At 47.8% G+C, this 121896-nt stretch overlaps 2 protein-coding genes across 8 annotated transcripts; one reads left to right on the top strand and one right to left on the bottom strand.

Annotated features, from left to right (window-relative positions):
• Positions 1–247: 247 nt before the first annotated feature.
• On the top strand, positions 248–20397 carry LGALS9 (galectin 9). 6 transcript variants are annotated; one of them, XM_055257770.2, is made up of 11 exons: positions 248–1898; positions 9200–9291; positions 11423–11624; positions 13081–13191; positions 14372–14467; positions 16147–16182; positions 16701–16751; positions 17381–17422; positions 17867–17955; positions 18107–18269; positions 19677–20397. In XM_055257770.2, exons 1-11 carry the CDS (start codon positions 1860–1862, stop codon positions 19821–19823), a joined length of 1068 nt encoding a protein of 355 aa, XP_055113745.2. In that variant the 5' UTR covers positions 248–1859; the 3' UTR covers positions 19824–20397. The 6 variants fall into 6 exon arrangements, with proteins under 6 accessions (XP_055113745.2, XP_055113746.2, XP_055113747.2 ...); XM_055257771.2 differs by having other exon boundaries at positions 16701–16763; XM_055257772.2 differs by lacking the exon at positions 14372–14467.
• A 1502-nt stretch (positions 20398–21899) lies between these two features.
• Positions 21900–70183, bottom strand: NOS2 (nitric oxide synthase 2). 2 transcript variants are annotated; one of them, XM_063628749.1, is made up of 27 exons: positions 70098–70183; positions 64681–64863; positions 55571–55655; positions 54761–54883; positions 53636–53784; positions 48624–48786; positions 47740–47831; positions 46772–46913; positions 46503–46642; positions 44644–44818; positions 44452–44553; positions 39684–39878; positions 38575–38657; positions 37729–37873; positions 36343–36447; positions 34962–35011; positions 34398–34572; positions 33127–33259; positions 31613–31691; positions 30639–30820; positions 29089–29252; positions 27911–28118; positions 26262–26349; positions 25750–25871; positions 25157–25305; positions 24011–24205; positions 21900–22483 (listed from the first exon to the last, which is right to left on the bottom strand). In XM_063628749.1, the coding sequence occupies exons 2-27, from the start codon at positions 64788–64790 to the stop codon at positions 22376–22378; spliced, it is 3462 nt and encodes a 1153-aa protein (XP_063484819.1). In that variant the 5' UTR covers positions 64791–64863; positions 70098–70183; the 3' UTR covers positions 21900–22375. The 2 variants fall into 2 exon arrangements, with proteins under 2 accessions (XP_063484819.1, XP_055113742.1); XM_055257767.2 differs by lacking the exon at positions 70098–70183 and adding an exon at positions 66328–66518.
• Positions 70184–121896: the final 51713 nt, after the last annotated feature.

Raw genomic sequence — 121896 nt, 5'->3', positions numbered from 1 at the left:
GCCGAGGGCTACTTTGTTGTATGAAAACCACAATTCATTTCTCCCTTCTCCTTTGGTGAACATTTGCATTGTTTCCAGCCTGGGGCAATGATGAGTAAAGCTGTTAAAAACAGGCAAATATGTTTTCCTTTCTTTTGGGTAATTTTTTAGAAGTAGAAAAGCCAGAACATAGAAGTAGATATTTGACTGTGTTACAACTCACTAAGCAGTTTTTCTTTTTATTTTTTATTTTTCAATTTTTTGAGACAGAGTCTTGCTCTATTACCCCGGCTGGAGTGCAGTGGCGTGATGAGGGTTCACTACAGCCTTGACCTCCTTGGGTCAAGTGAGCCTCCCACCTCAGCCTCCCACGTAGCTGAGACCACAGGTGTGTGTGCACCACCACACCTGGCTAATTTGTTTGTTAAATTATATGTAGGGACAGGGTCTTCCTACCTTTCCCAAGCTGGTCTCAAGCTCCTGGGCTGAAGTGATCCTCCTGCCTCAGCCTCTCAAAGTGCTGGTATTATAGGCATAAGCCACCACGCCCTGCCCAATTTTTCTAAGTTGGATTATTTTACACTCCAGTCTGCTGTGAATGAGAGTTCCAGTTTTTCCGTATCCCAATCAATTTGTGATTGCCTACAAATGATGTGCCATGATGAAATTGTCCCTGGTGTCCGAGAGGATCGCAAAGAATTTCCCTTCCTTTCTCTCCTTTCTGCTCCCCTTGTACTGTCTACTTCTTAAACTGGTACTTGATCCATAACGGGGATGGACAGTGCAGATGGCACACATGGCCTCAGTCTATTGGAGCATCTCAAAGGAATTAGTCTGCAAATTCTAGTGCATCTAGGTAGAGCACAGGAAGGAAGAGAGGTACAGACTCACGTATGGCCCTGGGGCACCTGCCATCCTCTCGCGCCCATACAGCCCTTACCTGCCAGCCCTTACCTTACCCAGCTTGCGTTCTGGGCCTTCTCACGAGCACATCGCTGGGACCTGGTTGACTTCAGGTAAGTTTATTTCATGGCTCCCTCCCACCCCCCTGCACATGCCATATGTTCCTTCCCAGCCCCATGTCACTTGAAATGTTCTATTATGCCCAAGACTTCTCTCCTCATCCTAAACTGCAGAAAATAAGGTTAGAGAAGAGAAGGAGAAGAGAAGAAAGAGAGATTCATTGAGAGGGAGGATCAGAAGCTCCTGGGCACCCCATACTGTAGAATAAAAATCTTCATTATGGTGTTTTTCTTGCAAAATATTCCCCTCTACATAATTATGTTTCTACATTAATAATATAAATTTAAAGAGGAGAAATACTTTTTGAAGAGTCTGAGAATCTTCATATAGCTCAGGCGGCCACGAATTAGCTGTGTGACCCAGGGCATGCCCCTTAGACTCTGAGCCTCAGCTTCTCTATATGTAAAATGGGTTGAAGCCGCCCTTCCCCACCAGCACCCTGTGCACAGGGGATGCCCAGCCCCATTATTTTCTGGACTCCGTGGCCAAGCGTGCTTAGGACACACAGCCACATACTTCTGGGCAGTGTCATCTGGTAACTCGCTGTCACGTCAGTGTGGTCAAGCATTGTAGACCTCTATGAACCAAATATGCTTCAGGCTGGGGTTGAGCACAGGAGAGGGAGGAGGGAAAGGTCACTGGGGCTGGGAGGGCCTACTTCCCTCTGTGAGTGTTACCCCAGGTCACCCAGTACCATACTTTTCTCTCTCTGGACCCACTTCCTCTTGCTGCTGGCTCCTCCCCATTGAATAACAGCCAAGTTGCTTTGGTTTCTATTTCTTTGTTAAGTCGTTCCTTCTGCAAAGGACTTCCTAGCAGGCGTGAAAGGCAGCGGTGGCCACAGAGGCAGTGGAAAGATGGCCTTCAGCGGTTCCCAGGCTCCCTACCTGAGCCCAGTGAGTTCCGGGGCCGTGGGCGCAGGGCTGCCTCAGCCAGAGGGACACAGCTCTGGGGCTCTGAGGAAGCAACTCCTGGGTGGCAGGGGATAGGGGTGGGGGCATCCCAAAGAGAGCACAAGCAGGGCAGAAATGTCAGCAGGGGTCATCCTGGCACACCTGTGCCATGCTGAGCTCACTCATGCCTGGAGGGATGCTCCTTCCCACAAGTCATGGGTTTGACAGCGTTGACTGAGCTGTCCTGTCCTGTCCTGTGCGCTCAGAGGAAGAGGTGTAGAGTGGGATGGTTTGTGTAAAGAGGGAGCAAGCACGCTTCTGGGGCGGTAAGGACGCTACTCGGCATGGTAGTTAAGGGTGCGTACTGTGGAGATGGCCTCCCTGGGTCCAGCTATTTACTGGCTGGTGGTCTCTGTGCCTCAGTTTCCATATCTGTAAAGTGGGAATAATACTTGAGCCCTCCACTCCCAGGGTTGGGATATGGATTAAGGAGGTAGTGTATCTAGTGTGTTTGAACAGTGCCTGACACACTGCAGGTGCTTTGGGAGTGTTTCATGTTATTGGGAGTCTGAGGGCAGCAAGGAAGACCTCCCAAGGAGGTGTCTGTGCTCTGAAGGTTGGGCGTGGGCATGTTCAGGGCATCTGCAGAGGGGCAGTCTCAGAGGTGAGAGGGGAGTGAGGACTGTCCCTGCAGTGTGGGGTCAGAGGGCGGCAGGTGCCTTGCTGAAACCCTGTGAGGTTTATGAGTCCCCTTCATACACGGAAAATCTGAGGCTCAGGGAGGTGGAGGCCAGTTGCCAAATGCCTCCAGATAGGAGTGGCAGCCCCAGGAGCCCAGGAGCCTTCCGGGGTCACTGTGTCCTGGGCCGGGTCCTGTCATAAGATCTCACCCCGCCTTGGCAAAGAGCTTACAGAGGAGCTGGAGAGGGTGGGCTGATGGGCCCTTCCTGGGTGGGGAGGGTGGGAAGAGGCAGGGTGCTGAGGGCAGGGAAGCTGCCACAGCCCACCTCAGCAGAAGCCAGGGTCGGGCTTGGGTGCCCCTTGGTGACACTGAGTCCAGAATGAGGCTGCCTACGTTCTGCTCTGCAGAGCTCGGCTCTGCTTTCTAAACTCCAGAGAGAAAGAGTGGGGAAAGGAGGCCGGTTTCCTCCTGGCTGTCACCAATGACACCTCAGCCACCCTGTGGAGGCCCCTGAGGTAGGACCTGCACAGAGGGGGCTGGGGGAAGCTGGAACAGGCCGCTGGCGGGGGCCTTAGGGTCAGCAGGTGCTGCCTGGGGCATGTCACCCTGTCTCTGGTTTTCTGTCAGAGAGGGGATCCCAGCGCTTCTTCCAGGTTCTGACATATGATTATTCTGGTGACTGGTTTTTACTTTCTAATCTTTGGATTCAGAAGGAAAAATCTCCTGTGGACATCAGAGAGTTCAAACAGGGCCTTGGAGTCCAGACAAGAAAGACGATCAGTGCAGCCCCCATGGGTGTCCAGAGCACCCCTCTACCCCACGGGGGCTCCCCTGGGTTGGGACACTTAAACTTCACTCGGTGACCCATCTGGCAGTTGGAGCCATGCTTCCTCCACATGCCAACAGTGGGGGAAGGTCACGCGGTTCGCTGTCCTGCTGAGGAGGGCTGAGTGTCATGAGGGCCTGGCTTGGAAAACTCACTCCCACTTCTCATCTGGCCTCATCTAGCCCAGCCTCTTTGGAGGGCCTGGGGGAAGCTGGAACCACGTGCTGTGTGACCCAGGAAGCACCGGGAGAGCCAGGAATAAGGACGTTCTCAGCTTCCTCATGAGAGGAAGCCTGTGTGGTGGTTAGAAGCGAGGGTGCTGGGGTTCAAATCCCAGCTCTGTTGCTGACCAGCTGTGTAACTTTGTGCAAGTGACTGAACTTTTCTGTGCCTCAGTTTTCTCATCTGTAAAAGTGGCCGGGGTTGCTGTGAGGATAAATGTTCCTGGTCATGCCCAGAGCCCTCATGGACACACATGGATCCAGATGCCACAGCAGCCTTAGCTGGTCAACCTCAAAACAACACATTTGTTCTTATAGTGTTGGAGGTCAGAAGTCCAAAATCAAAGTGTCATGGAAGGTGGCCAGCAGGACCACGGAGCCTCTGAGGCAGCGGGGCACCTTGGCTAAGAGCCACGTACTGGCCTCCTGCTGGCAGGCAGTCTCAGCCAGCCAGGCCGAGGTTCCCACTGTCGGGGCCGGGCCTGGGTGTCCTCTGGTGATGCTGAGTCCAGAACAAGGCTGCCCACATTTTGGTTCACAGGGCTCAGCTCTGCTTTCTAGACTTCCAGATAAAAAGAGGAGGAAAAGTCCCTGGTCTCTGGGCACTACCGGGAACACAGAGCAAGTTATGACTCAGCAGAGGGATCGATTTGTTCGATGCAAAGAGCTGCACTGTCATGTCCGACACGCGCCAGGGGCTCAGCACATGGTATTCCACCCGGTCCTCTCCAGAACGCTGCCAGGTGGTGCTACTGTCCTGCCGTTCAGGGGAGGGAACTGGGGCACAGGCAGGTCAAGCGACTTGGCCAATATGAGAATTACTAGTGTATGGAGCTGGGAGGCAAGCCCAGTCCCGTGGGACCATAAATCCAGTGTAAAAATCCATCTTCCTGCACCGCATGGAACAAAAGCAGGTCCAGTTGTTTTCCTGGGTTTTCTGGACACACATCTAAATTCCACAGCAGCCTTGGCTGGCCAATCTTAAAACAACAAATTTGCTCTTTTAATGCTTCTAAAGGTCAGATGTTAAAATCAATGTGTCAGCAAAGTTGTTCCTTCTGGAGGCTCCAGGGGAAAATCTGTTTCTTTTCCTTTTCCAGCCCCTAGAGGCTGCCTGCATGCCTTGGCTTATGACCCCTCCGGCCATCTTTAAAACCAGCAGCTTTGGCTGGGCCCAGTGGCGGCTCATGCCTCTAATCCCAGCACTTTGAGAAGCCGAGGCAGGAGGATCTCTTTAATCCAGGAGTTCGAGACCAGCCTGGGCCACAAAGTGAGACCACGTCTCTACAAAAAATAGCAAAAATTAGCCAGGTGTGGTGGTGCATGCCTGTAGTCCTAGCTACCTGGGAGGCTGAGGTGGGAGGGTCACGTGAGCCTGCGGAGGTGGAGGCTGCAGTGAGCTGAGATCGTGCCAACACACTCCAGCCTGGCTGACAGAGTGAGATCCTGTCTCAAAAAAAACAAAAAACAAAAAACAAAAACAAACGAAAAACCCCCAAAAAATGCAAACCAGCTTCTTCTTGCTTCTGTGCTTCTGTTGTCACATCTTCTACCTCTGACACTGATCCTCCTGCCTTCCTTTCATAGGATCCTTGTGATTACATTGGGACCACCTTTAAAATCAGGGCAATCTCCCCATGCCAAAATTATTAACTTAATCACATCTACAAAGTCCCTTCTACAACATATTCACAGTATCCGGGGATTTGAATGTGGATGTTTCTGGGGGGTTGCCCACTGATAACCAGTGTCATAAGTTTCTTATAAATCCTTCCAGAGTTTTTTATCTATAAATAAATAAATGCAAGTCCATAGCCTTCCCCCACCCACTTTTTATACAAATGGCATCATTCCATATCGGTACTCAGAGTTCCGTCTTCCTCTTTTACTTTCCTTTCTTTTTTTTTTTTTTTTTTTTTTTTTTTTTTTTTTTTTTGAGACGGAGTCTCACTCTGTCGCCCAGGCTGGAGTGCAGTAGCGCAATCTCGGCTCACTGCAAGCTCCGCCTCCCGGGTTCACGCCATTCTCCTGCCTCAGCCTCTCCGAGTAGCTGGGACTACAGGCGCCCGCCACCACGCCCGGCTAATTTTTTTTGTATTTTTAGTAGAGACGGGGTTTCACCGTGGTCTCGATCTCCTGACCTCGTGACCCGCCCGCCTCAGCCTCCCAAAGTGCTGGGATTACAAGCATGAGCCACCGCACCCGGCCTTTTTCTTTTCTTTTTAAGGCTACACAGAACCTATTATATGGAAATACCCTAATTTATTTCACCTTTTTCCTGTCAGAGGACTTTTAAGCTCTTTCCAATGCTTTGCTTTGTAATCCTTTGTGTTATAATGCTGCAATGAATAACCTTGTTTGTAGGATGATATTCAATTTAAAAACTCATTTTTCAGGCCAGGTGTGGTGGTTCATGCCTGAAATCTTGGCCCTTTGGGAGGCCGAGCCAGAAGGATCACTTGAGCTAGCCCAGGCAACACATAGAGACCCCATCTTTACAAAAAAAATTGTAAGATTAGTGGGGCGTGGTGGCCTGCACCTATTTGGTCCCAGCTATTCGGGAGGTTGAGGCGGGAGGATTACTTGAGCCAGGGGGTGGAGGCTGCGGTGAACCATGATCACACCCCTCACTGCACTCCGGCCTGGGCAACAGAGTGAGAACCCATCTCTAAATAAATAAATAAATAATCTTGTTTTTCAGAATTTTGGGGGCACTATTTAAGATATTTTGAAACCTCACAGAGCTTTTTTGGGGAACTCGTTGCCTTAGAGATTAGCCTGCCCTGTCCCACCGCATGATCTGTACTTGCTCTTTCTCCCTCCTAACTTCCTTAGTTAAGCTTTTTGTGTACTTGTGAGCCCATGTCCATCATGCTCTGCCTTCAACTCTAGATGCCGTGCTGTGAACACACTTAAGTGGAGGCCGCATGCTTCCCAGGAGGGTGTGTATTTTCAGCGTTGTCTCTCATGATAGTATGAAAGGCTCTGGAGAGAATCACAGGCTTCCACAAACAGGCAAGGGGAAAAATGTTCCACAGACATGTTTCAGGGACAACAGCCTTCCCAATCCTAGGTGGTGCTGGTCCATAACTGGATCAGGCTGACTCTCCTTCCCCCACACTGCTGGCATAGACGGGGACAAGAAAGAGAAGTCAGAGACACACAGAAGCTGTGATTTGCTTGAGGTCACTAAAGTACTTATTGGCAGAGTTCAGACCTGACCTGAGGGGCAACAAAAGATATCCCCCTCAAATCCATGGGGAGCAGAGTCTATCTGAATCAGATCCCAGATTTCCTGGGGCTTTCACGGTGCCAGGTGTGTACACTGAGCTAGGGTGGGTTTCCCAGGGTTCTGTGTGGTCACACAGCTCAACAATACACACCAGAAAGCAGTGGCAAGTAGGCTGAGTTTGGCTGGTGGGTGTTTTCTGTTTGGCCTGTGCAGTGTTTCTTTTAACTTTTTATTATAGGAAATTCAAACATGCAGAGAGAATTGTGCCATCAACAACACACACCCATCACTCTGCTCCAACAATGATCAACTCAGGCCTATCTTGCTTCATCCTGTACCCTTGCTTGCTTCCCTTCCCACCCTCAGATATGTAGAGGCAAATCCAGAGATACCATTCCATTGCAAATATTTCATTGTGTATCTCTATAATACGGGAATCTGGGGGGTTTCGAGACAGGATTTCACTTTGTTGCCCAGGCTGGAGTACGGTGGTGTGATCATGACTCACTGCAGCCTCCACCTCCCAGGCTCAAGGGATCCTCCCACTTCCGCCTCCCAAGTAACTAGGGTTAAAGTTGTGCACCACCACACCTGGCTATTTTTTTTTTTTATTTTTTGTAGAGATGGGGGTCCCATTATGTTGTTCAGGCTGGCCTCAAACTCCTGGTCTCAAGTGATCCTTCAGCCTCAGCCTCCCGAAGTGCTGGGATTATAGATGTGAGCCACTGTGCCCATCCAGGAGCTTTTACATAATCCTTTTTGACAAACTTTTTCCCCCAACAAATTAGAAAGTTTTACAGAAAAAAAAATCCAGATTTGTGTCTTCTCTTAAAAATTTGGAAGCTCTGCCAATACTGGGCCCAGATGGTAATCACTGGTTAGCACTGAGTAGATGCTGACTTTTTAGATGAGGGGTGTGACGTCTACTTTGCCACAGTCCCCACCACTCCCCCACCTGGCCATCTCACCCATACACATCACCACCTGGCCATCTCACCCATACACATCACCACCTGGCCATCTCACCCATACACATCACCACCTGGCCATCTCACCCATACACATCACCACCTGGCCATCTCACCCATACACATCACCTGCCTGGCTCCCTTAGGCATTTAATTTGTGTAGGAAATTGACCTAAAGGAGATATTAGAGAAGACACTAAAAAGTTGAAGAACGTGAAAATCGGCCAGGAGATAGAACTGTGCTTTAATGCGGGTTACAGAACCACACTGGATATGAGGCATTTTGGGAATAAACTTTGAAAATTGGAAGTACCAGTTTGTGAATTTTGCTCAGAGAGACCGAGGTGGGGGGTGGGTGACAGTGGTGAAGCACCTCCTATGTGCCAGTCTCTTCCATCACAGGCCTTTTCTCACAAAATCATCAATCATACGCAGCAGGAGAAACACCTTCCTATTTTACAGATGAGGAAACTGAGGCAAAGAGAGGTGGAATAGGCTTCCCACGGCCACCCAGGTCATGAGCAGCAGAGCTAGGATTCAGCCCTGGAGTCGGCCTGACTCTAAAATGATGCATGCGTCACCGTGGCCCATCGTCCTTTAAAGAGCCCCGGAAGAGAGGATTTGACAAAGTGGTTGCCCATGGGGCCTGGGATGGGTGGGGAAACTACGCTAGGGCTTGGGGCTGTTGAGGGCCTGAGGGAAGGAATGGGGAGCCAGGGGGCAGAAGTAGAGGAGGGGGCTACCCCACGGCTACAGGGGGCATCTGGGAAGATGCTCTGCTGAAGGTGGCCAGGAGGGCAAAAGTCACAGTGGCCATTGTTATATGGTGGTGGTGGGAAGAGGGGGATGGCTTCTTCTTGACTTTCTCGCGTGAGCCGAAGGTTTACCCTCCAGACCCTTGATGGGTCCCTTTGGTACCTTGGGCTTCCTGAGTCTCCAGCCAGGGCCCTGGGGCCTTTGCTGGGAGCTTAGCATGGGGTCCAGCAGCCCCCATTGCTACCTAATTCCTTACCAGCCCAGGGCGTCTGCCTGCTACTTCCCTGCCTGGAAGGAAGGCCTTCTGCCTGGTGCATTCCTGATGCATCCTCCACTGCCTCTCAGACTCTCCACAAGCCCAGCTCCCTGTCACATCCTCTCAGGGCCAGGCTTCTCCTTACCACAATCTTAGACTGTCTGAGTAGCTAATTGGATTTGTGTTTGCCTCCACACAGGACCCTAAGACCCATGGGGCTGAGACTCCCTCTATACTGGTCACAGCCGCACCCCATCCCCTCGCATGGTGCTGTCACACCCAGGCCGGCCACTGACTAGCACTGGAGGGGAGCAAACGGGAGGCCAGCCACCTCACTGACAGCCCCACACCTTCTCCCTGCAGGCTGTCCCCTTTTCTGGGACTATCCAAGGAGGTCTCCAGGATGGACTTCAGATCACTGTCAATGGGACCGTTCTCAGCTCCAGTGGAAGCCGGTGTGTGTGTATATGGATGGAAACGTTTCACTCCAGCCTCATCCCTTAGTAAAGCCACTGTGCCTGTGAGCCTGGATTAGCTCAAACAACAACATCCAAGCTCACGTGCCTGGCTCAGGGGAGGCCCAATGCATCCCTAACCCATGCCACAGGATAGCACTCCACAGGCACAACCTGCACCCAGGGGTGCCATTAACCTGGACTCCAGGATGAATGGGGCCCTGGGAGCTGACGGTCTAAGGAGGGAGTGGGATGGTCAGAGTTGGGTGATTATGTTCTGGGTTGAATCTTGCACACTGTGACTAAGAGTTGCAAAAATCAAACTTCCTCCATTCCCGTAACTGCTCTCATCCACTCTGAAGCTCTCCTTCTGCTGATATGAAAATATTGAAAATTGCCATCAAAAGTAATTTGGTCTCTTTCGGTTTCAGGGCCTTTTCTAGAAACTACTAATTCAATTCAACATACTAACATTGTATCAGGGCTGTTTCTCACCCCCTCCTCCCTCCCAAGGTGGGCTGTCTGAGAACAGAGAGGAGCCCACGTGGTTCCTCAGTAGCTGGGAGGGCTCTAGACCCTCACGCAGGCCTGGCTGACCCCTGCCGAGGCACCCCGACAGGGCACAGAGTTATGCAGCTCTCTCCTGGTTTAGTGGGGGACCACGGGGTGGCTGCCTGCTGAAGTCTGTGGGGCCCACAGAAGAGCCTCTGGACTCATGACTCTCTCTCGGAAGCCTCTCTGCCTCAGTCACAGGGGACCTCTCTTTAAGACCTTCTGGGCCTCACAGATCCCAGCTCAACCTCAGCTTGGACACTTAGATTCTTGGTGACCTCCTCCACCATTGCCATCCTGCTGTGGGACTTCTCTGAGAGACTGCGGTGCCCTCAGGAGATGCCAAGGGCAGGGAGGCCCCGATCCCCCTGAACCCTCCAACCAGGGGAATCAGGACCACACCCCTGACCTTCCATCCCTTCCTCTCTCCCTCTTCCTCCGCCTCCCCCACCTCCCAGCAGCAGGAGGGCTTCCCACTCCCATCCTGCGGCATAGAGACAGATCCTACCTCAGAGGGCCCTCTCCTCTCAGGAGCTGTCTCTCCCTTCCTTGGGGCAGGAGTTTCCAAAGGACTACGGGGATGAAGCTGAAGGACTCCAAAAGAAAAAATATATGCAGAGATATTTCAAATGTAATCACTTCCATTTATTCATTTAATTAATTTTTTTCTTTTGAGACAGGGACTTTTTTCTTTGACCCAGGCTGCAGTTCAGTGGTATGATCATAGCTCACTGCAGCTTCAAATTCCTGGGCTACTATTATTATTATTTTGAGATGGAGTCTCGCTCTGTTGCCAGGCTGGAGTGCAGTGGCGCTATCTGGGCTCACTGCAACCTCCACCTCCCGGGTTCAAGTGATTCTCCTGCCTCAGCCTCCTGAGTAGCTGGGACTACAGGCGCATGCCACCATGCCTGGCTCATTTTTTGTATTTTTAGTTGAGACGGGGTTTCACCATGTTGGCCAGGATGGTCTCGAACTCCAGACCTCGTGATCCACCTGCCTCAGCCTCCCAAAGTGCTGAGATTACAGGCGTGAGCCACCATGCCCAGCCAATTTTTTTTTTTTAACTAGAGATGAGATCTCACTATGTTGCCCATGCTGGTCTCAAACTCCTGGGCTCAAGTGATCCACCCGCCGTGGCCTCTGCGCCCAGCCCCAATTTTACATGCTCTTTACGTTTGTTCTCTTCTTTCCCACTTAATCAGGCATGTGCTGGCCTCCAACAAGTGTCCACTGGCACGGAAGGCTCTCTCTTCTAGGCGCGCTTAACAACTTCCATCTTTGGTATCAATTAGTAATCACTTTCCAAGACCTATGCTTCTTGTTTGCTAATACCAGCACTTTTCCTTAACTGTTTTCTACTTATTTTTAGCAAATCATGCTGTAAAGGCAAAATCCAATAATTAAAACAAAAACACATTACATCCCAATTAGAAAAACAAAAAACGATGCCAACAAAGCAGTCTCTGCCATGCAGGATGTGTGCAAGATCCACAAAGCACAGGCACCGAGGCCCTCCTGTGCCTGTCACTGGCAATAATCCATGCCACAGAAGACTATTTGCTTTCTCTGGGCCTAGGTTTGCTGTGAACTTTCAGACCGGCTTCAGTGGAAATGACATTGCCTTCCACTTCAACCCTCGGTTTGAAGACGGAGGGTACGTGGTGTGCAACACGAGGCAGAACAGCAGCTGGGGGCCTGAGGAGAGGAAGACGCACATGCCCTTCCAGAAGGGTATGCCCTTTGACCTCTGCTTCCTGGTGCAGAGCTCAGCTTTCAAGGTGAGCAAGAATCCCCTCCCCACCTCTCACACCTTGGGACCCCCAGCCCTATCAGGTTAATGGCCCTTAAGTAATCACCTTAATCGACATTCAGCCGGAGTGACACCACTATACAGATAATATGACCATTTCCTTGTAAGGGTGTTACCCATTGCTGCCTAGTCTCCTTATGCACCTTCACCTGAATCTGCAGGTAAGTCTGCTGCTTCATTTACTCTGAAAAAGAACTAGAGGAGTCATCACGTTGCTGTTTGGTGTTATGTGTCTTTGAATTCCAAGCTCATTCCATTCCTCCGCTATAGCCATTCCTCCTCTCCAGGTCACTGGTAACATTTATTTTTCAGTGACATTGTTCCAGCCTTTATCCAGGGTCTATTAAGGGTATAGTTTTGTAAGCACATTGCAAATTACCTTTGCAAGCAGAGTAGTCTCTGGGCTTGAGAAGCCGGTGGGTAAGTCAGTCTGAGTATGCTTATCTGAGATGAGGATGTTACCATCCACTCAGTGTGCAACTCGAGGTCGCCTCTCCTCTGCTCCCCATGAGCATTTTATGCATACATAAATAATACCCCTGCAGCCATAAAAAGGAACGAGATCATGTCCTTCGCAGGAACATGGATGGAGCTGGAAGTCTTTATCATCAACAAACTAATGCAGGAGCAGAAAACCAAACACCGCATGTTCTCACTGATAAGTAGGAGCTGAACGATGAGAACACACGGACACAAGAGGGGAGCCAACACACCCTGGGGCCTGGTAGGGGAGGGAGAGCATCATGAAGATTAGCCAACAGATGCTGGGCTTGATACAAAGGTGATGGGTTGATCTGTGCAGCAAACCACCATGGCACCCGTTTACCTAGTTAACAAACCTGCACATCCTGTACTCGTACCCTGGAACTTAAAATCAAAGTTGAAAGGGATGGGCACGGCGGATCACACCTACAATCCCAGCACTTTGGGAGGCTGAGGAGGGTGGATCGCTTCAGGTCAGGAATTCAAGACCAGCCTGGTCATCATGGTGAAACCCCATCTCTACTAAAAATACAAAAATTAGCTGGGCGTGATGTAATCCCAGCTACTCAGGAGGCTGAGGCACGAGAATCGCTTGAACCACTGCACTACAGCCTGGACCACAAACTGACACTCCATCTCAAAAAAAAAAAAAAAAAAAGGTTGAAGGAGAAATAAATAATAAATAAATGAAACCCCAGGTGAGCTAATAATAGAAAGACAAACCTACTGCAGGAAACAACCAGAAGAACGAAAAGCCCAACTGGAGCCCAGTAGAGACTCGGGTTGATGCACTTTGGGTCACACACACATTCCTGTAACTGGCCCCACACTGGCGACCAGACTCAGGTCTTCATTTTCTAGAAAGAGGGTCCAGGAGCTCAGGGGTGGTCCCCATCCCAGCCTGGGACACCTCCCCTGGAATACGTGCTCTCCTCTGGCAGGTGATGGTGAACGGGAGCCTCTTCGTGCAGTACTTCCACCGTGTGCCCTTCCACCGTGTGGACACCATCTCTGTCAATGGCTCTGTGCAACTATCCTACATCAGCTTCCAGGTCAGACTGTCCACCTGGCACCAGTCCCAGGGGTTGGGATACAGGGCCCAGTGTAGCTGTGCCTAGGCCCTGCTGGGTGGACCCAAGCCAATCTCCTACCCAGGTCACTCTGGGGACAACCTCTGCTTCCCTGTCCCAGTACCTGCCCACCCCTTCTGGTCTGTCACTCTGCCGCTCCTTCTGTGTCACTGTGTCTGTCTGGAACACCTGCCTTGGTCTCCCAGACTCCTCAGCTGCCCATTTCTCCTCACCCCTTGATTTCCACCCTGGTAAGGAGGGCATATTGTTCTAGAAAGAACACAGGCTCAGGAGCCAAACTGAATCCAGTTCAAATTCCCAGCTCTGCCATTCACCCTCTGTGGGATCTTAGACAAGCGACTTCACCTCTCTCAGCCTTGGTTTCCTCATCTGTAGAATGAGCATGGTCATTGCCTGCCCCCCATGGGTGGCTGGGTGGTTCAGTGAGGAGACAGACATCAGAGGTCACACAGTGGCCCCCCTGGGCCCACACCAGGGTCTGTTTGACCCCTGTGTTTTAACAACTTTGAATGTGTTGCCAACATCTAAAAGGTCAGGAGAGCCAGGTATGGTGGTGGAGGTCTGTATCCTGGCTACTCAAGAGGCTGAAGTGGGAGAATGGCTTGAGCCCGGGAATTAGAGGTCTGCCTGGGTAACACAGCAAGACCCTGTCTCCAAAAAAATTCTGTTTAAATAATAAAATAAAATAAATAAAACTAAAGAAGGTCAGGAGATACCAATGCCAAATGAAAAATGAGAAGATTAGGGTATGCTGGGCCCACATTCCCACAGGACACCAGCAGCTGGATAGCAGCTGCTGTTACCCTTTTGGCATTCGAGGGAGCTCCCTGAGATCAGCGAAGCGCACAGTAGGCCCTCAGCAAATCTGGGCTCCTCACCCTTTGGTCCTCATCTCTCATTCCCTCCTTCCCTGACTCTCCCCTGCGGGTGGAAGGGGAAGGAGGAGCTGGAGGGAGACTGCCCCCCTGCACTGCTCACCAGAGCCTGGCTCTTTCCCATTCTGTCTCAGAGTGGCCCTAACCCCCTTGCCTCATCCCCCTGTGTGCCTGGTCTCTCCCTCTTGCCTCTGCCTCTGCCTTTTGGCTTCTCCTTGGCTCTATTAATGCTTCTCCTCACCGCCCGGTGCCTTTTGTTTTAACAGAACCCCCGCACAGTCCCCGTTCAGCCTGCCTTCTCCACGGTGCTGTTCTCCCAGCCTGTCTGTTTCCCACCCAGGCCCAAGGGGCGCAGACAAAAAGTGAGTGCAACACAGAGGCCCTGGGTGGCTGAGCAGACAGTAGGAAGGACCGAGGGTCTGAGAGGCTGGCCCCAGACAGCAGGCTACCCAGGGCCTGCAGGCCCCATCTTGCCCACCCAAGAGTTCCCTGTCTGTCTGCCGGGCACCCAGAGCTGGGGACCTGGAAGTCGCCCTGAATTCTTCACTCCCCCTTCTTTACGTCTCTCCAAGGCACCAAGGGTCCCGAAGCCACCGACATAGCCCAGGCCTCTGAGATTCCTCACCATGACGACAGGGGTCCAGTTCCCCACCCCCCACACCCAACCACTGCCATAGTGACCTTCTTATAAGCAAATCTGATCACACCCTCTCCCTGCTTAAAAACCTTAAAAGCCCCCAGCCCTTCAAATAAAGCCCAAATTCCCCAGTAGGGCATACAAATTCCTCCGAGTCTGGCCCCAATCCACCTCCCTGCCTCACCCCCAACCCACGAAGCTCCCGCAGCCTCTGCAGCTCACTCAAGGCCCTCTCGGGCCACCATGCTTTTGCATATGCTGTCCCTGGTCCTGGAAGCACACTCTGCCAGCCTGCCCCCAGCACACGCCTAATTGCCCTTCCATGCTCTGCCTAAGTGTCGCTCCTCTGGGAGTCCTCCCCGCCTGGAATATTGTTGGACGCTCCCCCGTGTCCCCATGAAGTCTGTACATATCTGTGCCATGCCAGTTCACAGCACCCCATTGTAACTGTGTTTGCGTGTCTGTCTGCGTCACTACACCCCCATCTCCCTATGCCCACGAGGCCCCAGAGGGCCGGGACTGTGGCTTGTTCATTTGCACAGTGCCTGGCACTCAGTAGGGACTCAGTGAATGAATGTGGAATGTGGTTCACACAGCCAGGGAGAACGGGATACCAGCCAGGGCAGGAACAGTCTACTGGGTGGGGCAGGATCCAGGACAAGGAGGAGGGCAGCCCTTCCTCTGGCCACTCAAGCAGTGGGGACTGGGAGGAGGGGCGCTTTGTCTATGCAGTCTTCTTATGGCTCATCACTGTACAGACAGGGCACCTGCCTCCTGCCACGCTGACTTCAGGACTGGTGGAGGCCCAGGGAATGGTTTGCAGGGCAGCCCAACTTTGGCCCTGGCCCTGGCCCTGGCCCTGGGGAGGATAGAAAGTGTGCTGGATACAGTCAGACAGACCTGGCTGACACTTTGGATTTGATCCCGTCCACCTGGGCAAGCTTGGGCAAGTTGCTTAATCTTTCTGAGCCTCATTGCCTCACCAGGGACACAGGAGCTGAGGCTGCTTCCCTCATTGGAAAGCGCTGAAGCCCAGGAATCGACCCACAATAGGCCTTCAACAAATACCACTTCTCACCTTACGGGTGAAATATGGCACTGGAAGTAATGCTCGTGGCTGTGGGAGCTGCAGAGAGCAATGAGGTCTCCATCAAACCCAGCCTCCTTTCTCTCAAGAGGAACGAATGGGGATACCCTAACCCCCAACCCCAAAGCCCTGTGCACTGGGGGTAAAAATCTGGGTGCCACAGGCTCAGGAAGGCTTTCTTGGGAGCAAGAGGGAGGTGGGTGTGTCTGGGGAGGCATTTCTGAGCACAAGAGCCTCCCTGGAGTTCTGCCATCATCTCTCTCCCCATTCTGTGGTGCCTGCAATAACCACCATTCTGACTCTCCTCAACCCTCCAGCCTCGTGGCGTGCGGCATGCTAACCCGGCTCCCATTGTAAGTCTCTTGTTTTCTTTTTGGATCCTCTTCATTTTGGCTCTTCTGGGCTCATGGAGGAGGCAGGGCCAGGCATTGGGCCTCTCCCATTGGGAGTGGGGAGGGCAGAGGCCAGGCCCTTAACCATCTGCCCGGCCTGGTGAGGTTGGGGGTTGGATGTGGTTGGCTGGCCATGATGAAACAACCTGAGTTGCCACCCCGTGGGCAGCCAGGGAAGACAATGGCCCCACATTCACTTCTCTCACCTGCATAGGGAGGCTAGGCTGAGAGACGTTTCCCCGAGAGGAAAGGTGGGCCAGAGCCACCAGCGTCCCCATCTGTCTTCTCCAGGGTTCTAACCTTTGCCCTTCCCTCATCCGCTTGAGAGAAGAAACACCTGGGCCCACCCTCTGTGGGGTCTGTGGGGCCATTGGGCTTGTTACGCCCCCTGGAGGGTGCCTGCCGTGTGGCGCTCTCTGGTGGCAGCTGGTGGTCTTCACGCGGGAGAGCCTGGGTGAGACCTGGTTTCTTTCTTCCAGACCCAGACAGTCATCCACACGGTGCAGAGCGCCCCTGGACAGATGTTCTCTGTAAGTCTACAAGTTCTGGTCAGTTCACAGCTGCACAGTGTCCTCCTTCACCAAGAACTAAACTCCCTAGAGCCCTAGAGTCGGGAAGAAAGTGGTTTAGCAAGGAGGATGGGGACACTAGGGGCTGAGTGCTTGTCTCAGGTGACATGTGGCTAAAGCTGTCCTTGGGACAGCAGAGATTCTGGAAGAAGCAGGGTTTATCCAGTGGTGGAAGAGGCAAGTCCCCTAGAGACCGGGAGGGAAACTGGTCCATCTGTCACCAAGTAGGGAATGCAGTGGCCCCAGCACCGGATGTGAGGTTCCTGGCCCTGCATCTTGGGTCCCCAGGATGTCACTACTGATCATAGGCTTAAGCTCTTCTGATGGTGCAAATCAGGCGGGGGCTTAGAATTAGTGGGGCTGCCTGCGGAGGGGTTGAGGGGCAGGTGACCATGGTGGGGTCTGGGAACACGGCAGGAAGTTCCAGGAAGGCTAACATGAAAAGGGAGGTGGACGGGAGAGGCCAAGGGCCAAAGGCTCACGAGGTCAGCCTCACAGTGGAGCCCCCTCTAGAATGCGTGGGTGTGCGTGGGTGAGTGCTTGCACACTCATGTGCTCTCCCATGGAATTTCCTGGTTTCTTTTCAACAGACTCCTGCCATCCCACCTATGATGTACCCCCACTCCGCCTATGTAAGTGGTTTCTCAAGGAGCACGGAGGTTCTGTTTGTGGTGGGCAGGCTGGGGGTGAAGGGCCGCTTCGGGGGTATCTGGTAGCCTTGCAAAATGAAAAGCCAAGGGCTTTCAAAATGGGAAGCTGAAGGGTTTCAAAGCATCCCAGCGATTTAGAAGACTGTGGAGAGGAGCTTTCAACCTTAAAACTGTCGTGTCAATATGAGCACATTGCATGGCCCTCCCTTTTCACCCCACGAGTCTTTTTGTGTTTGGCCAAAGTTCCTTTCATGACACTAATCTAAGCCCATTAATTTGAGGAGCACTGGAAAGTTTTCCTTTGGCTTTTATGGAACCAAGTAAAGATATCGTGGGCTTCTTCTCAGCTGACAGCCCAAATTCACGGGAACTGGTACAATCTTCCCCTTCCTCATGGCGGCTGACCTGTCCCCCTTCTTCCGACAGCCGATGCCTTTCATCACCACCATTCCGGGAGGGCTGTACCCATCCAAGTCCATCATCCTGTCGGGCACTGTCCTGCCCAATGCTCAGAGGTAGGCCAAGGGCTCCAGTGACCTCTGGGAAGACAGAGCCCTTCGAGGTCAGTGCAGCCATTCCCCTGGCTTCAGGAAGGCTACTGATGATGGGGAGGAAATGGGACTCAGAACTCAGTGGACAAAGGTTCAGGTGGGCTGCCCACCCCAGGTTCCACATCAACCTGTGCTCTGGGAACCACATCGCCTTCCATCTGAACCCCCGTTTTGATGAGAATGCTGTGGTCCGCAACACCCAGATCAACAACTCCTGGGGGCCTGAGGAGCGAAGTCTGCCCCGAAAAATGCCCTTCATCCGTGGCCAGAGCTTCTCGGTAAGGCACCGCAGTCTGGAGCTTGGAGAGGCTCCCATGGGTGCACATGGGGAGGGGGTAAAGGAGGTCTGAGGTACCTTGAACAGGATGGGGGCTGATGTCTCTGGGATGAGGGCCCAGAAGAAGAGAAGGTGGCCAACAAATTATTATTATTATTATTGTTATTATTATTACTGTCCCGCATGAAGGAAGTGTTGGGATCTGCTTTTTCAGATGAGGAAACAAACTCACAAGTGCAGGTTACTGGCTTGTGGTCACACAGTCAGTAAGTGTCAAATCAGACCCAAGAAGGAGGTGTTATTCATTTCTTCATTTATTCAACAACCATTTTCTTGTCGCCTGCTTTGCAAAGGAAGCACCCAACATGCTGGGGGCACAGCCATGAAGCAGACAGACAGGGTCCTGCCTCCAGGGAGTTTACAATTTAGGTGGGGAAAGAACAAGGAAAGTAAAGCATGGACAGATTGTCACAGATAACGACAGTGCCACGCACAAAGCACAACAGAGCGATGAGACAGAGCGAGCTTGGGAGGGGCGGCTAGGGCCAGCACGCAGAGGCGTGGGTGTGGCCCGTCCCGGAACAGCAGGCAGGCGTGCTCCGCCCTGACTACACATTCAAATCACCCAGAGAGCTTACAAAGGAAATAGTGCTGGGACCCCAGCCCAGGCCAACCAGGCAGTCAGCTGGGCATTCGTATTTTAAAAATACGCCTTAAGTGATTATACTCTGCAGTCAGAGTTGAAAATGACTGATGTAGGGTTTTGCAGCCATGGAAAAGAGCTTGGATTTTAACACAGTGAAAAGCCTCAGGAGCGTTTCAAGCCAGGGAGCAACATAGTTTGATTTGTAGACAGCCGTGTGACCTCGGACAGGTGACTCAATTATTCTGTGCTTCAGTTTCCTCATCTACAAAATGGAGCTAATCATCATGAATTTCCTAGAGTTGTAAGAATGGAACGAGACAGTGTCTGTAGCATGCTTAGGACAGTGCCTGGCACATGGCATGTGTGATAGGAGTGTTCGCTATTGCGAAGGGAAGGTGATTTTAACATTTGTACCCTGACTGCTTCGTGGAGAAGGCTTTGGGGTGGAAAAGACAAGTTAGGAGGCTAATGCTGCAGGAGCCCAGGCCCAGAGCACTCCTGTGTGCTGGGCCTGAGGGATACAGATGGCACAGGCCAGGACTCCTGTCCCTGATGGGGTGGGAATAGTATTCTAGGTCAGGGAACAGTACAGGGGAAAGAGCACGCACAGCCTGTTTAGTGAAGAGCCGTCGTTCAGTGGGGATACAGTGCAGGTGAGGGGCTTATTAACAACTGAGGAGGGAGGGAGGGAGGGAGAGAGGAGGCTGCAGTGAAGGTGGAGGACTTCCCAAGTGTAGTGCACACGGCATGATCTCTGCACAGGTGTGGATCTTGTGTGAAGCTCACTGCTTCAAGGTGGCCGTGGATGGTCAGCACCTGTTTGAATACTACCATCGCCTGAGGAACCTGCCCACCATCAACAAACTGGAAGTGGGAGGCGACATCCAGCTGATCCATGTGCAGACATAGGTGGCTTCCTGGCCCTAGGGCCAGGGGCTGGGGTGTGGGGCAGTCTGGGTCTTCTCATCATCCCCACTTCCCAGGCCCAGCCTTTCCAACCCTGCCTGGGATCTGGGCTTTCATGCAGAGGCCGTGTCCTTGTCTGGTCCTGCTTCTGGCTACAGCCACCCCAGAACGGAGAAGGTAGCTGACAGGGATTGCCTTCCTCAGCCGCAGCAGCACCTGGGGCTCCAGCTGCTGGAATCCTACCATCCCATGAGGTGGGCACAGCCAGGGAGAGGTGGGGAGTGGGCAGTGAAGATGAAGCCCCATGGTCAGTCCCCTCCCATCCCCCACACAGCTCCACCCCAGTCCCAAGCCACCAGCTGTCTGCTCCTGGTGGGAGGTGGCCTCCTCAGCCCCTCCTCTCTGACCTTTAACCTCACTCTCACCTTGCACCCTGCACTAACCCTTCACCCCTCCTGGAAAGCTAGCCTGATGGCATCCCACTGGCCTCCACCAACTGACCAGAGCGTTCTCTTCAGGGGACTGGCTCCTTTCCCAGTGTCCTTAAAATAAAGAAATGAAAATGCTTGTTGACACATTCATGTGGGTTGACCATGGTTTCTTTAATTCATTTGGAGACATTTTGGAGTCTATGGAATCGGGCATGGGGGGGTGCTGCCGAGAGGAGTGGGATGGGAAAGCATGGACTCCCTTTGGGCAGGGGGTCCTGACCTCACACCTCCTCCCAGAGGGCCCCTCGCAAATCCCATGAGGGTGTTGGAGAAAGCAGGCTGGAGCTCCAGCCTTTTGGGCAGGAGTCTCAGACACAGGACGGTGGTAATGGGGGACCCCAGGAAACAGCCCCATGCCTCCAAGATGGGAGAGGGGCTGGGGCAGAACCTGTGAGGGCCACAGCAGGGTCAGAGCTGGCTCCTCAGACCTGGCGTCCCAGTGGGAGGAGGTGGCTTGGGGAGGGGGGTCAGGAGAAGCCGACCCGAAGCACCGTCTGGGCGTGTGTTCCACTGTGGGTCTCCCCGGCATTAGGGGTTAGGGCTTGCATGGGAAAAGCGGCTCAGTGTCCACGTGTGGGGTTCTGCCAGCCACTGGGCCACTGCCAGGAAGCCCAGCTCTGCGTCCAGGTGGTGCCAACATATCCTGCTCAGCCCAGTAAGAATCCAGTTCCTCAGGCCCCACAGTAGTCCTCAGAGCCGTGGCACCAGCAGCACCCGGGAGTTTGTTGGAAACGCAGCATCCCGCACCCCACCCGACCTGCAAGATCAGAGTCTCTGTTTTCACAGGACCCCAGACGAGGCGCGCACATTAAAGCTGGGAAGCCCCGGTCCGGAGCGGACTCCTGGCCTTGTTGCTGAGATGCACGGCTGTCGTGCAGGGCATGGAGCTTTCCTGGAGCCTGACGTTGGCACTGCCCCTTCTCCTGCTTCTCCTGCCCCTGAGATGCTACTGCTAGAAGGGGAAGGTGGTGGGGGAGGGGGCGAAGTCAGCCAGGGCACCCAGGAGGCAGAGGCCAAACCTAAGCTGGGAGCCGTGTGTTGCCAGGACCCCAGTAACTGCCGCTGAGCTCGTTTTTTGGTTCTGACCAGGAGAAGGAAATGGGGCCCAGTCTCCTAAGAAGACTTCCTTGGCCTGCTCCAAACCCAGGAGGGTCTCCAGTCCCTCAGGCGAGGATGCTGTGGCCCACACTCGCCTCGACAGGCTGCCTTCCCAGGGACCACATCCATACTGGCCAAACTCGCGTGAGACTGGTGGCCCCAGAGCAAAACACTTTCTAAGACAGTGTCCAAGAAGAAGCTCAAGGCCTTCCCTAAAGCACTGGCCTCATGCGAGAATCCCACCCTCGCCAGACCCCGTTTCAGATCCTTTGTGTGGAAGGCAGGCCTGCGTCCCCTGCCCCACCACAGGTCTTTGGGCCAGCACGAAGCTCCATCCACTGCTGTCACATCTGGCAGCCATTTCAGAGGAGCCATGGCCTGCCTGGGGTGTCCCTCTGTCGGGGATCTGTCCAGGCTGCGACACCCACCAGCTCCCCACCATGAGGAGAGCTTTCCCTACAAAACGCCCACACACACACATACAATGTGATTAAAATAAAATGCAATTCATATAAATATCTCCATCAAGGAATCATACAGGGAAGGCCCAAGTGGCCATGGGGAACAGACTGGGGTGTTTGTTAGTTTTTTAAATACACAGGCATAAATAACTGTACACAAGGCAGTTAAATACACAATGGTGCAACAGCGCCTCCTGGTGGTCACTTGAAGTGGTGCACTCAGCGAGTTCCATCTTTCACCCACTTGCCAGGCCTGGCATTTAAGATTTCGTCTCCAAGGGACCACGGAGGCCCCAGCTTGAGAGAGGAGGCTCCAATCAATCTGGGGTGCTACTTGGTAGGAGGTCAAGTAAAGGGCTTGATGGGGAGCAACGTGAGGAAATAAGACTGGAGGCTGAGGGATATCGCTTTCCTCCATCTCCCCAGACCCTGTGACCTCAGATAACGCAGAGCTGGCTCCATCCTTAAGTTCTGTGCTGGCAGCTTTAACCCCTCCTATGGGCCGTCAGAGCGCTGACATCTCCAGGCTGCTGGGCTGCACCGCCGCCCTGTCCTTCTTCACCTCGTAGGGAAATACAGCACCAAAGATATCTTCATGATAGCGCTTCTGGCTCTTTTAGGTAAAAACAGAGACCAATGTGTCAAGTCCAGGCTGGGATGAGCCCCTGGGGTTGCCCAGCTTCCCTATCACATGGACCTTCATGAGCCATCTCTCTTCCCAACTGTTATACTTAGATTGTGCTTGAATCTGGTTTACACCCTAACCCCGCTCAGCACCTGCTCTGGTGCGGGCCCTCTAACCATCTCCAAAGCTTTACTTGGCATTCCCATTTCCTGCCCAGCGCTCATCCCCCACCCAAGATACTCCAGGAAGTGTGAGCTCTGAGATAAATACATTTGGGAAGTGCTACGTCCTTTCTTTCCTTCCAGCCTTGAAGGGTCCTGATGAACAGCAGCATGCTGAAGGCTCCCAGAAGTCTTGTAGTAAAGCAACGTGTTTGCCTTGCCTTAACTAAGCATGTCCCAGGCTATTCGAACTTGGAACCTTTTTGATGCCAACTGTCTACCGACCCATTGAACACGTTTGGGGAAATGCCTGTTATCTCCTCACTGTTCTTCAAACACACCAGCTTAACTCTCACCCCCGGGGCCTTTGTACCTGCTGCTCCTCCAGAACAGCCCAGTGTGTTTCCTTCAGTATCCACAGGGTTCCTCCTCACCATCTCAGGTTTATTCTCAGATGCCACCTTCCAGCTCCACCTTCCCTGGCCACCCTATTTAAAATTACACTCCCCAGCATTCCCTGGGCTGTTTCCTGCCATTTTTCTCTGAGGCACTACACCTCTTCCTTGTTTGGGTTTGTCAGCCCCAGTAGAATGTAAAGAATTTTTGTCTGATTCATTTACTGCTCTATCCCTAGCACATAGTAGCTGCTCAATAAGTGTTCAGTTGAACGTCTGAAAGTGTCTTAGGGAGATTATGGAAGTGACAATCACAGGGTTTGGAACCAGAGAGAGGCAGACTGAACTCTAGGCTCTCACATTTACTGCTGTGGACCCCGTAGGCCCCCTTCCCTCTGTAAAATGGGGTGCCTCCCTCATAAAGTCCTTGGCAGGACTGAATGAAATGTCATATGAGAATCCTTGGCAAGCAGCGTGCCCAGTGTAAGCCCTTGATAAATATCACCACTATCATCATCCATAAAATGCAAGCCCTTCCTGCTGGGGGGATGAGGGTGAGCAAACGCCAGCCTGGGTGTAAATAAGAAGTGTGAGGTTCACATGAGGCTGACAGGGAGCAGTCTTGCTCTCCCCTGTGTTCACAGCCTTGCTTTGGCCACACAGATACTTTCTGAAAGGGGGGTTTGGGGAGAGGCCAGGGAGACTCTCCTGCCCCCATTCCACAGATGGAAAAATGGAACACATTCCCCTGACTTCTCAAAGCTGCCAACCAGTCTAGGATGTGCAGTAGGGCCTTCTGACAGCCCACCCAGCTCAGATCTCAGCCACTGCCAAGATTCTGTTGGGGTCCAGAACTTTTCTGGGCCTGACTCCTCTGGGTCTACCTGCCACCCCTGGTCCTGGCTCCAATGGCCTGTGCCCTTGGCCAGCACCCTCAGCCCATACACCCACTATTATACCTTGAGCTGAAAGAAATAGTCCTCGACCTGCTCTTCATTCAGTTTCAGCTTGGCAGCCACCAGCTGCTTCAGGGCGTGGGCCACGTCACGGGCCATGCGCACATCCCCACAAACATAGAGGTGGCCCGGCTCCTCGTGGAGCACACGGAGCACCTCGCTGGCCAGCTGCTGCCGCAGGATGTCCTGAACATAGACCTGAAACCAGAGGAAACAGTGGGTTCAGTCCCCAGCTGCTGGGGACAAGGCTTGCAGGCAGGCCTGCTGGCCTCAGGGAGGTGGGGAGAGGGCACTAAGGGGTGAGGAGTGAGTCCCCTCCCAGCCAGGACCTTGCATGGGGTCAGGCTTAGGATGAGGTGCACGGATGCCCCTGGGGCTGAGCTGGGATTACAGAGATAAATGCTGGACACAGTCCTGCCCTCAAGGGGCTGACCTTCCAGTGGGGATCCCAGACTGTCTCTGAATTTGCCATGCTTCAAAGAGGCATCAATGAAGGCAGTCCCCCTGCTCAGGGCTCTGCCTACACCCCGGAAAAGGGAGCCTCTCAATGCAGACTGTCCATCAGGTCCCTGCAGGGTACGGATCCCAGGCTCCCCAGATAGAAGGTCCAGGAGTCAGTCGAGGACTCTCTGCTCCTGCTCCACACAGGATGCCCAGTGGCCCCAGCACTGGGCACAGAGCACTGGGCCCAAGAAGTGCCCTGATGGGACAAATGTGTGAAGGCCGAGAGTCTATTCTGACGCCACAGGCTCAGGGGGCAACGCGGCCCTGGGGACAGCAGAGCCCCTCTGAGGGCCATGGTGGAAGCATCGGCCGCCCTCCAGCCTTGCAAGGCTTGAGCATAGCCAGCCTGGACCACCTCTCCCTGGGCAGTTGTGTGTCCCAGGGGGCCTGCTGGGGACCTTCGGCAGGCTGAGCTCTGGGCTTAACCCACGTGTGACCTAGGTAGTCCTGAACCTCTCCAGGCCTGTCGCTTCTGCTGTATGAGAGGGTGTAACGCTCTTCACAGCATCACTCTGATGGTCGTGAATTACCAGCATTTTAGAGCTGAGAAGGTAAAGGCTCAGCGAGGCGAGGGGCCTGTGGGGACCCAGGGCTCACACTGGAGCCTTGTGTGTAATGCTTCACCTGCTTCGAGGCTGCATTTACCTTGGGCTTGCCAGGCAGACGGGAATAGGCTGTGTGCACCGCATGCAGCACCCCCTTCTGGGCCATCTCCAGCATCTCCTCCTGGTAGATGTGGTCTTCATCTGGGCGGCGGCACCCAAACACCAAGGTCATGCGGCCTCCCCGCACTCCTGCAGGAGTCCCGGGCTGTTGTTACCAAATTGGCCACCAGAGGGCGCCAAGGCTCCAAGCCCAACTGGAATTCTCACTTCACTCCCACTAGCTATTTAATAGCATTATCCCCACTTTACAGATGAGGAAACTGAGGCCCAGGGCATTCAGATCACTCACCCATAGTCACATAACTGAAAATGCAGATGCAGAATTCCCTCAGCCCATCGGAGGTCAAAACCAGGGACTTTCCCGTTACCTCCACTCCCAGGAGAGGGAGCCCCGGCTACTATGCGGGAGACGGAAAGGCAGCCATTGTAACCCACAGAGGCCCGCACAGGGAGGCAACCTTGGGAGGCCTTCCCTCCAGAGAGGTCCAGGAACCGTTCGTGGGGCTGCGGTTCTGCTCCTAGGCAGGGGCTGGCCGCTGGTGCCCCTCCCACCTGGGAAGCCTCCAGCCTTACCCTTGTGCTGGGAGTCATGGAGCCGCTGCTGCCAGAAACTGCGGAAGGGCGCGATGCCTGTGCCAGGCCCGATGAGGATGCAAGGATGGGAAGGGTCCTCGGGGAGGTGGAAGCCGCTGGCACTGAAGAGGACAGGAGAAGAGGCGGCCAGTCCTCAGACACCCCGGGCCCACGCACACACAGGATGGCTGAGGAGCTGGGCCTGTGGGAGGCGGTCGTGAGGGGGTGGAGAGGACAAGAAGCTCCTATTTGATTTCCCACGTCCTGCAGGCTGCTTCCCTTCTGTCCAGCCACCAGCACCTCCCCCAGGTCCTTCTGAAAAAGGGCCTAGCTCACTGGACTCTTGAGACTCACCTGTCATCGCTGTCCCTGCTAGAGACAGCCACACCAGTGTGACTTCTTTATGGGCCAAGGGGCTCCGAGCGTCTCTTAAACCCCAGATCCCTCCCTTTCCTCCCGGAACTCCCAGGGGTCGGCGGCCCCACAGGGGACAGAGTGGAAGGGGTGCTTACTTCCGCACAAAGCAGGGCACTGGGTCTTGGGGCTTCAGGCTATTGAGCCATGTGCTGCAGACGCCGTGGTGCAGGGGACCCTGGCCATCTGCAACGATAACACAAAGTGACCAACGTCCCCCCACTGCCCATGCGCAAACTGTACCAGCTGCTCCGCCCACACCACGACCTCCTTGGACGCCCCCACTCAGGCACTCTCAGGACTCAGTGAGCAGCTGTTTGTCCTCCTGGTTCTGAGATCCACCCTCTGTGAGCGCGGAGCTGAGGAAAGTTGAAAGGGACTTAGAGAGGCTGCAAGTTGCTCCTTCTGCCCAAGCAGAAACTGAGATGGAGAGAGGAAAAGTGACTTGAAAAAGGTCACTCAGGTCGCGGTGGAATCAAGACAGCTCAGCTTCCCTGACTCCTACTCCAGTGCTCCTTCCAAAGAGTTTCTCCAGGAGCACCCCCCAGCTCACCACTGAGCTCCACTGACAGCAGCATGAAGTGGCCCCTCAGGGTGGCCACTGCTGTGTGCTCATGGGCGTGTCCCTTGCTGGTAGCAACCCTGGGTGGTGGATGAGCTCCGCGCATTTCAGCCTGCTCTGGCACCTCGCTTTCCTCCTCAGTGGGCCCTCCCGGGCTTGTAGAAACCCAGGAGGTTTCTCTGCATTGTGTTCCGTTTACAATGGCCCGGCACTTGAAGGAGGCCTCCAACCAACTGCAGAGGTCCCCCTGGTTTTCCTCGGGATTAAATTTTGATCTCACAGGACACGTCTGCTTCTCCTCTCCTGGTCTGGGTGGGTGTTCTCTAGCAGGGCAAACAGAGTCTCTGCCAAGGTTTTAGAAACTGTGTTTTTGCTTCTTGAGGACAGCGGGCTGGGAAGTGTGGGCAGCTCCCAGCTTTGCCAACCCAGGCAACGCTCAGTTACAGAGGGCAGGGCAGGGGGCAGAGGCCAGTGGTGGAGCCGAGACCACCTGGACGAGATGTTGGCCTCCCACTCTATGGCAGCGTCACCCCCCGCTTCGCTTCCCTCAGTGACCCTGACCTTTCCTTCTTGGCTTCAGCACAATGAAAATCAGCTAATTATTTCTATGCCTATCTCTCCACTGCTGCCTCTAGATGCTCCCTGAGGGCAGGGCTGATGTCTGTTGCATTTCCATACCCACCCCAGTCCCGGGCACCCCCTGAATAGCTCAGTGAGTGAATGAATAATCAATGCAGAATCTCCCCTGCGTTCAGGCTGCACGATTGGGAAGACTAAGAACCACTGGCCTCCCACCAGGCATTGGGTGCTCTCCACGTCTGATCTCATTAAATTGTCCCAAGAGTAGTGGGACAGTGGAGTGGTGGAGGACTTGGACTGAGCAGTTAGACTACCCAGGTCCGAATCTCAGCTCTCCACTTACTAACAGTGTGACTTTCTGTGCCACCTGTAAAATGCACACAGTGCCTACCCCACAATGTGACTGATCTTACACATACAGAAGGCTTGGTTTAGTGCCTGGTTCCTAGAGATCTCTCCCACACACCTCCTAATACTGTTAACAACTCTGGGCTGTGGGTGTTCCCTCCCTCCTTGAACTGATGAGGGAGCTGAATCCGAGTTGATGAACAGATGTCCAATAACGGGCGGAGGGGGGCTGTTCCAGAGCCTCTGCCCCCGGCTCACCTCGGGTGTGGTAGGTGACCACGGCCACAGTCAGGTGGATCTCTGTGGGCGTGTGATCCTGGGAGGAGCTGATGGAGTAGAACCTGGGCTTCAGAATGGGGAGCTGGGAAAGCAGGAAGCCAGCAGACACCCGCAGGGATGGGAACTCCTCTAGCACCTCCAGGAACGTGAGGCTGTTGGTGAACTTCCACTTGCTGTACTCTGAGGGCTGAAAGCCAAGGGTGATGTCAGTGACTCAGGGCGCCTGCCCCACTTTGGGGAAAAGGCTGTCACAACCCAGTATTCATTCACTCACTCACTCAGCAAACAAGTCCACGTGCCAAGCACTGTCCAGGGTGCTGAGACTACCGAGCTTGAGAAGAAATAGTGCCTGTCCTGGAGGAACTCAGTCCAGTACATTTATCTAACTTGTGTGACCTCCACTGTCAGCAACTCATGGGCAGGGGTCAAATCTTTATTGTAATTTATTTGGGGCAAGGCTTTGGAACCAATCAGACCTGGGTTCAAACCTTGGCTGGGTGTCCTCACTAGCTGTGGAATCTTGTCCCAATTACCCTTTGTAAAACAAGGATAGTATTGCCTGCCTTGTGGGGATGTTATGGGAATTAAATGAGAAAGCATGTGCAAGTTAGTACATTGCAGCCACAAAATAATGGCGGTGGAGGTAGTTGAAATTGAGATAATTAGCTATAATGATGATGATAATAATGACAACCAGTGCCTTTTGCAAAGACTTGGAACCAGACAGTTGCAGGTGAGTTAATGCATTCTCTCATTAACTTATTAATTCAGCTCTCCATCTGTCACTCTGTTCATTATGCCCATTTATCCATTCTTCCACACCATCCATCCCCCAATACATCTTAAGTGACAAGTTTATTCCAGTTTTGGGGAAAGCAAAGACAGATAAGGACGGCTCCCCTTTCTAGCTAATGTCCAAGGCAGTGCACTCTGGTTGCATCCTGCAGACACTTGGAAAAACTCAGTTCAGTCAACACAACTGTGTCCTAGACATGGGCCAGCGGACGATGCCTGGCTTCCCACCAGCCTTTGACAAGTCTCGCTTTGGGAACCTGGTGTGGATCCCTCTTGGAAGTTAAAGACCAGCTCTGGGCTCTGGCTCCCCACATGCTGGGACCCCCCACATATCCCCACTGCCCACCAGCCCTGATCCTCACCTGACACAAGGCCTCTAGCCTCTGTCTCTCCGGCTCTTCTGTGGCCACCTGGGCCAGCTTTTGGAGCAGCAGCTGGGTTGGGGGAGTGGTGATGTCCAGGAAGTAGGTGAGGGCCTGGCTGAGTGAGCAGGGGGGCAGCCTCTTGTCACTGACCCAGTAGCTGCCTGGATGGGGAAGGAAGGTGTCAAGATGGAAAAGAGGCCCCATTCGGGATTCTCAGAAGGTAGCGAGGCCCCCAGGCAGACACCCCCTATTCTCCAGCTGCAGGGGAAAGGAGGCTCTAAAGAGCTGGCTCTAAGAGCAAAAGGCAGGAAGAAGGTGGCGCATGGAGAAAGGACTGCCAGGGAAGGCTGATCACCAGCCCCCAAAGGGGCACTAAGTTGGCATGGTCCTGATGAACTAACCATGTCCTTCTCTGGCCCAGATCTGAACTTTAGCAAGACACTCACCAGTGATCTACAGACTCACAAGGACTAAATCCACCAAAGACTAATGGATACCTCACAGGCCAGTTGTTCACTTAGAGAGAAGCCCACGACTGCAGTCCCCTGGTGCTGTACCAGGAGGTGCTGGGTGAGCAGAAGATGAGCCCAAAGGGAAGTCGCAGGGGGAAGCATGCAGGGCAGTCACAGCACAGACCCTGGGGCCAGAAGACATGGGTTCAAACCCTGGCTCCCCACTTCCAAGGTGACTGAAGCCTCTGGGCCTTGGGTCCCCTCCCTGTGAAACAGATCTGATACCACAACCTCTCTTGCTGGGTTGGCATGAGCACTGAATTAAATTGTGCCATGATAGTTGGTGCTGTGCCTGGTACACAGATGCTTTGTAAATATTGGGTAAAAATATGAGCATGACATTATCTCCTCTGGAACAGAGTCCTGATGAACCACATCCATCACCCTACAGTCACAAGGACATCTCTGTCCTCATCCCCACGTCTCACGTTCTCTCACTTTCTCCTGGACAGTGGGGGACACTGCCAGGCTCTGTTTCTCTGATCCCACTTTTTTTATTCTTTTGAGATGGAGTCTCTGTCACCCAGGCTGGAGTGCAGTGGTGAGATCTCAGATCACTGCAACCTCCACCTCCTGGCTTCAAGTGATTCTCGTGCCTCAGCCTCCCGAGTGGCTGGGATTACAGGCATGTACCACCATTCCTGGCTAATTATTTTTGTATTTTTAGTAGAGGTGGGGTTTTGCCATGTTGACCAGGATTGTCTCAGACTCCTGACCTCAAGTGACCCACCCGCCACAGCCTCCCAAAGTGCTGAGATTACAGGCATGAGCCACCACACCCAGCTCATCCCACTTTCTGACTTTGGACACTGCATTGAGGGGGATGTTGTTATCATTGGGGAAACTAAGGCCAGGGAGCCATGCCTTATGGGCTGGGACTGTTTCCACAGCTGCTTTCACAGAAGCTTTGGCGGCCCGCCCTCTCAGCAGGAAGGACAGGGATGGCTGTCACCGGTAGGCTCAGGCTCAGCCCCTCAGCCAGATGGGGTGGCCGGAGGATGCCAGGCAGCACTGGCTTTCTGGCCCGGGGCTCACCGCTCTCATCCAGGGCCTCCAGGCGCACTGTCTGGTGGGGCGCGGGGTTGTCCACCACTCGCTCCAGGATGCCTTGGACGAGGGCCGGCTGGTTGCCTGGGAAAACCCCAAGATGCTCCCCTGGCAGGTAGTTCAGGCCTTGGCCCTCCTCACAGGAGAGTTCCACCAGGATGGTGGCACGGCTGGGGAAGGAAAATGAAGCCTCAGGTGACGTTGCAGGATTTCCTCCAGGGTTCCCTGACGGGCAGGCGAGATTCCCCAGGAAGTGTGCCCTCCTTTCATTTTCCTGGCTGGTTCTACAAGCCTGGGCCACCACCCTGAGCTTGGGATGAGGCATCCTCACAGCCAGGGGTGATTAAGAGGGCCCCAGGAGCTTCCCTCTGGGGGAGGAGGAGGGCCCACCCCTTCCCAGCAGCCCTTGGAGCCCCCCGAGGGCTTGGCTACAGCCTCTGCCTAAAGAAAGCATCCTCCTTGGAGATACGTGGATATCAGAAGAAACCTTTCCTTGTCACCAGGACAAACCCTGTTCTTATTAGAACCAAGGCCAGTTTTCCTAATGCATGTGGGGAGGACAGCACAGATCAATGAAACCTGCAGATAATCCACAAGGCTCTTTCCCAGAGCTGGGAAATTTCCTTCCCTGCCAACGCTTTTCCTGAAAGTTCTTAAGAATGAGTCAAACAGTTTAAATCTCTCTTGCACTCTCCTTTTAGTGAAAGAGTTCAATGAGGAAGGAGAGGAAGTGGAGCAGATGCTTAGAGTCCAACCTGGAAAAATGGCCCGTGGTTAACCAAAAGTAGATGTAAAATCACAGGTGGCCGCAGGTTACCAGGTGGGCCGGTCCTACCAACAGTGTGGCTGCTAATGCCAGCAGATGCTCCTCTCCTCTCCCTTCAAAGACTGACTTCTGATCTTTCATTCATTAAAATAAAATCGACAGAGTATCACCCACGAAGCCCTGCACTTTCCCTTACCTGGATGTTGGACTCTGTAGATTCTGCCGAGATTTGAGCCTCATGGTGAACACATTCTTGGCGTGCATGCTGCTGAGGGCTGTGGAGGACACAGAGATGGTGAAATGGCAAAGTGGATCTTGAGCTTAGGTAGGGGAAGCCCCCACATGTCTGAGTCAGTGACACCTGAACACCACCCTTGAGGCATCCTGCTGAGCTGGCCATTGGGGTTTTCTTTTTTTTTTTGAGATGGAGTCTCGCTCTGTCGCCCAGGCTGGAGTGCAGTGGCGCGATCTCGGCTCACTGTAAGCTCCACCTCTCGGGTTCACGCCATTCTCCTGCCTCAGCCTCCAGAGTAGCTGGGACCACAGGCGCCCGCCACCACGCCTGGCTATTTTTTTTTTGTATTTTTTTTTTTTAGTAGAGATGGGGTTTCATTTGCCGTGTTAGCCAGGATGGTCTCGATCTCCTGACCTCGTGATCTGCCCGCCTCAGACTCCCAAAGTGCTGGGATTACAGGCGTGAGCCACCACGCCCAGCCTGGGGTTTTCTTTTTCTTCCTTTTATTCCACAAATAAAGATCCTTGGTCCAGGCTGGGCATGGTGGCTCATGCCTATAATCCCAGCACTTTTGGAGGCCGTGGCAGGTGGATTACCGGAGGTCAGGAGTTTGAGACCAGACTGGCCAACATACTGAAACCAGGCATGGTGGTAGTGCCTATAATCCCAGCTACATGAGAGTCACTTGAAGCCAGGAGGCGGAGGTTGCAGTAAGAGGGAATCACACCACTGCACTCCAGCCTGGATGACAGACAGAGACTCTGTCTCAAAAAAAAAAAAAAAAAAAAAAAAAAAGTCCTTGATCTGATACAGGGCAGCTTCTAGGTACTGCTTCTAGGTGTTGGGAAATTCAATTTAGGAACCTAAAAATGGAAAGTCCCAGGACATGTCCATGGCTTGGGATCCACAGGAGAGCATCGTTGACGTTGGGGATACCTTAAACATGTAGAAACCTTCAGGACTAACTTAGACAGGGCACAGGGCACAGCACCTGGGGGTGCAGAGTGGAGAGTTCACCACTACAGCCTGGAATCGCCTCTGTGATGCCTTCTTCATGACACTTGGCTGCCTTCGTGGCTGGAAGGCTGGGGGGCTCAGACCCCAATGTGGCCACAGGCTAGCAGCTTGCTTCACCTCCCTGAACTGCAATTTCTCCATCTGTGCCTTTCTCCCAGGAGGAGTGTCCAGGCTCACTTAGCCCATGTGGGCCAGGAGCCCCGCACAGTGCCTGACACACAGTAGGCCCTCAGCAGACGCTGACTCCTTCTGTCTCCACCGCCCTCTTGGGGCTCCCTCTGAAACAGCCTCCCTCAGAGCCTTGAGTCTTGTACCCTAACAGGCTCTTGCATGCAGTGAGAGGGAGGCCCTGAGGCCAGCTGTCTCTGTTCAGAAAGACCTGGGGGTCTCCTTGACCATGGGCTCAGGGCTCAGACCCCAACACAAACAAGCCCCGTGTGCTGCAGAGAAGCAGGTACCTTTGCTGAGGTCCAAAGGCTGTGAGTCCTGCACAAGCCTGTAGCGGTGCGGGTCCCAGGTCACATTGGAGGTGTAGAGCTTGGGGATCTGAATGTGCTGTTTGCCTCGGACATCAAACGTCTCACAGGCTGCCTGGAAGAAGGTGGAGCAGACTGGGGTTAATGGTCAGCAGCAGCAGCATCCCCACCACTGGGCCTACCACTTTTTAGTCGCTTACCATGGGCCAAACACTGAGCCGTGTGCTTCGTGTAACTTCAAAGCACACTTACCTGATAGGGTGACAGCAAGGACTCAAAGAGGTGTCTGGGCTTGGCCCATAGTAGCTATTGCTACTATTATAAATACTGCTTTGTTTTTGTTTTGAGACAGGGTCTCACTCAGTCGCCCAGGCTGGAGTACAGTGGTGCCATCATAGCTCACTGAAGTTCCAACCTCCTGGGCTCAAGCAATCCTCCCGCCTCAGCCTCCTGAGTAGGTGAGACTACAGGTGGGCACAACCAAGCCCAGCCAATTTTCTGTATTTTCAGTAGAGGCAGGTTTCACATGTTACCCAGGCTAGTTTCGAGCTCCTGGGCTCAAGCGATCTGCCCACCTCAGCCTCCTAAAGTGCTTGGATTCCAGGCACGCTCCACTGTGCCCAACCATTATGAATGCCAATATTGACATGATCTTGTTGTATCCTCACGCCCACACTGGGAGAGGTCTGATTGCTCCTATGTTCCTGATGTGGAGCCACATGGAGGAGGCCCCGGCTTTGGAACCAAGCCTGCCCCGATGCAGGCTGATGCTCCTAAGCACCACCGCTGAGTGACACTCTGCATGAGTGATGAGTTCCCTAAGTGACTGGGGCCAATCACAGCAATAAAGAGCTATGGAGATACTGAGTGGATCCAAAGTGGATCTGCCACTGTGTGGTGTCTGTCCCCAGGCTCTCTGTGGCTGTAAGACTGAAACAGACACAGTAGTTAAGAGGTGACCTAGGTAGTCAGTGGGGGAAAGACCTTAAACTAAAAGCTCCCTAAGGGCAGGGGAGTATCTGTGCCACCTTCTCCCCCAGAGTTGTGTTCACAGGGTGGAGCTCTTCTAGGGGGCTGAGGGACAGCAGCAATGACCTAAGCCCTCAGGCTTGTGGCCCTGGCCCATGCCTGGGACCACATCTACAGGACCACGGGCAGAGGTCATGGCACCTGGGATGCCCAGCACAGATGTCCTAGGCATGAATGCACCCTGTCATGTCCCTGCTGTGGGGCAGCTCTGGCTGGGAACTGACCTTGAAGGTTTGCACGGCCCAGCTGCGGAAGGCATCCTCCTGCCCGCTGAGCTCATCCCCTTCTCCAGTCGGGGTGAGCTGAGAGGCCCCCAGGTGGGACAGCTTCTGATCAATGTCATGAGCAAAGGCGCAGAACCGAGGGTACATGCTGGAGCCGAGGCCAAACACAGCGTACCTGCCCGAGGACACACATAGAGACTCATGTACCATGCAAGCAGCACCTGGCACCCAGCACCCAGCACCAATAGCCTGGAGGGCCAGCCCCAGACTCTCCCCCTCCAGCTGGAGAATGGAGCTGGACCCCCTTCTGGTCCTCTCCATCCCCTAGCCTTGTCACCAACTCCCATGACCACCCCCATGCTTGGCCTGCAAACCTGTGAGAGGACTTGATTTCTGTGGTTTGACCCTCGACACATTCTGAGTACAGACCTTAGACCCAGGGTCTCTCTGTGCCTGCACGGTTCTGAGAAGACCCCCTGTGCACACCCAGTTCCATCCCCTGAACCCAGACTTTGGGTCCACAGGGAAGGGCTAGGAGGTGTAGGACAAGGGAAAAAGCTTTACCTGAATTTGTTGTTGAGCTCTTTCAGCATGAAGAGCGATTTCTTCAGTTTCTAGAAAGAGAGGGAACGACAGAGTTCTCAAGCCAGGATGAAAAAACACTGTTTTTTCCTTTCTTCTGGAAACCTGGCCACAGCTGGCAGGAGATGGTTCCCGGCCCACAACGGAAGTTGGTTTATGTATGGGGCCACCTGGCCAAGGACCTGGTTGTCAGCTGACAAGTTTAGCTTGTCTCTCACTCCAGCTAAACTGTAACAACTCGTGTAGGCCCTGCCCCTTAATGGGGGACCTGGAACAGCCGGGCCCCCACCCATCCAGCCCTGGCAGAGGGGGCCTGCCTTATAGCAGGGCCTCTCCAGAGGGGCTCCTAATGGGCGGTGATTCTGTTTGGAACCTGGTAGAAGCAACAATTGGTCCTATAGTCTCTGCAATAAGGCTGGCTTTCAAGGAACCCAAGATGATTCCAGGAGGTATGTGACCCAGCAGAACTAGCGTCAAGTATTTACTCCCTTTTCATAATTTATTTTTTAGTTATTCCCATTCAATTACATTTTCATTTTTCTGAGCACTGGAGAGACAGTCTCAAATTGGTGCTAATAGACCTTTAATACCTCTCTCATTGCCTAGTACTCTTTTTTAAAAACAAAGATAGCTGAGCATGGTGGCTTATGCCTATAATCCCAGCACTTTGGGAGGCCGAGGCGGGCAGATCACCTGAGGTTGGGAGTTCAAGACCAGCCTGATCAACGTGGAGAAACCCCATCTCTACTAAAAAGAAAAAATGAATACAAAATTGGCCAGGCGTGGTGGCGCATGCCTGTAATCCCAGCTACACGGGAGGCTGAGGCAGGAGAATCACTTGAACCCAGGAGGCAGAGTTTACAGTGAGCTGAGATCACACTATTGCACTCTACCCAGGCAACAAGAGCAAAACTCCATCTCAATAAATAAATAAATAAATAAATAAATAAATAAATAAATGAATAAATACCAAAAACCAAAAAAACAAACAAAAAAACAAAGAGCAGGCCTTGGCCAGGGAATAGTATCTAGCTAAAATTCATTAACTTCATTTTGTTTTCATTGAATTTATGTTTTGCTGCTTTCCATTTGTGAGAGTGATACAAGTTTCCTTTAAATATGAATTTTTAAATACAAACAGGTAGGCCATTCACAGAAATATGTTAAATATGTCATAGGAAAGGTGGCACTCCCATACGGCAATAATTACGACGGAGGCCGGCAAATGACCTGAGTGACCCGGAGTGACTTGAGCACTGACTCCCAAACGCCCTCCGTAGGACGTGCTGCATTCCCCACACCCTTTCCTGGGTCCTCCTGTGCCCTACCACCCCCTAGACCAGCCAAACCTCATGCCACCCACCTCTCCATTGCTGGGGCAGTCTCCATTGCCAAACGTACTGGTCACCACCAACAGCAGCCGCTCTTCCTCTAGGCAGCTCAGCCTGTACTTATCCATGCAGACAACCTGGATGGCACCCAGTGGACAACAGCCCTCAGCTCCCAGTAGGGCCCTCCCTACCCTGCCCACACACCCTGGGCTTCCTCCCACACTGTCCCCAGGCTGCGGCTCCTGTGTTCATCTGTCTCTCCCAGGGCCCGGCACAGGCGTGGCACAGAGGAGGTGAATGAACTGATTTGAACACATCATCCTCTGTTCTCCTTCCCCGCTCAAGCCCTACGGCTAACCCATCGGCAAGCTCTGGAAGACCTGTCTCCAAAATACTGCCTTTCCCACGTCTAAATGCCTCTCACCATGTCCACTACTATTTGCAATTCTCCATGTGTGGAAATATTTCCACAAAATTGGAATGAGCAGGTCACAGCTGTGCCCGGAGGGGATGGCCGGGGAAATGTGCCCTCGCCTTGCTGTTCTATCCAGGCCCACCCAGCGGAGGATGGGGGACCTGCCACCACTCTCCTGGCAGTTCCAGACTCCTGGGAGCCGGCAGATGAGGCTTGGACCCAAGAGGTGTTTTCAGCGACCTGGCTGACCTGGTCATCAGTCAGTGCCCTCTTGGCCTAGGCCTCTACGTGGCACAGACCACAGCTTATCCCATCGTGGCATTACACTGGCCTGTGCCCTGTCCTCAGAGTCACATCCATCTCCCAGAAGCCGTGTGACCCTGAAAAACCCATCAACCTGTCTAACAGTCAGGTTCCTCCTCTGTGAATTAACAATGGCATTGACGCCTGCTTTGCAGGGCGCTGGGAGGGGAGAGTGAGGTGTATGCTGGAGAGCTCCCCACGGGCAAGGCCTGGCTCTGCATCACTCACTGTCAGATCCTCAGAGCCCGGGGCTGGTCCAGCATGTGGCCACAATTCCCTAAGAGTTGGATTGGATCCGTCAGTGCTGAAGGCAGGGGATAGAGCTTAGACAGACCCTCTGTGGCCTTTTTTTGTTTATCTGCAGCTTACTCATCTCTTCCCCCTTTTATATGCATCCTGCAGAGCAGGTGTTCAGTGAGCCTGAAAAAAGTTCAGCTAGAGCAGCTGATGTATATTGAGGCCTGGATTCATTGTGAAAGTGTTTCTCAAACTGTGTTCTCCAGAACACCATGAAAAATTCATCTACTGTGGAAGTTTGGGAATCCCTGTACGCAAGTCTTTCCTCCTCTTCCAGATTTATGATGCACATTAGCACATCCAAGGCTCTGAGACATCCAGGACTGGGGAAACCGTTTTAACTTTTCCTAGACTCCCCTGCACACAAGCAGAAAAAACAACAGCCAACCCACTGAGCCGGTACCTTGGGGTTGAAGGCACAGCTGAACAAGGCCCCCAGATCCCAGGCCAGCGCCTCTGATTTTCCTGTCTCTGTCGCAAAGAGGATGGTGACTTTGACTCGGGATGCCATTGTCTTGCGCATCAGCATACAGGCAAAGAGCACAGCTCTGTGGGGACAGACAGACAGGCAGGCGTTGTGTGCTGAGTCAGCCTTCCAGAAGAAAATGGGGGACCAGGGGAATGGGAAGGGACAGCGTTTAATGTGGGTCAGGTTGAGGGAAAAGCAAGCTACGTTTCTCACCAGCCATGCATCATGACAACTCACCCTTTTCCTCCCCTCACCCACTACTATAGGCCCCTTTGGGAAAAGGGAGGAGAGAGAAGGTTGGAACAATGGCAGCAGGGGACCCTTGGAATTGGCGACTGGACCTCTGTGAGCCAAATTCCACGAAGAATATACATTCCCAGGCAGGGCGCCGTGGCTCACATCTGTAATCCCAGCACTTTGGGAGGCTCAGACAGTAAGATCGCTTGAGCCCAGGAGTTCGAGACCAACCTGGGCAATACTGCGAGACCCTGTCTCTACAAAAAATAAACAAAATTAGTCAGGCATGGGTTTGTACCTGTGGTCCCAACTACTTGGGAGGCTCAGGTGGGAGGATCACTTAAGCTCGGGAAGCAGAGACTGCAGTGAGCTGTGATGGCACCACTACACCCCAGCCTGGGTGACAGAGTAAGACCCTGTCTCAAAAACAAAAGCAAAAAGAACATCCATTCCCTGTGTTCTTGCCCTTCGAGGACTGGAGGCAGAGGCTGACTAGAAGGAAGAGACATAGTTCACACATCACTGCTAGCCACTGCCACTCACTTGACCAAGACTTTCAATGGAATCTCTCTTCTCTTGGGTCTCCGCTTCTTGTCCTGCCAGACATGGGTTTTCCAGGCCTCTACCTTCAGAAAAGAAAGGAGATGTGAGGGCAGGGCGAGGTCCTGGCTTGGCTCAGCTTGTGGATGCTGGAGTGGTAGAGGACCCTTCGCACCCATCGTGAGCCTGGGAGAGAAGGCTGGCCTGCGCCCCACCCCCATCACTGAACTCCTGCAAGGGAGGGCTGTGGCTGCCTCTCCCCCAGAGTTGCCTCTCCACTGCCTGGCATGGAGCCTGCACATCGAGGGGGGCGGCTAACTCTTATTCTCATTAGTGTCCTCCTGGAAGGAACAGGCTGCACTCCCTTTTGCTTTTAGCATCTTATCACCAGGCAGACGACATAATGTACAGTCCCAACCGAGACACCTTTGAGAGCAAGAAGAGCTGCTACTACAACAGGCAAGACCCTAGGACATGCAGTCACCCTGCATGTGAGGTCCTGTAGATGGAGGAAGCTCTTCCTTTAGATGGAGGAAGCTCTTCTTAAAATCGAACCCAAATCCTTTTTGGCACAAAATGAACTCGTCTCAATAGCTCATGGTTACTGAATGCATTCTGCATTGGGCACTCGGCTGAGCTGTTCCATACACCAGCTTTGCGATCCACACAACCCCCTGTCGTGGAGTGAAGCCCATCCCTTTTAGAGATGAGAAGATCAGGGTCCAGAAAGGTGAAAGGACCCACCCAAGACCCTATTGCTAGGAAGTGGCAGAATCAATAGCGTCTGACTCAGGGGCCAATCCCCTCAGCACTCTGCTGAGTGACTGTTGCCGGACTCTCCCGTGGAAGCAGGTGTAATGACAGACCTCCCATCCGAGCCACAGGCCACTAGCAGTGCAGTGGAAGGCACTTCCTTCAGTGCCACTCTCCGTGGAAATGCACAAAGGCTGCTCAGCATCCTTGAGTGGGGCCTGGAAAGCTCTAACAACATACTCCCGCTTCCCCTTGTGCCCTGCATGTGTAACCATGAGGTGCACACACACACACACACACACACACACATACAGCCACACCTGAGCCCCCAGGAGGGAGAGAAGAGGAAGATCCCTAACCTGATAGTAGTAGAAAGGGGACAGGACATAGTTCAGCATCTCCTGGTGAAACACGGGGGTGATGCTCCCAGACATGGGAGGGACCAGCCAAATCCAGTCTGCCGGGCAGCCCCCACGGGACCGGTATTCATTCTGCATGTACTTCATGAAGGATTCTGCGGCCGAGTGGTGGTCCATGATGGTCACATTCTGCTTCTGTATCAGAAGGCAAGAAGGGGAGTGGAGATAAGGGTAGGGGAATCAGGAGAGGGGCCGGTTGGCTGCAGCACTCCCAGAGAGTGCCTGGGAAGGCCTGGCAATCTGTGACATGGGAGAGCAGCTCCTCCTGGCCCTCTCTTTGCCTGCTGAAAATAAACACCCAAATGGAAGGTGCTTGTGGAGCCTCTGACAGAGCCCAAGAAAGGACATTAGCCAGGGTCAGCCCACAGGTCCCACGGGGGCCTCCCTTAACTCTTTGGGGGCAACATCCAGCCTCTCATGCCCACAGGTCTCCCCAGACTCCCAGCAAATGGCTCTCTCTGGATCTGCATAATTTAAACCACGGCACCTTTTGGCAGGTAAAGGAAATACCATCCCAGCGATTTATGGTGGAGAGTTCTAAGAGTCACTTCCATGGGGTTGTAGCCTCCTCAGCCAAGAAGGAGCCAGACCCCTCCGTGGGGAGGTCTGAAGCATTGGGAGAACTGTAGTGTATGGGAGACGAATCACTCAGTCTGAAATTACGGGCTGTGGGGTCTGACCCCATGGAATGGTCCAGCAAGGCAGCCACTGGCCTCTATGTCTGTGGCAACCCATTCAGTCAAGAGATATTTGTTTAAAATAGTGGTTCAAACTCTGGCTTCTTATTTGCCATGTGACCTTGAGCAATTAGTTCTTTAAGTTTCCTCATCTGTGAAATGGGAAGGATATGAATTCCTATAATGGCCAGGTGCAGTGGCTCATGCCTGTAATCCTAGCACTTTGGGAGGCCGAGGTGGGAGGATCGCTTGAGCCCAGGAGTTTGAAATCAGCCTGGGAAACATGGTGAGACCCTGTCTCTATAAAAATTTAAAAATTAGTAGGCCAGGTGTTGGGGCTTACGCCTATAATCCCAGCACTTTGGGAGGGCGAGACGGGCAGATCACCTGAGGTCGGGAGTTTGAGACCAGCCTGACCAACATGGTGAAACCCCATCTCTACTAAAAAATATAAAAATTAGCCAGGCAGGGTAGCGGCACACACCTATAATCCCAGCTACTCAGGAGGCTAAGGAAGGACAATCGCTTGAACTCGGGAGGCGGAGGTTGCAGTGAGCCGAGATCGCGCCATTGCACTCCAGCCTGGGTGACAGAGCGAGACTCTGTCTTAAAAAAAAAAAAAAAAAAAAAAAAAAAAAGGCCGGGCGCGGTGGCTCACGCTTGTAATCCCAGCACTTTGGGAGGCCGAGGCGGGCGGATCACGAGGTCCGGAGATCGAGACCACGGTGAAACCCCGTCTCTACTAAAAATACAAAAAATTAGCCGGGCGTGGTGGCGGGCGCCTGTAGTCCCAGCTACTCGGAGAGGCTGAGGCAGGAGAATGGCGTGAACCCGGGAGGCGGAGCTTGCAGTGAGCCGAGATTGCGCCACTGCACTCCAGCCTGGGCGACAGAGCAAGACTCCGTCTCAAAAAAAAAAAAAAAAAAAAAAAAAAAAAAAAAAAATTAAAATTAGCCAGGTGTGGTGGCACATGCCAGTGTTCTCAGATACGCGGGAAGCTGATGTGGTAGGAGCATTGCTTGAGCCCAGGAGGTCGAGGCTGCAGTGAGCCGTGATCGTGCCACTGCACTCCAGTCTGGGTGACCAAACAAGACCTCGTCTCCAAAAAAAAAGTTCCTACATCATGAGGTTGTTGAAAGGATGCAATAAGCTGGAATAAGCAAAGCATGGTAAGTGCTTAATAAATGTTAGCTGCTCTTATAATCTCCATCTGCCAGTCACTGCATAAGGCATCAGCGTTATAGAAGGGAAAGACGCAACCCCTTCTCTGCATTAGTCTAGTCTAACTGGGTGGGGAAGCCGAGGAAAATCAGTCATTTTCACATGGCCTGATAGAAACTCTGATGGAGGCAGGCAAAGGTGCTGGGGAAGGGCAGAGGAGAGGACACGACACCAGACAGAGGCCCAGGGCGAGTTGGCGAATTTCGGGAGCAGTTCCTGAGAGGAAGGGAGACTTGTGAGAGGGGTGCAAGTTAGTTGAGTGGGGCACCGCATGAGTCAAGGCAGGTAGGCATGAGAGGACCCAGCTGGTGTCAGGCCTGGGAAGGCCAGCCATGCCTTGTAAATTCCATAGACATACACAAGTTATACATGTGTATATAAAAGTCCGGCCACCACTCTTGTGGACGTGGGCTCTCATTCATTCACTCTTCCAAGACACAGCAACTCCTGGGAGCCAGATCAGTTCTAAGCCCAGTGGTAGCTACAGGATGGGTGCAGTGGCTCACACCTGTAATCCCAGCACTTTGGGAGGCAGAGACAGGTGGATCACTTGAGGCCAGGAGTTTGAGACCAGCCTGGCCAACATGGTGAAACCCTATCTCTACTAAAATTACAAAAATTAGCCGGGCGTGGTGGTGCAATCCTGTAATCCCAGCTACTCAGGAGGCTGAGGCAGGAGAATTGCTTGAACCCAGGAGGTGGAGGTTGCAGTGAGCTGAGATCACACCATGCACTCCAGCCTAGGCAATGGAGGGAGAGTTCATCTCCAAAAAAAAAAAAAAACTCAGTGATAGGCACGATCATGATGACAACATAATAAAACTGTAAGAAAATCATTGCTTACTGAGTGTCCTCTATGGGCCAGGCAGTGCAGCTAAACATTTTGCATGCATTTTTACTTAACTCTTAGAATCCTCAGGTGAGGGAGGAGGCACTATTATCCCCATTTTACAGAGGAGGAAACAAGGGCCCATCTTTTGAAGTTTACCCTGAAGGAGGGTGGTGAGGAAGTCCTGGAGACGCTCAGGCAGTGGAAGGACACAGTCAGCCACGGTCAGGAGACAGCAGAGGCTCACAGATTTTCTGGGACGTATCCACATCCTGCCAGCATCAGGGCTGGTGCTGGGAGTCCCCAGGAGTCAGGATGTGTGGTGCGAGGCCAGCCCTTCCCGAGACAGCGGGGGGCTCTTCCTGTTCCATCTTCCCCTTCCCCATCAAGCACAGGCCTGATCTGCCTATGGGGTGACCCAGTCATGGGGAACAGTGTGTGCTCATCTGTACTCTGTTCACCACTCACATCCTTGGCCCAGCCTAGTGCCCAGCACCAGGCAAATGCTGAGTAAAACATTGCTGAATGAATGAATGACTGCGCAGTGGTGGGATCTCCAGGGCATCTGTCAGCTTTGTGGCAATGGCCGTGGCTTCTAAAGTAGTATCTTCCTACATCTCAGGCCTCCTTCCCACAGGGAAGGGAAGTGTTTCTACGAGTAAGAGCAGCGGATGGGCCAGAGGGCTTAGCCCTACACAGGAGCCCAGTGGCTGTGTGTGGGCTGAAGAGGAGGTGGAGGTTGTCATCTTCGCACAGCAAGCAAGAGCAGCCACAGCTCATAGGTCCCCTCCCAGCATCATTCATTCATGCACGCATCGGACAAGCACTGAAGACCCAGTTTGTGCAAGGCCAGAACGCGGATGTGGCCCTCATCATTCATTCTTCCAAGACACATTGTTTTAGCATCTACCATGTGCCAGACACTCTTCTAGGCCAGAGGTGCAGCAGCAAACAGACAGACAAGGTCCCTGCCCCATGGAGCTTACGTTCTAGTGGGGGAAACCAAACAATAAAGAAAGCCGGCCTGGTGCCGTGGCTCATGCCTATAATCCCAGCGCTTTGGGAGGCTGAGGCAAGCGGATCACTTGAGGCCAGGAGTTCAGAACCAACCTGGGCAACATGGAAAAACACCGTCTCTACTAAAAACATAAAAATTAGGCAGATGTGATGTGCACCTGTAGTCCCAGCTACTCAGCAGGCTAAGGTGGGAGGGTCACTTCAGCCCAGGAAGTCAAGGCTGCAATGATCATGCCACTGCATTCCAGCCTGGGCGACAGAGCGAGACTCCGTCTCAAAAAAAAAAAAAAAAAAAAAAAAAAAGGAAAAGAAAGAAAAAGTTGATGTCCTCTATAATGCCAGGAACTGTATGAGGAAGTATTTTGAAGAAACATAAAATGGTTAAAGGACTAACACAGAGAGACAGGTTGGCAGTGGGGTGAGGGCGTCATTTTACATGGCGTGGTCAGGGAGGCCTTTTTTTTTTTTTTTTTTTTTTTTTTGAGTGGAGTCTCGCTCTGTCACCCAGCCAGGCCGAAGCAGCTGGGGGATGAGGAAGCGCAATGAGATCTCTCCATAGTTTTGCTGTAGAAAGGAGCAGAAGGGTGAGGCAGTGGCTGGAGGGAGCCTGAGGCCTGAGGTTTGGCAGGAGTTCTGTGGTTAGCTATTCATTTATTTGTTTGAAATGGGGCTAGGAGAGCCTGTCTGTACACTGCTGGGAATGACTCAGCAGAGAGAGAGACATTGATGATACAGAGAGAGAAGAGGGAAATTTTTGGGAGTAAAGTCTTTGAGCGATTGAGAGAGGACAGAATTCAGTGCTCAAGTGCAGGAATTGAACAGTCTTGGGAGGTGAGGAGCTGCCTGTTGCTGGACCTCTAGAGTGAGCAAGGGGGCTGACTTATAAATTAAGCATCACATAAGTCACTGGATCAGATGAGCTTCGAACCAAAAAGTCTTCAGACTCACAAAACTCCAGACATACCTGGAAACTATGGAGCACAGCAATGTTGATCTCAACGACAGCCTGGTCTTTCCAGAGCGAGGCCAGCTTGTGCGTTTCCAAGCCCATTCTCCTGCCCACTTCCTACACAGGCAGCGTGAGAGCGGGGAGTCAGTCCCTGAAGCCACCCCCAGGCCCACACCTCCAGCTGGCCAGCTGGGCTGCCTGTGTTACCTCCAGGATGTTGTAGCGCTGGACGTCACAGAAGTCCCGGACTCCGATCTCTGTGCCCATGTACCAGCCATTAAAGGGGCACGCTGGGAACTCCAGGCCGCCCACCTCAAGCAGCATGTTGGCCACTGCAGGCAGGGCGTACCACTTTAGCTCCAGTTCCCGAAACCACTCGTATCTGGCAAAAAGGCAGACACAATTTAACTGGGGCCTTCCTTTTTTTCTTTTTTTTTTTAGTGACTTGGTCTTGCTCTGTTGCCCATGCTGGAGTGCAGTGCAGTGGCACAATCATAACTCACTGCAGCCTTTAACTTCTGGGCCCAAGCGATCCTCCTGCCTCAGCCTCCCAAGTAGCTAGGACTGCAGGCATGTGCCATCTTGCTCAGCTAATTTTTTTCCTTATTATTATTATTATTATTTTGTAGAGTCTCACTATGTTGCCCGGGCTGGTCTCGAACTACTGGCCTCAAGTAATCCTCTGCCTCAGCCTCCCAAAGTGCTGGAATTACAGGTGTGAACCACCATGTCTGGTGCTGGGGGCTTCACTTTTGCACCTTTGGCCTCCCACTGACCCCCCACCTGCCCACCAAGAAAAAAGCTTCAGAAAGAGTCAAACAAGAAAACTCCTTTCCAACAGTTGATTCTGAGTTAATCCCAGCCAGAGAGACGTATTGGACACATAGGATGCCATTTATTAAATTATGCATTCATGCACTCATTCATTCTTGCAAACCTATATTAAGCATCAAGTATGTGCCAGGCTCTGTGCTAAATGCTGAGAATGCAACACAACAGAGCAATTAAGGACTCCAGTGTCAGAAAGCTGGGGTTCAAGTTCTGCCTCACCACTGACTAGCAGTGTGACCTTGGGATTTTTTTTAGCCTCTCTGAGCCTCAACATCCCCATTATCAGAATAGAAATCATAGCATCAAATTCATGGAATTATTATAAAGCTAGTAATATCATTCACTTGTATATTCATTTATTCCACAAATATTTATAACTGAGCACCTACTATGTGCCAGGCACTCTGCTAGCTGTTGGGTATACATTGTGAACAGGAAAGAAAAGATCTCCACTCTCAAGGAACTTGTAGTCTAATGTCTAGACTCTAGATTATAAATGGGTAAACAAATATATAAGAAATAAAAACAAGATGATGTGTTAGACTGAGGGTAAGGGGGCCTCCCCTAGCTTGAGTGGTCAGAGAGCCTTCTCAGAGGAGGTGACATTATAGGAAATACCTTTTGACAAGAAGAAATGAGCCTAGAAAAATTCTGAGGAAAAGGCATGTCAGGCAAAGGGAACAGGGAGTACAAAGGCCGTGAGTCGGGACTGAATTCGGTTCATTCAATGGCCAGGAAGAAGAGCCCAGCCCAATGTCTGCTAGAGAGTAAATCTCAATACGCAGAGGTATCTTTGCAATTATGAGAACTGCCCGGAGCAGGGGCTGGGCCAGTGGGACTCTTGAAGTCACTGCAGCCCTATATGCTCCCGACAGGAGAGGGACAGTTAAGAGCATTGGCAGGAGGGCAGAAGAGGCCTGGGCTGCTCCTTTCCAGAATCTCAACGCATTCATCTCCTGCAGTCACTGCTTCTCAAGCTCCTGGGGCCCCATCGGCCTAAGCCTCTGCTTCCCCTCAGCATCAACACATCCTCCTGTCTGAGGCCCAAGGTGCCAGTGCAGAATGGCTGCAGAATGCAACAGTGACAAAAGAGTCCTTGAAAGCCAGCCCTCTGAGTGTCACCTGCTGCTGGCTGGGCTTTAGGGAAGGTAGGGGGAGGGCTGGAGCCTCACTTAGGAAAGGAGAAGGGCTGTGTGTTGACTCGCCCCTGCCCCCAGCACCCTCAGCCTACTTACTTGGGATGTTCCATGGCCACCTCAAGCACAAGGTCAGGTGGGATTTCGAAGAGCTCAGGGTCACGGCCATCGGCCTGCAGGACCAGGGGGACCACATCGAAGCGGCCGTACTTGGGCTTCCAGCCCAGGTCGATGCACAGCTGGGGAACAAGACAGGCCCTGTGAGTCTGTAAGCCCGGGCTGCGTGTCTCCTCTGGGCTCCACTCTGTCACTCGCTCACCACGGGGCTCCCTGCCCCAGTGGCTGGGGGCTGAGGCTGGGCCAGGTACCTGAGTGAATTCCACGTTGGCAGGGTCCCCTCTGATGCTGCCATCTGGCATCTGGTAGCCAGCATAGCGGATGAGCTGAGCATTCCACACCCGGAAGTCGTGCTTGCCATCACTCCGCTGGGGGAACACGGTGATAGCCGACCTTCCCGGGACAGGAACAGTGCTGTTTACCACCTGGCCCTGGTGGGGGCCCAGCCATCCTGCACTGGCCCTACCTCCCTCTCCACCCTACCTGCTCTGCAGCCCCTGATCCCAAGCTGACTGAGCCAGCCTCCTGACATGCCTTCTCCTCCTGCCCTCCCTCAAGACCCCTCAAAGGGGAACTTCCCATCCATCAGGCAGGGTTAGCTGATCTGCCAGTCTTTCCCTCACTGCCTATGTCTCCGTCCTTGCAGTTGAGTTAGCTGGATGCCTGTCTAGTGCAGGTCATAGGCTCACACTAGCTGGAGCAGCATCTTAGGGTCCTAGTCACTCTCCCTCCTACCCGCCCATACCCCATCTTCCCCCTGCTCCCCCAGCCTAGTCCTGTGTTGGGTTGCATTAGATAGGCACTGAGTGTTTGCTGAACAAAAAGATGAACGAATGACCAAACGAGCTGTTCAGTCCTATTAGCTTTGACCTCGTTGGTTGGGAGAGGAAGGTAACCTCTTAATGTCCCATCCCTTCTAAAAAATGGGAGCCCCAACTCTGAATAGTGAAGCAGTTACTTCTTAAAGATCCTCCATCCCCTCCAAATGGCTCCATGTTGGAAGGAAACCAAGGGCATGGGCTGCCGATGGGAGCTGAGCTCACAGGGGCTGGGCTCACTACTGGAAGTCCCCGAAGAAGCCTGAGTCTTTCTCTTTTTTCTCTCTCCCTGGTTTCTCCTGGAGCTGGAGATGCCTCCCCTAGACCCAAGTGCTGCATCTTTTGGCTAAGATTCTCAGGCGAGGCAAGCCCCTCTGCAGCCCTGGGAAACGTGCACCGACCTGATGTTGCCATTGTTGGTGGAGTAACGCACGTGTCTGCAGATGTGTTCAAACATTTCCTGGGCGGTGGAACAGCTGCGGGCATCGAAGACCTGCAACAGCCCATCCAGACCATGCCCATCAAAGACTGGGCAGACAGAGGCTTTGAGGCTGATCAGAAGTCACTGGGAACCAATAGAGCAGCCGAAACACCCAACACCCGAACACTCAACACCATGCCGAAGAGTGCAGCCTCCCATCTGCACCACCGCTCCCATTTCATGGCTGCCCTCTAGGGGAGCACAGGCAACCCCACTCAGAAGACCCCAGCAAAGCCAGAATTATAAGAAAACCTGACCTGAAAGCACCATGAATTGGGATTCCCACAGCCCCAGGCTAGGTCCTTTCCTACACCAGCACATATTACACAGCCAGAGTTGGTTTCACTGGCAGTTCTAATCGATTTCTCTGTCCAAGTGCTTTTGATATTATCCTGCAACAAACGATTCCCCAACAAAAAGACGGCCTACGAGGCTAGGCTGAATAAAATGTTTTCTTGGAGCCAAGAATTCAAGTATTCGAGGAAAACAACACATCTTGCAGCACCACGGCCTCAAGAGTAATAAAAACAAGGTCGTGGATTACTCTAATGATGGCATTTAGTCTCCTGAATTTAACACAATAGAGAATGGGCAGCTAGAAACCCTGGTGCTGAAACACGATTCAAGGCTTCTAGACAGGGACCCTAGGTGCCCCATCTCAACATTTGGGAATGTGAGAGAGGATCCAGGGCCATGGCTTCAGTCCCAGGAGGCCTGGGCACAGCTCCGTGTAGCTGTTCCAAGCCATCTGCTCAGGGCCTGGCTGCCTCCAGCCCTCTCCCACTGAGGTCTAAGGAAGTTCACCTGCAGGTTGGACCACTGGATCCTCCCAATGCAGCGTGGGGCATTGCGCCAGGCCTGCTTGGTGGCGAAGATGAGCTCATCTCCCGTCAGTTGGTAGGTTCCTGTTGTTTCTATCTCCTTTGTTACCGCTTCCACCCTGGCCAGATGTTCCTCTATTTTTGCCCTGGGGGACAGGAAGACAGCAGGAAGATCAACAATGAGATGGCCTTACATGGGGATTAATTCAATCCACAGAAGCAGGAACTGAAATAGGACACCAGAAGGGCAAGATGCCTCTCACCAGAGACAGCTCCGTCCAGGGCTGGCTTTGGGGACCTCACACTTAGCCTAGAAGCACCCCACGCTTAATGCTCTGCTGTCCCCATCTTGAAATTCTTCATCATTTTAAAATAAAGAGCCCACATTTTCATTTTTACATTGAGTCCTATAAATATTACCTAGCCAGTCCTGAGCCCATGGGAACACTGCTTATTTTCAGGTGCTTTTTCTTTAATCATATTCATCTCAGTAAGGGGTGCAATCCTTCTCAGACACTTGCAAACCTGGGAGGAGTGTCCCATCCAGCCATAGCAATGTCCCGCCTCCCCATTAGTTAAGAGAGTGCCCTCCTGCCTTGCCATGACTGAGAGATGAGCCAGTCCCTTGTGGCAGCTCCAGTGTACTGGGTACCCACATGAGCCAGGCACTGGGTGAAGCAACACACAGGCAGGGTCTCACTGAGTCTGGGAGGGAGGTATTTTTGCATCTGTTTTATAGCCAAGGATCTCAAGGCTCTAGGAGGTTAAGTACCAGGCCCAGGAACATCAGTACGGGAAAGAGCAAAGTCAGGACTCAGACCCAGGTCGCCCTTATGCCAAGTCCAGGTTCTTAACTGTCAGTGATGTGACCTTCCATCTTCCACCCTAGCGGGGACAGTAAGCCCAAAATGTTGAGGGCCTGCCCACCCTTCTTAGGAGCCTGGTCAAGCCAGGACTGGGACCTGGCTATCGGAGCTCAGTCTGCAGGGTCCCAGGGCCTGGCCAGAAAAGAGCTGCCCACGTCATAGTCTCTCTAAACTGTGCTGTTCCTCAGCCTCAGAATCGCTCATTCAGTCACTCCATACGCAATTCTAAACTTGCTTCTCTCCTCCCCTCCCTGACCTCAAAAATATCCCAAAGGGAGGGAGGGACTCAGTCGGAAAGGCTTTGAAACACACACACACACACACACACACACACACAGACACACACACACACCCCACCAACAACAACAACCTTGAGATTTCCAATCAGCACCAAAGCCTTTTGAAACAGCATCAAAACTATTTAAAGAATGAACTCCTGATTAAGGACAGTGGGTAACTCCGAACAAAATGGCCTTTCTGTGGATGAAGAGTGTCTCGACAACTTTTCCTTGATTAGAGAAAAAAAGCACAAAGACAAAACATTGATGATATTTATCCCCAAGGACACCCCTGCCATAAGGAGCTGCTGGGTGAGGTGGAAACCACCCCACTGCTGGGAGACCTCCCTCCCCAAACAAAGCTTCCAGCAATATTCCCCCCTCTGCACCCGAGCATGAAAACAGTAATGATCCCCATAACACCCACACCGCCAACACACATGGTGGTCAGCACGTGCATATGCAAGAAAGGATTATTTTTTACATTCACATCCAATTCCTTCAGAGTTTGAGATGTGATGGCCATTTTCATATAGTCATGTTTCTAAGGCATTAGAAATGCTATGATGTCTATGAGCTCTGAAAAGAAAGAGTGGCTTTCATCATCAGTGAACAGATTTAAATGTGACATGCAGTAAGTCACCATCTCTAAATATGCTATGATTCTTCAGATACAAAAGGCTGCTGAACCTGCTCAGCTGGTCACATCTTAAACTGCCAGGGTCCTTGTGAAGAGAGGCTGCCATTCCCCATCCACACCCCCAGGATCTCTTGGTCAGGGAAGCAGGGGTTCAAGGTATGTACTTGTGACATGGAAAAATACAATTTTCCTCTGTGAGAAGCAAATGGGTTCCAGCACCACCAAGCATGTCCCTGTAGCCCTGCTGGGCTTCCGAACACCCGCCCAATTGCCTTCCACACAACAGCAAGGCCTCCCAAGTCCCGAATAGAGTTGGGAACCTGCAAGGCCACACGGCTAGGTACTAGAGCATTGATGGGAAAGGCAAGGGCTCGGGCACCAGCTGCCTGGCTTCAAATCCCCACTCTGGGGCTTCGAAGGGTGTGACTTTGAGCAAGGTACATCTCTTCTGTGGATTTCAGTTGCCTTGTCTGTAAGATGAGGATAATAATAATACCAATCTCATAGTGTTATGGTGCACACGTGCTTTGTGCTAAATAAATAAATCACATAACATAAGTACTGTGGCCCAATGAAACCCATCCAGGAAGATCCCTGGACCCCGAAAGGCTCATTGATTAACAACCGAGCTGAAACGCCAAGGATCTTGTGAAGTTTGCAGTCACGAAGCAGGCAGCCCCTAACAGGCTGCTCAATTCAGGCTGTGCGTTAGAATCACCTGGGGAGCTTTTGAAGCACACACGTGTCTGCCTCATCCCCATCTCCCAAGATTCTGCTGCCATCAGAATTTTCCAGGCTCTCCAGGTGAGTCTACTGTGCAGCCAGGGTTGAGGACCACCGACCCTGGAAGATGAGGGCCTCTTCTGAAGACTCACGGTCCCTCCCAGCTCAGACATTCTAGGGTTGTAGAAAACTGGAGGTGGGCCAGGTGCAGTGGCACACACCTGTAATCCCAGCACTTTAGGAGGCCGGGGCAGGAGGATCGCTTGAGCTCAGGAGTTCAAGACCAGCCTGGGCAACATAGTGAGACCCTGTCTCTACTAAAAATTTAAAAAATTAGCTAGGCATAGTGGTGCACACCTGTGGTCCCAGCTCCTCAGGAAGCTGTGGTGGGAGGATTACTTGATCCAAGAGATCGAGGCTGCAGTGAGCAGAGATTGTGTCACTGCGCAGCAGCCTGGGAGACAGAGCAAGACCCAGTCTCAAAAAAAAAAAAAAAAAAAGACGAAGAAAAGAAAAGAAAAGTGGAGGTGGTACCACCAGAAGCCACTCTTTCCGCCAGGGAGTCCCAGGTACGTGTCTGTGGCTCACTTCCTGTGGTGCAGTGCTGTGTGAGGCTCTCCCCTGATAGCCACACTCCCCTCCCAGCCTAGAAAACAATCCATTTCTGGGCCGGGCTCGGTGGCTCATGCCTGTAATCCCAGCACTTTGGGAGGCTGAGATGGGTGGATCACAAGGTAAGGAGATTGAGACCAGCCTGGCCAACATGATGAAACCCTGTCTCAACTAAAAATACAAAAAAAACATTAGTCAGGTGTGGTGGCGCACGCCTATAGTCCCAGCTACTCAGGAGGCTGAGGCAGGAGAATTGCTTAAACCCAGGAGGCAGAGGTTGCAGTGAGCCAAGATCGTGCCATTGCACTCCAGCCTGGGCAACAAGAGCAAAACTCCACCTCAAAAAACAAAAATAAAAACAAACAAACAAAAGAAAACAATCCATTTCTTTCAGACATTCTTTCTTACAATCTCTTCATGCATTTTTGTTTTAAAAGTTTTAGGCTGGGTGCGGTGGCTCACGCTTGTAACCCCAGCACTTTGGGAGGCCGAGGCGGGCGGATCACGAGGTCAGGAGATCGAGATCACAGTGAAATCCCGTCTCTACTAAAAATACAAAAAATTAGCCGGGCGTGGTGGCGGGCGCCTGTAGTCCCAGCTACTCAGAGAGGCTGAGGCAGGAGAATGGCGTGAACCCAGGAGGCAGAGCTTGCAGTGAGCCGAGATTGCGCCACTGCACTCCAGCCTGGGCGACAGAGCGAGACTCCGTCTCAAAAAAAAAAAGTTTTAAAGGGGCCTAAATTACATAGCCACATATTTTATTTGGACAACGCAGTGTTCTAAAAACATAATAATGGCTAATACTTATGTCATGCTTACTGTGGGCCAGGCATTGTTCCTAGCTCTTTATATTCTTTAACTCCTTTCATCTTTATAAACTCCTGCCAACTACCCTCCTCCTGCAAGGTGGGTACTATTATTATCACCATTTTCGGTAAGAAAATCAAGGCATAGAGAGACACAGTAACTTGCCCAGGGTTACTCAGCTCATAAGGGGCACAGCTAGGATCTGAACCTGGGAAGGCCACAGTGCTATACCACCTCTCTTTGGATGATTAAAATTGTATACGTTGGCAATAAAATTGGCAAATGACAATTAAAAATCTTTGTATTCCAGTGTCTGACACAAGGCTGGGGCATACTTAGTGCCTGATGTGTGTCTGTCAACCAAATGACCAATTGGCTATAGAAATGAAGGATGTCTAGCACGGTCCTCAGGGAAGGCTCACTGGGTAGAAAAAAGAAGAGAACTCCAGAAAGGTAGAACCCCACCAGGGTCAGGGCAAAGAGCAATGGCCTTCTCTCTCCTAGTCAGGTGGCCTGGCTTCTAGCTGGAATGAGGTGACTTCAAGTATGTCACCAGCTTCCATGTTCACACCTGTAGGAGTAGGGGCCTGACTAGGTGGTCTCAGAGATCCTTTCTGTCTCAAACATTTCATAATTAAAGGGTCCATATTAATTCATAATCAAGGTCTCTGGATGCCAGGACACTGTTCCGAACTTACTGAATCCTCACAAAAATCTCATGAGCCACCTTCTATTATTATCCCCATTTTATGTTAGGTTGGCGCAAAAGTAGTTGCAGTTTTTGCCATTAATATGATGAGGACGTTGAGACACAATGCAGGAGCCAGGGTTCAAATTCAGTCCCTTTTAACTGGTATCACCGTATACAACGTTATCCCACAGTTATGAGAACCTGCTCCAGGGGCTTCTCCCCTAGAAGACCATGATTTTCGCTCTGCAAAATCATAGTGATTTAATACCACAAATCTGGAAAGGAAAGGGATCTAGCTAGGATCAGAGGGTGATGGGTAGAGACAGGAGAGCAGGAGGAAGGGCAGGAGGCAGCGACCCTGCAGGAGGCAAGCCTTACTCTTTGAAGGAGCCGTAATATTGGTTGACAAATTCGATAGCTTGAGGTAGAAGCTCATCTGGAGGGGTAGGCTTGTCCCTGGGTCCTCTGGTCAAACTTTTGGGAGTCATAATGGACCCCAGGCAAGATTTGGACCTGCAAGTCAAAATCTGGAAAGAGAGAGGCAGGTGGTGAGGGTGGGCCATTCGGCCTCTTGCCACCCTCCTCTGGGGCCAGCTCTCCTGGCCACCTGGCTCCTCTCTGGCTGCTCCGGCTCCCTGCACCTCCTCTCCACCCCTGTGGCACCTCCTCCTTGGGGTCCACTTGGCTTTCTCCCACCTAGATCTCCTCTCTTCCACTGGCTGAACCCCAGTGGGTGTGAGTCAGGTTTGTCCCCCTACTCCGGACTCAGTCTCTGGCCCTGCTCCCCAGCCAGCTCCAGATCCAGAGCAAAGTCAATCCAGTATGGCTCCTATGGGAACATGATACTGGTATTTGGCCAAAACAAACTGAAATGATACATAGGAAGGCACACGCGTGCAGACACACACACACACACACGAATGAAGTACACCCGAATGTTAACTGTGGTGGTTTGGGGGCATGTGGGAAATAATTTTGCTTTCATGGTCTTGAAATTATCCATTCTTTCCCACTTTACAACCATAGAATGTATCCTGAAGTTAGAATTAAAAACTCAGATGACAGAAAGAAGCCTGAAAAGACATTTAGTCCAACCACTCACAGGATACTTGAACCCCTCTGCAATCTATCAAATTGCATTTAAATCCTTCCAGTGACAGGGAGCTCACTACTTCCTGATGTAATACAGTCCAGCTCTGAGCAGTTCTGTTAGAAAATTCTCCCTGACATTATCCTGAAATCTGTCTAAGAAAGATATGAATTTGTTTCTGCAATCACTTATTTGAACTTCTGGACTATCCATTATTTACTGGGGTGGTTAACAGGGAGTTGGCATCATTTACTTCCTACTGTAATCTGTGAGGAATGTCTCTGTTCCCAGACCCCTTTGCCCAAGCAGACGATTGTCTGGTGTGCCCAGGGGGACACCTGTTTGATCCACAAAGCCCTGGCAGCTTCACCAGCTTGGGACAAAGGTGGTTCTCCCTGAAGCCCCAGACTTACCCCTTTGGCCTTGTGGTGAAGTGTGTCTTGGAAAGTCATCCCACTGCCCCAGTTTTTGATCCTCACATGCCGTGGGGAGGACAATGGGGTCGCATCCAGCTTGACCAGAGATTCTGGAGACTTCTGCAGAAGGGGGGAAAAAAACAGGGTTTTCTCTCAGGTCTCTCCTAGACCCCAGGCCTTGCCTTGTCTTAGACTGGGGAAGGATCTATGGGTGGCCACACAAGGCAGGGTGTCCCTCCATGTCCCTCCTCTGTTTCCAGCCCCCGGGCCACCTGGGCCAGTGCCTGCTAAGAGCTCCAGGTGCCTGGGCCACTGGCCAGGGTCCTCTCCTCACCTAGGGCCTTGCCAAATGCTTCCTCAGAGGAACTGCTGTAGGAGGGATTAAGGACTAAGTTGGAGGTGAGGAGGATGACTGTCAGAGCCAATACTACTGAGAATAGAAAGGCACCACTGCCTTCCTTCCCTGGGAGAATGTAAGGACACAGAAGCCACCCTCTCTCCCACTCCTACCCATTTCTCTGCCCATCTCTCTAGAATGGTATGGAACCCAGGAGATAGAAGCTAGCTGTCAGTGCACCTTGGGAGCCACCACTCCCGACTACTGCGGGTTGTCCCACTCTCCCAAAGCCCTCAAAGCCCTTCCTCATTCCCACCTGTTCCCCCCAACACCCCGGGTCTGGGACTCTCCACTCTCCATCCAAACCCTGGCTTCCTGCCCTCTCCAGCCCAGCCTCTAACAGGCTGCTATGTCTGCATCTGCCTGGACCAGGGAGGAAGGGGCTTCCCACACCCATGTGACTCACTGACCTTTGCCGTCTCCACGAAGGGCTGCGGGGACTCATTCTGCTGCTTGCTGAGCCTGTGATACTGGAGGTCATCCTGTGTCACTGGACTGTGAAAGGAAACAGCTAGCATGAGATGCGGTATCTGAGGGTGGAGGGGCATCTTGGAGTTCCCTCTGCCAGTACCCTCATTTGACAAATAGGGAAACTGAGTCCAGAGGGTGGGAGTGAATTGTTCATGGTCGGTCTGACCAACTGCCCCCCCAACCCCACCTTCCCTCTTCCTCTTATCTTCTTCCTCCTGCAGAGCCAAAAGGGCATGAGCAGAGCTGAGCCAAAGCTAGTGGCCCAAACAGCAGCCCATGGAGGATCTGGAAAATGCTCCTTCACCCTCTGGAAAAGCCAAGTACAAATGTGACACAGGGGCTGGGTGGGCAGAGAATGGCTCCAACAACTCTGCCTCCCAGACTAGCAGCACTGCCCAGCAGCCGCTTGGATTGGTTGATTGATTGACTGATTGGTTTATATTTTTTGAAACAGAGCCTTGCTCTGTCATCCAGGCTGGAGTGCAGTGGCATGATCTCAGCTCTCTGTAACCTCCACCTCTCAGGTTCAAGTGAACCTCCCACCTCAGCCTCTTGGGTAGCTGGGACTACAGGCGCACACCACCACGCCTGGCTAATTTCTGTATTTTTGGTAGAGATGAGGTTTCACCATGTTGCCCAGGCTGGCCTCAAACTCCTGTCCTCAAGTGATCCTCCCGCCTTAGCCTCCCAAAGTGGTAGGATTACAGGCAGGAGCCACCGCGCCCAGCCCCAGCCACTTGTTTTTCGTGACTTAAGCTTTTTTTATGTAAAACACTGGATTTATCTTGGTTTATTTACTTATTCTACATTTCTATTACGGAAAATGTTAAGCATACAAAAGTAGAGAGAATAGTCTAATAACCTTCCATGGGCCCTTCGCCCAGATTCAACCCAATTCAACAGTGATCACTCCATGGCCGATCTTGTTTCAACTATAACTTCCCTGACCCCATCATTATTTTAAAGCAAATCTAAGATGTCAAGTTACCTTCACCAAGGTAAAAACAAGTATTGTAAAAATTAGCATTAAATTACAGATTACTTACAAATTAAATTAAACATTACTTAAAGTAATTTTTTAAATTAAAGATTACTTAAAAATTCAGTATTCTGAAACTGGTCAGAAACCATTTGTTCTGGTTTGGGATTTCAGGCTCATTCAGGCAAACTGAATAGTCACCACTCACACATGCCTCCCCCAGGGAGAATCATCCCACCAGGGCACCTTGGTTTCAAAGCATATTGTGTTCCGTGTTCTTGGCAGTATTTTCCAGGGTGTGCATGATCGTGCATCAGAGGGAGAGGTGGTTAGAGACTACTATGAGGGTCTCACATTTTCTACTTGATATATATCTATGATGTTGAAATGGGATAAATGACCATGTATTGCTTTTATTATAGAAAAAAAACGACTATATGTTACCATTATATAATTAATTATATACATTACATAATAGCAGTAAGTGATTTTTAACTATAAAGAGACACTGTCTTAAAAGAGGATGTAAGTATGTATCAGAAAGCAACTTATATCTGAATCAAGGGATTCCACAGCCCTGTGAAGGGCATTCCATATGACCAACCATTGCCACCTGGCAAAGATGCTTTGCTTGGCCAAACTTTACTCAGACTTCTGAATCTTCTGCTGGGCCCATCCAAGCATTTCCTTGTAAAAATGCAGTTTTAGCAAAAGAATCCCTGCTTAGTCGGTTTAACAAGAACCCTCCATCCTCGATAGCTTGTCACCCTCCCCATCTGATCAGGGTCCTCATCCTCCATCCTCCCCCAGGCGATGTCTGATCACCTTAGCCTGTCCTAAGCAAGAATCCTGTTTGGTTGGGTGAGGCAGAATTCCCCCTATGCCTGAAGTTTTTCTTGATAATTTTCCATCCACAGACCCCACCCTGATCCTTGGCTATAAATTCCCACTTGCTCCTGCTGTATTTGGATTTGGGCCCAATCTCTCTCCTCCACTGCCAGACCCCACTGCAGTAGGTCCTTGTACCTATTGAGATGGTCCTAAATAAAGTCTTCCATACTGTTCTTTAACAAGTATCATTGAACACTTTTTTCTTTAACACACCCGTCTGGTCTAGGCTGGTGTGGCCTGCCAGAAAAAAAAAAAAAAACTATATATATACATGGCAATCTGGATATTCAGAACAGGTAAGCCATGGCTGAGCAGTCATCGTGGGGCTGCTTCAACAGGAAGATGTATGCGGGGTGGGGTCCCCAGGGAGACAACTGCCCCCCTTGCTCTTTTGCCATTCCCCCTCACCCCAGCACCCACCCTGCACCCATTCTTGCTTCCTCTCACTTACTTCTGGAAGTAGAGTTGGACAATTTCAGAAGCTTCAGACCAGAAACATCTACAGTACTGTTTAGATTGAGAAGCAATGTCTTCGTACATTTAACATAATCATTTTACCCCATATATTAAAAAGTATCATTTTTAAAAGTTGCCTAAAAATCCACTCTACAGATGGGCCACGATTAGCCTGGTCCCATCGTCCATGGCTGGATGTTAGACTGTGTCCAGTTTTGCCCTCATATAAATAATGCCTTAAACTGTATTCATGGTCTGATGCTGGCTGTGTGTGTGTGTGTGTGTGTGTGTGTGTGTACAAGCACAGAAAAACACCTCGAGGGAATGTTAGTAAATGTTAACAGTGACTAGCATTAAGTGATAAGATCATAGGCAATTTAACTTTTCTTATACTTTTCCACATCTTCTAACTTTTTACAGTGACAATGAATTCCTTTCATAATTGGACAATTCTTTAAATTTGAAAAATGAATAAACAAAGCTTTGCCCAGTCCCCTCCCACACCATTTCTTCTGGCTGGCTGCTGGGACACAGGGTGACAGGGTGACCAGACTCCAGGTGAGCACCTTCAGAATCTGGACACTTCTTTCCAAATTATCGCATTGTTGATTATGACCCCGTAGACGCTCATGCAATTTGACTAAAGCCACAGCTGTATGGGATCCTGAGGACCCTCAAGGACCTGCATTCAAAGAGAGCGCTGGCAGCCAGGCGCGGTGGCTGACGCCTGTCATCTCAGCACTTTGGAAGGCCGAGGTGGGCAGATTACTCGAGCCCAGGAGTTCAAGGCCAGCCTGGGCAACATGGTGAAACCCTATCTCTACAAAAAAAAAAAGTGCCAGGTGTGGTGATGCGCGGCTGTAGTCCCAGCTACTCAGGAGGCTGAGGTGGGAGGATCACCTGAGCCCAGGAGGTGGAGGCTACGGTGAACCGAGATGGCGCCACTGTCGCCTGGGTGACAGAGCGAGACCCTATCAAAAAAAGGGGTCGGGGGCGTCGGGAGTGCTGGGAGTGTGGTGGCTTGCTTAGACCCAGAACTTTCTACAAGCCCCTGACCAGCCGAGCTAGTCACAGCTGCAGACTGTGGCTTGCCTGGGCTGACCTGGGGGCCAGATTCCCCTGCGGTTCCCACGCCTCCTTGCCTGTTTACCTAGCCTTACACCAAGGGTGGTGGTGGGGACAGATGGGGAGGGTGCGAGGGATGGCGCCCTGGGAAATGGATCTCATTTGTGAAACAAGAACCTCCTTGCTCTCTTAACCATATTTGATCCAAAGAGTGTAGCAACTTTCAACCCCAGTGCTGAAAACTTTCAAAAGCTCCCAGTGCTGAAACACGCGCAGCGCAACTCAGCCCGCATAGACGCCTCCCATAGTGCATGGGGGGTTTCACTGGGCCGTCTGGGCTCCTGAATTGCGACCTCTCAAGCGTTCTAAACGAGGAAAACGCTTTTAGTAATCCCTCAGGAATCCCACAGGGCGCACATCCCCGCCCTCCGATTTCTCCCAGAGAGGACTGGGGCCCCTCCCGGGCTCGGAGCCCACCGCTTCCCTCCCAGGGCGGACCTCGGCCCGCGGGGTACCTGGCTCGGCGCGGGCAGCAGTCAGGCTTCGGCCGGAGGATCCTGCAGAGCAGCCGGCACAGCCGGGGCCCGGCGGCCTCGCACGTCGCACCCAGCCCCTCGCGCATGGCCCGGCTCCTTAGGCGCAACTCCGCTGGCTCCCCGCGCCTACCAGCGCCCGCGCTTTATTGCTGGGAGCCCGCAGCCCCAGCCCCGGGGGCGGGGCGAGCCGAGCAGCGGCGGGAGCTCTGCATCCACGCGACGTCCCGGCCGAGCCGCCCCTCCTTCCCTGCCTTCCCCGGCGATCCCGGGACCCAAGCACCCAGGGACCCGCAGCCGGCGTCCGCCGCGGAGTTTGCATGGCACTGGACTGTGTCTGGGCTAAGAGGCCCGGGTGGTGCTGGGCCTCGTGTTTGTTTATTCCCCATAAAATCACAATAAAGCTTATGATAATTACTACCATTGCGCGGTGCTTCCTAGTTTACAGAGCAAATTTCCTTTCTGTCATTTCGTCCAATCCCGTCAAGCAGACAGCTACGTTGTCATCTCCACTTTATGGAGGCATTAGCTGGGGCCAGAGAGATTAAGGATCTTGCCCAGGGCCACACGGCAACCCCAGGGCCACAGTCCAGCCTAAGCTCACACCACCTCACAAGGCTGTCCCGGAAAATGTTATATCACTTGTTATATACAGCATGTTCTGTGCGATTCCAGAAAAGAAACCAAAGAAAGCACTGGGTTGGGGGTGACTTCTAGTAGGAATATTGCAGGAGGGATCGTAAGCCCCCTCCGGTGCCTTGCAGGCCCCTTGTGCTTGCTACCTGGACTGCGCAGAGCCTCCTGACTTTGCTCCACCTGTAAGGTGCTCCTTATCTCAAGCAAGGTAACAGGTAGGGTCCAGACCCAGATGGGGCAGCAGCCCTGGACCTCAACATGCAGGGGGCCCTCCTGGCAGTATGCAAGGACATTAAATCCCGAAACCCAGTTAAAGCAGAATGGAAGAGGGCACATATTTATTTCTAACCAACTGCAGCCCAGCAAGCAACACGTAGCTGGACTTGGTTCTGAATTCCATGTGTCTTCACCTACATGCTCCCACATTTGCCTTTGTCCCTAAAATACACACACACACACACACACACACACACCATGCTTACTTCCTAATTGTTTACAAAGGCATAGAATCATCAGTCACTTAGAATAGGCTCTTGGTTTCATGACACCTGAACAAATTAGAAAATTACTTTTTAAAATCAAAATATGTTCATTGGCTCTCATTGCTTTCAGGATGAAATCCCCTTTGCACGGCTGCTTCCTCTTCCAGTAACATCACCCCTCCCTCATCTGAGTGGATGTTGCACTCTGGGTGGACCCACCTCCTCCCCCCAACTCCTCCCCACATTACAACCTGCCCAGGCACCTCTGCAGTCTCCCCAGAAGAGGCCTCTAGCATGGTCCCAGTATACCCACAATTACGACCTCCTGTCTACTCTATCCCACCTACTCTTGACACAATTTCTCCAACTCGCATTATTCATGTACGTCTCCCAAACCAGGGGGGAAGACGTCCCTTTCCCCATTTCCTTCCTGACAGCAGGAACTAGGTCGTTTTTCTCTGTCTCTTGAACAGTGCAGCACACAGTAGGCCCTCTGGGAGAGCACAGATAGTGTAGATGTTATGAGTTTGGACTTGATTCAAACCTTAGCTCCACCATTTTCCAGGAATTGACCTCCAGTAAGTCACTCAATCTTGTAAAACAAGGATAATAGTTCCTGTCTCATTATTGACACAGTAATAAGGACCTTATAAATGTTATCTATTGTTTTTAGCAGTGGTGTATGTAAGTAATAAGTGGCTCAAACAATTCACTGATGAGCAGAAGTGTTTCATTGACATCTTAACTCCCAGCACAGAGCCAGGGGAGTGGGCATCCACATGTACTCGTCAATGGAATGTGACATGCCCAGGACACAAAGGTGGCAGCCCCATGCAGGGGTCCCTCCGGACTGCCTGGATCTGAATCCTGGCTCTGTCATTTGCTAATTATGAGATCTTAAAAATTACTTCAACTTTCTGGGCTTCAGGGTCCTCATCTTTAAAATGGGATAACTAAAATTCCTTCCTTGTGGATCATTGGGACGAGTTGAATGAATTGATGTGTGATTTTTTTTCTTCATCCCCTCTTCTATCTGATTGGATCCTTTCCGCCAGCCCACCCCAGCATGAAGAGGAGGGGGAAAAAGATGGTCAAGTTAGCTGGTTTGTCACAGGTCCACTGCAGCTCAGGGCCCTCCCTGGAGTCTGAACTCATATTTTCTGAATGGTCCAAAGACACAAGCCAGTCCCCAAAGACATAGGGATAACTGGCAATGCTATTAGAGGGTGTGGGGATGAGGGTTAAAGGCTGCAGCCAACACCGTAAGGGTTTTGGGAGATTCAGGGTGATCCGGAAAAATAGCGGATAGATCGCTAGGGCCCAGAGTTCGAGGGCAGCCTGGACAACATAGCAAGATTCTCAGCTTTAAAAGAGAGAGAGAGAGAAAAGAAAAGAAAAAAAAAGCCTAGGTGAGGTGGCTCACACTTGTAACATTGGCCAAGGCAGGAGAATCGCTTGAGGTCAGGAGTTCGAGACCAGCCTGGCCAATATGGTGAAACCCCATCTCTACTAAAAACACAAAAATTAACCAGGCGTGGTGGCACATGCCTGTAGTCCCAGCTACTTGGGAGGCTGAGGTGGGAGAATCGCTTGAACCTGGCAGGTGGAGGTTGCAGTGCAGTGAGCTGAGATGGAGCCACTACACTGAGGTCTGGGCAACAGAGTGAGACCCTGTCTAAAAATAATAATAATAAATTAAAAAATAAAAATAGAAAAGAAAAAATAGGGGATGAGTTGGGTCTGTATGAGCTGAGGGAGGGATGTGCTATGCACAGGCACTGGGGAGCTGAGGAAGGCTGGGATGGGCAGGTGGGATGGGCTCTCCATTTGGGTAGGGTGCTCGCTCAGAACTCTGTGGAAGCTTTAATGTGGTGACAGGCAATAGGGGGCCACTACAGGCTCTAGAATAGGGGCGTGACTTGCTAGAAGTCCAGTTGGCAAGAGAGAGCTCAGAGCCAGTGTGGGGAGCTGGAGTCAGGGAGGTCAGCTGGCAGCGGCTGCAATGATGAGATGAAGAGAAGGAAGGGGTGAAGCTGCTGCCCCTCTACAGCCCTTAGAATCTGGACATCTAGAGGCCATCAACCCTGTGTTCTCACCTCTTGGTCTCTTAGCCACTTCAGTTGCCATAGCCCAGACTGCCTGGTTTCAAAGTCCTTTCCTCCAATTCACCTACCACACCACAGCTAGACTGTCCTGCTCAAGAACCTACAATGGCTCCCTACTGCCAGGGAGAGTGAGTCCAAATCTCCTACCCTGCATTCAAGCCCTTGTGCTCTGGCCTGGCTTTGCCTATCCCAGCCCACAGCCCACTCCTGGCCAAGCACAGTCAGGCTCATTTCTGCCTCTGAGCCTCTGCTCACCTCTCCCCTCATCCTGAATGTCCTTGCTACTTCTCTGCACCTGTCTACATTCTACCCATACTTCAAAGGCCACAGAGTCCACCTGACTTCTGTGAAGCCCCTAGAGGGAACTCCGTTCAATTTTGCTCCATCACCTCCTAACTGCCAACACCACCAATGATGGCAACGCAAACAGTGCCATTTGCTGGGCACTTACTCCGGGCCAGGCACCGTGCTAAGTTGCTCACATGGGAAAGCTCATTTACTCCTTACTCCAACTCCAGGAAATCACCATTGCTACCCTCTTCTTATAGAGGAGGAAATTGAGGCTCAGAGGCTAGGGGACTCACCAAAGGTTACAGGGCTACTGAGTAGTAAAGCTACTTGCTCATCCCCAAGCCACTAGCATTTTTTGCCACCTCTGACAGATTCACTCAGGGCCATGATGCTGCACACATCCAGGGGGCGCCCTACCCTTTGTAGTCCATGGGAAAGGCTCCTCTGGGGCTGTGGGGTTGTGTGGCTATGTGGTGGTCCCGTGTAGATGGGGTCTTTGGTTTCAGTTGCACTACTGCGTTATTGCAGATCGCCTTGTCTTTCCACCTGAGCGAGCCTCAAGCCTGTCCCTTGACTTGTTCATTGGCTGACTCATTCTCTTGGTTCTGCCTTGGGAGGAAGGACGGGCCGGGGGAGGAGGGACATGAAGAACCCAAATCTGGGCTCAAATTCCAACTCTGTAAACTCTGTAATTACCAGTCATTCAGGCTGGGGGAAGTCATAATCCTCTCAGAGCTTCTATTTCCTTATCTGTGAAATGAGTCAATCACATGAACTTCAAAGAGCCGCCACAGAGATCAGTCGAGATGCAAAGTCTGTCAAGTGGCCTGTGTAGCTCTGGCAAGGGCGGGTACTCAGTAGATAGTGATGAACCCTGATGTGGACTGAGCGTCTGTTCTGTGTGGGCACAGTACTGAGTGCTGTAGATCTCATTTCATCCTCCGCCCACCATGAGGAGGGCCCCCTTGGGTTCCTCATACCACAGGTGAGCACTAAGGTTCAGAGAGGTTAACTTACCCCGCATCACACAGCCGGCTAGAACTAAGGTTCAGAGAGGTTAACTTACCCTGAGTCACACAGCTGGCTAGAACTAAGGTTCAGAGAGGTTAACTTACCCTGAGTCACACAGCCGGCCAGAGGCAGTACCCGGCAACTAGTGCGGCCAGCACAGGGCTTGGAACTAGTTTGTCTAACATCCTGATGCCCTTCACCAGGATGATATTCGAAGTGTCTAGCGAGCAGTGAATTGGCGTGGACGCAGGCCAGGATGCTGACCCTCCATCCCCACCCCTCTGCCGTGGTGCCCACCACTAGGCTCTACTGCCTCCCATTCTCAGTCCAAGCTCCTTCCCATATTCTTCCCCCAGAGATTCCAAGCTTCTTCGGGGCCAGCCCCACGCCCTGTCGCTTCCTTCTTCACACATTCTCAGGCACAGCGAGTGCCCAATAATCAGCGGCTGCGTTGAATTCCAACAGGGACTTTCAAGAAGCAATGAGGAGATCAGACCTCAGGTGAGAGAGGAGGAGCAGAGAGAGGAATTCTGAGTCATCGGTGCCAACAGGGCATGGGTGCCCAAGGAGACAAGCAGTTTGCCCCCAGGGAAAACTCACCTGGAGGTGGCACAGGAGGCTTTCTCCACGTTGTTGTTGATGTCTTTTTCCCCATTCATTGCATAGTGGTGGAATTTGGTCTTGAACAGAAATTTCCAAGGACAGGCCATCTCTATGGCTTTGCAAAGCAGGTCGCTTATGTCACTTATCTGGATTTGAGCTCAGATGTTCTTCACTGTGGGGCTGAAGAAGGGAAGCAGAGGTGAGGGAAGGTTGAAGAAGAGTTTACAGAACAGGGCTTCTCAGTGGGGTTGGCTCACTGGGGAATTGATACGAACGCCAGCGTGAGCCCCTTCATCAATGCTTTGCAACCTCTGTCTCTATTTCGGGGTTGGAATGGGGAGCCTTCAGACACAGACTTCAATTCTGTAAAGCCACCTAATAATCTAAAGGAAAAACATTGAACCCCCCCATCCCCATCGCCACTTAACAAGGACAAACTCTATGCACCGTCAGCCTCCTTAGCGGGAGGTCCTGCTGGCCCACCGGACCCAGCCGGGCTTCGTCACTGGCCGCAGGCAGGATGAGGAAGAGCCGGGAGGTCGCTGAAGCAGGGGTGCCTTTGCCTGACCCTGAAAGACACTTCCCAGCAGCTCTCATTATCAACTGTAGTTTTAGGTCTGTTACTGGGGAAAGCACTCAAGCTGTAGCTGCCTTTCTTTTAAAGATTTTGCAGTTGTTGTTCTAACTCAGCATTATTACTTGCTCCTCTTTTATTATGTGGGGAGGAAATATTTGTGAAAGATGCACTCATCCCTCAAAATCTGAGATCATCTCCTTTGAAACAGACAAGAGTAAGATCAAAGAGGCAAAAACTCTGTCTTTAGAAGACAGTGTAGTGAATATAGTCCATGTAAGAATTTTAGGCCACGCGCAGCGGCTCATGCCTGTACTCCCAGCATTTCGGGAGACCGAAGCAGGAGGATCGCTTGAGCCCAAGAGTTCGAGTTCAGCCTGGGCAACATAGGGAAACCTTGTCTACAAAAAATTCAAAAATTAGCCAGGCAGGCACAGTGGCTTGTGCCTGTAGTCCCAGCTACTCAGGAGGCTGAGGCAGAAGGATTGCTTGAGGCTGGGCAGTCAAGGCTGTTTCAAAAAAAAAAAAAAGAAAGGGAAGGGAAGGGAAGGGAGGAAAGGACAGGAAGGAAAGGAAGGAAACAGGGAAAGAAAGAAGGAAAGAAAGAAAAGAACTTATAGCCCCACAGACCTGGGTTCAAATCCTGGAATCCTAGCTCTACCAGTTATGTGTCCTGGATCAAGTTATTTAACTGAAACTCATTTCTTCATCCATAAAATGGGTTTAATATATCCATCTTACCAGGATTTGTGGGGAGGTTACATGTTATAAGGACTGAATAAGATAATCTATGTTAAAAAAAATTCTTAGCAGATACAAACTCCCATTCTGAACTTTTCAGAAAGTTTTTCCTTGTCATGTAACAACCACAGCTAATATTTGCAGAAAAGAAATCTGACCGAGATGCCATGTTCAAATGACCGAACCTCATGTCAGCATTTCTTTACCTAGACTTTCCAACACCTTCTCTCCGTAGGCAGAAAATTCCCACAATTTTCTGAGCCTTCTCAAACAGGAAGAAACAAAACCCTCTCAAAACAGCAGCTTCCCCAGAAATGAAGGCAACTCACCTTGCAGCTGGCTGCACTGCCTCCCCGGGGTAAGGACAGTCAAACCGGGAAGAGACCTGTGCCTTGAGAACTTCGGGACTGTCTAGAACTGCCCAGTCCCCTCATCAAAGGTGGCCAAGAGATTTTAAAGCAGCAATGAGGCTGAGTTCTCTGGGGCCAGAGCCTCAGTTTTCGACTCGCTACAAAGTTATGAACACACTGGCAGCCAAGAAGTATTTATACTCACCCCATGCCATCCAGAGAGTTGTTTTTGCATAAAGGTCTCTTTTTTTTTTTTTTTGGTTTCCAAAGGGAGTGTCCCCAGCTGGCGTACAGTTAGCTAATTTATGACTGTGACTGCCAGGGCCTGTGGGTGACCTGATTGACCTGATCTTGCTGTTACATCACTCTGTGTGGTACCTCTTCACCCAACCCACCTCTTTCTGGTCCCAAGTCCAAGGTGGCAGTTCATCAGCAGGGTGGCTGCTAAGATAGGGGCACCACGGAGCCAGGCTTTATTTGGCCAAGCCACATGGCCTCACTTTCAGCATCTGGGAGGTTTTTTCCTCAGCAGGGAGCTCTCTGGTTTATCCCCGTCCATCCTCTCACTTTTCCAGCTTGTGACGGGAGTCCAGGAAGCTGGGGGAATATTGACAGTATGGAACACGCTGGAAAATGCCCAGGTTCCAGAAGGCCAGTGATATCAGATGATGCCATTATTCCAGACAGGCCCCTGAACTAGTCACTTGAGGTTTTTGGAAGGGAAAGGAAGGAAGTCTGTTGGCACAGAGAGGCCTCTGAGATGTTGGTCTTAGTAACACCTCATCCTTTAGAACTAGGTAAGCTTTGGTGGAATGGCAGGTAGGATTATTTTCTACAGGGGGAAAAAATTCCTTTTCTTATAATGGAAGTGATCACTTCTTATATGAAAAAGTGGTAATTTCTTATAATTTCATTTCATTTCTTTTATTTATTTATTTTTGAGATGGAGTCTCATTCTGTCACCAAGACTGGAGCGGAGTGGCACGATCTCTGCTCATTGCAACTTCTGCCTCCTAGGCTCAAGCGATCCTCCCACCTCAGCCTCCTGAGTAGCTGGGACCACAAGCATGCACCACCACGCCCAGCTAATATTTTTGTGTTTTTGGTACCGACTGGGTTTCACCATGTTGCCCATGCTGGTCTTAAACTCCTAAGCTCAAGTGATCTGCCCACTTCAGCCTCTCAAAGTGCTAGGATTACAAGGGTGAGCCACCATGCCCAGCCTATAATTTCATTCCTTATCATGCCTCAAATACAGTATTCCCATACATATGCATTTTTCCATCATAAAAGTAAAATAACAACTACATTAGGGAGAAGTTGAGAAGCAAAGGGAAAAAAGTCACCCTTGATCTCACGGTCCCAACACTTTGCTGCCACTGTCCACTCGTTTCTTTCCTGTCTTTCTCAAGTTAAATTCAGCATAATATATTAACTTTTTCAAAGATAAACTAATCATAAAATCAAAGATAAACTAATTATCCATAAAATGGGTTTACTATATCCATCTTACCAGGATTTGTGGTGAGGTTACATGTTATAAGGACTGAATAAGATAATCTATGTTTATAGAGAGCCACAAAAAGACATGCATATCAGAGCTCAAGGATCTTTGTTGAGTGAATGTGTGGATGAATGAATGAAAAATAGGAGTAAACTGGAATGAGTTTTAACATATCAAAGTCATGTTTCTTTCCGGCTTCAGCTGGTTCAGTTCAGGTAAACAACACTCAGGGAAAGAGTCAGAATCCTGGCCTTAGGGAGTGCAAGGCCTAGAAAAATAAATGGATTATTATAGTACAGAGTGATATCTGTGGTGATGGAGGGATGGTATGGTGCTGATGTAGCTGGTTCTGCCTTGTTCAAGGAAAGTTTACAAGGGAGAGGACACCAGGGCAGGGTTTTGGGGGATGATTAGGAGGTTGCTGCACTCTATTCCCTGTAGCTGCTTTCACATATTCTGGCTATACCTGCAGCAAATGCATGTATTAACACATTTAATGTCCCCACCCAAGAGCCTCTGAGGGGGATACTACTATTTGCTATTCATGGAAGCCTCAAGAATCCCATCTACTTGGCCTCAAAGCACTTCGTTGATTTTCCTTCAGAAAATGCAGTTATTCAGTTATGTGATCTGTCAAACACGTCACCTCAGGTGCCCCTCTAACACAGCATCTGCTTGGTGTGGCATTCTTGACCTGTGGCAGGGTTTGAGTCAGCAGTTACTGTCTAAACTGAGCATCAGGCTTGAGGACACATTTGGAATTAGCCAGCCGGGAAGGAAATATGATTTCTCCTCAATCCTCTTATTTGTTGGGAAAGACACTGTAACAAAAGACAGATTAATAACAGAGAAAAACAAGCAAGTTTGTTAATGTCTGTGATCACACCACACAGAAGAAGCCTCAGTGAAAGTAACTCAATACTGCGGCTTAAAACTCCGGCTTGTGGAGCATCTGCCACGAAGAGCAATGCATTTTAGAAAGTGACAAGATGGCCGGGCGCGTTGGTTCATGCCTGGAATGAACCAGCACTTTGGGAGGCTGAGGTGGGCAGACTGCTTGAGGCCGGGAGTTCGAGACCAGCCTGGGCAACATAGTGAGATCCAATCTCTACGGAAAAATTGAAAATAAATTAGCTGAGTACGGTGGCATGCCCAGCTACTGTAGTCCTAGCTACTCAGGAGGATCAGGTGGGAGGATCACTTGAGCCCGGGAGTTCAAGGCTGCAGAGAGCTATGATCGAGCCACTGCACCCTAGCCTGTCTCAAAAAAAAAAAAAAAAAAAAAAAGGAAAAAAAAGAAGGAGAAGAGGAAAGGAAAGGAAAGAGAGAAAGAAAGAAAGAAAGAAGAGAATGGTGAGGAGACGAATGTAGTTGTAGGCTTCCAGGGGTGGGAAGCTGTGAGAAGGCAAATGTGGGAGTGAGCTAAGGAGTAGGATAGCAAGGTTTGTTTGTATTTGTAGATGGCTCTGGTGCCATCTCTGAGCTGATAAAAGTTATCTTGTCATCTTGATGCTAGGAAAGCATCTTTCTCCAAGGAATGTTTATGCCTTGCTGCAGGCAGGACAGGGCAGTTCAGATAGCCCTCTCTCTAGCTGCTCTTTCTCAAATGCCTTCAGCTGGAAATAATCAGGATGCCATATCGGCATATTTGGGGGTGGCATGTTCTGGTTTCCTTTAGCCTGAAAGGTCCCAGGTTCGAGGGACGGCTTCACTGCTGACCGCCATGTGACTTTGGAAAAGCTGCTTCTCTCTGCGCCTGACTTTTCTCATGACAAATGGTGATAAAAATAAAAGTAAGTAAACGAGATACAAGAAAACGCTTTAAGCCATTGAGCAAAAAGGCAGCCAAGCAAGAATTTATTATCCTTACTGGGAGTCAGAGGGTAACAATTTCCCTTTTGACAAAGAGCAAGTGGATGCCAGGACTTGCCTTCCGAAGTACCCTTCTTCAGACAGGTCCCTGTCCCACCACAAACACCTGCTTTTAAATTCCCGGTCCTCTCTCTCCCTTTGTAACACTAAATTCATGTATGTATTTTTAATTTTTAATTGGAATAAATTTCACATAACATAAAATTACCAATTAACTATTTTAAAGTGTAAAATTCAAAGGTTTTTAGAATATTCACAGTGTTGTATAACCATGACCACTATCCCAATCCTCTCTTAACCGGCAAATAGGAAGAGGAGAGGAGTAAAAATAGTGATAATGATTGTGATGATACAGAGAGGTTAGGAGACTCACCAAGGTCACACAGCAGACAGCCTTCAAGCCGGTACAAACAGTGAGCTTCTGATACCCTCCCCAGAGCGCCTGTCTGCAGGGTCCAGGGCTGGCCCCCTACTGGAGGTTGGCAAGTCTCCTATGGCTTCCTGGGCCTGCACAGCTGCCTTCTTCTTGGCCCTGCCCACCCAGCAGGCCACATTCCTGGGCCTCTTCTGATGATGGATGCGGCAGGTGAATTCTGCTGGGGAGAAATCAAAGAGCACCTTGAAGGGCAGGCAGGGGACAGGTGGGCCCCCTGGAGGGTGGCGATAGAGGTTCCGAGGCTGCTGCGGAGAAATGCCCTCCTCCATGCCTTCCCAGGCTGTCTTAGGCACCATGCTGACAGCAACCAGCATGGGAATGTCTTGGGCTTATTATCCTGGAACTGATTTTCCACTGGATAGATTTGATCTGTTTCTATGCCAGGCTGTGAAGATGGTTCCGATCCAGTTAGCCCTCAGAAATTAGCAACTTTGAAGCCCTTTCTACAAAAACAATGATCAGAGCTAAGGTTTACTGAGCAAGGCACTTAAACATACCAAGCATTTAATCCACACAACAGTCCTGTGGGGTGGGAATGATCACTAGCCCCATCTTATAGATGGGGAAATTGAGGCTCAGCAAAGCCAAATGACTTGTCCAAGACCACACAGTCAGGTGGCGGCAGGGCTACAACCCTGGAGTCCCAACTTTCACTTGCTCTGGTGCTTGCTGCATAAATACAGTCAGGCCCTGGGCTTTCCATTTATTATCTCAGTTAATCCTCCAACAACGATGTGTGGCAGGTACTATTATAATACTATCCCCAATTCACCAATAAGGAAACCAAGACAGAGAAAGTTTGAGCAACCAGATCAATGTCACTCAGTTTGTAAGTGGCAAAGCTGAGGACTGACCCAGGTCTGAGACCTTGACTGGACCCCACTTGTGCGCCCACTGTGTGCGTACCCATTTTGCTACAGGTGAGTACACCCAGGGGCAAGGAGAGGTGACAAGGAGAGAGTGGGAAACTGAGATCAAGGTAGGAGCTGAGGGTTACCTGGGGTGGAATGTTCTCCCCTCCATGTCAGTGTCTGGTGCCAGCTCTGTGCAAGGCCATGGAAGGAGGAGACGGAGTTCCTACTGTGTGCCCCACCTCACAGAAAGTGATAAAACTTTTATTTTAGAAATATATTTAAGGTTTAAAAAGAGCCAGTTTAAGGTAAAATGTTTAAGCAAATAACAGTATAGGTGCATGCAGATGTGACACAAATGGTAAAGGTGGGACGTGAAGGGAACACAGGGGTGTGGCTCTTTCTCTCCATTTGTGTGTGTGCATGTCCCGTGGCGAGTCACATGTCCTATGGGGCCTTCACTCCACTCAGCTGTCAAAGGAAGGCATTGAGAAGAGGCATTCCTGGGACCCTCCCGGTTCTGAGGCCCTAACAAGCTCAAGTTCCCAGACCCTGAGCCCCATGTCATTTGTCAAGTGACCACTGGAGGGCGTGAGTCACACAAATTCCAGCAGCTCCGAGGCTGAGGTCTTCCCAGGTTTCCACCACCTTGCCTGACTTGGAGATGACGGAAGTGAAGTGAAGGGATTTTTACTGGAAATGCCCAGTGGTCACTCCAGGGTGGACAGGCCCAGGGCAGACCAGGAAGGTGGACAAGCTTTACTGAGTCCCTGGAGTGTGACTCAAGCTGGCTGGTGTAGGCCTGGCACTTTGCTGGTGTTCCAGACAGGAATTTCTTTTAAAAGCCTCATTTCTTGTCAAGCCTCCCCGGAACATCCTCCCTTCCCTGCCCTCCCATTTTGCTTCCTGGGTGCCTGTCCTTCTAGGTTGAGAATAACAAACAGAGTGGCACCTGGGGTAGTCCCAGGGTGTGATGGTTCAAGGGGCAAGATTCAGGGGCAAGTAGTGTATCTGGGAAGTGCAGGGGAATGAGGAAGTGAGACAGAGAAAGGGAGGCAGCTGGTAAAGGTTCTATAGGTCAGCTTTCACAATTTGCAACTAGACTCAGCCCCACCAGGGGACTTGAAAATGGTGCAGAACACAGGGCTTCAAATGATCCCACCTGAAGGGCCAGGGACTGGGCTACTGACCCAGCAGTTCCAGAGCATCACTCATTGAGGCTGCTCCCAGGGAGGTTAAATTCCCGAGGCCTGCTGTGGGCAGAGCAGCCTTCCTTGGTTCTGGAAAAGCCCTCTAGAATTCACAAAGTGCACTGGAATGAGACGAGGACAGACATCACTGCTACAGGGGGTTTAGAATTAGGCCAAATGGAGGAAAAGAAGTGTTTGATCACCTTCTCCCCAGGTACAGCCTCTGAGGGTGCTGGATGCTGATCCAAGAGGTTCTAAATGCCAAGAGCTTCAGCTAAGCACACCCTCTCGTATCCTTCCCTAAGAAGCACTGCATCTTTGGTTAGGCCACATGAGCCCTCCGGGCCTCCTTTTCCTCAGTTAAGGGTCTCTGAGGCCTTTCCAGCTGTGGTATCTGGGCTTTCTGAGTCTCCCCACCTCGTACATATCTGGTCTTTGATGCTCTTGGAAAAGTTATCTTCCCCACCAGAGTGCCCCAGAAAGGCAAAATGTAGCAACGACTGGCAACTTCTGCAGAGCCTGGCCACTGTGTGCACAGAGATGTCTGGAGCGTTGTTCTCTATGAGAGTCAGAAAGAGCCCAAGTGATCAGCACAGAGAAAGGCACACCGGGCCAGCTTTATAGTGTACCACTACGTGGCCAAAAAAAAAAAAAGTGTACTAAGAATTTTTTGGCCAGGTGTGGTAGCTCATGCCTGTAAATTCTAGCATTTTGGGAGGCCAAGATGGGAGGATTGCTTGAGCCCAGGAGTTTGAGACCAGCCTTGCCAACATGGCAAAACCCTGTCTGTACAAAAAATACAAAATTTACAAAAATTAGCCAGGCATGGTGGTGAACACCTGCAGTCCCAGCTACTCGAGAGACTGAGGTAGGAGGATCACTTGAGACCAGGAGGTCGAGGCTGCAGCGAGCTGTGATTGTGCCACTGCACTCCAGCCTGGGCAACAAAGTGAGACCCTGTTTCAGAACAAAACAAAAAAAAAAGGATTTATTTAGCTAGGCATGGTGACAAGCACCTGTAGACCTAGCTACTGACTGAGGTGGGAGGATCACTTGAGCTGAGGAATTAGAGAGCACAGTGAGCTGTGATTGCACCATTGCACTCTCCAGCCTAGGCAACAGCGAGACTCTGATCTCTTAAAAAAAAAGAAAGAGTCTTTATGATAAGAAATAATGCTCATGATATCAGTAGAAAAATAATAACCCCTACCATGTAAAATAAAGAGAGAAAAAAAGTGAGAAAAAAATACTAAAATATTAAAAAGTGGTAGAATTATGGGCAATAGTTATCTTTTCTTTACCTTTCTCTGTATTTGCTATCTGTGCATATGTTAGTTTTATAATATAAAAAGTGACTTCTTACTTTTTGAAATACTATCTCAGACGTGCGGCTGTGCCAGTAATTCACTTTTTCCTAAGGAAAAGAGCTTCTAGCACCCATTTTCATTACAGGAGGCACAGACAGGGCGGCTGCCCATGCCCCTGGCTGTTCTGCAGGAGTTACATCGGTTTTCTGAGCATCGTCCGTGAGCTTTCCAAGCTAGGCCCTGGGGATCCAGTGGTGAGTGATGGCAGACAAGCTGGCTCTCTCTCTCCCTCCCCACTCTGCTGCCAATAGAGATGGCAAGATGAGTCCCAGAGCCTGTTGGAGGCAGTGCACTTGGGGGACAGGGGCTGCCTCCTTAAAAACAGAGTGGAAACCAGGGGCACAGGCCAAGTGCATCAAAATGCCAGGACGGTTGGCCAAAGCTGAGCGGCTCACTCTTGAAACAGAGGTGGGGTCTGGCTCTTGGTGGGTGAAGGAAGAACGGGAGGAAGGGAGGAAGGGTAATTCCTCCAGCAATTTGAGTGGGAGGCTGTGGGGGGCAAGCTATTAATAACAGAAGAGGCCACTGTCAGGCAGACTCAGGGACAAGTCTCAGGCCTGCTACCTAAATTCATCTGTGGGCATTGGAGAGGTTACTTTGGGTTTCAGTTTTCTTATCTGTAAAGTGTGGATGATCACAGAGTCCCCACCTCCTCGAGCCTTGGGGAGGAGTAGTGAGATGATGTACACAGCACCTGCCCTGCAGTTCAGCTTGAGCATGCTCCTATCTTGCCAGAGCCAGAGTGTAGCTGTAGCTTCAGCAGAGCAGCAGCAGGGAGCTGGCTGGCTCTGCCTACTGCTATTCTCCCAGCACCTGGCACATGCTGGAGCTCAAGAAACAATGCCCAGCTGACTGCCAGGGCCTTTTCAATGTGTTATCTCATGCATTCCACACTGCCACACTGTGAGGTGAGCTGTGCCAACCCCATTTTACAGATGACAAAAGTGAGGCTTAGGGAGACGAAAGAATTTCTCCCAAGATCATACAGCTAAAGCTGCAGAACCAAGATTCAGGTCCATTTGATTCCAAATGCATCTGGGAGGAGCATCTTAGGGACGCCGCCGGTCTGAGGCTCAAGGCAGCCCTCCCTCACCCAAGACCAAGCTCCTATACACAACAACTGTTTAAAGGGCAAAGACAGCTCCTGGGGAAGAGGCAGGAAAATCAAGGAAATGATCTGTGATGCTGTCAGGGCCCTGGAGGGGCCTGCGGGAGTTCCCCAGGGGCTCCTGGGAGGGCCCAAGAGGCCAGGTGGTGGTGGGGTTGGGCAGGGAAGCCTGGGGGAGTCCTCTCAGAGGAGGTGACAGTCCCCAACAGGAAGAAAGGCTGTCCTCCTGCTGTGCTTACAAAGGAAGCTCCCATACTGGAAGAAAGAACGTTGAACTTCTGCTTCCAATACCTGTGTCTAGCCTGCCTCATCCTGGCCTGCATTTCAGAGCTCCTCCCAACTCCACGAGCTCTCTAGTAAGCCACGCCTTTGCACACTGTTCCCTGTTGCTGGAGTGTCCTTCCCGACAGCTCCCTGGCCCACCCTTGCCCTGACTCGAATCCCCTTCAGACTCTGCTTTCCTTCATGGCATTGTTGCCTCTAGGGGCTCCCCTGACCCTCCATCCTCAAGCCCCTTGGGGTTCGCCAAATCCCTGGGGCTCCCCTCTCCTCAACACTGATCCCACTGTTTTAATTGTGGTCTCACTGGTCTGTCTCTTTTACTAGACACAAGCTTCCCAAGGCCAAGGTCATGTCTCACACATCTCTGCAGCATCAGCAGCATGCTTGGCCCAGACTAGGTGCTCAGTGGACTTTGTTTTGTTGAGATAAAAGTCACGTGCCATTAAATTCCCCCATTTAAAGAGTATAATTCAGTGGTTTTTAGTATATTCACAAAGTTATGAAACCATCTCCACTATCTAATTCCAGAACGTTTTCGTCACCCCAAATAGAAACCCTGTACCCATTAACAGTCACTCCCTACTTCTTCCTTACTCCCAACTCTTAGAAACCACTAAATCTACTTTTTTTCACTATAGATTTGCTTATTTTGGATGTTTTATATAAATGGAATCATATAATAGTTGGCCCTTTGCATCTAGCTTGTTTAACTTATAATGTTTTCAGGGTTAATTCAAGCGGCATGTTTAAGTCCTTCCTTCTTTTTATGGCTTAGTAATATTCCACTGTATGAATATACCACATTTTATGCATCCATTCATCAATTGATGTCCATTTGGGTTGTTTCTATTTTTTGGTCACTGTGAATATTGCTGTTCAAATATAAATGTTTGAGTACAGGTTTTTGTGTGAACATGTACTTTCAATTCTCTTGGAGTAGAATTGTTGGGTCATAGTGAAACTTTATGTTCAACTTTTTTGGGGAACTGCCAGACTACTTTCTGAAGTGGGTGCTGCACCATTTTACATCACTACCAGCATAGGAAGAGGGTCCCAATCAGTCCACATCCTTGACAACACCAGTAATGGGCTTTCTTTTTTGTGTTATATGGCTTCTAGTGGATGTGAAGTAGCCAATGGACCATTGATGAATGAGTGAGTGACAAACGGATGGATGGATGGATGGATGGATGGATGGATGGATGGATGAATGGGAGTAGATACCTGACCCTGAGTTCTGAGCTCTGATTTTGGTGGGACAGCCTGCTTCCCTGAGGACCTGCATCAAGTAGAGACATAGCAACCTGCAGCCTGCCCCTGACCATCGTGGTTCCAGATGTCCAATCTGCCTTCGTCCTCAGTGGCTGTTAAGCACACAAGTGACCTGGATTCCCCTAAGCCTGTGGAAGGCCCTGGAGGGGGCCCCATTCTGGGTGACACAAGTTTTATTACTCATCAGTTTCAGTTTCTTCTTCTATGAATTAGAAGGAAGTAGAAAGAGAAAAGACACACAAGTTTCTGCAGAGGGTGTGGCACATAGCAGGTCCACAATAAATGGGAGTTTCCTTTTTCCAGTCTGTTTCTCATCCAGTGTGTACATAAATGCCACTCCACTGATTATCTACTGGAAAAGAGCTTGAGAAGTGGGGCAGTGGAAAGTGGAGGCGGGGGGACAGGGAGAGCCAGGAGAGAGATTTATATATGGCAGGAAGCTGCAGCAAGTCATTGAGGGAGTGGGAGTCACAGGGCGACCCTGGGAGGATCATCACAGGCTTCGGAAGGGGATCTCCTCCCAGCCATTTGCATCCCCAAGCACCACTCTTACTATCAGGAAGACCTGAGCCTCCTATTTAGGCCTTTGGATGGGTGTGGAGAGAGGGCAGCATCTAACTAGTGCTGATCTGAGATCAAGTGTAGGTCCCCAGGAAAACCCCACAGAAGGGTGAATCAGATTCCAAGGCCAATGAATTTTATCCGTTGTGCCAATCTTCATAGGCAAGGAATGGCTGCTCAGAGCCTTGCAGTGAGATGAGTGTTAAAGTTCTGTGTTTTTAAGGCTCCGTAGGAAAAAGTAGCCACCCGCATCTGCCCTGGGCAGATGACCAATGACCTGTATTTACTGCCCCTGTTCTAGACCAGTATAAGATTAGCTGTCTGTTAGGTAGTTTCCATGTAAATAGTTTGTTACTTGGGGCAGTTGAAAGGTCAGGAGGGAAAGAAGAGGGGATTAAAATAAATTGCTGGAAAGGGGGACTGATGGTGGCAGCGGTGCTCACTCGAGTCTCCAGGCTGCAGTGAGCATTGAGCACTTAGTTTATGGAGTGCTCAGCTGAGGTTGTCACTACCCGCTTACGAGAGGCCAGCAGCGCCGTGAGGCAGGCCCACTTAGGGAAGATTGTTGGCTCATCTGTGTGACTCAGCTTCCTCATAAGTTAACATGGGGACAATGGGGATATATGTCACAGGGCTGCTGTTTATCTTGCCAGATGATCTCATGCACGTGGATGAAGAAGGGAATGTGGGAAATACATGCCCTCAGTCTTAACAGAAGGGAAAACTGAAGCCCGCAGTGGGTTGGAAGAGGTGGAGAAAATGCATGAAACACAGACAGCTTTGTGATTGCAACTTTGTTCCAGGTCCTGGTTGTGTCTTTAATTCCCTATTAATTGTTTTGTCTTTAGTACTTAACTCCTATCTGGAAGAACTCCTCATTAGCCCATCTGCCCTGGCATGGCCCACTTCTGAGGGGTTTCCTTGGCCTGTTTCCCTACTGTGTATCATGTGACCCCTCCGGTTGCCTGGACAAGGGTGGGCATGTCACCAGGGAGCAGCCAGTGGCCTCACAGGTACCCTGATGGACCCTCAGGCCCTGCAGGTTTGAACTGGAGACAGAAGAGCAGTGATTGATAACAGAGCTGAGATCCAAAAGCCCCCCGGAGAGATGATGGACGGAGCTGCAGGCAGAAGAAGCCTGCAGTGGGGAGTACAGGGCAGGTTGCTGAGGGAGGAGCAGGGACTGAGGGGTTGAGCTCCAGACCAGGACGCCACAGGAAGGCAGGGTGGAGAGAACCCAGGCCCTGGAGAGAACTGCCTTCAGGGTCCCAAACTCTCCCCAGGCTGCATGATTCCTGCCATGTGGTCCAGCTTCCTTATTGCCCAGAGTTTTACCGTAACCTCTTGCTCTCTGGAAGAACCTGTGTGGGGAACTTGCATTTTTGCAGCTCCATGAGAGAGTCTGGCACAGGTACTATTGGTTAATTGAGGAAGTCTGCTATTTTATGGCACAAATGAGAGCCAGCAGTTTGCAGGCATTGAGGAAGGAGAGGCGTATGGACTGTGATAAGGGATGACCCTGGAAAGCACCCTGATACGGCATTGGCTAGGGTTCTGAGGAAGCTAATAACTCTGCTGAATTTCGTTGGAAAGGCAATCAACCTTTTTACAGCCCTATAATGACTTTATCAAAAGTCACTGCTTTTATGATCTCTTGGTGAACCCGTCAATCCACATAGAACATGAAGACTCTTGGGTTTTCTCCCCATGAGGCGAGAGAGGTTGAACCACTCGCATGAGGTTATGTGGCAGTTACCGTCTAACTCAGGGAATCCTTCAGGAAGATCCTCAGCTCCCCTACTACCTTCCACATACCCAAGCTGCTGTCTGTCTGAATATGCTTTTCCCCATGTAACTCAGAGTATCAGGAGGTTGAGGGAGGATTCCCAGAGCAAGTGGCACCTAAACAGGGTTTGGCTTGTTTTTGTTTTTGTTTTAAGACAGCATCTCACTCTGTCACCCAGGCTGGAGTACAGCAGTGTGGTCACAGCTCACTGCAGCCTCGACCTCCTGGGCTCAAGTGATCCTCCTGCCTCGGCCTCCTGAGTAGCTAGGACTACAGGTGCATGCCACCAAACCTGGCTAACTTTTTTTTTTTGGTAGAGATGGGATCTAGATTTGTTGCCCAGGATGATCTCAAACTCCTGAGCTCAAGAGATCCACCTACCTCTGCATCCCAAAGTGCTGGGATTACAAGTGTGAGCCACGGCACCTGGCCTGAGCATCTTTTTTTACATGCTTGTAAAAAGCATGTAAAATGTCTTTATCTTCATTGGTGAAGGGTCTATTCAAACCTTTGCTCAATCTTTAAATTCATTTTTGTTTTTATTTTGAGAAGGAGCCTCACTCTGTCACCTAGGCTGGATTGCAGTGGCACAATCTTGGCTCACTGCAACCTCTGCCTCACAGATTCAAGCGATTCTCCTGCCTCCGCCTCCTGAGTAGCTGGGACTACAGATGCCTGCCACCGTGCCCGGCTACTTTTTGTATTTTTAATAGAGACAGGGTTTTGCCATGTTGGCCAGGCTGGTCTCAAACTCCTGACCTCAAGTGATCCACCCGCCTCGGGCTCCCAAAGTGCTAGGATTCTACTGTGCCTGTCCCCGGTCTTTAAATGTGTTATTTGTTTTCTTACTGTTGAGTTTTGTGGATTCTTTCTGTAGTCTGGGTACAAATCTTTTGTTGGATATGGGGTTTGCAAATATTTTCTCTCAGTCTTTTCAGTTTCTTAAACTGTATCTTGCAAAGCAAAAGTGTTAAGTTTTATTGAACTACAACTTGTCAATGTTGTTTTGTGTGGATCACTGCATGAGGTTTTGAAGAACGTATTCACTGAGCTGACAAGAGAAGAAAGGGAGTTTCTAGGCAAAGCAAACAGCACATGCAAAGGCATGGAGGCCTGAAAAAGTGGGCTGGGATTGGGGAATTCTAAGTACAGTTGACCCTTGAACAATGTGGGGGGTTAGAGGAACTGACCCCTGCACAGTCTGAAATCCATGTATAACATTTGATTCCCCAAAAACTTTACTAATAGTCTACTGTTGACCACAAACCTTACCGATAACATAATTAACACATATTTTTATATGTATTATATACTGTGTTCTTACAACAAAATAAGCTAGAGAAAAAAAGTTATTAAGGCAATCATAAGTGGCCGGGCAGTGTGGCTCATACCTGTAATCCCAATGCTTTGGGAAGTTGAGGCAAGAGGATTACTTAAAGTCAGAAGTTTGAGACTAGCCTGGGCAACAAAGTGAGACCCTATCTTTATAAAAAAAAATTTTTTTTAATTAACCAAGCACAATGGTGCATGCCAAGTAGCTAGTCCCAGCTACTTGGGAGACTGAGGTGGGAGGATCACTTGAGCCCAGGAGTTCAAGAGTGCAGTGAGCTATGACTGCACCACTGTACTCCAGCCTGGGCAACAGAGCAAGACCTTGTCTCAAAAAAGGAAAACCTATAGAAGGGAAAATATATTTACAATTCAGTAAGTGGAAGTGGATCACAATAAAGGTCTTCATCCTCATCATCTTCAGGTTGAGTGGGTTGAGGAAGAGGAGTGGTTGGTTTTGCTGTCTCCTCTCAGGGATGGCAGAGGCAGAAGAAAATCTACTTATAAGTGGGCCCATGCAGTTCAAACCCCTGTTGTTCAAGAGTCAACTGTAGCTCAGTATTGCTGAACTACAATATTGTACACTTAATATTGGTACACTACAAAATTGGTATACTCCTCAGTACCAATTTTCTGTATTAGTTGATATGCATTGCTATAAAGGAATACATGAGACTGGGTAATTTACAAAGAAAAGAGGTTTGTTTGGCTCACATTTTGCAGGCTGTAAACAAAGCATAGTGTTGGCATCTGCTTCTGGTGAGGGCCTCAGGAAGCTTCCAATCATGGCAGAAGGCAAACGGGAACCAGCATATCACATGGTGAGGGGGAGCAAGAGAGAGAGACGGGTGTCAGAGGGCAGTCCTCAACTCTTTTTAAAAACCAGATCTTGCATAAACTCAAGAGTGAGAACTCATTCATTAACATGAGGATAGCCTCAAGCCATTTATGAGGAATCCGCCCCATGACCCAAATACCTCCCCACCAGGGCCCACCTCCAACACTGGGGATCACATTTCAGCATGAGATTTGGAGGGGACACTGTGATTCTAGTGTGTGCATCCATGTGTGTATCTGTGCATGCGTGTGGCTGGGAGGAGAAGGGAAATGACTGGATCATAGAAGGGACCAGATCATAGGCTCTTGGGGGCTGTGCCAAGGAGTGTGGGCCCCTCATCTTATAGGTAAGAGAGCTACCAAAGGGTCCGGCAATTGCTTACTTTAATTTTTGTTAACTTTTTTATTATAAGAATTATATATAGCCGGGCACAGTGGCTCATGCCTGTAATCCCAGCACTTTGGGAGGCTGAGGAGGGTGGATCACTTGACCCCAGGATTTCGAGACCAGCTTGAGCAACATGGTGAAACCCTGTCTCTACAGGGCAAAACGCTGGTTAAAAAATTAGCAGGTGTGGTGGTGCATGCCTGTAGTGCCAGCTACTCAGGAGGCTGAGGTGGGCGGATCACCTGATCCCGGGAAGTTGAGGCTGCGGTGAGCCAAAATCACACCACTGCACTCCAGCCCAGATGACAGGAGTGAAACTCTTTCTCCAAAAAAAAAAAAAAAAAATTATATATAATTTATCATAGAAAAATATAGATCAATGAAAATATGATTAAAACTCTATATACTTGTACCACTCAGAGGGTAGTTACACTATTACCATTTTGGCTGGTTCTTCTGTTCACACACACACACACGTAATTTTTCTATAAAAATGAGATCACTCCATATACACTGTTTTGTAATGTGGTATTGTTTTTGCTTAATAAATAATATATGTGACTGGTTTTCCATGCCATTATTCTTTTACTGTATCATTTTTTGTTAAGATAAACTTTTTTCCTTTATTATAACTTAATGTAATATTTCATGCATTCAAATTGAAGCATTACATTACAAGTGTAATCTTATGAATTACCATGGACTCCCATCTGGCTACAAGATGAGAAAAACCTACTCCCATCATCTCTGGAGGCTAGCATATATTTAGTTCTCATTATGCGCTAGATACTGTTCTTTATGTGCAGTAACTCCTACAGCCATCGAAAAAATTCTCTGAGATAGTGATATTATTATCACCATGTCACTATGGGGAAAGGCACAGAGAGGTTCATCAGCTTACCCAAGGTCACACAGGCGATGAGTGGAAGAACTAGGGCTGGAAATGGTGGAGACGGACTTGAAGATGAACGCATATGGAAGATAAGGGAGCAGGGGTGACAGCAGTGACTTCTGGGTTTCTGGCCGTTGAGACTGGGGGACAGGGATGCCCCTGACTGAGACAGGAAAGGCAGGCTGAGGAACTAACTTAGGACAAGGATAAAATCAGGAAGTCTATTTTGGAGGCGTTAATGTTAAAGGACCTGTGGGACATGGAAATGGAGATGAATGAATGACTATAGAATGAATAAGTGCATGAATGAATTGATGAAAGACAAATCCTCAGTGATATGGTTTGGATCTGTGTCCTCGCCCAAATCTCATGTCAAATTGTCACCTTCAGTGTTGGAGGTGGGCCTGGTGGGAAGTGATTGGATCGTGGGGGTGGATTTCCCTGTTGGTCTGTTTTCGTAATAGTGAGTGAGTTCTCATAAGATCCAGCTGTTTTAAAGGTGTGCAGCACCTCCCCCTTCTCTGTCAGTCCTGCTCTGCCATGTAAGATGCCTGCTTTGCCTTCTGCAATGAGTAAAAGCTTCCTGAGGCCTCCCCAGAAGCAGATGCCAGCATCATGGTTCCTGTACAGCCTGCAGAACTGTGAGCCAATTAAACCTCTTTTCTTTATAAATTACCTAGTCCCAGGTATTTCCTTCTTTTCTTTTCTTTTTTTGGCAAGGTCTCGCTCTGTTGCCCAGGCTGGAGTGCAGTGGTGCAATCTCGGCTCACTGCAACCTCCGCCTCCCAGGTTCAAGCGATTCTCCTGCCTCAGCCTCCTGAGTAGCTGGGACTACAGGTGACTGCCATCACACCTGGCTAATTTTTGTATTTTTAGTAAAGTCTGGGTTTCGCTATATTAGTCAGGCTGGTTTTGAACTCCTGACCTCAGGTAATCCACTCGCCTTGGCGTCCCAAAGTTTTGGGATTACAGGTATGAGCTACCGCAACCGGCCTAGTCTCAGGTATTTCTTTATAGCAATGTGAGCATGGACTAATCAGGCAAGATTATTCTCAGCACAGCAACAGACAGATCTGGCCCATCATGTTAGGAAACCATAAGTTGAAGTGTAATGATGGGAAGGTTCACAGCTGCTTACAACAGGCCAGGGCGGAGAGGATGCACAGACACACAGGATGGGGGCAGGTTGTTTTCACTTCCACCTGGGAGTGGCTGCTGCTTTCTCTCCTGGGAAGATTCCTTCTGATCTTGGGAGTAGGATTTGGGGTGAAGGCTGTGTCCAGAACTGGGTCCTGCCACCCCAACACCCTGCTGAGAACAAGGCACATTCCTTAGCACTCAGTGTAGGAGAGAGGCGGAGGGATGGAGAGGCTTCAATCCCCCTTCTCGGGAGACAAAGGGCTCTTCATGATTTAATTAAAATGCCCATCAAAACCTCAGAAGATAGGGGTTAGTTGAGATGAAATAAAAATAGTTGGAGTGAACACATTACAGTTTCATTTCATTTCAGGGATATCTATGAGGTTCTAATATTAGAGAGAGTCTTAATCCATCACTAAATTCCTATCTGGCCTGCCACATTGGGGGCATTTCTGAAGATGCCCAAATTCTGTTTTGAGAGGCCTGGAGAGTCCTCTGTCCTTTGTTTCTCTGTTCGAGGAGAACCACAGAGTGTGGCAGTGTTTGGTATGTGGCAGGCACTCAATCAATATGTGCAGAAGGAAGGAGGGAGTTTCTTCTCTACTCCTTTAAGCTTCAGATTCAGAATTTGCCTAATCTTGGGGTGAGACAAAGCCTTGAGACCTCCACAGAGGTTTCTTTTGCATGGACAACTTTTCCTCCAGATAACGCATGACTCACTTCCCTGCACTTCCAGTCTTTGCTCACGTGTCATCTCCTCACTGAGGCCAGCCTTGCCACCCCTATTTAAAATGACAGCCCTCCTTCCCCCAACCCTCCTGACCGCCCCCCACCTTGCTCTGTGCATCTCCCCCAGAGCTCAACCTCACACCTTACATCATTTACTTATTATTTGTTCATTGTTTCTCCTCACTAGAATGAAGGCCCCACAAAAGCAGGGATTTTTGTCTGTTTTGCTTATGGATGTGTAAGTGCTGTGCATAGTGCCTGCCTCAATAAATATCTGTTGGACAAATGCATTGATTAATAAGGCAGAGAAGAAATTTTTGTTAATTGCAATTACTGTTGCTTTCCAAAGAGAGCAGACCCCAAGTATAATCCCGGGATGGTAGAGCCCACAGATCTGAAGGTGCCTTATCCCCAGGAGCAGCTGCCCCACAGACTTCGGGTGTTCAGGAATAAACCCCGAGTCAGGGAATGAAATACTCCTCCAGCATCAACCTGAGGGCCAAGGCCCTACCTCCACACCCACTCCCTGGCCCGGTGCCCACCAGCCAAGTCCAAATCCACACAAGTTGTTCCCACTCTGGAAATGGTGGGGGAAAAAACCAACATCCAGTGCCAGAAATCAGTGTGATGTACACAAAAGCTGCTTTTTTGCCTTTTGTAGATGCAGAGTGGCTGCCCAGGCTCACGTAGCCAGAGAGCAGGCCCTGGGGAGTGGTCCAGGAAAGCGCTGGACAGTAGTCATCTGTCTGGAAAATATTAGCCCACAGTCTGATGTCTTCAAAACCTGAGCCAGGTCACCCTTTCTCTTTCACTGACAGAAATAAACAGTTCTTGGTCTTGAAATACACAGGACTTTCCCCAGTTACTGCTGCTGCTGGCACTGGCTTACTTAGTCTTTCACGGTTTAGAGCCTGTTTTCCTCCGGAAGCAAAAATTTGGCTTGAGCAATATGAAGAGTAATGAAAACATTTTAAAATGCGAAGCTGGGTTCTTTTTCCCAAAGGTAGCTTCTTGGAAATCTCTGGTTTTTCCAGCAACAGCTGAAAAATTGAGGCCTAATGGATACTCTGTTACGAAGTCAGAGAACTCCACAGATGGAAAGAATCAACCTCCTTTCCCTGGATGTCCTTCATTTTAGAGCTGATGACGCCAGATGCCTGCAGCCTAGAGCATCTAGACCCACTCCCCTTCATTTCTTCCTCCTGATGCATAGTCTAGAGACTTTGAAAACATTACAGGTGTTCAGATTCCATTTAAAGACTAGAGCTCGACATTAAATGCAGCCTTCCTATCACTATGTATGGGGGAGAGATGGTCTTTTCACTAAATGGTACTGGAACAATTGGATTTTTATACAAACTATAATGAACATTGACTCCTACCTCAAATCAAACAGAAAAAGGAATTAAGACAGATCGTAGACCTAGTTGTGAAAAGTAAAGCAATAAAGCTTCTAGAGGAAAACTGGAGAATATCTTCATGACCTTTGGGCAGGCAAAGATTTCTTAAACAGAACACAAAAAGCACTAACCATAAAGAAGAAATTGTTAAATTGGACCTCATTAAAATTAAAAACCATCCTCCATTAAAAGATATTATTAAGAAAGTGGCCAGGTGTGGGGCTCACACCTGTAATCCTAGCACTTTGGGAGGCTGAGGCAAGAGGGTTGCTTGAGCCCGGGAGGTCGAGACCAGCCTGGGCAACATTGTGAGACAACATCTCTACAAAAAAAAAAAAAAATAGTAATAATAATCAAGCATGGTGGTGGATGCTTGTAGTCCCAGCTACTTGGGAGGCTTAGATGGGAGGATCACTTGAGTCCAGGAGGCTGAAGTTGCAGTGAGCTGAGCCAAGATCATGCCACTGCATTCCAGCCTTGGCAACAGAGCAAGACTCTGTCTCCTGTCTTAAAAAAAAAACAAAAAGTGAAAAGGCAAGCTGTGGACTGATATCTAACAAAGCATTTGTGTCCAAAATATATATCAAACTTCTATAAATCAACAAGAAAAAGACAAGAAAATGACAAATAATTCAATGTTTAGAAATACTAGAAAATTCTTACTTCACAAAGGAGAGTATCCAAGTGGCCAACAAGCATTTGAAAAGGTGCTCAACATCATTCATCTTCAGGAAAATGCAGATTAAAATCTGCAATGAGACACCACGATGCACCTACCCAAATGGCTATAGCTAAAGAATTTGACTGTATCAAGTGTTCTTGAGAATGTGAAGCAACTTTACTAGTGGAGTGTGCTTTGGTACCACTACTTTGGGAAACCGCTTGGCAGTATCTACTAAGACAATAGCACAAAACGAGTGCATATGTTCACCAAACACAGTGCAGCACTAATCATTGTATCCCAGACTGGAAATAACCCAGACACCCATAACAGGAGAATGGGTTACTGAATACATAGTCCTATATTCATAATTGTTTTTAATTCTCATCATAACTCATTCTTCCATGTCGTATATTCATGATTATTTATAACAAAATATTGTACAGCAGAGGTTGGTGAACTGCGACCCATAGGCCAACCTGTAGCCTACTTTTTGTTTGTGTGTTGCTTATTACTGCATTTAAGCTGTGATGGCAGGGTTGAATAGTTGTGACAGAGACTATGGCTTTCATAACCAAAGGTATTTATTATCTGGTTCTTTGCAGAAATAGTTTGCTGACCTCTGGTAAACAGCAATGAAAAAGACAGACTCTCTATTAAGCACAAAAACATGGATGGATCTCACAGACATAATGTGGGGTAAAAGAAGCCAAATATGGTTGGGCATGGTGGCTCATGCCTGTCATCCCAGCATTTTGGGAGGCCGAGGCAGGAGAATCACTTGAACACGGGAGGCGTAGGTTGCAGTGAGCTGAGATCGTGCCACTGCACTCCAGCCTGGGAGACAGAGTGAGACTCTGCCTCAAAAAATAAGAAGTCAAATACAAAAGAGTACAGCCCGTGTGATTCCATTTACACAAAGTCCGAAAACAAGCAAAATTAATCCATGGTGATAGAGGTCAGAACAGTAGTTACAGTATGGGCAGGGAGGTATGAGGAAGGGGCTCAAGGAAGCCTAGGCTGTATATCTTGATGGGGGCAGTGGTTCAACAGGAGTATAATTATGTAAAAATCAATCAAGCTGCACAATTAGATTTTGTGCACTGCATATCACTTCTACCCTAATTTTTGAAAAGGGGAACAATTGCTAGCCTCCAAGCAGGGCCTGCCACATGCAAAGCAGAGTGGTGCAGTTTCCTCCATCACCCCAGAGATTGGATGCAGTAATAGTAGGTCCATGCCACAGTCCCTTTCTGAATACAACACCCCCAGATGGTGGCTTTCCTACCCACAGGCCACCACATATAATACCACTTGACCCCATCAACCTGGCTCCAGATTCCTGGATCCAGCTGATGGTGCCAAAGCCAACCTTCCACATCTGGTCTTCAAACTTTAGTCCACTTACAAACCACCTGGGGGCTTGCTAGCAACACTGATTCTAGGTCCCTCCTATCCCAATTCCTAGTTTTTATTGAGTCCTGGGTGGGATCCAGGAAACTGCATTGTCAGCAAGTCCTGCAGGTGATTTTGATGCAGATGGACCAGAGACTACACTGGAGAAATGCTCTGTGCAGGCTGAGGGAGTGGATATGAGGAGGCAAAGGGGAGAAGGCAAGAGGGTGAAATTGCTCTTGACCAGAGGGGGAAGAAGGAGAGAGCTGAGAGGAAGATGTAGCGGAAGAGGAGGCGAGTGAGGCTGAGGGAGAGCAGGCGATGAGGTGGCCTTGTTGAAGTCTGGCCATGTGGTGTGTCATGGAAAACCTGTTTCCTACCTCTCCACCAAAGAGTTGGTAAAATATCTGTTTATCAGGGAACCCACCCCCAATATTTCAACGTAGGTTCTTTTTTATTTCCCTAAGTGTTGGCTGGTCTGATAAATAAAGGGAAAGAGTACAAAAGAGAGAAATTTTAAAGCTGGGTGTCCAGGGGAGACATCACATGTCGGCAGATTCCTTGATGGCCCCCAGGCCACAAAACCAGCAAGTTTTTATCAGTGATTTTCAAACGGGAGGGAGTGTACGAATAGGGTGTGGGTCACAGAGATCACATGCTTCACAAGGCAGTAAAATATCACAAGGCAAATGGGGGCAGAGCGAGATCACAGGACCAGGGCGAAATTTAAATTGCTAATGAAGTTTTGGGCACGCATTGTCATTGATAACATCTTATCAGGAGACAGCGTTTGAGAGCAGACAACCAGTCTGACTAAAATTTACTAGGCAGGAATTTCCTCGTCCTAATAGGCCTGGGGGCGCTAGGGGAGACCGGGGCTTATTTCATCCCTTACATACAACCATATAAGACAGACATTCCTAGAGCGGCCATTTTAGAGACCTCCCCCTAGGAATGCATTCTCTTCCTCAGGGCTGTTCCTTGCTGAGAAAAAGAATTCAGTGATATTTCTCCTATTCGCTTTTGTAAGAAGAGAAATATGGCTCTGTTCTGCCTGGCTCTCAGGCAGTCAGACCTAATGGTTATCTCCCTTGTTCCCTGAGCATCGCTGTTATCCTGTTCTTTTTTCAGGGTGCCCAGATTTCATATTGTTTAAACACACATGCTTTATGAACAATTTGTGAAGTTAACGCAACCATCACAGGGTCCCGAGGCGACATACATCCTCAGCTTACGAAGATGACAGGATTAAAAGATTAAAGTAAAGACAGGCATAGGAAATCACAAGAGTATTGATTGGTGAAGTGATAAATGTCCATGAAGTCTTCACAATTTATGTTCAGAGATTGCAATAAAGACAGGCATAAGAAATTATAAAAGTATTAATTTGAGGAACTAATAAATGTCCATGAAATCTTCACAATTTATGTTCTTTTGCCATGGCTTCAGCCAGTCCCTCTGTTCAGGGTCCCTGACTTCCCGCAACATCTGTTTCTTATTAATATGCTGTGAGGTTGGCATTTGCAGGGTGTGTTGAAGGGCTGAGTCCACCTTTACAGGGTGAAAAAAGAAGCTGTCCAGAGAGGTTCTGTTCTGTCACATGTGGATTTGATTACTATAGAGGAAAATTAGTATCATCCTCCTCCCAGCACTTGGGCTCTGTCATTCCCATCAAATCTTCTGGTTTTTTTTTGTTTTTGTTTTTTGGTTTTTGGTTTTTTTTTGAGATGGAGTCTCACTTTGTTGCCCAGGCAGGAGTGCAGTGACTCGATCTTGGCTCACTGCAACCTCCACCTCCTGGGTTCAAGCCATTCTCCTGCCTCAGCCTCCCAAGTAGCTGGGATTACAGGCACGCCACCACGCCTGGCTAATTTTTGTATTTTTAGTAGAGACAGGGTTTCACCATATTGGCCAGGCTGGTCTTGAACTCCTGACCTCATGATCCGCCCACCTTGGCCTCCCAAAGTGCTAGGATTACAGGTATGAGCCACTGCGCCTGGCACCCCTCTGGTTTTCTTCATTTGGTTCAGGTTTAAAGTTGCCTCAGCCCATATTCAGGTACATACATGTGTAGGTGTGTATGTAGATTCCTGAGCAGACTCCTATGGGCAAGACCAACCAAGCCAGATGATGTGTTGTGAATGAAAAAGTGGGCATGAGATAAATCACATTAAAGAAATTGATGACGTCTTTTGTAGCTTACAGACAAAAAGCAGGTCTTTAGGGACTGATGCGTTATAACCTCCAAGGTAGATATTTAAGTTTAAAAAGCAAGGTGTTTTAGTATAATATGATTTCTGAACAATCAGTGGGGGAGGGACGCATCTGTAGGTTTTTATACATTAAACGTCTTAGGAAGAAACACTGAAAACTAGCAGAGTGATGGGCTCCAAGAAGAGAAATTGGGCATGGAAGATAATCAAGCTTGGGAATAAGACAATTCTTTTTAAGGGACGGGGTCTCATTCTAGCTCCTGGCTGGGGGCCTCCTGGCTGGAGAGCAGCAGTGCCATTATAGTTCACTGCAACCTCAAGCTCCCAGGCTCAACTGATCCTCCCGCCTCAGTCTCCTGAGTAGCTAGGACTACAAGTGTGCACCAGCACACCCAGCTAATTTTTTAAAAGTTTTTGTAGAGATGGGGACTCACCACATTGCCCTGGTTGGTCTTGAACTCCTGGGCTCAAGCAATCCTCCTGCCTCGGCCTTCCAAAGCACTGAGATCACAGGGGCATGAGCCACTGTGCCTGGCCCAACTTTTATTCTATATTCTTTGATGCTGTTTTTTTCCCTACATAAATTTTGTCTATTTAAAACATTGTAAATTGAGGGAGGAAAGAAGGAAAAAAGGACACGAGGGAGGGAAGGAAGGAGGAAACAGAGTATTCCTAGATGAGTATTGGCTCCTGAAGAGCCAGTGCAGAGTTGAGAGCTGTTCCAGTACATGAAGCAGGCACAGGCCCTGGAGGATACTCCACTGGCCACCACTGATGCCCGTGGGCAGGAAGCCAAGTTGGCTCACCAAGCCAGGGCTCCCTCCTCCATCACTTCATCCATGGACTGTGGTAAGAATGTGTTGTCTTGAAGTCATGCCCACACCCTGGGTGGAAACGCCGTGGTGTACTAATGTGGAATTTCCATCAGCTTCTCCAGCACAGTACAGTTCAGAGATTGTTTTCTTTGCGTTAACATGGCCAAGGTTGAAGCAAGAAGGCTGAAGTGTGGAAAGTGCAGAAATTTGGAAAATACATGAAGGGCTGTCAAAGGGCCTCCTCCTGGTCACTGTCAGAGCACCAAGACCTGACAGGGAGGATGGCAGTGGCAAAGGCTCTAGGCCCAGACTATCTGGAACCAAATCCTGGCTTTTCTGCTTGCAGATTGTAAGACCCTCCCGAGCATCATTTCCCCTGAGAACCTAACAGAATCTACCACATAGGGCTGTGGTGAGAATGAAGTGCATTAATGTATACGATGTTTAAGTAGGGCCTGGCAGAACAAACACACAGCAGATGTTAGCTGTTCAGGCTATTGCATCTTACCGGAATTCTAATAGTTCCTTGTAAAGCAGGTTACTTTGATGCTCCGAACCTTAGGTAAATAGACTTCATAAGGGCTACCCAACGGAGTCTCTGCTACCAAGCCCAGGGTTCGGCCCACGACATCAGCATTTCTCAAACCCTATTTGAGAAGCCTTAGTATCCCACCAAAATTTTAATAAGTACTACTCCAAAACAGGGTTTTGTGACCAATAAGTTTGGGTAACACTGGTTTAAGTGAAATTAAGCAGGTTATTTGCTGCAGAACTTATCAGAACCTTGACAGTGCCAATGCATGTGTGGCTCTTAGATGGAGTAGCATTTCCCAAGTCATTTGCCCATTAAATAATTTTCTTTTCATAGTACACTATTAACACCTAGAGGAACATTAGGGTTGTATAGAAAATAACTTTGGAGGTGCTATGTTACTGTATAGGACAGGCATGGCTAAAGGAAATCATCTGTTTTCAGGCCAGCCTCCATCAATGAGAACATCTTCAAAGTAGACTGTAGAACATACCTGGGCATGGTGGTTAAGAGGGAGACAATGAGTTGTGGAAAGAACATGAGTACTAAGACTGGGATCTGAATTCAAATTCTGACTCCTCCAACTAGGGAAAGGCATTTGCTTTCGCAGAACCTCAGTTTCCTCATCTATTGGTTGGCAGACTAGCATCCACTTCATTTAGTTGATTTAAGATTTAAATGTCAGTGGCTCCAAAGTGATTGCCACATGATAGTTTCTCAGGGTCAGTTTCCTTTTTGTATCAGTTAGGATGTTTTCAGTGGCAAATAGCAGATTGCCAAACTTAAATGGCTCAAACAAACAAACAAAAAAAGCGAGGGGAATTTATCAGTGTAAGCAAATGTCCAGGTTGGAGTTTATCAGAGTTTGTGATGTCCTTAGAGCAGATGGGAATTCTCACCACCAGGGAGCTTAATGCCCAGCCCTGGAAAATTCTAGACTGATCATTGTACATAGATGATCTACAAGTGCCTTGATCCCTAGGGGTCAACACATATCCACCAAAAACAAGTCATTTGCACTTTTGCAGATCATCTTTACTTTCCCCTTTCTCAAAAGGATTATTTTTCAGGGGGCCATGATGAAGCAGTCAGTCTCAAGCCACGTGGACAGGCAGCCCCAACAGCTATGAGAATTTTCGGAAGGAGTTTACAAAAGCATAGCCCAAAAGCCTACAGTTTTACTAACAGAAACTGCTGAAAGTAAAGTCTACAAAATCTCTTTGGCTTGTAGAGATATTTTAAAAACTGAAATAATTATTGCATAGGGCATGGGCAATAAGAAATAAAAAGTTTAAGAAGCACAACCATGGATGTACCATAGCAGAATAATAGCAGCTGCCACTGGTGGAAACACTGTTACGGTTCCATGTAAAACACATAGAATTTTGACTTTTCTATTGAAGCACAGTTTTAAGTGTTTTTATTAAGGTGCATTAGTGGTATGTATGCTGCTCAGTGGATTTTTTTTTTCAGTTTTTATTTCTTTTTTTCAGTCAGGGTCTCACTGTCTCACCCAGGCTGGAGCACAGTGGTGCAATCTCGGCTCACTGCAGCCTTGACCTCCCAAGCTCAGGTGATCCTCCCACCTCAGGCTCCCGAGCAGCTGGGAATACAGGCATGCACAACCACACCTGACTAATGTTTGTATTTTTTGTAGAGGTGAGGTTTTGCTATGTTACCCAGGCTGGACTTGAACTCCTGGCCTCAGCTCAGTCTTCCAAAGTGCTGTGATAACAGGCGTAAGCCTCTGTGCCAGGCCAGCTCAGTGAATTTTTATACACATACACATCTATACCTACCATTCAGATCAAGATATAACACATCTCCAGCTCCCCTTCATGAATGCACCAGTTGATGAAGGTTCATTCATGCTCCTTCCTTGTCCATCCCCTGCTTCAGGAACCAGTATTCTGATTCATTTTGCCTGTTCTTGAACTTCATAAGAGTGGAATCACATAGAATGTACTCTTGTGTCTGGCTTTCTTAGCTTATCGTTATAGCCAAGAGAGGTACCATACTGCTGAATGTATTATTAATTTCTTCTTTTTCATTGCTACGTAAATTTATTTGATAGACATTAGGGTTTTGCAGACATTTTGTTGCTACCTTTTATCATAATATCAACAAAATACTTATGCTAACATCCAATTTGATGGTAAACTATTGAATAATTTTCTTCTGAGTTTGAAAACAAGACAAAAATATCTACTACTGCCTGGGTGCGGGTGACTCATGCCTGTAATCCCAGCACTTCAAGAGGCTGAGACAGGTGGATTGCTTGAGCCCAGGAGTTCAAGATCAGCCTAGACAACATAGCAAAACCCTGTCTCTGCAAAATAAATAAATATATAAAATAAAAATTAGCCAGGTGTGTTGGAGTGCACCTGTAGTCCCAGCTACTCAGGAGGCTGAGGTGGGAGAATCACTCTTGCCTGGAGGTCAAGGCTGCAGTGAGACGCAGTCGTGGCTCTGCACTCCAGCCTGTTGACAGAGCAAGACTCTGTCTCAAAAAAGAAAAAAAGTCTGCTATCAGCACTTCTATTCAACACTTTACTAAGAGACCTGAGTTCTGGCCCTTACCCCTGCCTCTAATTACCTAGGGACCTTGAATAAGTCAATTAAGCACTCTGCTTCTTAGTTTCATCATCTTTGAAAATAACTAGGTAATGCTTAAGATCCCTTCTGCATATCTAAGTTCCAAGTAAATGCACCTTTTCTTAAAAAAGTGATACCACAACGTGGATGAATCTTGAAAACATTATTTTAAGTGAAACAAGCCAGACACGAAAGGACTTTTTCCACTTACATAAGGTATCTAGCATAGTCAAATACACAGAGACAAGCTAGATCAACTAGGAGGAAAAAGGAGAGAAGACTCAAATAACTAAAATGAGAAATGAAACATTAGTACTAATTTTACAGAAATCAAAAGAATTATGACAGTGTTTTGAACAATCATAAACTAACAAATTGGATAACCTAGATGAAATGGACAAATCCTAGAAATACATGCTACCAAGACTGAATCATGAAGAAACCAGAAAATCTAAATGGACCCACAGTTTTAATAAGGAGATGGAATAAGTAATCAAAATAACTCCCAACAAATAAAAGCTCAGGGCCTTATGGCTTCATTGACGAATTCTACCCAACAATTGAAGGAGAATTAACACCAATCCTTCTCCAACTCTTCCAAAAAATTGAAGAGAAGGAAACACTTCCTAACTTATTGCATGGAGCCCTAATACCACAGACACAGGCACTACAAGAAAACTGCAGACCAATACCCCTGATGAATATTGACGTAAAAGTTCTTAACAAAATATTAGCAAACTGGATTTAACATCATATTTAAAAGATTATATTGAAAGAATGAGCCAGAGTAATTAGGCAAGAAAAAGAAATTAAAGGTATCTAAATTGGGAAGTAAAAAGTAAAATTATCTGTTCACAAATGACATAATTGTATATGTAGAAAACCCCAAAGAGTCCACAAAAAAAAACTATTAGAATTAACAAAGGATTTGGCAAAATTCCAGGATACAAAATAGCACAGAACAATCAGTTGCATTTCTACACACTAAAAATGAACAATTGGAAAAGAAAATTAAGAAAACAATTCCATTTACAATAGCACCAAAAAGAATAAACGACTTAGGAATTAACTGAGGGAGTGAAAGACTTATACACTGAAAACTACCAAAATATAGCTAAAAAATTAAAGAAGACATGATTAAATGAAAAGACATTCAGTGTCTTTTCACTGGATTGGAAGACTAATGCTGTTAATGCTACTTAAAATAAAATTGAGCGGCTACCCAAAGTGATCTACAGACTCAATGCAATTTCTATCAAAATCCCAAATGATATTTTTTGTAGAAATAGAAAAATTTATTCTAAAATTCATATGAAATCCCAAAGGACCCTGAATAGTCAAAACAATCTTGAAAGAGCAGAACAAAGTCGCAGGTTTCACAGACATTTTTTCCACCACTGTGTGACCTTGGGCAAGTTACTGAATCTCTCTGTTCCGAAGTTTCCTCATCTGTAGATGAGGATAACAACATCACCCACATCACAGGGCTTTTATGACTATCAAATGAGTAAGTGTATGGAAAATGCCTAGAACACAGGCTGAAACATAGTAAGTACTATATACAGAATAGCAGCAATTATTAATTTTTTATTAATATTACTCCCTGGATGGCTGGGGGAGCCTAGAGAATTTCTGCAGAGATATGTGGCTCCCTTGTAGGTGGTTTAGCCAAGTGACACCCATTTCTGAGAAGCATATTTTTTCTACAGCCAAGTCAAGACTTAGAGCCAAGTGCCAAGAAAGAAAATTAGCCAGAGGGCTGAATCACTTGACTCACCCAGACAGGGAAAGCCCCACATCTGCTATGCTCAGACCTGCACAGGGTGCCTCAGAATGCACCAGTTTAGTAAACTGGGGAAATTGGGGAGCTTGTTTCTTGTCCTTTGACTTGACTTTGGCAGCAAGGGAACAGCCCTAGCCCTTGCTTCCCAAAGCCAACTCACACCCTTCCGTTGACCATAAAACAGCACACTGTCCTAGAGACAAGACTGTTACTCACCACCCCTGCCATTCACCTGGCACCCTAAGAAGGAACCTGTGCCTTCCAAAAGACACACAGCTAAAAAGAATCAATCACTGAGCTGTCCCCGCGAGTGGAAACTTTCTCATTAAGAAGGCTGGAAGCAGGAGATGGAGTGTCTGCATTTAATTCTGTACCCTTTCCTTGTGGGAAGCATTGGTTGTCAATCCAGAGAAGCTGGAATCTTCCCTGGGAATCGCTGACAAGGGTGATAGGGGTCATTATGATTCTAAACATTCCCTACAGGCATTTGCATTGCAGTTCTCACAGCTAGTTGCAAAAGTACCAGAAGAGAGAAGGCAAGAAAACAAGGTAATTGAATTCCCCGGCAAATGTGAATTAAGAAAACTTGCCTTTGTGTACAAGGTTAAACACTGGAACTGGGCCAGCTCGTCAGCTGATTCAGGAGGGCAAGCCCAGGGCCAGGACATTTGCCTTTGAGCACAGGCCACTTGTACAGGTCTGGCCGTTTGCCACCATCCCAGCAGGACCACATTCCAGGTGGAAATGCCAAAATGTGCGCACTGAGAATTTCCAACAGCTGAAGCTCCTCTTCAGGCCGTGAAGTCAGTGCTAGTCCGTGTAGCAACTCTAGCCAAGATCACCCTGGTTTTTTCACTTTCTCTCTTGAGAGAAGCACACAGAGGTAAATACAGGATTGAGCAACGAGTGGCAATAGAAGGCATGGGGGGTTTCTGGTGGCTGACTCAAGCTGGCTTGTTTGTGTTACCTGTATCAACTGTGACTCTAAAATCCATCTTTCTGAAACTCAAGTCATTGTGAGCAACCACCTCTCATCCCTGAACCAAAGTCAAAAATAAATGTGACATGGGATCAGGCAATGATGCTGGAGCTTAATTATAAATTGACTGCTCTCTGGAGAAGAAACATCACTGATTCGAGCTTTCATGATTTCATGGTAAGACCTAAACCATTTTTGCTTCTGCAAAACCGCAAAGACATCTCTGAACAAGTTACCCCAAGTCTCTTACATGAGGATCTATGAAATCTAATTTTCCAGAAATGGAATGCCAAGCGAATGTTTGCTTCTCCAAACAAAAATGCTGCTTGTCAACAAGCAAACAAACAAAATGCTGATGCTGCTACTTCTTGTTATTGTTCTTACTCTTCCTTGAAAATCAGGTGATGAAATTTCTATGGTCCACCATTTCTCTTTTTGCCTTGAGTGCTAGGAAGCTCAGAGTCAAATTTCATGCTCCAACTATTTATCCACATTCCTGATAGAATACTTCCCACTTTGCCATTATGAGGCTTCCAGTCCTTTTTTAAATGCTTCATTTTCACCGTATTTTAAGTTGCAAAACCCCTCATGTCCTTTTTAAATAAAGAGGCAGAATAAAATTAATTACTTAACTGGTTTACTCACTTAAACCTGACTTTGGGGTTAAGCTCCAACCATGCTACTTAAAATAAAATTGAGTGGCTAATGCTCCTGAGACCTTGGCGACAGCTATTGTTCAGAAAGAATTGGCTCTGGGTAGGGTTTGGGTTACTGATTTGAATCTGTCTTCTTGGAACTGATTTCAATTGATTGGTGAGGCTGACGGGCGGTCACTTCCTACACTCCTTTATTTGAAAGGATTATGTTTTTGTATTATAGCCAGGGAGGCAGGCAGGTGCAGTGACTCAAAATAATCTTCCTTGCTCCCAGCAAAGCACTTCACACGGCTACACACATCCATGTTCTTATCTTTCAGCCAAATTGTTACAACAAATACCAGCCCTGCAAAAATCTCAACAGAACAAAAGATCCCCAAGTCCTGGGAATTAAAAGAGATCCACTTATTAGAACAACTGTTCTCCTGCTTTGTTAACTAACAAAGCAGCAGAACAATTACAATATTTGGATTGCACTCAGGATTGGTTAAAACAGGTTTACACCTGGTTTATGCAATAAGTAAACATGGGTCATGTTCACAATGTTATGTTAGGGCCCGCTATTTGCAAAATCAATCAATTACAATCTATTCAGTTAGAACCCTGGATTAGTTGGAATTGTGCAAGTTGCTGGTACCAAAATGGAGTCTCTTATGTCAAAACTCTAACAAAATGGAGTCAGGGGCATGAAAGAAGGAGCTCTCATATGCACATCTGTACCCTGTCTTATCACAAGAAATTCCTACACATCCCACATGCCCCACTTGTCCCACATAGCATACATGCCCTGCATGTACCCTATAACAGCTTATCAGAAGAACTTTCTCAATATTGCAGTATTTTAGGTAAGCTGCCTACACCAGGACATTTAGCTGGCAATGGCTGTCACCACCAATGAACAAATGCCAATTCTCGTCATGAGCTTCTGTGATCTCTGGACTTTGTTTCAAAGCAATTTATGTGGACTTCTTTTTGTCTTTAAAAGACTCTCCTTTGCCCCAATACTCCTGGATATGTTTATGATCAATCGTAGCCCACATATCCTGAGCTTGCAACCCCTCACTATCCCCAAATAAACACATTTGTTCTGGAGCGCCTATCTCTTTGAGTTTATTTTTAGGTTTATATACAATGATGTCAAAAGTGGAATCCAAAGCAAGCTTCACCTCAGACAGATTGGTGGCTCCCAGGACTATGTGCTGTACCCACCAAGCCACTTGCACTCCCCACTTCCATGAGTTGTCCCTTTGCCCTGGTCAGTCTCCTCTTGAATTTTGGTTGCTCCTGAATTTTGGTTAACTTTATTCCATATCTGGTTCTGTAAAAGCCTAAAGGTCATCATCCTTCTGGTTTGACCTGCATGTCTGGCTTACAATTTTGGTGAGTTAGATTTTTCTTATTTCTGAAAATCTTCCAAGGGCAAAATAACATAATCAGGGGCACAGGTCAACACTGTTTTGGCTTTCTATCTACCGGGGCATATAGGTTATTAGGCCTGCCTCTGCAGGTGCCCAATCAAAAGGTTGGCAGCCCCCAAGAAAATGGCTAGGCAGAAATGTGGATTGCACCACATTTGTGGTGAGTATATTTATAAAGTTTTTCCTTTTGCTCTTGGGAAATTAATAAGAAGCAGAATGGAATCCCCAAATTCTAAAGCTTGAAGAGATAGTCCTTCTTTAGGGACTGCAGCTGACTACATGTTCAAACACTGTGGCCCATTATCATGCACATTTTTAAACCAATGGGCAAATTACAGCAAAGATAATTTTAAAATATAATGGCTATTATCTAGAATGTTCCATATGAACAACACCACACTTTAAGAAGTACATTTAAAAATTAGGGCTCCCAAGGCTGATATTCAACATTCTTAAAGAAAAGAATTTTCAACCCAGAATTTCCTATCCCGCCAAACTAAGCTTCATAAGTGAAGGAGAAATAAAATACTTTACAGACAAGCAAACGCTGAGTGATTTTGTCACCACCAGGCCTGCCCTAAAAGAGCTCCTGAAGGAAGCACTAAACATGGAAAGGAACAACCGGTACCAGCCCCTGCAAAAACATGCCAAATTGTAAAGACCATCGAGGCTAGGAAGAAACTATAGCAACTAACGAGCAAAATAACCAACTAACATCATAATGACAGGATCAGATTCACACATAACAATATTCACATTAAATGTAAATGGGCTAAATGCTCCAATCAAAAGACACAGACTGGCAAACTGGATAAGGAGTCAGGACCCATCAGTGTGCTGTATTCAGGAAACCCATCTCACGTGCAGAGACACACATAGACTCAAAATAAAGGGATGGAGGAAGATCTATCAAGCAACTGGAAAACAAAAAAAGGCAGGGGTTGCAATCCTAGTCTCTGATAAAATAGACTTTAAACCAACAAAGATCAAAAGAGACAAAGAAGGCCATTACATAATGGTAAAGGGATCAATTCAACAAGAAGAGCTAACTATCCTAAATATATATGCACCCAACACAGGAGCACCCAGATTCATAAAGCAAGTCCTCAGTGACCTACAAAGGGACTTAAACTCCCACACAATAATAATGGGAGATTTTAACACCCCACTGTCAGCATTAGACAGATCAACGAGACAGAAAGTTAACAAGGATATCCAGGAATTGAACTCAGCTCTACATAAAGTGGACCTAATAGACATCTACAGAACTCTCCACCCCAAATCAACAGAATATACATTTTTTTCAGCACCACACCACACCTATTCCAAAATTGACCACATAGTTGGAAGTAAAGCTCTTCTCAGCAAATGTAAAAGAACAGAGATTATAACAAACTGTCTCTCAGACCACAGTGCAATCAAACTAGAACTCAGGATTAAGAAACTCAGTCAAAACCGCTCAACTACATGGAAACTGAACAACCTGCTCCTGAATGACTATTGGGTACATAATGAAATGAAGGCAGAAATAAAGATGTTCTTTGAAACCAACGAGAACAAAGACACAACATACCAGAATCTCTGGGACACGTTCAAAGCAGTGTGTAGAGGAAAATTTATAGCACTAAATGCCCACAAGAGAAAGCAGGAAAGATCCAAAATTGACACCCTAACATCACAATTAAAAGAACTAGAAAAGCAAGAGCAAACACATTCAAAAGCTAGCAGAAGGCTAGAAATAACTAAAATCAGAGCAGAACTGAAGGAAATAGAGACACAAAAAACCCTTCAAAAAATTAATGAATCCAGGAGCTGGTTTTTTGAAAAGATCAACAAAATTGATGGACCGCTAGCAAGACTAATAAAGAAGAAAAGAGAGAAGAATCAAATAGATGCAATAAAAAACGAAAAAGGGAATATCACCACCGATCCCACAGAAATACAATCTACCATCAGAGAATACTACAAACACCTCTATGCAAATAAACTAGAAAATCTGGAAGAAATGGATAAATTCCTCGACAAATACACCCTCCCAAGACTAAACCAGGAAGAAGTTGAATCTCTGAATAGATCAATAACAGGTTCTGAAATTGTGGCAATAATCAATAGCTTACCAACCAAAAAGAGTCCAGGACCTGACGGATTCACAGCTGAATTCTACCAGAGGTACAAGGAGGAACTGGTACCATTCCTTCTGAAACTATTCCAATCGATAGAAAAAGAGGGAATCCTCCCTAACACATTTTACGAAGCCAGCATCGTCCTGATACCAAAACCTGGCAGAGACATAACCAAAAAAGAGAATTTCAGACCAATATCCTTGATGAACATTGATGCAAAAATCCTCAATAAAATACTGGCAAACCGAATCCAGCAGCACATCAAAAAGCTTATCCACCATGATCAAGTGGGCTTCATCCCTGGGATGCAAGGCTGGTTCAACATACGCAAATCAATAAATGTAATCCAGCATATAAACAGAACCAAAGACAAAAACCACATGATTATCTCAATAGATGCAGAAAAGGCCTTTGACAAAATTCAGCAACCCTTCATGCTAAAAACTCTCAATAAATTAGGTATTGATGGGACGTATCTCAAAATAATAAGAGCTATCTACAACAAACCCACAGCCAATATCATACTGAATGGGCAAAAACTGGAAGCATTCCCTCTGAAAACTGGCACAAGACAGGGATGCCCTCTCTCACCGCTCCTATTCAACATAGTGCTGGAAGTTCTGGCCAGAGCAATCAGACAGGAGAAGGAAATAAAGGGTATTCAATTAGGAAAAGAGGAAGTCAAATTGTCCCTGTTTGCAGATGACGTGATTGTATATCTAGAAAACCCCATTGTCTCAGCCCAAAATCTCCTTAAGCTGATTAGCAACTTCAGCAAAGTCTCAGGATACAAAATTAATGTACAAAAATCACAAGCATTCTTGTACACCAATAACAGACAAACAGAGAGCCAAATCATGAGTGAACTCCCATTCACAATTGCTTCAAAGAGAATAAAATACCTAGGAATCCAACTTACAAGGGATGTGAAGGACCTCTTCAAGGAGAACTACAAACCACTGCTCAATGAAATAAAAGAGGATACAAACAAATGGAAGAACATTCCATGCTCATGGGTTGGAAGAATCAATATCGTGAAAATGGCCATACTGCCCAAGGTAATTTATAGATTCAATGCCATCCCCATCAAGCTACCAATGACTTTCTTCACAGAATTGGAAAAAACTACTTTAAAGTTCATATGGAACCAAAAAAGAGCCCGCATCGCCAAGTCAATCCTAAGCCAAAAGAACAAAGCTGGAGGCATCATGCTACCTGACTTTAAACTATACTACAAGGCTACAGTAACCAAAACAGCATGGTACTGGTACCACAACAGAGACATAGATCAATGGAACAGAACAGAGCCCTCAGAAATGATGCCGCATAGCTACAACTATCTGATCTTTGACAAACCTGACAAAAACAAGAAATGGGGAAAGGATTCCCTATTTAATAAATGGTGCTGGGAAAACTGGCTAGCCATATGTAGAAAGCTGCAACTGGATCCCTTCCTTACACCTTATACAAAAATTAATTCAAGATGGATTAAAGACTTATATGTTAGACCTAAAACCATTAAAATCCTACAAGAAAACCTAGGCAATACCAGTCAGGACATAGGCGTGGACAAGGACTTCATGTCTAAAACACCAAAAGCAATGGCAACAAAAGCCAAAATTGACAAATGGGATCTAATTAAACTAAAGAGCTTCTGCACAGCAAAAGAAACTATCATCAGAGTGAACAGGCAACCTACACAATGGGAGAAAATTTTTGCAACCTACTCATCTGACAAAGGGCTAATATCCAGAATCTACAATGAACTCAAACAAATTTACAAGAAAAAAACAAACAACCCCATCAAAAAGTGGGCAGAGGACATGAACAGACACTTCTCAAAAGAAGACATTTATGCAGCCAAAAAACACATGAAGAAATGCTCCTCATCACTGGCCATCAGAGAAATGCAAATCAAAACCACAGTGAGATACCATCTCACACCAGTTAGAATGGCCATCATTAAAAAATCTGGAAACAACAGGTGCTGGAGAGGATGTGGAGAAATAGGAACACTTTTACATTGTTGGTGGGACTGTAAACTAGTTCAACCATTGTGGAAGTCAGTGTGGCGATTCCTCAGGGATCTAGAACTAGAAATACCATTTGACCCAGCCATCCCATTACTGGGTATATACCCAAAGGACTATAAATCATGCTGCTATAAAGACACATGCACACGTATGTTTATTGCGGCACTATTCACAATAGCAAAGAGTTGGAACCAACCCAAAGGTCCAACAACGATAGACTGGATTAAGAAAATGTGGCACATATACACCATGGAATACTATGCAGCCATAAAAAATGATGAGTTCGTGTCCTTTGTAGGGACATGGATGAAACTGGAAAACATCATTCTCAGTAAACTATCGCAAGGACAAAAAACCAAACACTGCATGTTCTCACTCATAGGTGGGAATTGAACAATGAGAACTCATGGACACAGGAAGGGGAACATCACGCTCCGGGGACTGTTGTGGGGTGGGGGGAGGGGGGAGGGACAGCATTAGGAGATACACCTAATGCTAAATGACGAGTTAATGGGTGCAGGAAATCAACATGGCACATGGATACATATGTAACAAACCTGCACATTGTGCACATGTACCCTAAAACCCTAAAGTATAATAAAAAAAAAATAAATAAATAAAATAAAATAAAATGTATAAAATTTAAAATGTTTAAAAAAAAAAAAAAAAAAAGAAATATTTTCCCAAAGGCTTGCAGGGTGGACGGGACAAGAGATAACGAGGCAGGGAAGGCAGTTGAGAGTCCTTCATGACAGTTCACCTATGAAGCGATGAGGACCCAGCATTTGACAAGGGCAGTGACTATGGAGACGAGAACGCTGGCAAATAATATTGGCAGGACTCAGCGACCCATCTATGTAAGGAGGCAATGGTTTTATCAGAATTTGCACTGAATTTGGCTTCTAGCAGAGCACGAGTTTGAAGAACCAGCCCTTCTCTGGATTCCCTGTGAGGTGAAGCTCACTGTGCAAATTTGTATCCAGCCCAAACCACCAATTCAGCTGAACTAACTCGTGATGAGAAAAAAATCTTCTGAGTTTCTGCAAAAGTGGCCAACTAACCCAAGTGTTCGATGAGAAAGGAAAGCTCAATGGAATGCAAAATCTGCCCTCCATTTTCTCACCAAAACACAAAACCCCAGCAAGGATGAAGTTAAAGGAGATGGAAGGACAGTACTTTTAGATTTAAATGGTGTGTGTGTGTTTTATATTTTAAATAGTTTTTTAAATCAAGTTCTTCCTTTGTGATGTTTAGAAGCATCAAACCATTCCAACACTTAGAAATTCATTGTACTGGAGGATCATGTGCATGCTAATTATTGGTTGCTACAGAAACAGACTGGATTTCCTAGAACTATGTCAATTTCATGTAATCTTGTTGTTTTCAAAAAAGCCCATTTATGAAATGCACATAAAAAAAAAAAAGTTGTGAGAAAATGGTTTTATAGACAAAGTCTTGCTTTTTAACAAAGTAAGTTTTTGAAGAATTATTCTGTTTGCGGTGACCCTCTTTGTCCAAATAACACATTTCTTCTTAAGATCTCTTTTGATGGATATTAATACAGTCACACAGGCTTTCTTTTAGTTAGTATTTGTTTAGTATATATTTTTTATTATGATGATTTAAACGTATCTCATTCAAGTAGCATGTAGCTGGATTTGTTGGTTTAATTGCAATATCTCTATTTGAACCCAGTTATTTATTTTGCTTACATTTATTGTGATTACTGATATATTTGGATTTATTTCTGTAATCGTAATTTGTGTTTTGCATAAAACATGCTTTTTTTCTTAAAAAAAAAAAAAAAAAAAATTAGGGCTCCCAAATTAGGCTACCCAGAGGTGTCTATTGATGTGCAGAAGCTTCTAAGAAGATTTCAAAATTTTTTATTGTCTCTTTAAAAAGACTTTTTACAGACAGCAAATGAAAAATTTAAGTGACTAATTGGAAAAAAAAAAAAAAAAGGATACAAAGGAGTATAATGGCTAACATTAGAGACTCCCTTAGCAGACCCCTCATAGGAGCCTGCAGGCCCCACCCCACAATGTGGAAATAAAGGGAAAGAGTTCCTTCAAGAGAAATTTCAGCTTTGTCTAAAAATCTTCCCTTAGCAAGATTTTTAAAAGCTGAAATCAGGGCAAAGTTAAAATTATTTAAACCCACCATAAATTCCTTTTCTCTGTAAATTCCTTTGATTCAGGAGAAAAACATTTACAAGAACTTGTTTAAATTATTTGTGCATTTGAAGCATTATAAGAACTTCTTGTTTGTTTGGCCTTGTCTCTTAAGCTAAAAAGGAACTATGTACAATCATGGGTCACTTAATGGCAGGGATATTGTGTTTGTCCATTCTCACACTGCTAATGAAGTTATACCCCAGACTGGGTAATTGATAAAGAAAAAGAGGCTTAATGAACTCACAGTTCCACATGGCTGGGGAGGCCTCATAGTCATGGAAGAAAGTGAAGGAGGAGCAAAGGCACATCTTACATGGCAGCAGGCAAGAGAGCATGTGCAGGGGAACTGCCCTTTATAAAACCATCAGATCTTGTGAGACTTATTCACTATAAGGGGAACAGCATGGGAAAAACCCACCCCCATGATTGAGTTATCTCCCACTGGTTTTCTCCCACAACATGTGGGGATTATGGGAGCTACAATTTAAGATGGGACTTGGGTGGGGACACAGCCAAACCATATCAGATATGTTCTGAGAAATGCATCATGAGGTGATTTCATTATTGTGCCAATATCATTGAGTGTACTTACATAAACCTAGATGGTATAGCCTACAGCATACCTTGGCTATATGGTAGAGCCTATTGCTCCTAGGCTACAAACCTGTACAGCATGTGACTACTGAAAACTCTAAGTAACTGTAACACAATGGTAAGCATTTGCATATCTAAACATAGAAAAGGCACAGTAAAAAATACAGTATAAAAGTTTTTTTTCAAAGGTATACCTGTAGAGGGCACGTGCCATGAATGGAGCTTGCAGGACTGGAAGCCGCTCTGGGTGAATCAGTAGGTGAGTGGTGAGTGAAGATGAAGGCCTAGGACATTATTGTACACTACTGTAGGTTTACTGTACATTTAGATGACACTAAATTCATTTAAAGTTCCTTTCTTCAATAATAAAGTAAACTTGGCTTACTATAACTTTTTTACTTTATAAGCTTTTTAATTTTTAAAAACTTTTTGACTCATAATAACACAGCTTAAAACACAAATACATTGCACAGCTACACAAAAATATTTTGTCTCTATTCTTATAAGCTTTTTTTATTAATTCTTGGTTTTTTTTACTTTTTAAACTGTTCTGTTAGAAAGTAAGGCACAAACACACATTAGCTTGGGCCTACACAGTGTCAGGATCATCAGTATCACAACTGCCTTCCATCTCCACATCTTGTCCCACTGGAAGGGCTTTGGGGAAACAATGTGCATGGAGCTGTCATCTCCTGTGATAACATGCCTTCCTCTGGAATACCTCCTAAAGGACCTGCCTGAGGCTATTTTATAGTTAACTTTAAAAAAATAAGTACAAGGAGTATACTCTGAAATAACAGTAAAAAGTATATTGTCATATTAACATAGTCAATAAAAATGATAGTTATTTCTTTATATATGTATAGGAAATACACAAACCAGTAACATAGTCATTGTATTATCATTATCAAGTATTATATACCTTACATAACTGTCTGTGAGATATTTTTGTACCACTGCAGCAGGGTAGGTTTGTCTACACCAGCATCGCCACAAACATGAGTAATGTGTTGCACTTGGATGCCAAGATGGCTATGACCACACCCAGACCTGCAACACCGCAGGTATTAAGACCAGAGGTGTCTCACTACTGATCCCAGCAAGTCCATTTGTGTGAAAACAGACAGGGAGCTGCCAGGAGTTCAAATGTAGGATTTCAAGTGCCCAGCCAAGTCATTGGCTCCCAGAATACATAATGAAAACCAACAATAAACAAATCGGAACAGCTCAGAAGCAAAGCAAAGCGCTATTGGAAAAGCAGCACCAGTGCTTTTGTGAGATTCAGAGATATAATCCCTGCCACCTCCAAAAAGAAGCAATAAGAACAATTATGTAAGATTCTTTAGGGCAAGAACTGAGATAGAGCAGGGACCCCTCATAGGAGCCTGTAGGCCCCTCCCTGCAACATGGAAATAAAGGAAAAGAGTTTCTTCAAGGGAAACTCCAGGCACCTAGCTAGCCCTGAGAAGCAAATGAGTGACCTGATCATTAAGAAGGTAATAGTAGCTTAAAACTATAGCCAAGGAAGTTAGAGTCACAGGATGTTCCCTATAGAACATTATATTTATCCCTTTACCCCTAACGATAACGTCTTAACATACGTTTCTCTGAGTTGTTTTTCAGGTACCTGGACCCCCACCAAATGGATCCACTAGCACATAGGCCTCAGATAAGGGGGAACTGCAGATTGAACTCTGACCACTCCTCTTCTGAAGTTCTTCCTGAGGGACCTGGAGGAAGTCATACCCACAAATCAGAGCTCACATTGTTTTCTACTGACCCCAAATTTTTAGACAAAGCTTTGCTTCCTTAACCAATTGCAAATCAGAAAATCTTTGAATCTTTGAATGCTTTGAGACATCCCCCCTTTTTAGGTCAAAGCAATATATAGCCTCCATGTATTAATATGTAGTTGTGCCTGTAACCTCTGCCTCCCTGCCTTAAAAAACCCTTAACAAGCCATCGGGGAAGCCAGGTCTTAAGGGTGAGCTGCTGGATTCTCTTGCTGGGCACTCGCAAATAAACATCCTCCTTTATCCCACTGCAAATCTTGGTGTAGATGTTTGGACTTACTGTGCCAGGTGAGTGGTCAGTGGATCCCAAGTGGATTCGGTAACAATTAGTTGGCGAAAGTCCCAACTGGTGGCCTTGCCCATGGCACACCAGCCCCTGGCTGCAGCCACCCTCGGACCCTGTCCGGCAGTTGGCTGAATTATTTTGCTCAGGGATGGATCCATGCATTTTATGCTTGACCAGGTGTCACGGGCCATGGCACTTTTACTTTCGTAGCATTAAAAATAAGGCACTGGGCTTGGAAGATGTCCTTGGTAAGTGGTAGGTTCATGGGCAACAGCCCCAAGGTATTTTTTTCTTTGGACACTGGGTTCTGCTTTGGCAGGACATCTGGCTTTGTTTTGGCAAGGCCCTGGTCCCCGCTTTCTTAGGGTATTTGGTTTGATTGGGGATACTCACTAGGGAACTGAAGAGATCCAGAACTTGAGAAACCATATTTGGTTTTGACTTGCTGAAAACAGACTTGCTTGAAACTCTATCTGAAGCCTGGCTGAGGCAGCAAGGTTTTCATCACCTATGGTTTTGTCATCTAAAATGGGAAACACAAGCTCTATTCTACCTTGCAGCCCATTAGGGTGTATTCTGCAGAATTGGGCCATTTTTAGCTTTCAGCCCATGAAAAAGAAAAAGTTTTTTGTTTGTTTGTTTTTTTTTAATTGTAGTACTGCTTGGCTGCAATATTCTTTAGACACTGGAGGAAAATGGCCTGAAAAGGGGTCCTTTAAATTGGACTCCTAAATTCAAAAAATAATTTTAGAGATCTCTTTTTCTAAACAGTTGATGGGAAAATCAAATTTTAAAAAGGAAATGCAATAGCGTCATGGCTAGCCTTAAGAATTCTCTTGACTAAATTAAAGAACAAAAATACAACCTAAAACAAAGTTAAAAAATCTTGCAAGCTAAAAACTACATGACTTAGATCTTCTCCAGGAATAACAGCAAAGACCATTCCATACTGTAGTCTAGCAGCTAAAGTTCCACCATTTCACTACAGCAGCTTGGGTTCCATCAGGGAACTGAAACCACCTTTGCCAAAATTATATCAATGAGAAAATTAGGACAGTGAAAGAGATCTGATCTAACCCACCCTCATCTTTCATTTCCTTTAATCATTCCTGGGCTTAGGCCTAGCTAACTTGGGAAGACATTTAGGTTATAGGCCTTCCCCAGAGTTCAACCACCTTTGTAAAGCTAATAAGAGACCCTCAGGCTAGGGGGAGGAAAGAAGCCTAAACTCGCCGGGCGCGGTGGCTCACGCTTGTAATCCCAGCACTTTGGGAGGCCAAGGCGGGCAGATCACGAGGTCAGGAGATCGAGACCACGGTGAAACCCCGTCTCTACTAAAAATACAAAAAAATTAGCTGGGCGTGGTGGCGGGCGCCTGTAGTCCCAGCTACTTGGAGAGGCTGAGGCAGGAGAATGGCGTGAACCGGGGAGGTGGAGCTTGCAGTGAACCGAGATCGGGCCACTGCACTCCAGCCTGGGTGACAAAGCAAGACTCCGTCTCAAAAAAAAAAAAGAAGCCCAAATTCTGCTAAGGTGTAGACATAAATGATTGCCAGCCATTATTCCAGGGGTCCTGCAAATAACATCACTATTGTAGAACCGAAGATTGGCCTTTTTATATATCTTTTCAGGCTTTTTGCATGTCTTCTATCCATGGCTCCACCTAGACCTGCCAACTCCATTCCTGTGGCCCCACCCAGAAGCAACTCAGCTCAAGAGCCTTTGAAAATCCCCTAACCTACTAGCCTGAGATGAGATTGATTTGAGTGCTAGCTCAATCTCCTGCACGGCATGGCCAGCCTCATGTCAATTAAACTCTTTCTTTGCTGCAATGCTGTGGTCTTTATTTGTGCAGTAGGCAGGAAGAACCCAATGGGAAATTACAGAACAAGTCTTTTTGATTGGATATTCATGTGACTTTTGCAACTTATTGATTCTTTTCCTTTCCCTCTTCCATCTTAGAGGCATATGGACTTTGGGGTTCTTCATGTTTAGATTCTCAGCTGAGATTCTAGAGAATATGGCCAAACGGAAATGTGGCTTGTACTCCATTTGTAGCTAACAAAATTTTTCTTTCTTTGAGCTGTCTTGAGGGTGATTCTGGATCTTGTGAGCACTGATTTTCACCTCTTTGGAGACCTCATGCATCCCTTGGTTGAGTCACGTTAAAAGAAAAACTTTAGCTGAATTAAATTTAAAGGAGTTTAATTGAGCAATGAATGATTCGCAAATTGGGCAGTCCCCAGAATCACAGCAGATTCAAAGAGACTCCAGAGATGCCTCGTGGTCAGAACAAATTTATAGACCAAAAAAGAGGGAAGTGACGTACAGAAATTGGCAAAGGAGAGTCTTTTAAAGACAAAAAGAAGTCCACATAAATTGCTTTGAAACAAAGTCCACAGATCAGAGAAGCTCATGAAAAGAGTTGGCATTTGTTCATTGGTGGTGACAGCCATTGCCAGCTAAATGTCCTGGTGTAGGCAGGTTGCCTAAAATACTGCAATATTGAGAAAGTTCTTCTGATAAGCTGTTATAGGGTACATGCAGGGCATGTATGCTATGTGGGACAAGTGGGGCATGTGGGATGTGTAGGAATTTCTTGTGATAAGACAGGGTACAGATATGCATATGAGAGCTCCTTCTTTCATGCCCCTGACTCCATTTTATTAGAGTTTTGACATAAGAGACTCCATTTTGGTACCAGCAACTTGCACAATTCCAACTAATCCAGGGTTCTAACTGAATAGATTGCAATTGATTGATTTTGCAAATAGTGAGCCCTAACATAACATTGTGAACATGACCCATGTTTACTTATTTCATCAACCAGGTGTAAACCTGTTTTAACCAATCCTGAGTGCAATCCAAATATTGTAATTGTTCTGCTGCTTTGTTAGTTAACAAAGCAGGAGAACAGTTGTTCTAATAAGTGGATCTCTCTTAATTCCCAGGACTTGGGGATCTTTTGTTCTGCTGAGATTTTTGCAGGGCTGGTATTTGTTGTAACAATTTGGCTGAAAGATAAGAACATGGATGTGTGTAGCCGTGTGAAGTGCTTTGCTGGGAGCAAGGAAGATTATTTTGAGTCACAGCACCTGCCTGCCTCCCTGGCTATAATACAAAAACATAATCCTTTCAAATAAAGGAGTGTAGGAAGTGACCGCCCCTCAGCCTCACCAATCAGTTCAAATCAGTTCCAAGAAGACAGATTCAAATCAGTAACCCAAACCCTACCCAGAGCCAATTCTTTCTGAACAATAGCTGTCGCCAAGGTCTCAGGAGCATTAGCCGCTCAATTTTAAGTAGCATGGTTGGAGCTTAACCCCAAAGTCAGGTTTAAGTGAGTAAACCAGCTCAGTAATTAATTTTATTCTGCCTCTTTATTTAAAAAGGACATGAGGGGTTTTACAACTTAAAATACGGTGAAAATGAAGCATTTAAAAAGAGACTGGAAGCCTCATAATGGCAAAGTGGGAAGTATTCTATCAGGAATGTGGATAAATAGTTGGAGCATGAAATTTGACTCTGAGCTTCCTAGCACTCAAGGCAAAAAGAGAAATGGTGGACCATAGAAATTTCATCACCTGATTTTCAAGGAAGAGTAAGAACAATAACAAGAAGTAGCAGCATCAGCATTTTGTTTGTTTGCTTGTTGACAAGCAGCATTTTTGTTTGGAGAAGCAAACATTCGCTTGGCATTCCATTTCTGGAAAATTAGATTTCATAGATCCTCATGTAAGAGACTTGGGGTAACTTGTTCAGAGATGTCTTTGCGGTTTTGCAGAAGCAAAAATGGTTTAGGTCTTACCATGAAATCATGAAAGCTCGAATCAGTGATGTTTCTTCTCCAGAGAGCAGTCAATTTATAATTAAGCTCCAGCATCATTGCCTGATCCCATGTCACATTTATTTTTGACTTTGGTTCAGGGATGAGAGGTGGTTGCTCACAATGACTTGAGTTTCAGAAAGATGGATTTTTCACAGCTGATACAGGTAACACAAACAAGCCAGCTTGAGTCAGCCACCAGAAACCCCCCATGCCTTCTATTGCCACTCATTGCTCAATCCTGTATTTACCTCTGTGTGCTTCTCTCAAGAGAGAAAGTGAAAAAACCAGGGTGATCTTGGCTAGAGTTGCTACACGGACTAGCACTGACTTCACGGCCTGAAGAGGAGCTTCAGCTGTTGGAAATTCTCAGTGCGCACATTTTGGCATTTCCACCTGGAATGTGGTCCTGCTGGGATGGTGGCAAACGGCCAGACCTGTACAAGTGGCCTGTGCTCAAAGGCAAATGTCCTGGCCCTGGGCTTGCCCTCCTGAATCAGCTGACAAGCTGGCCCAGTTCCAATGTTTAACCTTGTATACAAAGGCAACTTTTCTTAATTCACATTTGCCGGGGAATTCAATTACCTTGTTTTCTTGCCTTCTCTCTTCTGGTACTTTTGCAACCAGCTGTGAGAACTGCAATGCAAATGCCTGCAGGGAATGTTTAGAATCATAGTGAGTCCTATCACCCTTGTCAGCGATTCCCAGGGAAGATTCCAGCTTCTCTGGATTGACAACCAATGCTTCCCACAAGGAAAGGGTACAGAATTAAATGCAGACACTCCATCTCCTGCTTCCAGCCTTCTTAATGAGAAAGTTTCCACTCGCGGGGACAGCTCAGTGATTGATTCTTTTTAGCTGTGTGTCTTTTGGAAGGCACAGGTTCCTTCTTAGGGTGCCAGGTGAATGGCAGGGGTGGTGAGTAACAGTCTTGTCTCTAGGACAGTGTGCTGTTTTATGGTCAACGGAAGGGTGTGAGTTGGCTTTGGGAAGCAAGGGCTGGGGCTGTTCCCTTGCTGCCAAAGTCAAGTCAAAGGACAGGAAACAAGCTCCCCAATTTCCCCAGTTTACTAAACTGGTGCGTTCTGAGGCACCCTGTGCAGGTCTGAGCATAGCAGATGTGGGGCTTTCCCTGTCCGGGTGAGTCAAGTGATTCAGCCCTCTGGCTAATTTTCTTTCTTGGCACTTGGCTCTAAGTCTTGACTTGGCTCTAGAAAAAATATGCTTCTCAGAAATGGGTGTCACTTGGCTAAACCACCTACAAGGGAGCCACATATCTCTGCAGAAATTCTCTAGGTTCCCCCAGCCATCCAGGGAGTAACATTAATAAAAAAAAAACTGTAACCTAGTTTAATAGGCAGACAAGATTGAAAACCTAACTTAGGAATATGCACCTGTAACAGTAGCTGAGTCTTGGCCAATCCCAACAGCCATACTGCAACCACTCAAGTGTTCAAACTGCGTTTAAATAAGGTAAACGCCAACCTGTAACCAATCCAACTGTTTCTGTACCTCATTCCCAATTTCCACAAGGACTCAAATAGAGAAGCACGGAGTCCTCTCAGACCATATTTAGTTTGCTTTAACAGTCATAACCCTGGTTAAGGCCTATTAGTTTCACAGGCAAGGCTATCTTTGGAAAACTTTTCAAGAACCAGAAATATCAGTGGTTCATCCCGCTAAAATCTGGTAATAAGAGATTTGAAATATTTTTAAAAGAGCTTTATAATCAAAAGTCAACATAATTAAAACAGAATTTAGGCTATTTGTGTGTGTGTGTGTCTGTGTGTGTGTGTGTGTGTGTGTGTGTATTGTTCTCTCTATATAAAAATTTCTCCATCAACTAAATTCATTTCGTCTTGAACTCCTGCTAGCCTTATGCACTCCCTCTGTCTGTTTCTCCATTCACTTGTTGGCCCCTCCTTCCTCTTGCCATCCTTGATGCCACATGAGAGGACCAGAAAAATATGTTCTAACAGCCTGGGATCCCTTAAGGAGAAGAGAAAAGATGCCAAGAACTACTCTTTTGAGAGGAACTTCTGTTTTTCCTCAGGGAATCCCAAGAGTTGTAAATGTACAGAGGCCTCCCAGACCTAAAATTCTGTTCTCTTTTGTATTCCATTACCTTATCTCTTGGTTTTTGAGGTACCAGAAATTATTCTATATTATGAAAAAAATCCCTTATAAGATCCTATGGTAAATTCCTGTGATTTTATGTTGCTTGATATCCATTTTTAGTTTTCCTGCAGCACAGCCTAAACTCCTTCTTAAAGGAGAATAAATTCTTGCTCTATCGTTTGAGACATGGATGGCTACACCTTGTTTCCACTGGGGCTCCATGATAACTTGAGCCATGTGGGACAAACGGATTTGCATTTGTTCCATTTACAGCAACATAAATTGAATCCAGCTATCCTTTCAACTTTAGCCAGTCTCACGGCCAGAGGTTTAAAATCAAGACTGTAGTGTCTTTGTTTATGCTTGTTTGGATCTTTACTATGCACATGTGTATGACCTTGCATGTTGCCTATGATACCAAATTGGCTTGTAAATAAAGGAGTACTTATAAATTAAATGAATAAGTCCAAATGCTTTTCAGGTTCCCATGATTTTAATAATCTTTAGTAAATAAAGATAGTTTCGAAATTGTTGGTAAAACAAAAGTGTTTTCAGAATTTAATGTAGACATTTATGCCCAGATCTATTGGTCAGATACTGTCTCTGCAAGATGTTTTAAGGTCGTAAAACTATTGCTTCTGTAGTCCTTTTGATACTTGCTTCACTTGTCTATAAACTTATGTCTTTAGATTTGAGCCTTCGGGCCATGATGAGGCCTAGATCCAGGAAAAGTCCTTTGTCCTGGGGTCTACATCTGAAACATAATTAAAATTGCTTATTTCCTGTGCTTTTCGTTGAAAATAAGGGTTATTAAGAATTAACATTATAATTAATATATGCAGTGAAGACTACTAGATATGAGAAAAGCAATTCTATATGCAAAGGATATTTTTTTTAAAAAGGATGTGAGGGGTGTTTTGTTTTGTTTTGTTTTGTTTTTTGAGACAAGGTCTCACTCTGTCAGCAAGCCTGGAGTGCAGTGGCGCAATCGTGGCTCACTGCAGCCTCAACCTCTTGGGTTCAAGTGATCCTCCCACTTCAGCCTCCCAAGTAGCTGGGACCACAGGTGTACACCACCATGGCCAGCTACTTTTTAAATTTTTTCATAGAGATGGGGGGTCTCACTATATTTCCCAGGCTGCTCTTGAACTCCTGAGCTCAAGGGATCCTCCTGCCTCAGCCTCCCAAAGTGCTGGGATTACAGGTGCAAGCCACTGCACCTGGCTATATGATTGTTTCCGATTTGGTTGTAAAAGGTGTAGGAATATGGTTTTTATTAAAGGCAAAGTAAAATGGAAAGAAAGTTTAAGAGAGAAAGTAATTTTTCTTTTACATGAGATACAACTTTGTGTGCTCAAAATGATGATGGAGAAAAGAAAGTAAATTTTTGTCCTAAGGTAAAATGATAGGACAAAGCTGAAGGTTTAAGCAAGTTGTAGAAAAAGATTTATGAAAGATTAATCATGTGAAAGGAGTTTTGTGTATGATCAAGTTGACTAAAATTAAAAGGGGATTATTTAGTTTTTTCAAAAATTAAACATTAATATGAAAAGCACACTAATGCAGGGCCAGAGTCCGGGCCTCTGTCAGAATGGCAAAGTTTTCTTGGAGCATTGAACTTCTCTTTCATAAACAATTATAAAAGGTTATAAAAGGGTAATAAAAATCTTACCTTGTGTGGTCAAAATTAACTGAGATTGGCTGGATTTGTTTATAAGGTTTTATTAAAATTATCTTTAGCATTAATAATATGCTAATGAAAAGGTAAAACTTGGCTTTCTCTTTTAATAAGATTTTCATGTAATATTAATAAGACATAATAACAGATTATGTTTACCCTTAGAATAAGCTCCAAAAATAAAAGAGGCAAAAGAGAAAGAGACACATTCAGCTGGCATTATGCTGTCTTTATCAGGTCTTATGATTATTTGGAAAACTGAGTCTCTTCCCTATGAAAGAGTAAATTTTGCTTTTCAAAATCCTTGAATTATCACTTTTGCTAAATGAATGACTATTGCTTTACAGTTACCTATGATCCTATTTTGTGATATCAAGTGTTTTAAACCTCTAATATCTGACAAACATTCCAAAATTAAATTTCAAATTCTTGATTCAGTCTTTCTGACCTCAAACTAATTTTTTTATATTAGCACCCCTGGAAGTCCAGGAAAGACATATTGGGTTTACTTGGTATGTTAAAATCATACAGGAAACATTGTGAAATATAAAATGGTATTTAACTTTGTTTGGGTTGTATTTGCATAAATGTGTTATTAATATGTGTTCCAAAATTATATGAGATTCTTAAAATTCTGATGCCTTAATATGTTATCAGCAATGATTATAATTATTATGTTAAATTGTTGTATGTCAGTCTCTTGTCAATTGCATCTTTAATCATCGCTTTTCCATGACTTGCTATCACTTCTCAAAAAGTGATTTCTTCTTTGAAGAAGTTAATGGAAAGGATTCTAACAAATACTCTTGAATACAGGTTTCTGATAAGTTTGGAAATGGTACCATTGACTAGGAAAAAACAAAAACAAAAACAAACAAATGAAAAGCCTCCAGAACTCTAATTAAAAAGCTGATGTATTCATGAGGATTGCTAGCTCAACATTAAACAGAACAAGAGTTAATTATATGGAGCTAAACTAATAGATAACTGGAACCATTTTTTTACTTTATTGTTTGAAACATTGCTGATTCTTTTTATTTTCCTGAGTCAAGAAAACTTTTTCTTTTGAGCTATTTGTAGCTTTGAACAATTGATTAAAGTAAACTCTTGTAAGCAAAACTTGAAGCATGTTTCTCTCTGTCTACCTAATTTTTCCAAAATTTGTAAACCGTTAGTGAGTATTCTTAGTTTATAGCAATATAGTTATTTGCATAAGTTTAATAGGAATCTGGGCCGGGCACGGTGGCTCACGCCTGTAATCCCAGCATTTTGGGAGGCTGAGGCAGGCAAACCATGAGGTCAGGAGATCGAGACCATCCTGGCTAACACAGTGAAACCCTGTCTCTACTAAAAAATACAAAAAAAAATTAGCCGGGCTTGGTGGCGGGCGCCTATAGTCCCAGCTACTCTGGAGGCTGAGGCAGGAGAATGGCGTGAACCCAGGAGGCGGAGCTTGCAGTGAGCCAAGATCGCACCACTGCACTTTAGCCCGGGCGGCAGAGCAAGACTCTGTCTCAAAAAAAAAAAAAAAAAGAAGCTTTCTTTTGTAGCAGGATACAATTGGAGACACTGACTATTTTACCAAGGCTTTGATTGGAAATGTATATTTTCACGTGACCAGACTGCTTTGAGGAACTGAAGTTGACTTTATAGAGCCAACAAAAAGTCCCTGGGAAAAACTGCACAATTCCCTCACAAAGTTTCTGACCCTGTGGTAAGCGAAGTATATAACTTTCTGACAGCCCAAGAACCTCAGGATATTTTGGGACCTCAAGAATAGAGGAATTAATGCAATTCATACAAGTATCTGCAGGCACAGATAAATCCTTGACTTGGCTTTAGAGGCTTTTAAAAAGTCTAATCTGAGATTCCTTATGAAAAAATGTTCCAGCAAAGCCAACTTTAAAAGAGCTTGTATAGTCAATAACTATTTTCACTGCACATTATGCAAATAATCAGGCCGAAAATAAGACTAAAAGTTATTTTACAAAAAATTGGTCCTGCTGTGGTTTGTCTTTGATAGAAATGGGGGATAGAGAGAGAAAAATTTCTTCCATTTTCCTGACTTGGACTCAATGAAATTGCTACTACCTTTTTTCTGAGCTGAAATTCATGCCTTGTGATGTTTTGAGCCTAATATCTAGATGACCCAACTGACTGCCCTCCGGACTGTAAGACAGCTGGTTTAAGGTCAATTTCATCCTCGATGGACAGGACCATATGATGTGCTGTTGATGACTCATTCCTCAGTAAAATTAAAAAGAGTCAAACTGTAGATCCACTATTCCTGGGCAAACCTGGTTCCCCAAGAGTTTCCTAACCCTGCTGCTATAAAGACACATGCACATGTATGTTTATTGCGGCACTATTCACAATAGCAAAGAGTTGGAACCAACCCAAATGTCCAACAATGATAGACTGGATTAAGAAAATGTGGCACATATACACCATGGAATACTATGCAGCCATTAAAAAATGATGAGTTCATGTCCTTTGTAGGAACATGGATGAAACTGGAAAACATCATTCTCAGTAAACTATCGCAAGGACAAAAAACCAAACACTGCATGTTCTCACTCATAGGTGGGAATTGAACAATGAGAACTCATGGACACAGGAAGGGGAACATCACACTCCGGGGACTGTTGTGGGGTTGGGGGAGTGGGGAGGGACAGCATTAGCAGATATACCTAATGCTAAATGACGCGTTAATGGGTGCAGGAAATCAACATGGCACATGGATACATATGTAACAAACCTGCACATTGTGCACATGTACCCTAAAACCTAAAGTATAATAAATAAATAAATAAATAAATAAATGAGTTTCCTAACCCTGTCCATCAGAATGTGACAGAAAACAGGAACCACACCTTAAAAATAGCACGGTCCTGGTCGTCTAAATTTGGAATGCTGGCACGCCTCGAAGACTGACTTCTCCAGGTGGACTAGTGAACCCTGACAGATGTCACGTTGCTGTTCAGAAGACAGATGCCTAACAGTAAACAGTAAGAGATACAGACGTAAACCATTCTTTGTCATTATGTATTTTGTCTATCAACTACTGGCTAAGCAGATTCTGTGTGCTGCCCTAGGGTCTTAATTACTTCAAGTGCTCATATTGAACCATAAACATGATTGCCTTTTTGTTACGTTTCCTTGTGGACTTCGAGCCCCCTAGATCAAAAGAATAATTATGTAATTTGGATTTCTCGAACACCGGCAAAGATAGATAATATGAAGATATGTTATCTGACCTGGCTAATAGAGTAACAGTACAACAGTTCACTATATTGTCATACTCTGAGCCCTCCCCACCACAAGAATATTATATAAGACAATTTTATTATTTTAGTATTCCCCTCTTTTGGTTGCCTCATTATAAAGTCTGCTTTGATTTTGCCTCTTCAGATGTGCCAGGCCCTCAAATATACCTCCTTAGAGGCCTGCTCTCTGAACACATTGGAAGTCCCATATCTTAGTCTGTCCGGAATTGGTTCCTTCCGGTGGGTTCTTGGTCTCACTGACTTCAAAAATGAAGCCACGGACCCTCGCAGTGAGTGTTAACAGTTCTTAAGGATTGTGCGTCTCGAGTTTGTTCCTTCAGATGTTCAGATGTGTCCGGAGTTTCTTCCTTCCGGTGGGTTCACAGTCTCGCTGACTTTGGGGAGGAAGCCACAGACTCTCCAGTTAGTGTTACAGCTCCTAAAGGTGGCGCGTCTGGAGTTGTTTGTTCCTCCCGGTGGGTTCGTGGTCTTGCTGACTTCAGGAGTGAAGTTGCAGACCTTCGCAGTGAGTGTTACAGCTTTTTTTTTTTTTTTTTTTTTCCTGAGACAAGAGTCTCCCTCTTTCGCCCACGCCAGAGTGCAGTGGCGCGATCTCGGCTCACTGCAACCTCCGCCTGCCGGGTTCACGCCATTCTCCTGCCTCAGCCTCCAGAGTAGCTGGGACTACAGGCGCCCGCCACTGCACCCGGCTAATTTTCTGTATTTTTAGTATTTTTAGTAGAGACGAGGTTTCACCGTGTTAGTCAGGATGGTCTCGATCTCACCTCGTCATCCGCCCGCCTCAGCCTCCCAAAGTGCTGGGATTACAGGCGTGAGCCACCGCGCCTGGCCATGTTACAGCTCTTAAAGGTCTTGCAGACAGCAGCAAGATTTATTATGAAGAGTGGAAGAACAAACTTTCCACAGTGAAGAAGTGGCCCCAACCAGCTTGCAGCTGCTGGCTCCGGTGGCCAGCTTTTATTCCCTTATTTGGCCCCGTCCACGTCCTGCTGATTGGTCCATTTTACAGAGTGCTGATTGGTCCGTTTTTACAGAGTGCTGGTTGGTGCATTTACAAACCTTTAGCTAGACACAGAGCGCTGACTGGTGCATTTTCACAGAGTGCTGATTGGTGCATTTACAAACCTTTAGCTAGACACAGAGCGCTGATTGGTGTGTTTACAATCCTTTAGCTAGACAGAAAAGTTCTCCAAATCCCCCCACTTGACCCAGGAAGCCCAGCTGGCTTCACCTCTCATTAGCTCCCAGCAAATTAAACAACTCATTGGAACTAAATAGTCCACATACTCACTCTGGGGATCCACAAACCCGTATTCGCCTGGGTTCCAAAAAGATGGAGCTGACTACTTCTTTGGGCAGATGTTGTTACCTTGGTGTGGAGTGGCATCCCATGAGCACACAATTAGAAATTTCTTCCTCACTTTCAAAATTCTTGCTGCTAAAACTGCATACAACAGCCACCCAGCCAAGAGGAATTAATTCATTGGCTCAGGTTGTCTTAGATAATAGGATAGTCTTAGATTGCATCTTAGCTGAATAGAGAAAAATATGTATAATTGCAAATATCATGTGCTGTACTTATATAAATGGATCTGGGCAGGTAGAAACTCATTAGAAAGAATTAGAGAACAAGACAGTTTGTTACAACAGGTCTCCCCAACTGTCCGCAAGGACTGGTTTTCTTTGTTTCCTTGGATTCCTCATGGAATACAGTCCATGTTTTCTGGATTGCTAAAGTTAGGCATGTCCGTCTTGCTAATTTTGCTTATGCTTTCTATTGTAGCCAAATTAAAATATTGTAATAAAGCAGTGATGAAGGCAAATAACATGATAATTCTGCACCATGGTGCCATGCCTGGGGCTCGTGAATATCTTGAGCTACATGCTAGAAATTTATCTCCTCATTTCCTGGTCCCTAATCTTTGTCCCAATTCAGCAGGAAGTAGCCACAGCCGTCTCCATTCCTGTACTCCCCAGGACTGAGAAGTGATAAAAGACAGGAGGAATTGAGACCGAGCAGGACCTCTCTAAGGGTCCTGCTGGGACCTCCTCCCCCCGCCCCCAAAGCATGGAAATAAAGGAAAATCTTGAGTTCCTTCAAGGGAAATTCCAGGCACCTGGCTAGCTCTGAGAAGTAAATGAGCAACTTGATAAGCAAGAAGGTAATAGTAGCTTAAAACCGTAGCCAAGGAAGTTACAGTCACAAGATGTTCCTTGTAGAATCTAAAGATAACTTCTTAACATATGTCCCTGAGTTGTTTTTCAGAAACTTCCACCAAATGGATCCACTGGAGCATAGACCTCAGATAAGGGGGAATTGAGGACTGAATTCTGACTGCCATTCTTAGTTCTAAAGTTCTTCCTGAGAACCCTGGAGGAAGCCATGCCAAAAAGCCAGGGCTAACATTTTTTTCTGCTGATCCCAAATTTTTAGACTAAGCTTTGCTTCCGTAGCCAACTGCAAATCAGAAAATCTTTGCATCTACCTATGACCTGTAAGCCCCTGGTTTGAGATGTCCCACCTTTTTAGGTCAAACCAATGTATAGTCTATGTGCATTGATTCACGATTTTGCCTGTAACCTCTGCCTTCTTGTCTTTAAACCCCCTTACTTGCAAGCCATCAGGGAGGTCAGGTCTTAAGCATGAGCTGCCTGATTCTGCTTATTTGATTCCCTGAAAATTAACACCCTCCTTTCTTCCACTGCAAACCTCGGTGTGAATGTTTGACTTTACTGCACCAGGCAAGCAGACTCCACTTCAGTTCTGTAACAGGGCTCGCTGTTTCACAACTATAATCCCATGCCTGGCACATACAAGGTGCTCAATGTTTGCTTGTTGACTGGCTGATTCATTGCATCTTACATGTTCTCTTTTTTAATATTCACAACGCTCTTCGATATCATAGGTGCCAGTAGGAGACAGGCTGATGAGACAATTCAAGCACATGGTCAGAATAAGTTCTGGTTAATGTGGCACAAGAGAAGAACACACTGTCTGATTCATTTGGAAATCAGGGATGGCATTTAAGGAAGGGGAGCAAGGGACTATTGAATAACAGCAGCTGTTGAGTGTTATGTGCCTAACACTGGCTGGGCACATTGCCAGGTGGTTTATGCATCTTGTCTGTAGCTCTCACCACAATACTGCAAGGTGGATGGTTCCTCAGTTTACATTTGAGGAAAATGAGGCTCGAAGAGCCCAAATAACTTGTTTTAGACCAGTGGACTGAACTCTGTAAAACAGAATACCTGGAAAAAATATAGAAAGACAGTCAAAGTAGAAGACAAACTATCATATAGAAAGAAGTAGAATAAAGTTAAACCCCTAAACTTATGCAATTACCACGGCCAAACACTGTTGGCAAGCAGCAAGGTGTAACAAATAGAATATAGATTCCGGAGTTGGACAAACTTGTATTTGAATCCCAGATTCACCATTTCCTCATTGTAAAACTCTGGGTAAGTCATTTAACTTTTTTTAGTTTCAATGTTCTCATCCATAAAGTGATAAGTACTTTAAGGGTAAGTATTAAATAAAATGAGATGACTTGCATAATTATTGATACTCAATAAATGCTGTTTCCCTTTCTTAATCTGTCAGTCAAGGCAATAGAAGAGACAAAGAATTACACAATTATTATC

Source organism: Symphalangus syndactylus, chromosome 20 (genome assembly GCF_028878055.3).
Source record: "Symphalangus syndactylus isolate Jambi chromosome 20, NHGRI_mSymSyn1-v2.1_pri, whole genome shotgun sequence".
In the NCBI taxonomy this organism is placed as follows: Eukaryota; Metazoa; Chordata; class Mammalia; order Primates; family Hylobatidae; genus Symphalangus; species Symphalangus syndactylus.
Note: the sequence above shows the minus strand (reverse complement) of the source record. Positions and strands in the feature narration are given on the sequence as shown.

Bases quoted from the DNA above. Each gene is read 5' to 3' on its own strand.
- NOS2 (XM_063628749.1), bottom strand. From the start codon at position 64,790: ATGGCCTGTCCTTGGAAATTTCTGTTCAAGACCAAATTCCACCACTAT. The intron at 37,874-38,574 runs GTGAGTGGCAGT...CTGTCCCCACAG, and splicing joins CCATTGAAAGTCTTGGTCAA to AGCTGTGCTCTTTGCCTGTA. The intron at 29,253-30,638 runs GTGAGCCCCGGG...TTCCCCATCCAG, and splicing joins GGAGGCCCTGGATGAGAGCG to GCAGCTACTGGGTCAGTGAC.
- LGALS9 (XM_055257771.2), top strand. From the start codon at position 1,860: ATGGCCTTCAGCGGTTCCCAGGCTCCCTACCTGAGCCCA. The intron at 9,292-11,422 runs GTGTGTGTGTAT...CTCTGGGCCTAG, and splicing joins CTCAGCTCCAGTGGAAGCCG to GTTTGCTGTGAACTTTCAGA. The intron at 18,270-19,676 runs GTAAGGCACCGC...ATCTCTGCACAG, and splicing joins TCCGTGGCCAGAGCTTCTCG to GTGTGGATCTTGTGTGAAGC.